We start from the raw sequence: 140,343 nt of genomic DNA on the forward strand, positions 1-140,343 counted from the left end.
GTCCCAGCTACTTGGGAGGCTGAGGTGGGAGGATCTCTTGAGTCTGGGAGTCAAAATCTGCAGTGAGCTGAGACGGTCTCACTGTATTCCACCCTGGGCAACAGAGTGAGACTGTCTCAAAAAAAGAAAAGTGTATCTTCCTTTACAGCAGCAATTATAATAGTTGCTTTAAAATCCTTGTTTGCTAATTCATCAATCTGGGTCCTATCAGGGGTCAATTTCCAGTAGGATGGAGAATGTATAACAATTTTTTTCTTTGTATATTCAGTAATTTTGAATTTTATCCTGAACATCGTGACAGTTTGGAGTAGAGCACTGATATGTGTGTGTGTGTGTGTGTGTGTGTGTGTGTGTGTGTGTATGCGTGTGGTGTGGTAGCAGACAATTGACTTGATGGAACTGAGACTGCAAACCCAGTCCCTTGGACAGTGGCTCAAATTTCATTTCTGTTGTTTTATTCTAGGTCGAGCTGCTTGGAGTCTGTCCCATACATGTGGTTCAGTGCTCAACTAGAGATTTAGACAAAGAGTATCAACAGCATTTGGATCTGCAGCTCTCTCCTTTCTGGGATGCTCCCATACTTTCAAGAGGTTGTGGTTAGTTCAACTAGCAAAAAGTTTGCTAGTGGGTCACTAGGGGTGATGGTGAGTGGTGCCACTTCCGTTTCTACCCCTTGATTTCTGGTCCTGTGAATCCTGGCTATGGGAGAAACAGTACCATATGTTGGATGCTGATTCAGAGCATACACGGCCTTCTGGAGAACTCTGCCCCAGTCTTGCAAAGTATTCTCACCTAGTTGCCATTGTGACTGTGACTTCCAAAGGCCATTCCACCATTCAATCAATCCAGCTGCTTTGGGATGGTGGGGACTATGGTACAACCAGTGAATTCCATGAGGCTGAGTCCACTGCTGCCCTTCTTTAGCTGTAAAGTGAGTACCCTGGTAAGAGGCAATGCTGTATGGAATACCATGATGGTGGATAAGGCATTCTGTGAGTCCACGGATGGTAGTCTTGGTAGAAGCATTGAATGCAGGATAGGCAAACCCATATCCAGAGTAAGTGTCTATACCGGTGAGGACAAACCACAGCCCTTTCCATGGTGGAAGAGTTCCAATATAATCAACCTGCCACCAAGTAGCTGGCTGATCACCCCACTTCTGGTACCAATTTACTGTATGATCAGGGTTCTCTAGAGGGACAGAATAGAATAGATGTATATAGGAAGGGGAGTTTATTAAGGAGAACTGACTCACATCATCACAAGGTAAAGTTCCATGATATGCTGTCTGCAAGTTGAGGAGCAAGGAAGTCAGTAGTGGATCAGTCTGAGTCCCAAAACCTCAAAAGTAAGGAAGCCAGCAGTGCAGGCTTCAGTCTGTGGGTGAAGGCTTGAGAGCCCCTGGCAAATCACAAAGGCCAAGAGTCCAAAAGCCAAAGAACTTGGAGTCTGATGTTTGAGGGCAGGAAGCATCCAGCACAGGAGAAAAATGGAGGCCAGAAGACTCAGCAAGTCTGCTCATTCTTCCTTCTTCTGCCTGCTTTATTCCAGCCACGCTGGCAGCTGATTAGATGGTGCTCACTCACATTGAGGGTGGGTCTGCCTCTCCCAGTCCACTGACTCAAATGTTAATCTCCTTTGGAAACATCCTTACAGACACACCCAGGAACAATATTTTCCATCCTTCAATCCAATCAAGTTGACACTCAATATTAACCATCACACTTGTCTTCTACCTTTTCTAGCCAGAAAACCATATGGCTTTTTATTGGAGTTTTATTTGCCCTGCATGGTATGGCCTGTTACCTGACTTTAGTCTAGGAGCTGTGAAAACCCGGTACCGTTTTCCTCTTCAGAATGTGCCTGCTGTGTTCACGCTCTGGTGACTTCAGGTAAGTGTTGTTTCCTGTTTTGCCCAGAGTTCATAGCGCTGCCTTTGGAAGGGTTAGTTCAATAGGCATTTACTCCACCATACCGGAAACAGAAGCCCAGCTTGTCCATTTCTGTAAAGAAAAAAAAAAAAAAAGCTGGGATTTAAATATTCATTTTGTGTAGAATCTGTAGATCATTTTGGGAGAAATGACATTTTTACAATATTGAGCCTCTGACTCTTTTTTAAAATATTTTTTATTATACTTTAAGTTCTAGGGTACATGTGCACAACGTGTAGGTTTGCTACATATGTATACATGTGCCATGATGGTGTGCTGCACCCATTAACTCATCATTTACATTATGTATATCTCCTAATTCTATCCCTTCCCGCTCCCCCCACCCCACAACAGGCCCCAGTGTGTGATGTTCCCCTTCCTGTGTCCATGTGTTCTCATTGTTCAATTCCCACCTATGAGTGAGAACATGCGGTGTTTGGTTTTTTGTCCTTGCTATAGTTTGCTGAGAATGATGGTTTCCAGCTTCATCCATGTCTCTACAAAGGACATGAACTCATCATTTTTTATGGCTGCATAGTATTCCATGGTGTATATGAGCCACATTTTCTTAATCCAGTTTATCATTGACGGACATTTGGGTTGGTTCCGAGTTATTGTGAATAGTGCCGCAATAAACATAAGTGTGCATGTGTCTTTATAGTAGCATGATTTATAATCCTTTGGGTATATACCCAGTAATGGGATGGCTGGGTCAAATGGTATTTCTAGTTCTAGGTCCCTGAGGAATCGCCACACTATCTTCCACAATGGTTGAACTAGTTTACAGTCCAACCAACGTGTAAAAGTGTTCCTATTTCTCCACATCCTCTCCAGCACCTGTTGTTTCCTGACTTTTTAATGATCGCCATTCTAACTGGTGTGAGATGGTATCTCATTGTGGTTTTGATTTGCATTTCTCTGATGGCCAGTGATGATGAGCATTTTTTCATGTGTCTGTTGGCTGCATAGATGTCTTCTTTTGAGAAGTGTCTGTTCATATCCTTCGCCCACTTGTTGATGGGGTTGTTTTTTTCTTATAAATTTGTTTGAGTTCTTTGTAGAGTCTAGATATTAACCCTTTGTCAGATGAGTAGATTGCAAAAATTTTCTCCCATTCCGTAGGTTGCCTGTTCACTCTGATGGTAGTTTCTTTTGCTGTGCAGAAGCTCTTTAGTTTAATTAGATCCCATTTGCCAATTTTGGCTTTTGTTGCCATTGCTTTTGGTGTTTTAGACATGAAGTCCTTGCCCATGCCTATGTCCTGAATGGTATTGCCTAGGTTTTCTTCTAGGGTTTTTATGGTTTTAGGTCTAACATTTAAGTCTTTAATCCATCTTGAATTAGTTTTTGTACAAGGTGTAAGGAAGGGATCCAGTTTCAGCTTTCTACATATGGCTAGCCAGTTTTCCCAGCACCATTTGTTAAATAGGGAATCCTTTCCCCATTTCTTTTGTCAGGTTTGTCAAAGATCAGATCGGTGTAGATGTGTGGTATTATTTCTGAGGGCTCTGTTGTGTTCCATTGGTCTGTATTTCTGTTTTGGTACCAGTACCATGCTGTTTTGGTTACTGTAGCCTTGTAGTACAGTTTGAAATCAGGTAGTGTGATGACTCCAGCTTTGTTCTTTTGGCTTAGGATTGACTTGGCAATGTGGTATTGAGCCTCTGACTCTTGAACCCAGTGTATCCCTCTGCGTATTTTTTTCCCCTAATTTCTCTCAATCATGGTTTACAATCTTCTGACTATAGGTCTTACATTTCTTTTTGTTAGTTTGATATTGAGGTATTTGGTTTTTGATGCTCTTGTAAAGGGTCTTACTTTAAAAGTTTCATTTTTTACACTCAAATTGACACTTGATGGTCAGCATCTATTATCTTAGCTTTATATGTCCCATCCTAACTATGCTTACTGAGCAAACTTTACCAATGACAAACCTGTGGTTTGTTAAATCTTCCAAAGCACCTGCAATGGAACTAAAGATTTTCAGGAAGGTGGGGTTTTTTTGTTTTTGTTTTTGGCAGGGGGGTATTGTCTTCCTCTATCACCCAGGCTGGATTGCAATGGCACGTTCTCAGCTCACTGCAACCTCCACCTCCTGGGCTCAGTAGCTGGAACTATAGGCACTTGCCATCATGCCCGGCTACAGTTTGTATTTTTGTAGAGACAGGCTTTTGCCGCGTTGGCCAGGCTGGTCTTAAACCTCAGATGATCTGGCCACCTTGGCCTCCCAAAGTGCTGGGATTACAGGTGTGAGCCACCACGCCCAGCCAGGAGGTGCTTGGGTTTTATAAACTGAGTATGTGAACAGCATATGGGGAAAGTTATTTTAGGAAGTAACCAAAGCAGCAACAGCACTCCTAAGAAACTCCTGGGTGGACCTCGTGCTTAGAAAGTGGAGCCCAGTAGCGTTGCACCTTTCCAGGTTAGGGAGGAGTCTAGAGGTCACAGGCTTCTCTCACTGGAAAGGTCATTTCTTGCTTGCACCTTGGGAAGGAGGAAGCGTCCCAGGAAGGCTGACTTGTTGGAGTGCTGTCAGGACAAAGCCGTTCACTCCTGAGCTTTGAAATGCGCTGCTGTCTGAGTTAAGCTAGTAAAATCCATCCGCGATGGCTATGGTTAGCCATTTGTGGGAGTCAGCCAAGAGGCTGTTGTAAATGAGTCACTCAAGAGTTTGCAGACAGCCCCACTTGGGAGATCTGGGTCAATTTCAGGGAGGAAGCAGGCCTGACTCTTGACTATAATTTAGTGAGCAGGCATCTAATCCGTGGCGCCTGGTGTGTGGATGCATGGGCTGGTCAGCTGGGCAGTGCCAGCTCTGCCAGCTTTGGGGTCCGAGTCCAAGGTTTCTGCCCCTTCCAAGAAAGAAACCTGGGCTGCTGACTTAACCTCAAGCTCCAGTCCCTCCTCATCTGTACAACAGGCTCTGCCTGGCCCTTGATCACGTGTCAGGCCTGATTAATGTTGGTGCCTGGCCGAGCCCTGACCCTGGTGAGAGAGTCCTGGCCGAGCAGATCTGAGCATCCTCATTTTCTTGGGAAAGCAAGGCAGGGGTTGGAGGGGGTCTTGGCCAGTGGACTTCTCTACTCCAGAACTCTCAAGTCGCAGGCTACTGTCTCAGACTCCAGCCTCCCCAGGCTTGTGTCCCAGGGTCAAGGGGCCAGGCTAAGTGCCTCTGAATTTATCAAAGGTCTCCCCATAAGTGAACAGTAAGTAGCCATCCCGTATACTAACTTGAATAGTGTCCCCTCAAACCATATCCACTAGAACATGAGGATGTGACCTTATTTGGAAGCAAGGGCTTTGCAGACATAATTGGTAAAGGATTTCATGATGAAATCGTTTTGGATTTAGGGAGGTCTTGAATCCAACGACTGGTATCCTTGTAAAAGGAGAGGACACAGACACACAGGAAGAAGGTCAGGAGAAGACAGAGACTGGAGTGATGTGGCCACAAGCCTAGGAATGCTTGGAGCCACCAGAAGCTGGAGGAGGCAGGAAGGATCCTCCCCTACAGCATCCGGAGGGAGCTCAGCCCTGCCCACACCCTGCTTCTGGCTTCTAGAGCTGTGAGAATCCACCTGTTGTTGAAGTTGTATACGTTTGTGATCATTTGTTAAGGCAGCCTTGAGAAATGCATCCCTCTGCATTTACAGAGCAATTAGGTGGCCACAAGTTTCTCCCTGGGATGTGGATTCATTTTTGACCACAGATATCACCGAGTCTGCAAGACTGAGGAACGCTGCCAGCGAGGCTGGTGAAGACACCCCAAAACATTCAGCTGCTATCTAGCTGCACGCCTTTTTCTTTGCGGAGTGGGTTGGGGGAAGAGGTCTCATTCTGTCGCCCAGCCTGGAACACAGTGGCACGATCACAGCAGCATGATCACAGCTCACTTGTAGTCTTGAACTCCAGGGCCCAAGTGATCCTTCTGCTCCAATCTCCCAAATAGCTGAGACCATAGGTGCACAACACCATGCTTGGCTAATTTAAAAAACCTGTTTTTAGTAGAGACAGTATCTTGCTTTGTTGCCCAGGCTGGTCTTGAACTCCTGGGCTCAGGCCATCCTCCTGCCTCAGCCTCCTAAAGTGCTGCAATTATAGGTGTGAGCTGGCACTGGCTTTTTTTAAAAAAAATTGTTTTATGATGAGGGCTGTCAGGCAGACAATAAAAGCACAGGTCACATAACAAACACCACAGAACTTTCACACAGCCTGCAGCTTGGAAATTACTGATTCCCTTTATTCTTAGATTTGTTTTATTCTTAATGTGTCTTAAACTTAATTCAAAACTTGTTTTTATTATTTTTTATATTTAAGTGAGCGTGTCTGATGCTCTATTTTATTGAAAAAGACAAGACCCTGCTTGGTAAACTTCGAAGGCCCACTGAGCTGCCAGCCGCCGAGGCCACCTCTTTGCCCACGGCCTGGCAGCAAACATTTTTCCGGGTTTAAACAGTGCTTATGATTGACATTTGTTACAATTCCCCCTTTTCTCTTTTTATGCTGGGTGAGATTTTTCTTTCAAACTACACAAGTCCTAACTGCTTGTGGCAACAACTAAAATCACAGAGATACTAAAATTTGGCTGGAGGTCCCCAGGGTGACTCCCCATCACATGAACATTAGTAGGGGAAGTCACGTGGTGTCCTCACCAGCACCCCCACCCCCCACCCCTCCCCAGGAGGCAGTGCTCCTGCAAACCCCATAGTAGAGCTGCCCGGCTGTCTGTGGCTCCCACCTTCCCCAGGGCCTTCTGGTGCACAACACCCGCCTTGCAAGGGGAGCTGGGATAGGTGGGCACAGATCCTTAACTTCTCGCAGTTCCTGCAGCTGCCACGCTGGACGGTTCCCCAGAAGATCCTGCGAATACGTTGGAATGAAGGACTCCTGGCGGGGCCTTGGAGAAGAGAAGCCACCACTGTGCGTAGATGGCAGGAGACTCATTACAGATCTCAGTGGAGTACCAGCAGACTTGGAGTGCAGGCTTGAGCGTGGGAACCTTCAGTTACCCCAGCCTTTGGGACCCAGGGGCCTTGGAACCTGGTCTGTTTCATGCGAGTCCTGCATTCTGCTTCTGCCCTGATTCCAATCTGAAGGGTCTGAGGGTATGGGCTGTGCTGTGAGCCTGGTGCGCCCCACCTTGCAAGTTGTGCATGGGGCCGGTTAGCCTGCCTGTGGTTTGACCTACTTTAAAAATGTTTTAATTAGTTGTCAACACTCAAAAATTAAAAATCCCGAGATTTAATCATCACTTTATATTTTTGCTCTTTCTGGAAAACTCAGACTGTCCCCCTACTGAGCTCAAGGTGCCCCGTAGGTGTACCCACAGGGGCCCTCCCCGCCCTACTCAGCTTGCTTCATTCATTTCCTTTCCTGCCTTCTGGGAGCCAAAGTTCAGGTACAAAATTCCAGCTGTACGTTTACAGTGATTTTCCCCAAACATTGTTCCCCTATAGGGGAGGCACTTCTCCTAGGCTCCGTCCTCAATGCTCATTGGCTGCTGCTGCTATGGAGAAACGAGCCTGGGGTGAAGTCCCGTATTCCAGTTATCAGTAAATCCATTCCTTTGCAAGGCTGCAATTCGAACAGGCACAAGGGTCCAGTTCGGGTCTGCTTTCGAGACTAGCAGTCTCCTTTGTTAAAACAATTAAAAAAATCATTTTCTATGTCAGCAACGTCATTCATCGTCCCGAGGTCTCTGCTTACTGCAGCGCTGTCTTCAGCTGTGAAGACTGATCCTGTGGCCTCTTGTCCCCAGTGAGGTCCGAGGCAAGGAAGCGTCTCTCTGAAACCTATTCTGGGCTCTTAAGAAGAAATGGGAGAAAGGCAAACCAATAGAAATGTCCAATAACACCATCTTTTGGTTGGAAAATAAAACACGCAGCAAGAGGGGACTGCAACTTTTACTGAAGTATTTCTAGAGAGAAGGTGCTTGGGAACACTTTAGGTAACTTACTCCCCTCCTCCAGCAGAAGGTAAAAAGAAAGGTACTTCCAGACGAGCCGGCTTCAGGCTCGGGAACTTCGTTTGGCGTCTGGCAAGCACCGTGTTCTTACCTACGGCCTTATAAGACACTCCTGTCTCCAAGGCAGCTGGGTGCGGGGACAGTCACCCCAGGGCGGCTTGGTTTATTGATTAAAAATGGAGGGAAGGGCCAGGGGTGGTCACGATTGGAGGGCGAGAAGAGCCGTGCGCGCAGGACCCCTCCCCACCGCCCGGGACCGGCTGAGCCAGGGGCGGACCCAGCTTCCCCGCCGCGGCTTGGAGGGGCAGGGCGCCGGTCCCCGTCCTCAGGGCGCGCTGCGAGAGCCCTATCCCCGTTCCCGCCCGCCTCCCAGGCCCATCCACTCCGGGGTCTGCGCGCTGCCCGGCCGGCGCCCCGGCATCCCCGCGCGCTGCTCCCCGGGCCTCGGACGGGCCCTGCGCCGCCGCTGCCACCGCGCACGGCGGCCCGCCCGGCGCTCCCGTCAGCGCCGCCGCAGCCATTTTGGAGCGAGCGGAGACAAAGAGCGAGGCCCCGTCGCCGCCCCGCGCCCGCCTCGGCCCGGCCCGCGCACCGTCCCCGCATCCCGCGCCCCACCTGGCGGCCCCCGCCCTGTCCGCCACTGCCCCAGCGCCAGCGTCCCTGAGCTCCAACCCCCGCGCTTCCCGCCGCTGCTGCCGCGCCCCGGCCGACCGCCCGCGCCCCGGCCTCTAGAGCTCGCAGCCATTGGCCGCGCCTTTTAAGCGCGCGCCGCAGCCAATCGCCGGGCGCCCGCGGTCTCCGCGCCTGCGCAGGGCCGCCACCCCCGCTCTCCCGCCCCCCGGCCGCGCGCCCCCGCCCCCCGCCGGCCGCGCGCCGCCCCCCGCCCGCCCAGCGCCCGCCCCACTCGGAACCTCCTCCTCGCCCAGGCGCGCTCGGCCCGAGCGGCGGCGGCGGCGGCGGCCGAGGAAAAAAGATGGCGGCGGGCTCGGATCTGCTGGACGAGGTCTTCTTCAACAGCGAGGTGGACGAGAAAGTGGTGAGCGACCTGGTGGGCTCGCTCGAGTCGCAGCTGGCGGCCAGCGCGGCCCACCACCACCACCTCGCGCCGCGCACGCCCGAGGTGCGGGCCGCGGCCGCCGGCGCGCTCGGGAACCATGTTGTGAGCGGCAGCCCGGCCGGAGCCGCGGGCGCAGGGCCGGCCGCCCCCGCCGAGGGCGCGCCCGGAGCGGCGCCGGAGCCGCCCCCCGCAGGTAGAGCGCGGCCGGGGGGCGGGGGGCCGCGGCGCCCGGGCCCCCCCTCACCGCGCCGCCCCCTTGTCCCCGCAGGGCCCGCGCCGCCCGCCGCGAAGCTGAGGCCGCCGCCCGAGGGCAGCGCGGGGGCCTGCGCCCCGGTGCCCGCCGCCGCCGCCGCCGTCGCCGCGGGGCCCGAGCCCGCCCCCGCCGGCCCCGCCAAGCCCGCCGGCCCCGCCGCGCTGGCCGCCCGCGCCGGCCCCGGCCCCGGGCCCGGCCCCGGCCCCGGCCCCGGCCCTGGCAAGCCCGCCGGCCCCGGCGCCGCGCAAACTTTGAATGGGAGCGCCGCGCTGCTGAACTCGCACCACGCCGCCGCACCTGCTGTCAGCCTGGTCAACAACGGGCCCGCCGCGCTGCTGCCGCTGCCCAAGCCCGCCGCCCCCGGCACTGTCATCCAGACGCCCGCCTTCGTGGGCGCCGCCGCGCCCCCCGCGCCCGCCGCGCCCTCGCCCCCCGCCGCCCCCGCGCCCGCCGCCCCCGCCGCCGCCCCGCCCCCGCCACCCCCCGCGCCCGCCACCCTGGCCCGGCCGCCCGGCCACCCCGCCGGACCCCCGACCGCCGCACCCGCCGCGCCGCCCCCCGCCGCCGCCCAGAACGGGGGCAGCGCCGGGGCAGCCCCCGCCCCCGCCCCGGCCGCCGGGGGCCCCGCGGGGGTCAGCGGCCAGCCCGGGCCCGGCGCGGCGGCTGCGGCGCCAGCGCCGGGGGTCAAGGCCGAGTCGCCCAAGACGGTGGTGCAGGCGGCGCCCCCGGCGGCGCAGACCCTGGCGGCCAGCGGCCCGGCCAGCACGGCGGCCAGCATGGTCATCGGGCCAACTATGCAAGGGGCGCTGCCCAGCCCGGCTGCCGTCCCGCCGCCCGCCCCCGGGACCCCCACCGGGCTGCCCAAAGGCGCGGCCGGCGCAGTGACCCAGAGCCTGCCCCGGACGCCCACGGCCACCACCAGCGGGATCCGGGCCACCCTGACGCCCACCGTGCTGGCCCCCCGCTTGCCGCAGCCGCCTCAGAACCCGACCAACATCCAGAACTTCCAGCTGCCCCCAGGTGAGTGGCCGCACGGGGCGGGAGGGAAGGGCGGGTCCCAGCAGCGCCAGCTGCCAGTTCCAGGAAGTTCTTCGCTGGTGGAATGCTAAGGTCATCTGTCCCGTAGGCCTGTGGCTGGAGCAGGCCGAGGGGCAGCCTCTACCCAGGTGCGGGGACAGCCCGGGTAGCTGGCTGCGAGTGAACCAGAGGGGGTCGGCATAGCCTGCGTCCCTGTCGCTGTCCCTGACGTCCGCGGTGGCTGCCTGTGCCTGGGGCTGGTCTGTTTCGGAGTGTCTCAGCCAGGACTCCTAGTGGAGCGGTCCTTACCTGCTCCCGTCCTGTGTGTCCCTGCCCGGGTTGGAAGGCTGAGCGCAGGGGCTCCCTGGGCCAGGCGATGGGGTCTGCAGAGCTGAGGGCAGTACCTGGGGCTGTGAGTGGCAGCAGCTGTCCCCTGCTCAGTTCTGCAGTTAGGCGTGTGGCCTGTGTCCCCACTTAGCCTTTCTGCTCCTTGGCGACCCTGGGCTTGAGCCTCCTCAGTGTCCAGGCGAGGACGGGGGCGCGAGGCCCCTTCCTCGAGGCTCGGGAAGTCTGGATGGAAGGCTTGGGTTTCCCTGCTGCCACCAGGCAGGCAGAGATGTCAGGCGCACCCTGCGGGAGTCCTCCGGCGCGCAGCCTTGCTGAGAGCCACGCTCTGGAGTAGGGTTTCAGCACCGTGTGTGTCACTGTCTCTTCCAGAGCTGCGTTGGTGCCTAAAGGAAGGAGCGCCCAGCTACTCTGGTTGCTGCCTCCTCGGGAGGGCAGTGGGAGGGCAGTGGCAGCAGATGCTCTCGCTCCGTGCAGGGGTCTCGGGGTGATACTGGCTATGCTGCGGATGCCTGGGGCTCAGACGCTCCTTCCGCCTGGCAGTTCTCACGCTCCTGTCTAGTCTGCTGTCTCTGCGACTCCTCAGGGCCCCTCAAGTTTGACGGGAAAGATTGCCTGGCCAGCATTGCTGCTTTTGTCTGGGGTTCCCCGTCCCTCCCCAGCCGCCGTGGTGGGTGCTGGGCAGGGGAGCTCCTCCCCGGCCTGTGGTGACGCGTGCCGTGCAGTTGTAGCAGCGCGGTGGCAGCAGTAGTAGGAACTGCAAGGAGAGCGTGGGTCTCTCCTGCGTCCCCTCTCTGAAGGGAGCTATTGGTCACTTTGACAGGGTTGCAGCATCTTCAGAAGTGAAAGGTTTTCTTGTCCAAGTATGTGAGGTTCAGGGCTGGTGGTCAGACTCTGCACAGGGCAGGGGTAGGGAAAGCCTGTCTGGGCGGCTGCTAGGCTGCAGTGCTCCAGGGAGGAAGAGGGCTGTGAAGCCACTTTCCCGGGGTTGCTGAGACGCCCTTTACGACAAGCTTTTGGGGTACTGAAGCGTTTGTAGGGGTGTTTTGCCAAAGGCTTGGTTTTGCTGTTATATGTATGTTGACCTTTTAGTAGGAAATGTGGCTGATCTTTAGTAACGTTGTAAAAAGGTGTTTGATGGCTATGATCTATTATGTAAACTATCACAATGCTTTATTTGTAAAGATGTTTTTCCAGCGGTCCCACGTGTCTCAGCGCAGGCCAGGTGCCTGTTGCACCCCTTTGGGTAGGTATCCGACTCTGTCTTGTGGGGCTGGCCAGGTCCTCTTGCTCTGAGCCTCTGCAGAGGTAAAGTCTCATCTCTCTCTTCTGGGAGGAGGTGGAGGAATCGTGGTTGGAAGAGGGCATCTCTGCCGTATTTATCATGAGTGATCCTGGGACTCACTTCCATCTTCTGTTTTAAGGTCAGTTTTAGGGTCGGGTGTGTTTGATGAAGAGACAACTTGAAAAACAACTGTAGGAGTGTTGACTGTGCGTGATTCCTGTGTGTGAGGACAGAGGAACAGCTCACACAGACGTTTGGGTGGCAGTGCTGAGAGCGGTGCTTTCAAGGAGCCGAATGCTACTGTCTAAAAAAAATGAAAGATTTACCCCATCTCTTCATGCCCCCCTGCAGTTGATCTACTGATGAGGAATTTTGATTAATTATGTTATTTATTTCAATAACAGCCAAAGCAAAAAAAAAAAAGTGTCAATAAAACTACCAGTGCCCCAAATCAGAGTACCTTCTTTTAAACAGTGCAACTTAATTTTTTAAATCAAAATGGCAAATTGCAAATACTCTTGGTTACTTCCTGTAATTGATTGATCAGCGAATATTAAATTATTCTAGTTGGCTCCCTTTTCATTGAAATATTTCATAATAAAAATGTTTAGAACAAAGATGGAAGTAACTTATAAAAATAACTCTTGCTTGGCTAATAACTCATTCTCGTTACAACTCAGTCTTGCAAACCGAGGAGGAGCCGGCAGTATTAGGGGTGGGCAGGGTTCTCAAAGCTGCATGTGGGTGTCAAGTGGAGTAGCAGACGGGTGGCAATTGGATGGGGTGTGAAAGGGCCTGCCCTTCCCAGGCCTTCCCTCCGTGGAGGTCTTGGGTGGGAGAAGGGAGGGGACAGAGGTTTCACCCTGAAGTCTTTAAGGCTAAGCCTTAGGCCTGAGTGTTTCAGCCCCACAGTGCACCGGGTATGTTGAATTTGGCTTTAGCTAGCTGTCTTGATATTCTTTGTCAGGACAGTGTTGTAAAGACAGTTATGTTAATGTAATTGTAATTTGCTGGTTTGAGGTGCCAGAGTTTAAATTTTATTCACAGAGGAAAAATGAGAAAACTCAGTCTTTAGTGAGGTTGTTGCAGATGACACACTTGTCCCAAGATCACGGAAAAGCACTAGTTGTGTACAGCTTAGGATAGTCATAACGCCATAGTCAGGTTGTGATTACAGCTGAAAGAAGAAAAAAGTGATCTGACACCCACATTAGCATGCTGGTAAATTGTTGAGAGATCTTTTCAAATCGGTGTAAGGTAAAGAAGCTCATTTCTGAAGGTTATCTTTTGGCCTGGCAAATTCGCATTTTCTTCAGTGTATCTTGGTCTATTGTGCTTTCATGCAGAATTTACTCTCCTGTTACTCTGAGATTTGGCCCAAGTGTAGATTCCCATTCCAGGACAGAAAAGCACTTTCTCACCATGGGCCTCGATCCCTTGGCCTAGGGAGCGTGCGCTTGCTGCGTGTTTTAGGATGAGTACTCCCAGGTGAATGTGTGTCTGCGAGTGCTGTCTGGAGCATTGGTTCCCATCTGTGGGGAAAGGGGGAAAAGGTCCACTAGCCCTTAATCGCGCTGTTGGGACAGGGGTTGGGTTTGGCGAGTCCAGGCCCATGCTGGGTGGCGGCATGCAGAGGGCCACCCCTGAGGTTGCAGGAACTATGAGTTCTGGTGGCAGCCAGTGCTCTGGCACAAGGGACATTCCTAGAAGTTTAGATTTTGTGACTTGAGGGCCCTGTTGCCGTTTGACCTGGGAGGAATGTGTTGTTCCTCAGAGTCTCGGCTTACCCAGCTGTAAAGGGGGGTTACCCGTTTGGTGAAGAATGTGAATTCTGTCAGGTTGGGCCAGCTAACACAGCTGTCAGGTGGCACTCACTATTCCGGACTCTCCCAGTTCCCCTCATTTTTCACTGATTTTCACACATTAATCCAGACTGGATGTTTTCTCAGTGACCGAGGTGTTTGGTGTGGCAGCTGACTGGTTCTGTCAATGGGGAAGTTACTGAGGTCTCAGGTGGGTCACCCTGGGGCAGCGGTTGCCAACATAGGGGAGGGTTGCAGTGGCCTTTGGAAGCCTGGACCTGGGTGGAGGGCTCACTTTAGGCTAGCGGCCTCAATCAGGTGTTTCTTTTGACATACTCAGGTAGGACTGACATTTGAAAAGAACAAAGAAAAAGAACTTTTGGGGAGCTGTGTAAAGACAGCCCTGGACAGCTCTGCCTAGCATAGGGCAGGGGCCCCGCTCTGGGCCTTCCCTTCCTCCCTGCTCCCTGCCCCGTGGCTGGGGTCGTCACCGTCGCCTTCGGGATGAACAGAGTCATCTTGGTGACAGGTTGGGATGGACCTCACCTGCCTTTGGTTTCTCAGAGCTGGTGACCCTCATGGGTTAGTGGCAGCCAGGACTCGGGGTCCTGTCACAGTCTTAGGAGCCTCTCTCCTCACTGCTTACTGTGCCCGAGCACTGCATTCACAGCAGAGGTCTATGAGTTTGAACAGAGGATGACGTTTGAAGTTCGTTACAGTTGCCCTGTTTCTTAGGGCCTGCGAGCTTTGTAGGAGAGGGTGTCCCGCTTGCTTCTGTGGCAAATGGACCTGAGGCAGGCCCCGAGCGCTTGGGAAGTTGGCCTTCTCCCACGGCAGAGAGCAGAGCCACCCTGGCTCCCAGGACTGCCCCCGGGCTCCCCGGTGTGCTGTGGAAGTTGCCCCTTCGACACGGGCACAGGGTGGCCGGGAGGCGGCGTCTGGTCAGAGTAGCACAGACCCGGCTCAGCAGGACAGAGTGGTGGGCGTGTCTGCATCCTGAAATCAGAGTGGAATCGAGGTAGTTCCTGTTCTGCCCCCAAAGCCTTTTCTACCATATAATGTGAGTTTTCTTCCACTTAAGTGATAAATTTGAAGAAAGCTTTTATAAATTGTTGGTTATATGTGAGTTGATCAAAGCATAATTAGCAGCTGTGTTTGAGGATCTTGAAGCAGAGGTGTAACAGGGCTCTGGAGAAGCTTGCCTGAGATTTGGGGTAATTTGCAGGGTTCCCGAAGTGCTTTGCTTTGCTTCTTCGTGGTGCTCAGTAGGAACCCCCAAGCCCTCCATCATCCAGGAAACAGTTGCTGTTTAGGGTGTTCACCTGTGGTGCCCGGCTCAGGCAGCGTGATGGTGGCCTTTACTTAATCAGGCCTTTGATAGCAATAAAGCAGTTAAATAAAGGGGGCTTTTTGCTGCAGGCCCTTCTGTGCCGAGTGCTGTGCACCTGGGCTTCCTGGACGCTTCTGCTTCCAGGTGGGCCTGCGGTTGCTATAGCATTGTGGTGTCAGCTGCAAACATGTACACAGCTGTTCTTTCCAGTTCTTGCTTGGAATAGTGAAGTAGAGTAAGTGCTGTCAAGTTATGTTTGAAAATGGGGTACTTAATTTTTCCGTGGTTGGACCATGAAAGTTTTGAGTGAAAACTTTTGATTTTTACATATCTCAGATGAACGTTTGCACCAAAGATGTACAGCTTTCAAAAAACAAGGAGATACATGTTGTCCACCATGAGGCCCCTCTCCCATTTGAGAAAGTACCTGGTGTCCCCTGTTGGTCAGTCCGCGGTGGTCCCAGGCTCTTCTCCAGGCCTGCCTTCTGCCTGGAGCAGGCCATGCTGCTGTGTGCAGGGTGAGGTAGTGAAGTGCCCCCAGCTTCTCCCGCCATGGGTGTCATGTTGTGGAGCAGAAGTTGTGGTTGGGAACCGCGTGTGAGGACAGGAGAAATTGTTTGTTGGGAGCCACATGCGAGGACAGGAGAAGCTGTCTGTTGGGGACTGCGTTTGGGGACTGGAGAAGTTGGCCCCCCGAGCCCCATTGTACGTGGCCTTGTGTGTAGACCTGTGTCCGTCCTTCCTGAGGTCTCGATGGGCCCTTTCTGTCCCTCACTGGGCATCACTGGAAAGCGCCAATGTGAGGAAGGCACACGTGGCATCTTGATCTCAAAGTTGTGAGAGGAGCGTGGCCAGGTAGGGTGGTGTTGGGGCACATGGATCTTGGAGGGACCATTTCCGAATAGTTAGGAAACCCCAGAAACAGTTTTTTATGTCTATCAAATTTGACGTTAGGTTTTACAATGAGGGCCCTGCAGTAAGAAGGTCTGTGGCTGCCAAGGGAATTGTTTCGGGGTTGGGGTCAGAGGTCTGAGTGGACAGTGCGTGGACAAGGCAGGACACTAGGAGCCAGGGAGCTGAGCCCTTTTCCGGGTGCTGGGTGTGGCCAGAGCACACCCGGGGCAGAGGCTTTGTGGGTCAGCTGGTCCACTGTGGGCTGCAGACACCGTGGGTGGAGGTGCTACAGGTGGCAAGGCGGGCACCTTGTTCCACAGGGTTGGGGGACACAGCCTTTCATTTTCTGACTGCACTAAAGTGTGTGGGACAACGACCTGTGAAGGTTTTTTAAAGGAAGTTCTGTGTCTTTTGCGGAGGAGCGTCGTCTCCGTGGTGTTCACATGAGCCACGCACGGTGCTCAGAGCATGGCCAGAACGCACAGGCCTGCCTTGCTTTGGAGCTTTGCAGAAGGTTACGAATGTCAGTGTCAGAAGCATCATGACAGGAACGAGGGGTGACACGGGAGGCAGGCTCGATTGGCTTTTTTATGTAAGTGTAAAAAAATTATTAGTTACTTCAACATGATTTTTCTGATTATAAAATTAGTTTTTATTCATTATAGGAAGTTTGGGAAGTAAACTGTGAAGAAGAAAATAACGGTCACTTGTAACGTCACCTAGCCCAGACTGCTAAAATTATGGGGTGTCTCACTTCAGCCTGTGTCCGGTGCAGATCTGTTTCTGTGTTTTTCTGTAATCACAGACCTGTGACCCAAGTCTGTGCTTTGCCTTGTCCTGTGTCTGGTGCACTTTCCCTTGGCCCTCGGTGGTCTCAGGCTCCGGCATTTGGTAACAGGCCCCTGTGCCAGGGTGCTGTGCTGATGGTGACAAGTGGCCCCCGTAGGCGAATGCCTTTATGTCTAACTGTGTGTGTGTGTGTGTGTGTGTGTCTGGTGGGTTGAGCATTTTCAAGGCTTTGATACATATCACCTTCCACCAGATTACACTTTTAAAACCATTGCCAGAATACGACTTTTGGAAATGGATACCATTCTAAAGGAAGAAAATCGTGTCCAGTTTTAAGTTGCATTTCTTTGAGTGAAATTAGACCTTGTTCATGTGGATGTTGGCTATTTATTCTCGCCAACTGTGCCTATTTGTATAAGTGCGTTTTTGTTTTTTGTTTTTTTGAGACACGGTCTCACTCCATCATGCAGGCTGGAGTGCAGTGGCGCAATCTCAGCTCACTGCAACCTCTGCCTCCCGGGATCAAGTGATTCTCATGCCTCAGCCTCCCAAGTAGCTGGCAGTACAGGCGTGTACCACCACACCCAGCTAATTGTTGTATTTTCAGTAGAGACGGGGTTTCACCATGTTGGCCAGGTTGGTCTTGAACTCCTGACCTCAAGTGCTCCACCTGCCTCGGCCTCGCAAAGTGCTGGGATTACAGGTGTGAGCCACTGTGCCTGGCCTGCATGAGCGTGTTCCGAGGATGTGTACTGGGCCCCGGGGAAGGCTGATGAGGGTACCAGGGTTCAGCTGTGGGGGATCCCAGGCTGACAGCCCTTGCTTTCATGGTGTGTCCATTGTGGGGGCCAGGCAGTTAACAGGCAAACAGATCAGCAGGTATGTCTGATTGTGATTAGCACCCTTGGGTGAGAGGGGACTGCTGGGCAGGGTAGTCAGGGAAGGCTTTCCCAGGAGGCTGAGAGATGAAAAAGGGGTCAGCCACATGCTACTGGGACTTGTATCCAGGCCGAGGAAAGAGCAGAAGGGGTCCCCCGTGCAGATTGTAGGGCTGCCCTCTGATAGTGTGAATTGATATTGTGGGGCTGCCTGTACACGGTGTGAATTGATTGTGTCACAGGGCTGCCCCCAGGTAGTGTGAATTGGTTATATTGCAGGGCTGCCTCTAGGCAGTGTGAATTGATTGTTTTGCAGGGCTGCCCCCAGGCAGTGTGAATTGATTGTCTTGCAGGACTGCCCACAGGCAGTGTGAATTGATTGTATCACAGGGCTGCACACAGCATGAATTGAGTGTATTGCAGGGCTGCCCCCAGGCAGTGTGAATTGATTGTATTGCAGGACTGCCCACAGGCAGTGTGAATTGATTGTATCACAGGGCTGCACACAGCATGAATTGAGTGTATTGCAGGGCTGCCCCCAGGCAGTGTGAATTGAGTGTATTGCAGGGCTGCCCCCAGGCAGTGTGAATTGATTCCAAGTGCCTCAGTGGCTGGAAGCCATTGAGGGTTTGAAGCTGGATAGGGCATAATTTGAAGTTGTATGTTGAGGTCACTTTTGCGTCTGAGCTGTGGAACGTGGGGGTGGTTGTGGCAGGGGCCCAGGGCAGATGGTGGGGCTTAGGGAGGTGTGGATGGGCTGGAGGGAGGGAGGAGGACAAAGGCTCTTGTGGAATGAGATTGAGATGGGCAGGTGGGGTGAGAGGGAACGTCAGTGGTGGTTAGTGGGAGGCAGGAGCTCAGGGGAGCAGCTGGCACAAGGCCAGGGTCTGGGAGTCATGGTGTTGCTGGCTCTGACGGCCATGACAGTGTTATGAGCCTGTAGAGTAGACTAGAAGAGCCGTAGAAGGCTGCCCTGCAGGTGCCGGCACCTCCAAGGCTGGGCCAGCTTGAGAGCCAGGGAGCAGGGCTGGGAGAGGCGGGCGTTCATAGGGCGCATCTGGCCAGCAGTGCTGGGAGTGGGATACCCGGTGAGGGTGGACACCTGGGTGTAGGAGCCTGGTGGAGGAGGTTGCAGGAGAGGTGGCCCAGAGCAAAGAGCTGTCAGCTCTTGGGGCGGAAGGACATGGCGCGGCCGTTGCTGAGAGCCTTGTGTGGTGGAGTAGCGTTTGTTGCAAGGTTGGTGTTTCTCCTGGCCTCCAGTGCAGCGATGGCGGAGGTAGCGTGGTTGTGATGGAGGCCGCTTTGCTCTTGCGCGTTCAGTCCTCGCCTTCCTGCCGCGTGTTGGCATCCACAGATTCACAGATATGTAGATCTCTAGAGCCAGAAAGTCCTGGAAGAGAGTCCCCCTCCACAAAGATGCTGAGGCTCACAGAGGTGACCGGCTTCTCCAAAACCCCGTGGCCACTTAACGGAGGCCGCATGCCACAGGGCACCTGTTACTCCTTCAGGCCTCCTCCTTCATGCTTGTGCTGCTGAGAGAGACTGGAAATGGTTCAGCTTGGAGCAAACTTATGGACTTAAAACCCCTAAAGCACAGGGGCTTTCAAAGAGAAAATCCACAGAATGGAATATCCTGAGTGCATGGTGAGGGGCTGTTGCACTGGGGTGGGTCTGTGTGGCGCGTGGCCTCACCTGATGATCCTACTGTGTCCTGTGGGCCCTCCAGTGCTTGGGCTCCCCCCAGCTGGTGGCTGTCTGCTAGGTCTGGGCCACCTCATCTGCCTGGGGAGGCCCATGTCTGTCAGTCCCTGCAGTCCTGCGGCTGCAAGGGCGTCAAGTGGCCAGGAGGCACTCCTGGTCTTAAGGCCGTTGCGCAGAAGTGACGCAGGCCTCTCCCTAGTTCCAGCCGAGAAGACTTGGTCATTGGCCGTGTCCGTCTGCACAGGGTGCTGGGTGGTTCGGCTTGTGCCTGGGGGCAGGGTGGGATATGGGTGGACAGCCAGCAGGCCTCAGACCGTGCATGGCCTTGGTGGGCCAGGGGGATGAGTTTGGTTGGTTGGTCAACAAACACTGCTGAGTTCACTCGGCAGTGAGCTCAGGTGAGACCTTGTGGATCTGGCAGCTTGCTGACGGAGTTGCTTGGGGAGTGCTGCAGGTCGGCATGGACGAGCGGAGGCAAGGTGCATGGATGCAGCTTCTCAGCATAAACGTCGCTCGCCGGCTCCCTTCTCCAGAGTACCTTCTCAAGGTGGGCATCTTCTCTGTTCAGATGTGGGTGCCCCAGCGTTTCCCTGCTGCTCCTGCCTGACCCGGCACTTAATGGAGCCACTTAGTGATGGATCCAGAGCAGCAGAGAGCTGGGCCAGGAGCTTGTCACAGGGCAGTGCAAGGGCGGTCCTGGTCCACCGGCTCGGCGGCCTCATGGGCTCCTGGCTTCAGGATGGTGCTTGTACTCAGGGCCACCGTGGCTCTCCCTTCACCCCACCATCGATTAGACACAGAGCTCTGAGAGTTTGGAAAGCACGGACTGGGTGTCTTGGAGGCTGTGATTCTGGACGGGTGACGGGGCCTCCCTCTTCCACTTTTGGGTGCTCTGTGGGCCAGACGCAGCTCTGCCTGGGCGTGAAGGCTGGGCTTGGGGATGGCATCACCTCAGTGCCTTGGAGGTTGTGGGTGTGCCACCAGAGTTCCTGTGTGGGAAGGGCTGCCACCTGCCTTGGGCCACACGGTTCCAGCCCTGGAGACCTGGTGTTGTGGGGGGTGGCGGAAGGGACCTGATGTCATGGGGTGTGGTGTGAAGGAATTGGTGTTTTGTGGGGTGATGTGAGGGACCTGATGGTACGAGTGGCGGCGTGAGGGACCTGGGGTGTGGGGGATGGCTCGAGGGACCTGGTGGTGTGGGGAGTGGTGTGAGGGACCTGGGGTGTGGGGGATGGCTCGAGGGACCTGGTGGTGTGGGGAGTGGTGTGAGGGACCTGGGATGCGGGGGATGGCGCGAGGGACCTGGGATGTGGGGAATGGCCAGAGGGATCTGGGGTGTGGGGGATGGCCTGAGGGACCTGGTGGTGTGGGGGTGGGGTGGTGTGAGGGACCTGGTGTTGTGGGGGTGGCTTGAGGGGCCTGGGGTGTGGGGTGTGAGGGGCGGTGTGAGGGACCTGGTGGTGTGAGGGGCGGCGCGAGGCACCTGGGGTGTGGGGGGTGGCGCGAGGCACCTAGAGCGTGAGCCTGCAGTTCACAGAGGGGGGCAGTGTGGGGACGGTGGTGGTCAAGCCATGGGACACTTGCCCATCTGTTGTGGGGGAGGTGACAAGATACCAGCCCAGACACCTGGGCAGGGACATTCTAGTGGTGCAGGGGAGGCAGTGACGCACAGGGCACACACGGGCTGGGGCTGGGGCTGGGGTGTAGAGCGGGTGTGGGGCAGGGCACCCTGGGGTTTGTCGATCTCAGCCGACTGGAGGCGGCTGGTCCCAGATGGCAGTGCTGGGAGTCAGGTTCAGGAGGAGATGGAGAAGTAGGTCACTGACTGTGGTGAGGGGGTCAAAGGACAGTTTCTTTGTTTTTTCCTGTTTGTTTTTTAAGGAGAGATCTTGGAGCCACGCTCAATAGCGGAAATAAAGTGCGCCCCATTTGGATTCGTGCTTCGGGCTGGTGCGAGTTAGGCTGGATGAGGATGGGTGGGGCGGGAGGGGGAGGTTGAGCCTTTGATGTGCTTTATGTCAGCCACTTCATCCAGGCCACTGTCATTTAGCCTGCACCCCGCTGCTGCACCCCACTTGGAGCCGGTTGGCCCGGGCACGTCTGCGGTGCTTAGTGGCCATGCTGTGCTGCAGGGATGCAGGGAGTCCACGGTGCAGGATGCAGAAGGGGAAGGTGGCCTTCCTGTCATCTCTCTTCCTTGTGGTTGTGGAGGTGACGTGGCCCAGCAGGGGGTTGGTTGTGTCGCTGCAGGCCCTAGAGCCTGGTGGGAGGCGGCAACCTTGGTTTGTCCAGGAAGGGGTGGCAGATGTCCAGAATGGAGCATGTCCTGTGGGTGCAGGTTACTCACGGGTGGATCTGTCTCATCACTGCATCCTTGCTGCCCGGGACGCCCCTGAGGTACTGATGGCCTGGCCAGTGACGGCTGCAGGAGGCTTGGCAGGGGCAGCATTGAGGGCCACAGGCCACCTGCCCTGAGGTTCTGAAGTGGTGCCATGGCAGGGGCCAGGCCCCTCAGAGGAGGGACTGTGGGGACTGAGAGACTGTCCTGATGGCTGTGGGGGTCACTGAGCGGATGGGGAGGGAGGGTGGCCTCTGTGAATCAGGGCTCTGGTGGTGGGAAAACAGGTCTGGGACAGGCCCAGCCCTGTGTCCTATGGCAGTGAGAGGGGTGGGAGTGAGCGGCGGATGGGACTCATGCTGCAGGGCCGAGATGACGAAGTTCCATCTGCCCGTGCAGCCTGGGGAGGGCAGTCCCAGGGCCCTGTGGGGAGGGAGCATTGCTGAGTGGCTCCCTGCCTGACAGGAGTATCCTGTGAGAGGAGGCCTGAGAGTAGCCAGGCCGGGTGGTGATGCCCTGTGACTGCTTCGGGCACAGTGGGCCCAGAACCCCCGGTGTCCCACGTCAAGAGCTGAGCACCCTGGGTGTCTGGCCAGTGGGCAGGAAGGGGCCTCTGTGACTGGCTGGGGCGCAGGCCTGGGCCTCGCTGGAACCCTCGCTGCTGGTCCCACAGGGGACTTGGTCCCTTCTTGCTGCTCAGCCCCAGCCCCCACGGGGCGGCCCTGCCCCCTGCCTTCCACTTGACCCTGGAGGCCATGGGCTGAGGTTCATTTTGGACGTGATTTCCTCCCTTTCTGAACCTCCTTGTAACTTTTCGAGAGTGTGCTGTTGACTTCAGATGCTTCCCCTGTGAGGGGTGAAAATGTTTTCTTCCCAGCTCTGAGCTGCTCTGTGGGAGGGGCCCTGCCTGGGGTCTCCACTGATTCCCCAGTGCCCAGAGCGGTGTGGGTAGCGGCAGAAGGGGGCCTTGCTGGGTGGGTGCAGGAGGAAGCAGCGCTGGGCATGCCTTGTTCTGGGGGGGTCAGGTGTGGGGGTTCTGATCTCTTGGGGCCAACGTGTGCAGGGACGAGGACACTGAGGCTGGTATTTCTATGAACTTCTCAAGGCCATGTGGCTGGTGGGGCCTAGGGCTAGAGACCCGGGCTCTGGAACCTCTGCCCTGGCCCTGCCTCCCTCTGGAGTGACCCTGGTGGCAGCTTTGGATTGCTGGGGAGTTGGGAGTTGGTCTGGGGTGCATGGTGGACGAGGGGCAGGGTGCGGGGCTGAGGCAGGTGGGGATCTGGGCCATGGTGGTTCTCTGCAGGTGTGAGTATGGGTGTGACTCAGGCAGACGAGACCCAGGACGATGCGGAGAGCAGGGCCTTCCTCTGCAGGCACTGGGGACCCCTGAAGGCTGTGGAGTGGAAGAGCCAGAAGGTCTGGCCTGGGTTCTAGATGTTGGTCCTGATGACACACTGGAGACAGAATCAGAAACGGCGGTGGTCACTGAGCAGGGGATGCAGAAGTGGGCCTGTGTGTTGTGGCTGCTGGGTGCTGGCTGGTGCCAGGCACTGTGTGCGCCTCCCATGCTCACCACTGCCCTACAGGGCAGATGTTTGGGGTCCGTGTCCTGGACAGGTCACAGACACTTGCACAGAAGCTCAGCCCAGGAACCCCGCTTGCAGGGTCTCGGCATGTCCTGATGGTGGGGATAGTGGGGCAGATGTGGAAGGCGGGGGTGGGCGCTGCTGCACCTGGAGAACCAGCAGCCAGGATGGGGCTGGTGGGTGGTGCCAGTGGAGGCACAGTACAGATGCTGCAGCTTGGAGTTGGGGGATGGAGCCCGGTGACTGAGGTGGGCATGCGGGGAGAGGACTGGGGGGAATGGAGCCCGGTGACCGAGGTGGGCATGCAGGGAGAGGGCCGGGGGGCACGGTGCCCAGTGATCAAGGTGGGCATGTGGGGAGAGGGCCCGGAGGGGGGACGGTGCCCAGTGATCAAGGTGGGCATGTGGGGAGAGGGCCTGGGGGGCATGGAGCCCAGGGACCGAGGTGGGCATGCCAGGAGAGGGCCCTGGGGGGATGGTGCCTGGTCACAAGGTGGGCATACAGGGAGAGGGCCTGTGGGGACGGAACCTGGTGACGGAGGTGGGCACGTGGGGAGATGATCCTGCTTAACGGTGGTGTGGCCCCACACGAGGACCCTGGAAGTGCAGTGGGTTTGTGTTGCATGAGAGTAGGGGCACCTCTGTTAGGGGAAGAGCAGGGCCCACCCCGGGGACAGGAGGGAGGGGCTAGCTAGGACCTGCTGGCCAGCTGGAGTCAGGGAGATTCCAGCCAGGCCCTGCAGGTGGCCCTGTCTGTGGTTGTCCTCACTGCTCTGTACTCGGGATGCCCAGCTGAGCAAATCACTTGACACCTCCCATCTTTTCCTAGGTGTGTCCAGGAGGAGCTAGTACAGGGCTGGGCTGCCTCTTGGCTTTTAGAAAAGCATTTGTGGTACAACAGAACCCCCAGAGGCAGCCCCTGTCTCATCTGGGACTTGGGCAGGCACGCGCCAGCCTGCCCTGTGTGGGAGGGTGCTAGGTATGTCGCAGCCACAGGGAATTGAATCGGCACTGAGCCCCAGGGCTTCAGGGGATTTTCAGAGGTGACTTTGAGACTTGATTTCTTCCACACACACCCCTCCCCGTATTGTGGCTCTGGGTGGGGGACCAGGCATCTTGATGAGGGGGTGGTCCAGTGAGGGTGTGGGTGCTGGGGAGCTAGGTCTGGGATGACCCTGATGTGGGGCGGTCCTGGGGCGGGGTCGCCGGTGTCAGGCAGCGCCCGTGTTTGAACATCTCGGCAAGGAATCCCGGGTGCTGGTGTTTATAAAAATAGACCTGCGCCTTCCGTGGCTGTGTCCTTTTTGGTATGATTGACATTTGATAGCGTGCGTTTGTATTCTGTCGTGTTCCTGTGGTGGGAGCCGGGGGCGACTCTTCTCATGGCGAAGCCTGGTTGGTGCTGAAGCGCGTTGCATCACCTGGGCTTGATGGTGCGCTTTGCGCTCATGGCAGAGGCGGAGGCTGCAGCATCTTCCGCCACCGTTTCCATCTCTTTTTATGCCAGCTATTTCCAGTGCGATGGTGCCTCTAGTGCTGTCCTGAGTGTGGCCTGTTGTGCATGTGATGGGGTCTTCACTTGCCTGTGGACTTACTCTTCTCAGTGCCCCTTTCCTGTGTGGGGGTGGGGAGGGTCTCGCTGTAGAAGGAAGAGGGTAGAGCAGGTGCCCTGAGACTGTGTGATTTCTTCCTTCTAAACGAGCTCTCGAATATTCATCAGCTTTAAGAGAAGTCCATGCTCTGAGTGCCTCCTTAACCAGACCTTGGTGTGACTCTCTCAGAAAAAAAAGTGTTTCTAGAAGGTCAGTGTTTCAGGGGTGTCAGTGCAGGCTGGTGGTGTGGTCTCTCGGGGTAAGCAGGGAGCCTGGTCAGCTTTGGGATTGCAGTGGTGGCTGCCATAGCCCCATGCTAGTAAGAGTGTGTCCCGCTCATAGTGACACTGAAGTTGTCCTTCTGAAAAGAGAGTAATTGTCGAAGAATAGATGAGTAAGACACAGTGATGGTCTTTATGACTGTGGCTGGAGAAAGATTTCCTAGGATACAAATAGCATGAACTAATAGGGCAGAAAGTCGATACACAGGATTTCAAAATTAAAGGAAAACTAGCGCTAGTTGACAGATGTTGTTAAGACAATGAAAAGGCAAGCCGTAGACTGGGAGAAAATATTTATATCTAACAAAGAACTCGTATCCAGAATACGTAAAGAACTCTCACGACTAAATAACAAGACGACAAACAACGGTTAAAAATGGGCAGAGGGTTTGAATAGACCCAAAAGAAGGTACACAAATGGCTTGCAGGTGTATGAAAAGGTGCTCACATAGTTAGACTCCAGGACATAAAACCCCAGTAGGATGCTGCAGCTGGTAACACACCCACCTAAAAACAGCCGGAGTTAAACTGACAGCCATCCCGTGTGTCGGTGGGTGTGGAGGTCCTGGGACCCTCAACGCTGACAGTTAGGAGAAGTGTAAAAAGTTAAGTACTGATTGACCGTGTGCGGCAGCCCCACCCAGGATATTTGGAAAGAACCGAAGTGTCCGTCCTGCCATGAGTGGTGACAGGTGATGTGATAGATCTGTATGGTGAGATGCTGCTCAGCTCCACGCAGGAGCGGATCACAACACATGCAGCAATACAGTGAATCTACAAAATTCCCCACCAGGTGCAAGAAGCCGGGAGGGAAAGACCGCCTATCGAACAATTTCATTTGTATGAAATTCTAGAAAAAGCTAAGCCGGGACAGTCGTGGTTGCCTGGACTGAGGGTGATGTAGTGTGGCATTAGGGCATGTTTTAAGCGAATAGAAACGTTTTAAATCTTGATTGTGGTAGTGGTTACACAACTGTATACATTTGCCCAAACTTTTCAAATTGCACACTTAAAATAGGTGAATTTTGTTTTATGTAAACTGTATTTCAGTAAAGCTGTACCAAGTCCCTGGGGCCATGTTCCTTCCTGTTGCCTGTAGCATGGTGTTTCGGGGAAGGAAAGGCAGTTGTGGCTGTGGTTGTCATTTGTGTCTCATTTGTTGGTACAGAATCCCAATGTCTGCCGTCTGCTGCACCGGGGCGCCGCAGAGCGAGGGCTTTCAGCAGCCTGGCGAGAAACAGCCTTGTTAACTGCCTCTTAAATCTGATGCTGGCTGTGGAACTTTGCATTTCTTTAGGAGAGAATCAGTATTTGGAAGTGTTTGCGTGAGAGAAGGAAAATTTGTTAGTTATAGTTGTGAAAAAGAGGTTACTGCTATTCCTGCAGAGGACACAGATGAGGAGCTGTGTGTTTGGGACCTGTTTGTACCCCGGGCATCAGTTCTGTTTTCCCTTTGTCCAAGCAGGAGCGTCTGCTCTGTATTAGATGAGAAAGTGTTTTCACGTCCGTCGACTCTTTCGCCACAGATCTGTTGCATTCTCCTCAGCATTCACCCTTTCCAGGAGCAGGTGTGTGGCAATAGCTTATGTAGCCTTATACTCACAAACAAGGCAGTTTTCTGGCTTTTAAATAGTTATTTTCTTTCTGAGTAGTATGTGCTCATTCTAGAAAATTTGAGAAATGCAAAAAAATATGGAAAAGAAACGCATGCTAATCTGTATTCCTGTCACCAAGGGAGAACTGTAGAACCGAGACCACGGGTGTGTGGCTCAGGCGGCGTCGCTGGTTCATCCCACAACGGAGTGCTCGCACGTGCAGGGATTCTGCGCCTGTTCTCTGAAGCTGAAACCCAAACAGGCGCGCTGTTGAAAGTTTAACTGCCATCAGCTCCACCAAGCACCTGAAGCGAGTCAAGGGTAGAGAGGAGCGAGGCAGGCACGGCAGGCAGGGCTTTCCCAGGAAGGGCAGGGAAGAACATTCCAGACCTTGTGTGGCCGGTGGGGAGGGTGCATGGGCCAGGAGGTGCGGGGACGGTTGTCCCCGTGACAGTCCTGAGCGGGGAGTGTCCCGATGGGATTCCGTTTGAGCGGCATGGCTTTGCGAGTTTTCTTCCTGCGGTGTGGCTAGACTGTCTCTCCCTACCTGAGGTTATTTACCTACTCACCTGTGTTTTCACGTCGGCGTTGTGAGTTTTCTTTTCCTTGTAGTCACTAATCTGTCTAGGATTAATTTTCATGTGTCACTCAAGGTGGCCTCTTTTCTCGCCCTGGGCTGAGTTGCTTGTCCTTTCCCATGTGGGACTGCTCCCTGTGCCCATGGGTCTCCTGGCCTCCTGGCCTTCGCTCCATCCTGTTTGGTGCATCTGGTGCAAGACATCAGCCTCATCCTATATTTCCTGTCCCAGGCCTGTCTCTTCCCCAAGGTGCCTTGGAATGGCATTTAGAGGAAAATGACTCTTGAGCAGTTTCGGCAGTCATGCTGGGGGTGCTGGTCACGCTGGTCACATTTTTAACACAGCACATTCTCCCCCTCCCGTAAATTCTGTGAGATTGTATTTTTATCTCTTCTCTTGCACAGAAAAGCTTAGATCCTAGTAACATAAACATATTTTCTTACTCGGCTTCTCCTACCCTCTACTTAAACAGAATTACAACAATAACATGAGAGTAAAGTTTAAGGTTTCTTCGCATTCTTTGTCTTTAGAATTTATTCTTTAAGGGTGTTAGATCAGTACTGTGTTCAAAACTCCACTGAAATGATTCTTTTTTGTGTTGGTTATGTCACCAATTTGATACACAATTTAGTTATGTTTTGGTTTGTTTTCAATTTTAATTTTTTTGTTTCATGTTGTATTTTTAGGGTATAAAACGTGGTTCAAAATACACATACTCACATGCATACACACATATATTCTTTTTCTCCTATTATAACTAATGTAGCATATACACTGATTTTTACCTTGATATTTTTTCTTAATATAATCTGGAGATCATCGCTGGTAGCATTTTATTTTAATTGAAAAACTTGAAGCTTTATATGTAGTACACTCAGGAAATTACTTTGAATAGTGACGCTTTTCTGCATAATTCAAGCACTAAAACTTAAAAAATATAATTTTGGAAGGAAATAGTTTAAAAAATACATTATATTTTTCTCTGCCAAGGCAAAAAGCATATAATAAGCACAAGTTAGCTATGCCTGGGAATATTGGGCTGGAGATAGGGGAGGCTTAGTCTTAAGGGAAGGCTAGGCAGAGTGGTCTTTGCATTGGTGGGAGGCTGAAGCCTGGGGTAGCTAACTGGCCCTGCCTCTGTGTCTTCCTGTCCAGCCTGCAGTGGGCTTGGAAATACTTCCTGGAATTATGTGTAAACCAGATACAGTCGTGCGCCACTTAGTGATGGGGATACATTCTAGAAACGCATTGTTAGGCAATGTCATCGTTGTGCGAGCATCGTGGAATATACTAACACGAACCTGGATGGCACAGCCTGCTACACTCTTAGGCTGTGTGGTGTGGCCCCTGGCTCCTGGGCTGTAAACCTGCATGGCATGTGAGGTGTACAGTTGTAACACAATAGTGAGTTTGTGTATCTAAACATGGAAAAGGTACAGTAAAAATAGGGGATAAAAATGAAAAATGGTGCACCTGTGTAGGGCACTCACCGTGAATGGAGCTTGCAGGACTGGGTGTTGCTCTGCGGGAGTCTGTGAGAGGCCTGGGACATGACTGCACTGCTGTAGGCTCTGGAGCATTCTATGCTTGGGGTATGTTTAGGGACTATGGAATTTATAAAAACACAGTTTTCTTTCTTCAATAATAACCTTAACTTACTATAACTTCATAAACTTTTTAACTTTTTAAAACTTTTTGACTCTTTTGTAGTAACACTTAGCTTAAAACACAAACACATTATACAGCTGTGCAAAAAAATACTTTCTTTGTATCCTTATTCTGTAAGCTCTGTCACCCAGGCTGGAGTGCAGTGACGCAATCATGGCTTACTGCAGCCTTGACCTCCTGGGCTCAGGAGATCCTCCCACCTCAGGCTCCCGGATAGCTGGAACTACAGGCAGGCGTGGCCACCATGCCGGGCTAATTTTTGTAGGTTTCACCATGTTGCCCAGGCTGGTCTTGGACTCCTGGGCTCAAGCGATCTGCCTGCCTTAGCCTCCAAAAATGCAGGGTTTACAGATGTGTGCCACCACACCCAGCCAGCTTTTTTCCATTTTTAAAATTATTTATTACTTTTTAAACTTACTTGTTAGAAACAAGACACAAGCACACACGTTAGCCTAGGCCTGCAGAGTCAGGATCATCCATATCACTGTCCTCCACCTCCAAGTCCCGTCTCCCTGAAAAGTCTTCAGGGGCAGTGACACACATGGAGCTGTCATCCCTATGGTAACAGTGCCTTCTTCTGGATTCTTCCTGAAGGACCTGCCTGAGGCCGCTTTACAGTTAACTGTAAGTTTTAATAAGTAGATGCAGTATATTCTGAAACAGTGATGGGAAGTAGAATATAGTAAATACGTAAACCAGTAACATAGTTGCTAATTATCATTGAAACAGGAGAGTTCACTGACCCCCTCTGGGGACTTGCAACAGGGGGTGTGGCTCATTTGCTGGAGGGGGGGCGTGCAGACGGGCAGGTGCAGGAGCCCGGGCGAGCCCTTTTGGGCTCCGGCCCCACAGTAGTATCTAGGGGTAGGTTACAATGAATGCTCTTTCAGCAATTGCCATTCTCAGATGGCTAAATGTTAACCAGCTCAGCAGAGAGTCAGGCGACAGCCTTTTACCCCCTGCCCTCTCGGTACTGGAGTCCTTGTGTGATGTCCAGGAAGAATCAGGTCACACGGTCTTGAAGGATGGCATTTGTGGGGATTTTATTGAGTGATGGGGGTGGCCTTCAGTGAGATGGATGAGCCGGCAAGGGGATGGAGTGAGAAGATGATCTTCCTCTAGAGTTCAGCCGTCCCACAGCCGATCTCCTTTTGGACGGTGCCCAGCCGAACCCCTCTCGACGTTCAGATGCTCCTTCTCTTTTCTCCTTCTCTGCTGTGCCACTTTGCTCTCGTCAGTGGAGCTTGGGGTTTATATGGGCACAAGATAGGGGTGTGGCAGGCCAGAGTAGTCTTGGAAAAGGCAACATTTGGGCGCGCAAACAGGAATGCTTGTTCCCATTTAGGGTCGCAGGTGTCCAGGCTTGAGGATGGGGCCTTTGCTGGGGAATTGCCCTCTTCTACCCAGTATTTCCTTGCCTCCTGTCCGTATCATTAGCCAGTATTCTGTATGCTACAGAATTGTATGTGGGAGGGTTTTTTTTTTTTTAGGAGATAGGGCCTCACTCTGTCACTCACGCTGGAGTGCAGTGGTGCCTTGAACTCCTGGGCTCACGTGATCCTCCTGCCTTGGCCTCCCCTAAGTAGCTGGAACTACAGCCACTGTGCCTGGCTGATGTTTCAGTTTTTTGTAGAGAGAGGGGCTCTTGCTTTGTTGCCCAGGCTGGTCTTGAACTTCTGGCCTTAGGCAGTCTTCCCACCTCACCCTCTCAAAGTGGTGAGCTACTGCACCTGGTCAGTGTGCCATACATTTCTTTTTTCCTTTTCTTCTTCTTTTTTTTTTTTTTTGAGATGGATTCTCGCTCTGTTGCCCAGGCTGGAGTGCAGTGGCGCGATTTCGGCTCACTGCAACCTCTGCCTCCTGGGTTCAAGCAATTCTCCTGCCTCAGCCTCCCAAGTAGCTGGGACTGCAGGCGTATGCTACCACGCCTGGCTGATTTTTTGTATTTTTAGTAGAGATGGGGTTTCACCCTGTTAGCCAGGATGGTCTTGATGGGACCAGTGTCATGTGTGCCGTCCGTTATTGCCAGTAGCATCATTATGTGAGGCGTGGCTGTACATGGAGGCTGACAGTTTGGGGGTGGGGGCTCTCCTTTAAATAGAGGTTAACATGCATAAAAATTCTTGGAGGGGACATAATTTATATACAATAAAATGTCCCCGTTGTAAGTGCACAGATTGAGGATGTCTACCCCCCTTTTGTTCAGCCCCCCAGAGGGTCTGCTCGTACCCTCTGCTGTTGGCCCACAGCCCCGGACGGGAAGGCGTTCTCTGGGCCACCTCTCGCCGTCGGTGTGGATCTGTCCGTCGGAGAGCTCACGTCGCTGAAACCCCAGTTGTGTGCTCCTTGGTGTCCGGCTTCCTACTCTGAGTACTTGGAGGGTCATCGTGTGCTACACGTGTCCACAGTTTGTCATTTTTATGTGGAATGGTTCTGTTTGGATGTACCTTTGCCAGCTGAGGAGATCTGGCATGTTTGCAGTTTTTGGCTGTTATGAATAAAGCTTCTTTTTGAACATTTGTGTTCAAGTCTTTGTGTGAACATACATGTAGACGTCCTTTTCTTTTGGGTAAATGTCAGGAGTGGAATCGCTGAGTCGTACGGAAGGTGTGAGTTTGGTCTCGTCCGAAACTGCCAGGCCGTGTTCCTGGGCGGCTCTGCGAATTTAGTTTCATCCGCAGGCCCAGTGCTGCTGCCATGAGATCCTGCTGGCGCTTGGCGTGGCCAGGCTTCTCTGTTTTGCCTTGGCGTGGCCAGGCTTCTCTAGTGGGCATGCAGTGGTAGCACATACTACTTTTTGAATCTCCGTTTATGGAGGCATAGTTGGCACATGGCAGAGTGCACCTTTCTCAGCGTGTAGGTCTATGAGTTTTAATGATAGTCGCGTCACCACCACCGTCGAGTACAGAATCGGAATCATTCTGTAGCCTCGTGCCCCTGGGAGTGAGCCTCTGCTCCAGCTTCCTCCGCAGCAGCCACTGAGCTGCTTCTGTCACTGTGATTTTGCCTCTTCTAGAATTTTGTATAAACGAGATTATGTAGTGGGAGCCTCACATCTGGCCCTTTCCCTTGGCGGGATACGTCTGCGTGGTGCCCAGGTGGTGTGTTGTGTGCGTGCCAGTAGCTGGTTCCTTTGCATTGCTGAGCAGCATTCTGGTGTGCGACTGGACCGCAGTTGATCTGGTTACCAGTTGATGGGTATTTGGGTTGTTTCTAGCTTTTGATTATTATGAGCAATGCTTCTATGAATGTTTCCTATAAATCTTTATATGAACATAAGTTTTTCTTTGTCTTGGGTAGATAACTACTGGTGGGATTGCTGAATATGGCAAATGAATATTAATTTCTGAAGGAACTCCAAAGTGGCTGTCCTATTTTGCATTGCGTCTCACCAGCAGCGCATAATGGTTGACATCCTTGCGGAAAGCTGGTATAGTCAGTCTTGAATTTTAGCCTTTTTGATGGGTGCCGTGCCTTTATATTGTGGCTTTGTTTGCATTTGCCTAGTGACTAATAATGCCGAGCGTCTTTCCACCAGCTTATTTGCTCATTTGCCTATCTTCTTTTGGGAGGTGTCTTTTCAAATCTTTTGTCTGTGTGTTTTAAATTGGGTTGTTAGTTTTGTCATTATTGATTTAGTAAGAGTTTAAAATGTATTTTCCAGATGTAAGTAATTTATCAGATAGAATTGTTCTGTAACTATTTTCTTGGTCTGTGTTTGGCTTTTCTTTTACCTGCATGCATTTTAAAGTGCAAGTTTTCAATTTTAAGGAAGCCCAATGTATCATTTTAAGAATTCATCTTGTGCCTTAAATAAATCCAGTATATCATTTTAAGAATTCATCTTGTGCCTTCTTAAATAAATTTTTGCCTAACCCAAGGCACAGGAGTTTTCTAGAATGCTTATGGCTTTAGCTCTTACTCAACCCAATTCAAGTTAATTTTGGGAGAGTTGTAAGGTAGGGGGTTGAGACTCGTTTTTTCTGTGGGTACCGATCATGCCAGCCTTGTGTGTTGAGGAGACCTTCTTTTCTCTGTTGAACGATGCTGCTGCCTTTATTGAAACTCAGTCGGCCACGTGTGAGGACGTCACTTCTGGGATGTGTCCTGTCCACTCATGTCCTTATCTTCCCTTGTGCAGCTCAGCACTTTCCAGCCCATTTAGAGGGAGTGTTGATGGGTGGCAGGAGTCCTCCAGTGCTGCTTTTTCAAAAACGCTGAGGGCTGTTCTGGTCGTTTGCGTTCATGTGTTTCAGAATCAGTTCATCAATTTCTACAAAAAAAGTCTCTTGATACCTTGATATCTTTTTGTTTGTTTGTTTTGAGATGGAATTTTTCACTCTTTCACATCTTTTCCTGGAGTGCAGTGGTGCAATCTTGGCTCATTGCAAGCTCCAGCTCCCAGGTTCAAGTGAGTCTCCTGCCTCAGCCTCACGAGTAGCTGGGATTACAGGCACGTGCCACCACACCTGGCTAATTTTTGTATTTTTAGTAGAGACGGGGTTTCGCCGTGTTGGCCAGGCTGGTCTCGAATTCCTGACCTCAGGTGATCCGCCTGCCTCAGCCTCTCAAAGTGCTGAGATTACAGGTGTGAGCCACTGGGCCTGGCCAATACCTTGATATCTGGCTTGGGATTGTGTTGAGTCTATAGATCGGTTTTATGATCATTGGTATCTTAGCAATATTGAGTGCTCTGATTCACGAACGTGGTGTACCTCTTCATTGATTTAGGCCTTTCAGGATTTTTCTCAGGGTTGTTTCATAGTTCTCAGCGTTTGTGTCCTGAACATATTTTGTTAAATTTATTCTTAAGTATTCGTATTTTATGCCATGTATGTGGTCCTTTAAAAAATTTTGTTTCCAATTGTTGCCAGTATTTAGAAAAACAATTGCTTTTGGCCGGGCGCAGTGGCTCGGTGGCTCACGCCTGTAATCCCAGCACTTTTGGAGGCCGAGGCGGGCGGATCACGAGGTCAGGAGATCAAGACCTCTACTAAAAATACAAAAAATTAGCCGGGCATGGTGGTACACGCCTGTAGTCCCAGCACTTTGGGAGGCCAAAGTGGGTGGATCACAAAGTCAGGAGATCGAGACCATCCTGGCTTAACGCTGTGAAACCCTGTCTCCAGTAAAAATACAAAAAATTAGCCGGGCATGGTGGTACACGCCTGTAGTCCCAGCACTTTGGGAGGCCAAAGCGGGTGGATCACAAAGTCAGGAGATCGAGACCATCCTGGCTTAATGCTGTGAAACCCTGTCTCCAGTAAAAATACAAAAAATTAGCCGGGTGTAGTGGCGGGCTCCTGTAGTTCCGGCTACCTGGAGGCTGAGGCAGGAGAATGGCATGAACCTGAGAGGCGGAGCTTGCAGTGAGCCGAGATCATGCCACTGCACTCCAGCCTGGGTGACAGAGCGAGACTCCATCTCAAAAAAAACAAAAAACAAACAAAACAAATTGCTTTTAAAAATACTGACTTTATAGCTCTTCCCCAAGCGGCCTGAGATGATCTGTGAAAATGGTTCATTAGTCACTTGACCCAGAAATCCCCACAAAATCGTGCAAATCAAGAGGTTCAGGTCTTCCTGATCACTTTAAGAATGCTCATGAAACTGCCCAGGCCATCAAGGGTATGCATACATGAGAAGTCACCAAGAGTCTGAAAGATGTCCCTTTATAGAAACAGTGTATGCCATTTCGACATTGCAGGGGTGGAGTTGGCAGGTGTACCTAGGCCAAACAGTGGGGCTGGACACAGGGTTGGTGGCCCAAAAACAGCGCTGAATTTTTGCTGCACACGCTTAAAAATGTGGAGAGTCACACTGAACCTGAGGGTGTAGATGTAGGCTCTCTGGTGTTTGAGCACCCAGGATGCGCTGTGGGACTTCAGGGCTGGTTGTCAGGTTCATCCATATAGGGCGCCCCGTCACGTTGAGATGATCCTCACGGTAAAGAAACTTGTTCCCAAGCCAGGTGAGGAAGTGGCACAGAAGAAAACTGTACCAGAAGAAACTGAAGAAACAAAAACTTACGGCATGGGAATAAACTCAGCATAAAATAAATGCAATTAAAATAAAAAAATTGACTTTATATCTTGTGGCTGTGCTTAATTCATATATTAGTTTTTATAGCTTTCTTCTGTAGATTTCTTAGGATTTTCTTCAAAGATCACGCCTGTGATCTGCTGTAAAGAGTGGTTCATATCTTTTTTTCTGGTCTGTGCACCTTTTATTTCTTGTTCTTGTCTCATTGCAGTGGCCACAACCTCCAGTGTAATATATTACAAACAGAAGTGTTGAGAAGGGTTCTGATCTTGGGGGAGGCATTCCGTCTTCTCTCATGACGCGCATGATGTCAGCTGCAGGTTTTTCCTAGAGGCCCTGTATTAGGTTGAGGAATCCCCTTCTGTCGTAGGCCGTTCTGGCTGCTGTAACAAAATACCATAGACTGGGAGGCTTCTAGACACCGGAAATTCATTGCTCACAGTCCTGGGAGTGCAGGATTGCCATGCTGGTGAGGGCCTGCTGCCTGCTCCCATGCAGCGTCTTGTGTATCCCCAGAGTGTGGAAGGAAGGGGCAGGGCAGCTGTGGGACAGGCTCTTTCATAAGGGCGCTAATCTGGTTAATGAGGGCTGGGCCCCCAAAGGCCCCTCCCTTCTGCCACCATCACCTTGGGGATTGGGTTTCAGCATATGAATTGTGATGGCATTCAGTCTATGCACCTTCTTTTCCTAGTTTGGTGAGAATTTGTCGTGAGTGGATGTTTATTTTTGTTAAAATGCTTTTCCTCCTGTGTTGGGATGCTTGTATGGTTTTTCTTTTTTAGTCTGTTGACATGGTGAATTACATTGATTTGATTTTGAGTGTTAAACCCTGGTGAGTTCCTAGCATAATGCCTGTTGGTCACATGTATTATCCTTTTTATATACAGTTGCATGCAGTTTGCTGCAGTTTGCTGTGTAGGTTCAGGAGGGATACTGGCCTGTCATTTCCTTGCAGTTTGTCTTGCAGTACTGCATAAGTAATGTTAGTTGCCACAGTTCACTTGCCTCCCAGCAGTTTCTGTTATTTTATATCCTTGATAGCACTGGGTGTTGTCAGACTTTTCAATTCCTCAAATCTGGGGGTGTAAAATGCTATCATAGTGTTGTCTTAATTTTCATTTAAAAATTAATTAATGAGCCAGGCGCAGTGGCTCATGCCTGTGTAATCCCAGCACTTTGGGAGGCCAAGGCGGGTGGGTCACCTGAGATCAGGAGTTCCAGACCAGCCTGGCCAGCATGGTGAAACTCCATCTCTACTAAAAATACAAAAAATTAGCTGGTCGTGGTGGTGGATACCTGTAATCTCAGCTACTCAGGAGGCTGAGGCAGGAGAATCGCTTGAACCTGTGAGGGGGAGGTTGCAGTGAGCTGAGATCGCACCACTGCACTCCAGCCAGGGCAACAAGAGCAAAACTATTTAAAAAAGTAATAATAATGAAATTTAATTAATTTCATTTAATTCATTAATGAAAATTAATTTCATTTAACTTCTTTTCCTTTAATATGGAGGAAATTAATTTTCTATGTTTATTGTTTGTGGGTAACCTTCTGTGAAATGTCTGTATCTTTTTGCCCAGTTTTCTTTAAATTATTTCTTATTATAGGAGTTCTGTGCATATTCTGGTTACTGTTCCTTTATAGGTCATATATATGGCCAGTATCTTCTTCCAGTTTATATTTGATCTTTTCACTTTCTTTTTTTTTTTGAGACGGAGTCTCGCTGTGTCGCCCAGACTGGAGTGCAGTGGCGCAATCTCGGCTCACTGCAAGCTCCGCCTCCCGGGTTCACGCCATTCTCCTGCCTCAGCCTCTCCGAGTAGCTGGGACTACAGGCGCCCGCCACCACGCCTGGCTAATTTTTTTTTTTTTGTATTTTTAGTAGAGACGGGGTTTCACCGTGGTCTCGATCTCCTGACCTCGTGATCTGCCTGCCTCGGCCTCCCAAAGTGCTGGGATTACAAGCGTGAGCCACCGCGCCTGGCCATCTTCTGACGAATAGGACTCCTTGATTTTAATGTAGTTGAATTTATCTATTGTTTCCTTTTTGGTAAGCCATTTCAAGTCATCTTTAAGAAGTCCTTTCTAACCCGAAGGTCATGGGAATATTCTTCTGTATTTTCTTCTAAAATGATAGCTTTTGCTTCTGCTTTTAAGTATGTAATCCTCCTGGCATGGGGTTCATGTATGGTGTGAGTTAGAGCTCCATTTTTATTTTCCTCCTATTTGGATGAACAGTTGTCCTGGTGTTACTTATTCAAATGGTCCTTCCTCACCTCTGTGGTCTCCATGGCCCGTCTGTAACATTTCAGGTTTTATATTATGTGGGATCCGTTTTTAGCCTGTCAGTTGTTTTCTCTTGGTTTGTCTGTCCTTTCATCAGTAGCATCCTGTCCTTAAATAACTTAGCTCCATACTAACTCTTGATATCTACTAGAGGTAATACTCCATTCTGTTGCTGTTGAGAATTGTCTGTGCAACTCTTGGCACTTTCATCTTCCTTATAAATTTTAGAATCAACTTTTCGGGGCCCATAAAAGTCCTTGTAGGTTATTTTAATTGAAGTTGTATCGATCTGTGGGTCAATTTTGGGAGAATTGAAATCTATGGATCGGGCACAGTGGCTCACTCCTGTAATCCCAGCACTTTAGGAGGCCGAGGCGGGTGGATCACGAGGTCAGGAGATCAAGACCATCCTGGCTAATGTGGTGAAACTCCATCTCTACTAAAAATACAAAAAATTAGTGGGGCATGGTGGAGGGCGCCTGTAGTCCTAGCTACTTGGGAGGCTGAGGCAGGAGAATGGCATGAACCTGGGAGGTGGAGCTTGCAGTGAGCCAAGATTGTGCCACTGCACTCCAGTCTGGGCGTCCGAGCAAGACTGTGTCTCAAAAAAAAAAAAAAAAAAAAATCTATGATATAGTGATTATATCCATGAATATGGTATATTACTCTATTTACATATTTTGTAATATCTTTCAATCAAGTTTCATGTGTCTTTTTCATATAGGTCTTACACATATTTTGTTAGATATGTGTAGGACATTCCAGGACATTCTGAGTTCATTGCTGCTATTTTAAGTATTTTGTTTTTTAAAACACATTTTCTGGCTGGGAATGATGGCTCATGCCTGTCATCTCAGCACTTTGGGAAGCTGAGGTGGGAGGATTGCTCGAGGTCAGGAGCTTGAGACCAGCCTGAGCAACACAGTGAGACCCCTGTCTCTACAAAAAATAAAAAAAAAAAAAATTAGCCAGGCGTGGTGGTGCATGCCTGTAGTCCCAGCTACTCAGGAGGTTGGGGTGGGAGGATCGCTTGTGCCCAGAAGTTTGAGGCTACAGTGAGCTATGATTGTGCCACTGCACACTAGCCTAGGTGACAGAATGAGACCCTTCTCTAAAATTAAATAAAAAATTGTGTTTTCTAATTCTTTGTTGATAGTGTGTTGAGTTGCAGTTGAATTTTGGATATTGATCTTAGTCTGGCACTCTTAAACTCTTCCATTAAAAATTTGCAATTTTTTGAGTGTCATACCTAGAGAATTTATTATATGCAATTAATGACAATTTTACTTCACTGACATCCTGTGCTTCACTCCCTTGTTGTCTTCTGGTATTGGGCTTGTTGGGGTTTCAGGTGGTGCAGTGTTGAGGGGAAGTGGTGATGACCGGCAGCCTTGAATTGTTTCTGATTATAAAGAAAATGCTTCTAGTGATTTACCATTGAAGATGATAGTTGCCACAGATGTTTTTCATAGATTTCCTTCATGAAGTTAAGGAGGTTCTTTCCCACTCATTTTCTTTTTCTTTTTTTTTTTGGAGACAGAGTCTCGCTCTGTCGCCCAGGCTGGAGTGCCGTGGCGTGATCTCGGCTCACTGCAAGCTCCTCTTCCCGGGTTCATGCCATTCTCCTGCCTCAGCCTCCCAAATAGCTGGGACTACAGGCGCCTGCTACCATGCCCAGCTAATTTTTTGTATTTTTAGTAGTGACAAGGTTTTACCGTGTTAGCCAGGATGGTCTTGATTTCCTGACCTAGTGATCCACCCGCCTCAGCCTTCCAAAGTGCTGGGATTACAGGCATGAGCCACCGCGCCTGGCCCTTTTTCTTTCTTTCTTTTTTTTTTTTTTTTTGAGATGGAGTCTCACTCTTGTTGCCCAGGCTGGAGTGCAGTGGCACGATCTCAGCTCACTGCAACCTCTGCCTCCCGGGTTCAAGCAATTCTTGTGCTTCAGCCTCCCGAGTAGCTGGGGTTATAGGCATGCGCCACTATGCCTGGCTAATTTTTGTATTTTTAGTAGAGACGGGGTTTTGCCATGTTAGCCAGGCTGATCTCAAACCCCTTACCTCAAGTGACCTGCCTGACTTGGCCTCCCAAAGTGCTGGGATTACTGGCGTGAACCACCCCGCCCAGTTCCCACTTCTTATTTTCTAAAGTTGCTTTCTGTTTGCTTTTCTTGGGGCAGGGGATATTTGTTTATTTGTCTCAATGGATGTGGGATTGTATCAAATGCCTTCCTATTATTTAAAACCCACCAGGGCCCTTGTTAGCTTGTTTGTCCTGTCACCTCCCTCTTCTGCCGTGATCTCTGATTCCTGCCACACACCCATCTTGGCAGGTGGCTCCCCTTGTTGCTTCATGGAGAGCACCAGAGCCATCCCCTGGGGGCTGAGGCCACCCTGCCTGACCCCCCCACTGAGGGCTGAGGGATCTCATCTGTGGCCTCACTCTTCTCCTGTGGGTGGCCCTCTGCCCTGCTCTTCCTAGGTCACTCCCTCACCGTGTCCTTGCTGCTTCCTTTGCCCTCCTGCCACTCACCACGTCCAGACAGCTGCCTCCCCTCTTCTTCCCCCCCCCCCACCCCCCACCGCATCCATCATTTCCCAGCTGCTTGCTTCGAGAAGCCAGTCTCGGTGCTCAGATGAGGCCAGAAAGATCTGCTGGTGGCAAGTTCTTAGAGAGCTGGGCAGCTCTCCTTCCTAGCATAGACGGATGAATCGCATTGATCGGAAGCTCTAGGAGGATGCGCAGCATCCACATGTGTTTCTGATTTGGGGCCGGTGCCCAGTGTGTGCTGGTCGGCTGCCGGCTGCTCGGAGCCCCCGCTTTGCTGTCTCCCTGCTAGTGTGTTCTGGTAAGTGAGGTTGTCTGAAAGCTGGGTTCTGGAGAACTGACGTTTTGCTGTAAGTCATTTAAGGTCCATGTCATCTGCCAGCTGACCTCAGTTTTCTTGAAATTGTGCATGGGATTGGCACTGTTTAAAACATTTTGAAAGTAAGCAGAACATGTGGAGTTGAGTGCTGGAGATGTGGTTTCAGGTGCTGAGAGCCGAGGCCCTGGTGGGCCCCCGGGCCTTCTGGAAGCCCATCCTCTGCAGACAGCAGGCGCTGCCTGTGGCCCCGAGCTCGTCTTCCTGCCACTGGCACTCTCAGATTGGTCCCCCTTCCCCAGCCTCTCTGGATAAAGCTGCCTTAAAACACAGTGAACATGTGGAAGAGAAGCGATATTTGTTGCCATCTGGACAAACATGTAGACTTTAGGTTAGAGAAGTCCTGTGTCCTGGCCCATCAGAGGACACAGAAACTGCTGAGATGGTAGCTCAGGGAGCAGCAGTGCGGGGGTGAAGGGAATCTGAGCATGGTCCTTGTCCTCTCAGAAAAGCAGAGCCGACTGCATGCAGAGTTGACTGCCGTCACCACTGGCTTGGAAGCACTATCCAAATGGTGACTTCACTAACTGTTTTTAAGTTAGCAGATCAAATGTATCCAAATATGTGAAGTCTTAACCTGGAGACTCCAGAGGTGCTGAGACACCGCTGGCTTCAGGAAGAGCATGAGGTGGGAGGTGCAGGCTCGCAGGAGGACAGTGCTGCGGGGAAGCTCTGAGGAAAGGAGGGTTGTTTTCTTCTTGCTTGCTGATGGTGAGAAGAATCCGGAACTTTTGTCTGGAAGTGTCCTGTGCGTTCCGTGTCTCAGTGTTGCTGGGCCAGCTGCCCTCTTCCCGGGCTGTTCCACGGGGCCTTCCCTGTGAGCCCCGCCTCCGGGTGCCAGGGGCTGCATGCCCTGCGCTCCAGACTCTCCCTGGGGTTTTGGTGGGAGCCTTTGCTTGTTGATTATTTGTTGACACGTGCTTACTCTAGTAAGAACTTACGGTGACTAAGAAAAACACTCATAACCCAAGAAGATATGGTGAATGAGGAAGTCAGGGGAGAGGGAGAATAGAGTGAAAAACGCCCACCTTGGGCTCTGTTCAGCTGCTAGTGGAGTAGGGTAGGGGGAGGCCGGGAGGTGGGCACAGAGTTGGAACTGAGCTCTCAGTCAAGGCAAAGGGAATGCCCAAAGTGTCATTTGAATGAATTCAGAATCTGCAGATGAAAGAGCACATGTTAAAATTGTGCAGAAGTGAAGGCTCTCTGTTAGTGCAGGATTTTTAGAGTCTTGGGAGTTAAATATGTGCAGATGAATATGCTTTATCCTGAGGTTTAGCACAGTGTCAAGGAGGCACCCTGGGCTCAGCCAGCATGCTCACTGCTGTCGGCGGAAGCGAGCACAGCCCGATTCTGCACATGCTGGGCCTCAAGGTGTGTGGTACCTGGAGGACGAGGGCTTGGATGCCCAGCCTGGAGCAGCCTGGCCACGTTCCGACCTTGGACCCAGGCTCTGTGAAAGAGGGAGTCAGTGAAGTCGCATGAGGCCTGTGGGTTTCAGAGATTTTAGAAACCTGAGAAAATTAGAAACCAGGAATGGATGAGAATATAAGGGAAGGCTTCACGAAGGCAGAAGTGATACCAGGTGCTGGATGTTTTCAACAGAAGCCTTTCACCTAAAGACGTGAAGAAAAACCTGCCCGAGACCAACTGCAAATCATTTCCTGTTTGTTGCATGTTGTGTCTGTCAAATAGACTCGGGCATTTCAGGAAGCTCAGGTGCAGCTGGGCAAGTGAATTGAGTACTGAGAAGAGGCAAAGGAGGCCATCGTATGGTGGAGGTGGTGGGATATGGAGGGCCTCCTGAATCAGGCCCTGCCACGTGTTTACCCACGAGGTTCCACATCTGTGCCGCGTGGCCCTTGGTGTTGCTTTCGTGGCCACCTGATACATTTTGTGGGGCCAGTTTAAAAAGTAGATAAGACAATTCAACATTATTGGCAACTTAGTGAAGTTTTTGGACGAAATTTGTTTTCAAAAAATTATTACTATAAACATGTTAATTGGAAAATTGCAGGCTGTACTGAGGTGTATGGAGTAGGGCAAGCAAGACCCTTCCCAGCACTCTCCAGCCCATCCTGCGAGTGCATGCTCTGGCTTCAGGGCTAATCGAAAATGTGCCTCGAGGCACGACAGGCCACAGTGGGGTGTGGCAGTTAAGAAAAAGCAGAAATGGGCACTGCTGGGCAGGTAAACTTTATTAACTGTTGAATGACTGGAAAATCATTTTAATGTTTCAGAGCTGTTTTAAATTATGTGTCTGTCTACGCATGAAAGCGAATCTAAATTAATATTAGGCTTTGGCATGAAAAGGCGGTGTCTTGACTCTGGGTGGTGACGTCTGTGATGCTTGTGATGCTGCTGTGTCGTCCTATCCAGGACACCAGAAACTCAGATTCGTTGCCTGCACTGACCGGGCACTGTGGAGGTATGGGTGTCCAGTTCCCTGGCGGGCTCGTTGGCATGTCTGCCTGTGACTCTGCTCCTTGGCATGCTGCAGAGGCCTCTGCTGCCTCCTCTCCTTGTGCACGTGGCCGCATACCCATCTCGGGGCTCTGGCCCGCTGCACTGCTCACCTGGCGTCGCAGCGCTGGCATTGTGTGTCTTTCCTCCACCTGGCCAGCTCCTGACACCCACATGGGCAGCTTCACTGTGACCATGCCCCCGCGGCGCACTGTTCTTCCCTCTAGCCTAGCCCTGAGGCTTCCCTGACCACCGTGGGTTACCTGTGCCTGCCATTCTTTTTTTTTTTTTTTTTTTTTTTTGAGACGGAGTCTTGCTGTGTTGCCAGGCTGGAGTACAGTGGCGCGATCTCGGCTCACTGCAAGCTCTGACTCCCGGGTTCAAGCGATTCTCCTGCCTCAGCCTCCCGAGTAGCTGGGATTACAGGCACGTGCCTCCACTCCCAGCTAATTTTTGTATGTTTAGTACAGGCGGGGTTTCACCATGTTGGCCAGGCTGGTCTCGATCTCCTGACCTCGTGATCTGCCCGCCTCGGCCTCCCAGAGTGCTGGGATTACAGGCGTGAGCCACCACGCCCAGCCTGCATTCCCATTCTTTACCAGACTGTCAGCTCCTGGAGGCCAAGAGCCAGGCTTTCCTTACCCACCCCCACCCCCACCACGGCAGCCCCAAGTACAGGGGATTGGATGGAGTGTGCATGTAGGAGTGTGTGTGTGTGTGTGTGTGTGTGTGTGTGTGCGCGCGCGCACGCGGCACTGGGCCCTGGGGCTGCAGAGCTAGCAGGGCTCCCTTTGAAGGGCTTCTGTGTCAGAGTTTTCCAGGAGTCCCACTGTTTACCTTGTTACTCCCCTTGCCCACTACCCCCAAGTGGTGGTTATCACACAGAGTTGCATGTCTAGATAGCAAGGCAGTCCTTGCCTCCAAGTTTTATCTTGCAAAATTTCAAACTTAAAAGAATGAGTACAACAAACACCTGCGTACACCTTCCCTAGATCCATGAATTCCTAAGTTTTTTTTTTTTTTTTGAGACAGAGTCTTGCTCTGTCGCCCAGGCTGGAGTGCAGTGGTGCGATCTTGGCTCACTGCAACCTCCGCCTCCTGGGTTCACACCATTCTCCTGCCTCAGCCTCCTGAGTAGCTGGGACTACAGGCGCCTGCCACCATGCCCGGCTAATTTTTTGTATTTTTAGTGGAGACGGGTTTTCACCGTGTTAGCCAGGATAGTCTTGATCTCCTGACCTCGTGATCCCCCTGCCTCGGCCTCCCAAAGTGCTGGGATTACAGGCGTGAGCCACTGCGCCCGGCCCATGAATTCCTAAGTTTTGAGCAGAGCAGTTTTAACCTGTAGCTGACACAGGGGTTGGTATTTATGGGATGCAAGCCTGTGCCTTTGTTGAGTATCGTTGGAGGCTTAGACAGGTGCTTTATGGCACTCCTGAATGTGAGCTCACTGTCGGGAAGGAGATCTGTGTTGGAGGTCAGGTGGATGCCAGCCTCACTGAAGGCTGCTCACGAGCTTTTCAGAAGCAGCTTTGGGTTGAAGTTTGCAGCAGGGCTCTGCTCCCGGGCTGTGGCTTGACAGACACGCATGTGCACTGTACCTGTTCACGGAGGTGTGTCCATGTGCTAAGAATTTCCTAAAGGGATCGTGCCAGATACAGTCACCCTGCAGTGTTCTCGGGACGGTTCCAGGGCCCCGTACGCACATGCAGGTTCCCTGTGGAACCCAAGCGAGCAAAACATCAGCCCTCTGTATACGTGGGTTTCATATCTGTCAATCTCTATCTTCAGTCCTTGATTGGTTGAAAAAAATCTGCATGTAAGTGGACCCTGGAAGTTCGACCCATGTTTTTCAAAGGTCAGCTGTAATTTCCTGAAGTTTTTTTTTTTTTTTTTTTTTTTTTTTTTGAGGCGGAGTCTCGCTCCGTCCCCCAGGCTGGAGTACAGTGGCGCGACCTCGGCTCACTGCACGCTCCACCTCCCGGGTTCACGCCATTCTCCTGCTTCAGCCTCCTGAGTAGCTGGGACTACAGGTGCCACCGCGCCCGGCTAATTTTTTGTATCTTTAGTAGAGACAGGGTTTCACCGTGTTAGGCAGGATGGTCTCGATCTCCTGACCTTGTGATCCGCCTGTCTCAGCCTCCCAAAGTGCTGGGATTACAGGCGTGAGCCACTGCGCCCGGCCTATTTCCTGAAGTATTCTTACCAAAATATCTCAGCCATTTAAAGTTAACTTAAAGAGAATTCAAGGAGCTAGCATTTTTTGGGGGGTATGTTTGGGTTTGCAGAAGCCCTGGTAGGAAAAAAGGCCAGAACCCCTGTGTGGGGTGGGTCTATCCCTGTTGGTCACTCTGACCGGCCCCCCTTAGCACATCCAGCATCCCAGAGCAGGTGCGGCTCCTGAGTGTCTAGGTTTCTGCTCAGTGCTTTAGGGAGGCTCAGCTGCAGGAGCAGAGCACGTGTGTGACCCTGCACCGTGGAGAGGTGGCTGTGAGCAATCAGAGGGCTTAGAAGCCCACTCGGCTCCTTTTACAACCTGGAAAATGCAATTCAGAATGATACAACTCCTGCCCTGGCTGACTGGTTGCACGACCTGGGCCGCCGAGGTGAGGGGCAAGCAACCCACCTAGCAGGGAACGGAGAGGTGTCAAGGGGCAGGCGGGGGCTGTTTCTCAGTCTCCGTTTCTTTGCCCCATGTGCATAGAGCGATGTGGGCCACGCCTGCTGTGCCCTCCGTTGTGTGTTCAGAGCTTGGTGATAGTCAGTGTTTCATAAACACCTCTTGAATGAATATGTGATTTAGATGTTTGTAAGGTAAAGTTAATGATTTTTTTTTAGGAATCCAGTGCAGAAAATTAATTATTTGCCAAGTTTATTTTATCCTGTTCTGAAAATGGATAAATTTGGCACAGTTCCAGTAGTATGGTTTTGTGGTTGGCAGGAGAAACGGAGACAGGTAAGGAATTAACATATACGGTGGGAGAGGATGGTCCTGGGGTAGGCACAGTACACCTGTGCATTCACTAAACTTTTCTCCAATCTGTTCATTTGTGTGAACTTAGAGATTTAATCACTGAGCCCAGGGAGCTTGCATTGAGAGGGGAGACAGACGTTAGGGAGTGACTAAATGACAAAACAGTCACTGAATTGCAACTGTGATAATGCCAAGGGGGAGGAGGGAGTGTGTAGGCCGATGCTGAAGGCCGGGTGAGGGTTTTCCAGGGGCAAGTCCCATCAGTCACAGCGCCCATTTGGGATTTGCACCTTGCTCTTTTGACGATGCTCCTCGGCTCTCAGGGCTGCAAGGCTGGCTTCTTCCCAAACTTCATTCTGCTCCACGTTTCTGCACTGGACCCTGAGAGCCACATCTGGCCATCAGTACAGATGCACTTTGCAGCGCCTCTGCATTTTGAGGTGAAAGACAGTCTTTAAACTTCAGGGTGAACTTCTGACTCGGAGTTTGGTGTATTGTTGCCATTTCTTTTGTGTTGATTTGCACATAGCTCTTCTGTACACAGGCACCAGGGTAAGCATTCCTGTTGAGTCGCAGAGGAATTAACGAGTGAAACAAATCATGCGTAGAAGTCTTCACAGGTTGGTGTTTTAACTTTGCTCTAAGGTGAGCAACTGTGTATTTGTGAAATTTGGCCAAATGATGGGGGGATGCTGAGTTGGCTGACTGCTGTGCAGACCACCTAAGGAATAAAGATAAATCCTGGAATCAGAGCCCAGGGGAGAGTGTTGGGCCCAGCTCTCCACTCACAGGGCGGCAACAAGCCGTGGGTGGGCTGGTGGAGGCCCCATTCAGGCCCTTCTGCCTGCAGAGCAGAGCTGCTGATCCTTCAGGAGAGGCTGCTCTTTCCTGTGCCGAATGTGGCCTGCTGGGTTCGTGTTTCTGCGGAGCCTGGCTTTCCAGAGGGCGTGGAGGGTGCACGCAGTCTGTCTACCTGCGGCTTTGTGGAGATGGGGGCTGGAGCCAGCTCCCACAGAGCCGGTACTTTGTGGCCTGCTCCTCAGGCCTGACCACAGTTCCTTCTGCATCATTTCGGGGGATCCCTTTTCCATCAGAGGAGCTAGCTTGGTGTTATTTTTTGGAGACTTGAGCACGCACTTTCATTTGGAGGCTGGGAGCTGAGGACCCCTGCAGCTGTTTCATGCTCCGAGCTACTCTGTGAGATACTCTGTTAAAAAGGCAGCGTGGTGGAGGGTGTGATCGCTTGGGGTGCCATCCACAGCACACTCACGTCCCTGTGTTGCTCACGGGGTCAGGTGGAGTAAAACTCATTGAACGTGGCCTGGTTTTTGTGTGTGGTGGTGAACGGAGTTGTTAATACGACTCTCGGGCAGCTCCTAGTGTTCTTAAGAGGCAGGGCTGGTGGGGGAAGGTCGTGTGCTAGCTGTGAACTTGGCAGTTATTTTCACTCGGGAAGGATGGTGGGAAGAAGAGAATTAAAACTATGCTTTTCATTATTTTTTGGGGGGAGGGTTGTACCTTTCTCTTGCTCTCTAAGGGCTATATGCGTGTGTTTTAAGAGCTTTATTGGGGTGTGATCGACAGCAATAAACTGAGCACATTTAAAGTGACTGGTGAGTTTCGACAGACGTGCATGCACGTGGAGCCATCACCCCAGGGTCAGAATGGTGAACCCTACTCCCAGCACGGCCTCTGCCTCTCTCTAGCCCTCCTTCCTGTCCCTCCCACACCCCTTGTCCCATCTGCTTTCTGTCACTGCAGGAGAGTCTGCGTGTTTTAGAATTTTATATAAATGCAGTCAGACAGCGTATTAGTGTGTTCTTACATTGCTATAAAAAAATACCCGAGGCTGGGTAACTTATAAAGGAAAGAGGTTGAATTGACTCACAGTTCCACATGACTGGGGACAATCATGGCAGAAGGCGAAGGGGAAGCAAGTACCTTCTTCACATGGCTGCAGGAGAGACAGGAGGGCAGAGGAAACTGCCATTTATGAAGCCACCGGATGTCGTGAGAACTCACTCGCTATCATGAGAACCGCCTGGGGGAAGCCGTCCCCATGATCCAGTCACTTCCCTCCCTCCACACGTGGGGATTACACTTGGAAATGAGGTTTGGTGGGGACACAGAGCCAAGCCATATCACATGGTGTGTACTCTCGTCTGGCTTCAACTCGGTGTGATTATTCGAGAGTCGTCCGTGTTGTGTGTATCAGTAGTTCATCCCGTTTTATTTGAGTGCTTTTCCATTATAGATACACCAGAAATTGTTTATGCTTTCATCCTTTGGTGTACTTTGGAGTTGCTTCCAATTTATGGCTATCAGAAATAAAACTGCTTGGAATGACGCATGTACAAGCCTTTGTAAGGCCACACACTTGCCTTTCGCTTGCCTTAAACACCTCAGGTGGAACGGCAGGTCCTACATGAGGAGTATGTTTAACTTTCTAAAAAACTGCAGGGCTGTTGTCAGAGAGGCTCCCACCAGCGGTATACAGGAGCTCTGGTTGCTTCACATCCTGGAGAGCACCTCATCTTTTTAGTTTTAGCTATTTTAGTGAGTGTGTAGTGGTGTCGCTTTAAGGATTTGATTTGTGTCTCCCTAATGACTAATGATGTTGGGGCTCTCTCCGTGTGCTCATTTGCATCCGTCTGCCACCTTTGGTGAAGGGTCTATTCAATTGCCCACTTTTTTTTTTCTTTTTCTTGAGACGGAGTCTCTCAGTGTTGCCTGGGCTGGAGTGCAGTGGCGCAATCTCGGCTCACTGTAATTTCTGCCTCCCGGGTTCACGCGATTCTCATGCCTCAGCCTCCCAAGTAGCTAGGACCGCAGGTGCGCACCACCACGCCCTGCTAATTTTTTGTATTTTTAGTAGAGATAGGGTTTCGCCATGTTGGCCAAGCTGGTCTCAAACTCCTGACCTCAAGTGATCTGTCCTCCTCAGCCTCCCAAAGTGCTGGGATTACAGGCGTGAGCCAACACGCCCAGCCTGGGTTATTTTCTTACTGAGTTTTGAGGATTCTGCATGTATTCTGGATCTAAGCCCTTTTATTAGATGGATGCTTTCTAAAGAGTCTGTCCATTCTGTGCCTTTTCTTCTCATTCTCTAGCAGTGTCTGCTGAAAAGCCGAAGTTTAACATTTTGATGAAGTACAGTTTATCCTTTTGTTCTTTTATGCATTGCGTTTCTGATGTTGTTTCTAAAATTTCTTTGCCTAACCCTGGGTCAGAGAAATGTTCTCCTGTTTTCTTCTGGAAGTTTTAGGTTTTACATTTAGGTCTGGATCCATTTTGAGTTGATGTTGGTACACACTATGGGGTGTCGGTCCAGGGGTTTGCCTGTGTCTGTCCAGTTGTTCCAGCATGTGAGAAGCCCGTGCTCACCACTGAATTGCCTTTGTCCATCTGTGTGTGGGCCTGTTTGTGGACTCTGCACGGCTGTGTTGATCTGTTTAGCTTTGCACCAACACTGTGCTGTCCTGGTTACTGGAGCTTTTTTTAGACAGGGATCTCACTGTGTCACCCAGGTTGGAGTGTAGTGGGGGGATCTCGGCTCACTGCAGTCTCTGAGTCCCAGGCTCAAGCAGTCTTCCCACCTTAGTCTCCTGAGTAGCTGGGACCACAGGCGTGCCCACACCGTCTAATTTTTGTATTTTTAGTAGAGATGGGACTTCACCATGTTTCCCAGGCTGGTCTTGAACTCCTGACCTCAGGCGATCCACCTGCCTTGGCCTCCCAGAGTGCTGGGATTACAGGCATGAGCCCGGCCCTGAGATTACTGGAGCTTTTCTTTTCTTTTTTTTTTTTTTTTTTTGAGATGGAGTCTTGCTCTGTTGCCCAGGCTGGAGTGCAGTGGCATGGTCTCGGCTCACTGCAACCTCTGCCTCCCGGCTTCAAGCGATTCTCCTGCCTCAGCCTCGTGAGTAGCTGGGATTACAGGTGTGCACCACCATGCCCAGCCAATTTTTGTATTTTTAGTAGAGACAGGGTTTCACCATGTTGGCCAGGCTGGTCTCGAACTCCTGAGCCCAAGCAGTCTCCCTGCCTCGGCCTTCTGAAGTGCTGAGCTTTCTAATGCATCTTGAGATCAGCTCGTGTCAGCCCTCTGACTTTTTCTGGTTTGGTTTGAGAGGGAGTCTCATTCTGTCACCCAGGCCGGAGTGCAGTGGTGTGCTCTTGGCTCACTGCAACCTTCACCTCTCTGGTTCAAGCGATTCTTGTGCCTCAGCCTCCACTACAGGGGTGCACCACCACGCCCAACTAATTTTTTGTGCTTTTAGTGGAGACAGGGTTTCACCATGTTGGCCTGGCTGGTCTCGAACTCCTGGGCTCTAATGATCTGCCTGCCTTGGCCTCCTAAAGTGCTGGGATGACAGGCGTGAGCCACCGCGGCCAGCCTGACCTTTTTTTACAGTTGTGTTGGTTACTCTAAGACCTTTGCATTTCTGTATGAATTTCAGAATCACCTTGTCAGTTTCTACACAGGAGGCTGCTGGGACTTTGGGATGCATTGCTTCTGCAGATTAGTTTGGGAAGAGTTGACATCTTAACTATCTTGAGTCTCCTGACCCATGAAAACAGTGCACGTTCCTTCACTTGCTCACATTTTTGTTTTAATCAGCATTTTGTAGTTTTAGGGGAGGATGAATCAAAGTTCATGATTTTACAGTAGTATCTGTGATGTGCGTGGGGACTGCAAGTGCTGGACCAGGAGCTGCGTCAGAAGTTTAATCTTTAGCAAAATACTCGGGTTGCGGTGGTGTTAGCGCCTGTGCCGGGCCTTGCTCCGGCCCTTAACGCCTGCCAACCTCCGAGAGGTGGGAGACAACACTTGCTTTAGCCAGAACAGGTTAGAAGGAAGATGCGGCCGTGCATCTGTCACAGCACAGCACCTGCTTAGAGAGAAAGCCAGCCTCTGTAAGGAGTGCACGCTGGATTCTGGAGGGGCCCTTTCCACATCTGGGCTGTCACCACGTGTGTCCTGTCCACCACTGGTCCCAGCTGGCAGCATGGAGAGGGTTCGAATGTCCTAGTTACAGAGGGAAGTGGGGCTGCAAACCCTCAGGCTTCAGACCACCCCTTTCCATTGCAGGGAAACACCACTTTTGCTCATCTCTTTGGCCCTTTTGGTAGCTTATTCCTTGAGGACCATGCTCTTCTCTGCTGGGGACGAGGCTGCCTGCCGGTGGCTCCGTTTGTGTTTTCTGGGCCTTTCAGAGGGGCTGCATTTATTCTGCAGCCAGCCCCGACCCTTCCCACCTCTCCGTGCTTGGCTGAGGAATGAGGGCCAGGGCAGCTGACTGACAGCACAGCTGTCCTCTGCGTATTCCCGGACAGAAACCATCGCAGGCCCACCCACCTCCTGACTGCACAGGTCTCCACGGCGCAGACACTTTCGTGATACCGTTATAAATACAGCTGGGAAGGGGAGGGAGGGATTTTCTTAGATTTGTGTCCCCGGGGGTCCATCCTGGGGTGTTCTTGCCCCTCCAAGACCTTGGTGGGCCTGGAGGGCCCGCTCCGCCTCTGACGCTGTCCGCCGCTGGCCGCTGCGTGCCTGAGTTTCCGAGCGCCCTCCCGGGCTTTGGACCTGCCCTGCTCCCCGAGGATGCACTCACTCACAGAGCGGCCGCTGCATACAGTGCCTCCCCGTCACTGTCTGAGGTGCCGGCTGTCTTTTTTTTTTTTTCTTTTTTTAAATATTTAAAAATGTAAAACTTTAAGCGAGACTCCGTTTCAAAAAAAAGTATAAAACTTTAATCATATGCCTGTTTTGAAGAGCAGAGCTTTCAGTGAGAAACAAACTCTGCTGGCCCACCCACCCCCTTTTAACTGCCTCTCAGAGGGGACCGCTTTGAAAACGTGTATCCACATGGCCCTGCCTGTACAGCCACCTCCTGAGGTTGCTGAGTGAGTGTCAGCTAGCGACCGTCTGGCTGCCCAGCCGCAGTCTGCAGAGCCCCGGCCCAGCCCACGCAGCCTGGCCGACTCCGCGTTCGGCGCTCACGGCCCTTGGCTGTGAACATGCTGTTTGAGTCGAGCCAAGTGCTGTGCTGCTTCTGCTTCCTGTGCAGGCAGCTGTGTCTCAGCAGCTAGAAGTGCTGCGTGTTCCCAGGTGCTTACTGCCCTGCAGCCAGCCCAAGCGCCCTGGCACTCCGGACCCTGTGCCTGGCCATGCCTGTTCCTCCCTTCTGCTTCATCCATGAGAGTCCTCTTGTTTCCTTTGGGTTCAGTCCCACGTTTCCTGGGTCCTGTCTTTTGTTTTCTTCACTTATTCCCTTGTTTAAGTGGCTTCTCCTTTCTTACAGAATATATCTTTTTTTGAGACCTAGTGTGTCTGAAATGCCTTTTTTTGCTTCTGAGCCTTGGTGGGTGGTTTGGCCTGGCGTTGAGTTCCAGGTGGAAGGTAATTTCCCGCGGGGTTTCGAAGGTGCTGGCCATCTCTTCCCGTTTCTGTGGAGCTCTCAGGGCTGCTGAGCTCTCCTTCCCCGTACTGTGGCTGGGATCTGTGTTTTTCCCCTGGAAACACAGGGAAGGTCTTTCCTTTCCAGTGGTCTGGCTTCTGCAGTGAGGCTGGTGTGCGCCTCCTCATGTTCACGCTGGCTCCAGCAACTGCTCTCCTTTCTGTCCTCCTAGAATTTCTGTTGATCACCTGTTGGGTTTTCTGGACTGCTCCTTTACATTTTCTCATCTGTTCTTCCAAGTGTCCACTCTTTTTCTATACCGTATTCAGGGGGAGTGCCTCGGTGCTGTCGTCTGGTAATCCCAGGAATTTTTAATTTGACTGTCGTATTGGATAATCTTTGTGATTTTGAAGAGGATTTCTTGCTTATTTTGATCAGTTCACTGCTTTGGTGTCTGGGTTGATGCTGGGCCTTCCTCAGGTGGCTGGTGGTCCCTGGCTATTTGCCCATCTGGTGGAGGGGCTGGTATTGAGCTGTGACATGACGGTGAGATGGGACAGAAGTCCTAACAAACCTTCCCTTTACCAGACACCCAGAAAGGCTGGGGAAGTTGGATAAGTGTTCTTTTAAATGAAGAGTTTAGCGTTCTAGAAAATAAGGAAAACCAGCAGGGCTCAGATGTGGAGCTGGACAGCAGCTGAGGGTTGGGACCTTGTGTCCCCGTGGGCTGGCAGGGGCGGCTGTTTATGCCTGGCTCCGTGCCCCTGATGCTTGTGCCAGAGAGCCCTGTAGCCTCAGTAGGAGAGGTGGGTCTGAGAGCCCCTCAGGACCAGGAAGAGCCCCCCACCGGCAGAGGGCACAGCGGTCCCTGCAGCCTGTCCTGTGCGTCGGGAGGGAGGAAGTGCCCCTCTCAGAATCCACAGGGGCCTGTCCTCCCGGGTTGGGGTTGGGGCCATGCTCCCGAGTGACTTGCATACCAGGACGGTCACAGCCCTGGGTTTGGCAGAGGTGAACGTGGACCCCTGTGGAGGGATGTGTCCTGACCTGGGCTACACAGGAGAGCCACAGACAGAGCTAAGACAGTGCGGGAGGTGCAGGGCCAAGAGGTAGCCGGGGCTGGGCCTCAGGAGGCCAGGGCGGAGTCCACAGCCCCAGGCCCAGGGCTGGGGTTTGTGCTGAGAGTGCTGGGGCGGCCTGCGGCACCCGGCGAAGGCATTTCCCCCACAGGTGGGGGTTCCCAGGGTGCAGGTGCCTGTGTGGTTGTGGCGCAGCTTCGCGTGCTCTACATTTTGGCTTCAAGTACAGTAAAAGTGTTACCTACGAAAGGAATCAGGAAAACTGTCGTGTGGGGTAAGAACCCTGGTGTTTCTCCTCAGGGAGGGCGGGATTCACTCACACTGTGGGAATTGGTGACGGCTGAGCTGGGGACGTGGGTCGCTGGAAGACTCCGGGGGAGGCACTGGTCACCACTGGCCACTGGCCAGGCTTTGGAGGGGGTGCACGCTGCTCCTTCCCCAGGGAGGCGTCTGGCGGCCGCTGCTGGCTCTGCGTTGCCCGCCTCAAGCAGTGTGGCCTTGAACCGCTGGGAGAGTGGAGAGAGTTTCACACTGTTTCAGTTTCAAAACCTACATTTTCACCATGATGAAAAATAGAAAATAGCTTAAATCTTCACCAAAAGGAAGTTACAAACACATTTTGGATGAAATAGTATGTAGCCACGGACAGTTATGTTTCTGAAGAATGTTTACTGCCGTGGGAAGTGCGCCCGGGGAGCGGGCAGGGAACAGGGGAGCCGGCAGGGAACTCGGGCGGGCGGCCCCTGTGGTCCTTACGGCTTCCAAGTGCACAGTGCACGCTGGGTGGCACCTGAGCTGTGCCAGTCAGGAGAGGGGCTTCAGGAGGTTTCCATTGTTCTTGTACTTCTCTGCACTTCTTAAATTTTCTGTGAAGAACACTTCTTTCTATGGTAAGGAAGACATTAGGACAATTAGAAAAGAAAGCCCCAGTGCGGTTCTGTTAGCTGGGCCCCGACACGTGGTGGTGCTTGTATGTGCACATTGGCTGGTGTGGGTTTTTGGCTGTGCCATGAAGGAGTCTCCAGGAAGGTGGGGTAGGGCAGAGAGAGGGGCTGCGAGCTGGGGAGGTTGCAGGGGAGGCGGCGGTGGCCACGGTGGCCAGGTCAGGAGGCAGGGTCCCAGGCCCCAGCTTCCTGACCTTAACTGTTAATGACCTTCAGGGCTATGCCCCATCCCATCACCACCTGGAATTGCCCATCTTGGTTGGACGAGGATGCTGAGGGTCTTTGGGACGGATGTTGTGTTTCTTGTTGCAGGTTTGACTGCTTCCTCCCTGACTCGAGGGCTGGGTGCGTGGAGCCGGTTGTGCCTCTGTATCCGAGAGCCCTGCTCCCTGTCATCCTTGGCTCCTCTCTGCATTCCTCACAAAGACCTGGGTGGGGACGCGGCCAGTGTCCCACGCGGCTCTCTTCAGGGAGCTCTCAGAACCCTCCGCCCTGGCCTTGGTGTCACATCTGTGGGGCGGGGTGGGGGTCACACCTGCCACGTGTACCCTCCTGCAGGTGCAGAGAGAGGAGTAGAGGCACGAGGGGTGGCTGCCTTTCGTAGGTCAGGTGCCGCCCGTAACCACGGTTGATTACTCTTAAATTAGTTATTTCTTGAGACGGAGTTGCACTTCTTTGCCTTGGCGTGAATAGATGCTGCTGGATTATTTGTCCGTAAACAGAGCTCACAGGACCCAGAACTGTGAGAACATCTCGGAAACACGACGTGGATGCAGCCGTTGGTGTTCTGAGTGTCCTCAGACCATCACACAGTGTCTGACTTTGCTTTTTGGTACAGTCAGGCTGTGATACAATAACCAGGGAGGCGGACAAGAAAGTCCCCAGTGACAGCACTTCCTATGTGCTGTTTGTTGGAAGCAAACTTCAGTTCGACTTAGGAGACGTGGCCACTTGTGCTTGGTTCACAGATATCTTCAGTGCCTCGAGAGGCTACGTTATACCTGCCTGAAGTCACATGGTCACTTCTTGTGGGACGTTTGATTCCTTCTCCAACTTTTTTCCTGACCACAAGGGACACTGGGCCCGACCATAGGGCACATTTCACAGTGACCCATGGCTGTTTCCTTACACTTTTGTGATGTCCAGAATGCCACTTTTATTTTGTTAGAATTTTAACCACATTGCTATTTTGTTAATACTTTTTTTTTTTAAAACGCATTCCTTTGAATATCTCTGGATCCTTTTTTTTTTTTTTTTTTTTTTTGAGGTGGACTCTTGCTCTGTCGCCCAGGCTGGAGTGCAATCTTGGCTCACTGCAACCTCCGCCTCCCAGGTTCAAGCGATTCTGTCTCAGCCTCCCAAGTAGCTGGATTACAGGCATGCGCCACCACACCTGACTAATTTTTGGGATGCAATTTTTTTAAATTATTGTTTTATTTTAATTTTTTGAGACAGAATCTCGCTCTGTCGCCCAGACTGGAGTGCAGTGGCGCGATCTCAGCTCACTGCAGGTTTCGCCTCCTGGGTTCATGCCATTCTCCTGCCTCAGCCTCCCGAGTAGCTGGGACTACAGGGTTCTGCCACCACGCCCGGCTAATTTTTTTTTTTTGTGTGTGTTTTTAGTAGCGATGGGGTTTCACCGTGTTAGCCAGGATGGTCTCTATCTCCTGACCTCGTGATCCACCCGCCTCGGCCTCCCAAAGTGCTGGGATTACAGGCGTGAGCCACCGCGCCCGGCCTTGGATGCAGTTTTTTTTTTTTTTTTTTGAGATGGAGTCTCGCTCTGTCGCCCAGGCTGGAGTGCAGTGGCGCGATCTCGGCTCACTGCAAGCTCCGCCTCCTGGGTTCACGCCATTCTCCTGCCTCAGCCTCTCCGAGTAGCTGGGACTACAGGCACCCGCCACCACGCCCGGCTAATTTTTTTTGTGTTTTTAGTAGAGACGGGGTTTCACCGTGGTCTCGATCTCCTGACCTCGTGATCCGCCTGCCTCGGCCTCCCAAAGTGCTGGGATTACAAGCGTGAGCCACCGCGCCCAGCCATGGATGCAGTTTTTTAAAGCACAAAACTCCTGATAATTAAAGTCTCTTCACTCACTGTGAGATTGTCAGGTTTGACGTTGGGTGTGGAGGCACTGGGACACTGAAGTCTCCTTTGTCCTGTTTCCGTCCCATTCCCACATGTGCACTTAAGTCTGCATCCATTATTGGCTTCTCAGAATTCCTTAAAAACTTTCTTTTTGTTTTTAGGAGATGGGGTCTCACTCTGTGGTCCAGGCTGGAGTGCAATGATGCGATCATAGCCTCCTGCAGCTTCCAACTCCTGGACTCAGATGATCCTCCCACCCTAGCCTCCCAAGTAGCTGGAACTATACAGGTGTGCCACCATGCCTGGCTAATTAAAAAAAATTTTTTTTTTGTAGAGATGGGGTCTCACTATATTGCCCAGTCTGGTCTCGAACTGGCCTCAAGCGATCCCTCCGCCTTGGCCTCCTAAAGTGCTGGATTTCAGGCGTGAGCCACCACACTCACCCTGGCTTCTCAGAATTCTTGAGGGGGAGGATCAGGTGTCTCTGAATGCAGTGAATGAAGTGTTGGGTTTGAGGACATTGTATTAGCGTTCTCTAAAGGGACAGAACTAATAGGAGAGATGAATCTATGAAGGGGAGTTTATTAGGAGAATTGACTCTCAGGATCACAAGGTGAAGTCCCTCAATAGGCCGTGTGCACGCTGAGGAGCCAGGAAGCCAGTCCGAGTCCCCAGATCTCAAAAGTAGGGAAACCGACAGTGCAGCCTTCAGTCTGTGGCCAAAGGCCTAAGAACCCCTGGCAAACCACTGGTGTAAGGCCAAGAGTCTAAAAGCCGAAGAGCTTGGAGTCTGATGTTCCAGGGCAGGAAGCATCCAGCTCTGGACAAAGATGGAGGCCGGAAGACTCAGCCAGTCCAGTCCTTCCACGTTCCTCTGCCTGCTTTATTCTAGTCACACTGGCAGCTGATTAGATGGTGCCCAGCCACATTGACGCTGGGTCTGCCTCTTCCAGTCCGCTGACTCAAATGTTAACCTTCTTTGGCAACACCCTCACACACACACCCAGGAACAATACTTTGCATCCTTCAATCAAGTTGACACTCCATAATAATCATCACATACATGGGGGTATTTACCAGGTGTCTTGTTTTGGGGTCCCCAGGCCCCGCGTGTGCTTGGGTGAGAGTGGAACTCTCCCTCGTGACTCGCAGCAGCTCTGGCGGCCACATGGCTGATGAGTGCCCACCTGGCTTGAAGGCTGTCTTTGGGCACTGTGGGCACAGACTCGTAGATGGAGCCTTGGAGGCCTTTCCTGCTACTTCGTTGCTGAGCTCCAGGCTTGGAGATTCCAGCAGGTTATTCGCTGCAGCTGGGTGTTTGGTTTTTGTTTGATTTCAGCATGGCTTATTTTGAAAGGGTTGTTTTGGGGGGAAGTTTTCTTAATGGGCATAAATGTGGGTTTTTGGATAAGAATTTTAGATGTTAGCCCAGGAGAGGCATCACCATTATTCTTGATACCATGCCGAGTTTCCAAAGAGCTGGAGCCCGACAGCGCTTGAGAGTGCCCCAGCGTCATAGCGCAGGAGGAGGAAGCCCCACGCTCATCTGTCATCATGACCAACAGGAGGTTTTCAGGCCTTACTTCATCTTTTTCGAGGTTATCGTTTTCCATTCTCCATAAGGGGGAGGAAGGAGAGGCTGGGAAACGCAATGGCCGCCCCCTGTGCCCCGTGGCTTGGCCAGTGTGTGATGGGTGGTGGGGACGGCCGGTGGCGGTGCCTCATTGCACGTGTGTTCAGTTTCTCAGCTCTGTGGTGCTGGGCCGTCTGCCGAGGCTTCACTCGGGAAAGAGTGCAGTGTTTATAGCCCGGCTCCCACGGCTGCATCCCCACCTCTGTCATGGGAAGTTAAATTTAAAAGTTGGACAATTGTGTTACTGTTTCTAATGGAATTTATGATATAACTGGTTGCTGTTTTTTGAAGCTAAAATTAATGTCAAACCTAAATGGTAGGATTTGCTTTCCCGTGATTTAGCTCAAGAACCATGAAGGGCAAATGGTTCTCCTGTCCTAAGGGTTGCGTCGCATCTCTGCGCCTGTGTTGTGGTTGTCAGGGCAGCGTGGGGGCAGCACTGCCCCGCCTCCCGAGAGGAGGGTTCTGGTGAGGAGCCTCGTGGCCCACCCTCCCTCTGTTGGGTCTGGGTGTCACAGGACAGCAGGCGGGGAGACCCTGGAGTGTGGGCCGTAGACATAGTTGTGCCCTCTAGGCCCAGCCCAGCCAACGTGGCCCTGGCACAGGCAGGAGGTGGGGGCAAGGAGACTGGCATGTCTGTGGGGTGTGTGGGCCGGTTGGGGGCATGGGGGCACGTGGTGTGGCCGGTGGAAGCCATTGCTACACTGCCTTGCTGTCCGGCTCATTCATAAAAGGAAGGCTCAGGTGCCATTTTTTTTCCATGGCCTTTTAACAACCTTTACAGTTTTTTTGTCTTGTGTACCATCTTGACTCACAAGTGTGTTTCGAGTTTGGGGGATTCGTTACAACCTTTTTTTCCTTCTCACAGCTGTCAGCTTCCCCTGGGTCAGGCCAGGGCCTCCTCATGGCTCTGGGGTGGGTGCATTCCTGACTCCAGGTCTCCTTTGTCTGCAGGAATGGTCCTCGTCCGAAGTGAGAATGGGCAGTTGTTAATGATTCCTCAGCAGGCCTTGGCCCAGATGCAGGCGCAGGCCCATGCCCAGCCTCAGACCACCATGGCGCCTCGCCCTGCCACCCCCACAAGTGCCCCTCCCGTCCAGATCTCCACCGTACAGGTGAGTGCACGTGTGCCCTGGAGTGCGAACCCCTTCCCTGCCCAGCCCTTCTCCCCACGCATGCTGGGGAAGCCTGCAAGGGCCAGGCACAGCCGTGGGAGCGAGGACTGGGAAGTGTGGGCGGCGTCCCGGTCCCATCCAGGTTGGGCCTGGGACGGCGCTGCTCTCCTGTCCTCCTCTCGGTGGCAGGGCCGTGCCCGGCTCAGAGATGCCAGCTCCTGCAGCCCACCGCAGGGCCGGCCGAGTGGGGTCAAAGTGAGCAGTCCAGGGTTGGCCGCCCCGGCCTCTTCCCTTCTCTCCCTGTGGCTTCACCTTCCTGTGCCTGTCCCCTCATCTGCAAAGTAGAGATGGTGCTAGGACCCCACTGGCAGGACCGCCACCAGCGCCGCGTGGAGACTCTTAAGGCACCAAGAGTCCTGGAGCCGCTGTGTGCGAGTGGGGTTGGCTGCTGCTGTTAGGGGGCGCATGAGGGCCGCACACACACACAAAACCGCGTCAGCCTTCAGGGCCGAAGCTCCCGACTCCCGAGCTGTGGTAGGGAGCACGGATTCTGACTTGGAGGGCAGAGTGCCCGGGACTCGCCTCTCCTGGCGTGTGTCTGTGTCTGGCCCCATGACTGTCACCTGCACGTGCCCACACGCTGCGTGTTCCTGCTCCGTCTCCTGCCGTGTTTCCCTGGCACTGTGACCCTGCTGCTCTGAATGACCTGGCAGGTTTGTGAAGACTGGAATGACTTGATCAGCATTCTCCTCCTGCTACGTGACCTGCGTACCCTCTGGAGTTGTGCCTCTGTCCCATAGACAGGGATGTAGACGGATGTGCCGGAGGCTGCCAGAGACCACCCAGATCTGAAGTAGCACAGAACAGTGTCCTCAAGTCCGCAGCATCTGTCTGCTGCGTGGGACACCGTGGAAGACACTCGTGGCTTCACTTGCACTGCGGGCATCCCGTTGCAGCCTGCCATCTGCTCTTTCCATGTCAGTCTCTCTCCAAACTTCATGGGCTCAGGACTTGTGGCGTCCCTCTGTCCTGGGCGGCCACCTTCCTTCCCCTCTCTGGCACTGACTGGCCATCTAGCCTAGGGGCGGCCACCTCCCTACCCCTCTGCAGCACTGACTGGCTGTCTGCCTTTGCACCCTTTTTAGTGATTGTTAATGAGGTCACATGCCAGCAGCACGAGGACTGATTTCTAGATACCTGCGTTCTTCAGAGATGGCCTTTTGTAGACTCTGTTAAGAAGCCTAATGATATGTTTATTGTAGTATAGGAAACTGTTTGTCATACACTTGTTCTTTGGTAAGAAAACTTTAGAATTACAGTGGCTTCATTGCAGATCATGGATAAGCCTGGGACCCACTCGGATATACTAGTTACATATGGAAGGAATAATTTCTGTGTACCTGGGGGTGGGAATTCCTTTTACTTGCGCTCGTTTTAGGTGACTCTGCTTATTTTTCAGGCACCTGGAACACCTATCATTGCACGGCAGGTGACCCCAACTACTATAATTAAGCAAGTGTCTCAGGCCCAGACAACGGTGCAGCCCAGTGCAACCCTGCAGCGCTCGCCCGGCGTCCAGGTGAGAGGGCGGACGGCGGATCTGTTGAGGCTGCAGGGGCCATGAAGTGTGATTTCTTTGATGCAGAGATCAGGCCTTAGGAGTTTTTTTTTTTTTTTTTTTTTTTTTTTTAACTGGATACTACGTCAAATCTGGGGAGGAAGGTTCTCTGTGAAGAAAGTGCTTTTTCTTTGACCACCAACATGGGATGTCAGGATTTCTTTTTTTTTTTTAGTCACACAGAATTTAACACTAGCAGCACTGTTCAAGCTTTCCACCGTGTTGGAAGCATTAAAACTATGTCCTTACTAATACTTGATTGTAAGGCATGTCTGAAGCAGAAGCAGCCTGCGGTGAGGACAGTGTGTGTGTGCACATGTGGCCTTGTGTGTAACTTGAGGACGGCAGCTGTCGCTAAGGTGAATGTGGTCGAGGCGTCGCTCTCACTGTTGCAGGCACATGGACTGTAATTTTCACCGCACCCTGGGAAGCAGATGACATCGCTCCTTTCATCTCGTGGTGCGGCGCTTACGCTGAGGCGAGGGAGGTTCTGGGACTCACTCCCGGCCATGCCACCTGCACGGTGCCTGCCACGCCATGCTGCCACCTGCCGCTCACGTCCCTTGTCTGTAGTGAGAGCATAGTTCTAGAAGGGTTCTGTATCCACCCTGGTGGCCGCTGGTTTCTAGAACAGCGTTTTCATCTGCAGAGAGGAGCGTGTCCCAGAGCAGGTGCTGGCCCCTCTCCTAGTGGTGCTGATGCTCCTGACAGCTCAGCCTTTGGCCTGCAGATCCCAGAAGGGCTTGTGTGCAGACCAGGCTGTTCTGGAGGGGGCGGCGGAGGTGTGTGGAGGGGAAGGGGCTGGCCGGTCAGACGCATCTGGTGAGGGAAGCAGCCTTCTTTGGGCAGTCAGCAGGCAGCAGCTGGGAGAAAAATGGTTCAGGGGTTTTTCTTGGTCGCCTGGTGTCTGTGAGCGTCCGTGGATGCGTAGGTCTCTATGGCGTTCGTCACTGCTGGTGAAGCACCTGCTGTGAGCCAGGCAGTGGGCCTGGACGCGCTTCCGAGAGATCCAGAGTCCGTGCCTCAGTGCCGCAGGCCCTGTTCCTATTGCTTAGTGGTGATAATGGAGGCTGAGCCCCAGGGGGTGTGGACTCCAGGGGCAGCTCCCCCCACAACCCCGGCTCTTCCACCCTCACTGGGTCATGTCCTGGCTGGCTGCGGCTGCAGTGGGTGAAAATGGGTGGAAGGGCGGTTCAGTACCAGGGAGATGTGTGCTGGCCTTTGGTGCAGGCCCCGCCCTTGGTGTTTTCCCTGAAGGAGCTTGCTCAGTCGCGTGCTCTGATTGGTGCATCTGGATTTTTGGTTACAGTGACTTTTCTGAGAAGGTAGTGGAGCTTATGGTTAAGTTTTTGCATTATACTTAGTGGCAAACACAATCTGGATATCATCCAAGTGAAATCTGTGTTCTTAGGAGCGGAAGTAAGTGTGAGGAGTCAGTTCTGATGGGAAAGAAAACTCCCAAAAGATGAGGTGGGTCCTGGGTACTCCAGGGGTCCAGAAGCAGCAGCTTGGTGTGTCCTTTTACGTTTTCTTCACTGGAGGTTTTTATTTGATGTTTTTCCGTTAAAAAAAATCCATGCTTCTTGTTACAAGTGAAACGATACACAGGCTTAGAAACAGTCCCTCCACCCTGCTGCCTCCTCACAGCCCTTCCGCACCCCTCTCAAGCAGGGCTGGTTCAGAGCTGCTTCCCGCGTGCTGGCGGGGCTGCACCCACCGGGAGGGAGCTGCGCTCGCTGCTCTGGAGCCATTCTCAGGCTTACACTGCCCCCTGCTTTCAGAAGTTGCAAAGGAGTGTTTAAAAAATTGGAGAGAGAAGATGTTGACTGCTAGATTTATACATTGGAAAAGTACTAGTTTAAACTATCAGTAAACATTTGCATTCTGATTATTCATGTAGAATGGAAATGTTAGGAATCGAGTACGGGCCACTGAGTTGTCTGAGCTACCTTTTGGCGTCTGGCTGTTCATTTGCTTAGCAAAGCAGCCCCTCCTTTCTGACAGTTTGACACTGATGACCCATCCTCCATTGCTTGAATCTGCTCTGAAAACTCCCCTCTGTGGGAGGCTTCTTGTTGACACTCACTTTTAGGGAGTAAAGAAAGGTAGGTTTGGGTGACTGCAGGGAGCTGGGGACCCTCCCCTGTGGGAGGCTGCGGCTGTGGAGCCCTGACCGCCCTGTAGCCAGCCTCTGCACCTGGGAGGATGGAGCTTTCAGGAGCCTTCTTCTGTTTGTTGTTTTGATTTCTGAGAGATGGGGATCTGGGTTGCCTGTTAGGATTATTTACTCTGGTTGCTATGTGACTTTTTCCATGGACTTCTGAGGACTGGGGTCTCTGCAGTGCCTGGCTTTGTGAATGTCCGTTTTTGATGCAGGTGCAAATCATGCCTTCCTCATGCACTCAGGACTGCTGTCGTCAGGGCACAGGGCAGACGTCCCAGCAGCACTCCCGTGTCCAGCTGGCTGGCAGGTGGCCGGGGTCCTGGGCATCCTGGCCACCGCAGGGAGGCTTGTTTTCTTTTGCTGGGCGTGAGGCTGGTCTCCCCCTCGTCAGCCGGTAGCGTGAGATGCCCTTACCTTGTGTTTTGGATTCTTGTAGCCTCAGCTTGTTCTGGGTGGCGCTGCCCAGACGGCTTCACTTGGGACGGCGACGGCTGTTCAGACGGGGACTCCTCAGCGCACGGTTCCAGGGGCGACCACCACTTCCTCAGCTGCCACGGTAAGAGCCGCTCCTTTCCGTGCCTTCAAAGACGGTCAGGCCCGTGGTGCAGGTCAGAAAATGCAGCCTTGAGACCTCAGGCCGGCTTCTGTCCCAGACCGCTCGCTGCCTGCTTCACGAAGCCGTGAACGGTCTGGGGCCCACGTGAGCGCGTGGGGCTCTGCTGCTGTGCTGCGTGAGGTGGGCCCCGAGGGCCTCAGACCACAGAAGTCTACAAACAGCAGAAGCCCAAACACCTGCCTTTGAAAAAGTCACTGGTGGACTGTCACGTTCAGTGTGTAAAACAGCAGTGCCACCCGTTTGTACATACTCGCAGTGTCGGCCTGTGTCGATAGACATCTTTAAACAGAAAAGTCACTGGTGGACTGTCGTTCAGTCTGTAAAACAGCAGCGCCACCTGTTTGTACACACTCGCAGTGTCGACCTGTATCACTAGACATCTTTAAACAGTGGGCCCCACTTGACGCCTTTTTGGTGTTTCTTTGCTGCGTACTTTTCGTTGCTTTAGTGACCACGTCCTATTTGGTGCCTTCTGTGTCCATTTGGATTGGCATAGGTTGTCCTTATGGTCAGCAACATTGTAGCAGAGTCTCTTTTCACTTTTTTAATTATTTGCATAGCTGCATTCCTAGACGTGGCCTTGCGGGGCTGAGGGAGATGCTGACTTCGGTGGCCATGTGACTGATGTGTCTGGGCTGCCCCTCAGAGCACGGCCCAGGGTTCCACTCCCGTCCACAGGCCAAGAGGTGGTGCGTTTTCTTGAAAGTAGTTTAGAGAAGAAATATATGTATCTTTTGTACATACGCATATTTTAGTAACCAAAGGCTGTGACAAAAATCTGCCTTTTAAGATTTTTCACTTATATCTTTTTACTTTAATCCAGGAAACTATGGAAAACGTAAAGAAATGTAAAAATTTCCTATCTACGTTAATAAAACTGGCTTCATCTGGCAAGCAGTCGACAGAGACAGCAGCTAATGTGAAGGAGCTCGTGCAGAATTTACTGGTGAGAAACCTTGCCTTTACATTCCCTTTCCCGTAAAGCCTGTTGCATAGAACAGACACCTGTTGCCGCTGTGACCTGTGCCCGGGAGGCCTGTGCCAGCAGGGAGAGCTCCTCTGGAACGCTGCAGGCAGAGGGGTGGGGTGCACACCTGTCGGAGGCGTGTGTGGCCTAGCTAAGGAGACTCCTTCCTGGGGCTGGGTGTTCTGGGGCCGGCGCCTGGTGGTCTCCTGGGCTTTGCCATGTTCTGGTGCCTGCGTCCCTTGTCTGTGGCTCTCTTCTCCTCTGGCTGCGCCAACCATGCTGCACTCTGGCCAGGGTCCCCAGCAGCTCCCTTCTGGCCCTCTCCCCACTCCTGTGTGATCTCTTACAAAATTCCCAGGTGTCCGCAGTCCCGGCTGGAACAGGCATTCCGCACCCTGAGCCACCAGAAGCCCCCTCCCCATGGAGCAGACCAGCTGAGGCACATTCGTGCTCCAGTGGCAGAGCCGTCACCACCCCCTGCCCCCACCCCTCCCGAAACCTCTGTCGCAGTGAATAGCACTCTGTCCCCTGGCCAGAAGGTGGGAGGGAGGATTCCTGGCAGCCTCCCCTCTCCTTAACCCACAGTCCCAAGCTCCAGATCTCTACCCATGGCCAAGCTCTTGGCTGCCCACCTTCCTCAGCCCCATGGCTGTCTCATGGCTCAGGGGTATGCTGGCGTCACTGGGATGGCTTGGGGATCTGGAGTGGCTGGTCTTACCGTGCCTTCTCCTTGCCCGCCTGACCGTGTCTTCCGAGTCTCTTAGGGTTCAGTCCAGGCACCGCCTTCCCACCCTTGTCGCCTGTCTTCCCGACCTTTATGCCACGCTGGCCTCTGTTTCAGAAACAGGATCTGGCCCTCTTGCTCTGGGCTCCCTTTTGTCTGACCGTGGACTCTGGGCACCCTGGCCGCTTGCAGGGGTGGGCACAGCTGTCGTCTGCTCCTGAAGGCGCCGATGCCCTGACTGTCTAGATCCTGTCTGTGTGGCCCCTGCACGCTGTGACCTCCTGCAGCACCGCACTTGCAGGGCTGGCTTTGATAGTGGAGTTACTTTTAGGCTGATCTGCCTCCTAGCAAAATGCCTGACACCAAGTAGGTGCCAGGTAAACACTGAGTAAAGACTGGCATTGAGTAGGAGACTTAGAAAAAGACGAGAAGTAGACAGGTGACCCTCCCAGGAGGAGACGTGGTCCGCAGCTGGCTGCACTGCAGTGTCCAGGGTGAGCGCCTGTCACACGTTTACCTGTGGAAGGTGTAGCACGCAGACTTTCCCATCTCGTCTGTCCAGTGAAACTCGGGGCGGAATCAGCCGTAAAATACGAGACCAGAGTGATGCGGGATTCAGAAGTGTGTGTGGAATCTCATTCACCAGAATTTCAACATGGATTTTATTTTTAAGGATGGAAAAATAGAAGCAGAAGATTTCACAAGCAGGTTATACCGAGAACTTAATTCTTCACCTCAACCTTACCTTGTGCCTTTCCTGAAGGTAATTTCAAAGGCCCCGGTGCCTGCGAGCAGTAGGGCCAGGGAGGGGTGGGGCGCAGATGCTCCAAGTGTGCAGGGGTGAGGATGCTCCAGCGTGGAGGGTGCACAGCGCCTGTGCTGCCTGCAGGGGTGGGCCGGGGACTCAGTGCCTGGGGACAGAATGTTAGGTTTTTTTCTGTAAGGCAGGAGCTCCCCTGACACTGTGGCCTTGTGGTTCTGTCGTGCGCAAGGTGGTGAGAAGGGCGTGTGCTTCCTGAAAGTGAGGGGGACGGGGAATGGGGTAGCATTTGCAAAACTGGCTAGGACCAAGGGTTTCAACAGCGTCAGGCTGTCTCTGTTGGGTAATCACTGGTATTAGCACATTTTAAAAATCAATATGTATATTTGTATATATTTATGAGGTGCATGTTATGTTTTGTTTACACTCATAGAATCAGGATATTTGGGATCTGTCACCTTGAGTACTTATTTCCATGTGTTGGGAACATTCAGAATCTTCTCTTCCAGTGATGTTAACATATTTTAAAAAGTGTTTTAAAAATATGTCTCTTTTTGTTTGTTTTCTTAAACACATTTTGGACATTTGCTATCAGGAATAATCCTGCTTAGTGGGAGGGCAGGATGGGGTCCTGGCCCCTGACATCCAGACATGCTGCTGTGAGGGCCAAGATCTGTCTTATTTAGCTCAAAAACTTTCTGTAAAAGTTGATATTTCTGAATTTTTAAGCAAGGAAAACCGACGCATGAGCAGCCGCCTGACCCCTCGTGTCTGTCTTTCCACCCAGAGGAGCTTACCCGCCTTGAGACAGCTGACCCCCGACTCCGCGGCCTTCATCCAGCAGAGCCAGCAGCAGCCGCCACCGCCCGCCTCGCAGGCCACCACTGCGCTCACGGCCGTGGTGCTGAGTAGCTCGGTCCAGCGCACGGCCGGGAAGACGGCGGCCACCGTGACCAGTGCCCTCCAGCCCCCTGTGCTCAGCCTCACGCAGCCCACGCAGGTCGGCGTCGGCAAGCAGGGGCAACCCACACCGCTGGTATGGAAGGGCCGCCTGACTGGTCTGCACAGCCCACCGTGCCTCTGCTCCCGCCAGCTTCTTAGATAAATTGGCCACGGCTCAGAAACCTTTTCCAAGCATGCAGGAAGACTCCTGCTAGAGGAAGCTTGGGTATTACCTTAAATAGTTAAAATAGAAACCAGAGGTTGAGGCCCTGGGATTTTGTATTTTGTCTCAGTAAAATGAAATAGTTCAGTTGGCTTTGAACCACCGGCACATCCCCACCCTGCCTTGTCTAGGGATGTTACTGGTGTAAATGAATGCAGCGTGTTTTTAGAGGATCTTGTAGATAGATGTTCTCTTGGATTAGGAGCAGTGGTCCAAGCATAAGACACGGGCATCCGCGTGGGACAGGTGGGCAGGAGACTGGAGGCAGGGTAGCAGCTCACAGCACAGGGTGGATTTAGGTGAGTCCCGGGAGGCGAAGCTGCGGCTGCTCATAGCGGTTCATTTATGTGCAGTTTGGATCTGGCTTGCTTGGTTTTGTGGTCATGACGTTTGCTCTGCAGCTAGAGAAAGGATGTCTTTGCCAGAAGAGTTACATTTTGAACACATTCCCTTTCATGGGCAGAGGGACCCACCAAACGTAAAAGGGCAGTTTTAAAAAAATGTCAGAGGGGTTTTCTTCCTGTAAAGACAGCTTAACACAGTGGTGCGGGCTCCCTCATCATGAGCTGGTATGTGTTATGATGGTGCACACATCAGAACCAGCTGGGTGAGGAGTATCCATTAGGGGGCTGGCCCTTGTGCTCTGTTCAAGTTGCGTTTGTTTTTGTCTTGATGGTAGCGAGGAGACCAGGGTGAAATGGCATGGAGGGAGGGTGTCCCTTATAAAGGCCAGGGAAGCATGGCCACCGGGAAGGGCTGAGCTCCTGTGTAAAGAGAGGGCTTCCTTGCCTTCCTTTTGACTCCAGAGGGGAAGAGATGTGCCGTGCCTCTTGCTTTAATGTAGTGTAAGGACAGAACTTCCCTATTCACTAGTCAGTGGAGCTAGTTTACCCAAAAGGTGGGTTCTGTTTAAGAGGCACAGCCTGTGGGCAATCATTTTCTTGCCAAGTTTTGACCTCTGGTGCACACACGAGCAGCATGGGTGTTTTTAGGATTAGATGCTGTGTTCGGCAGCAGGATCACCCTCTGCATTCTGCTTCCCTGGGCTTCTGACCACGTGTGGAGTCTGCAGAGTGCAGCCAGTGGGATCCAGGGCATCCAATCCATTGCCTGCACCCTGAAGCCTGTGGAGGCAGAACTCAGGCTTCTCCCTGATTTGATGACAGGCTCCCTGCACCGCAGGGCCTGGCCCAGGCATTTGATGGCAGGTTCCCTGCGCTGCAGGGCCTGGCCTGAGCATTTGATGGCAGGTTCCCTGTGCCGCAGGGCCTGGCCTGAGCATTTGACGGCAGGTGGCCTGAGCTGCCTGAGGCTCTTCCTGTCCTGTGTGGGTGTTCCTGTTTTGTTGAAGACATGTTTGCATTATAGGCCACTTCCCCAGGCTCCCACACATGTTCTGCAGCATAGAGTTTACCTGCCAGGGCACCTTTGCAAAATGGTAGCAACTAAATTCTGAAACACCTGGGCCCAGAGGTTTGGGGCCAGGCCTTATGGACTTGAGCATTGGCTTTTGACAGGGATGCCAGTGTCTCTGGGCCCCAGTGTCCTGGGGACAGGGCCGGAGCACAGGCCATGGTCAGCGCTGTCAGGTTTTGGATCTCTGCCTTGTGCCGGAGGTGAGAGTGAGAGGCAGGATGACAGCAGAGCTGGGCAGACCCTGCCATGAGGGGCCCAGCAGGGGCTGGGCGGACAGAGCTGGCCATGCTGGGGGCAGTGGGTGGGGGCCCTTGAGGGTCAAGTTCAGGCAGGGCTTAGGAACTCTAACCCCACTCCAGTAGAAAAGCCCTCAGCCTTCTTATAGAAAATTCAGAAAGGGAGCTGGGTTTGGTAGCTCATACCTGTAATTCAGCACTTTGGGAGGATCGCTTGAGCCTAGGAGTTCAAGACCAACCTGGCCAACATGGTGAGATCCCATCTCTACAAAAAAAATACAAAAATTAGCCAGACGTGCTGGGCGCCTCTGGTCCCAGCTGCTCAGGAAGCTGAGGTGTAGGATCACTTGAGCTCAGAAGGCGGAGGTTGCAGTGAGCCGAGATCACGCCACTGCTCTCCAGCCTGGGAGACAGAGCAAGACTTGTCTCAAAAAAAAAAAAAAAAAAATTCAGACGAGTTAGAACCACTTGACCTGTAGCCACCAGGCAACAATGTCACCTCTGCTAATGTTTGGGGGGCAGTGGTCTGCCCCATCCTGGGTTGCTAAGGTCAGCAGGCATCACTTTGCCACCCGCCCCCTCCAGGCCCTGACCAGTGCCCAGGGGCAGCTTCCAGGCAGCAGATCTGCTCCCGCTTGCCCCTTCTGTGCCCACATGGGCACCCCTCGCCCACGTCCTACCCTGGTCTGGCTGCGTCCATGCCCAGAGCATGGTCCTGCAGCCTGCTGGGGCTGAGCTGCACACGGGGTCTTCCCAGGGCTTCTTACTGGGGGCGTGGGGTGCAAAGGAAGGGAAGGGGGAACCTCCTGCTAGGGACTGAGTGACCCCCGGCCCTCGGGGAGCATGCTCACCATTCTCTGCTGGCTCTGCCTCAGGTGATCCAGCAGCCTCCGAAGCCAGGAGCCCTGATCCGGCCCCCGCAGGTGACGTTGACGCAGACACCCATGGTCGCCCTGCGGCAGCCTCACAACCGGATCATGCTCACCACGCCTCAGCAGATCCAGCTGAACCCATTGCAGCCAGGTGAGGGCCTCGTGGGCCCCTGGCCGCTCAAGACCAAGGGCTGCTCCCAGAGCCAGCTGCCACTGGGCTTTTATTTAATTGTGGTAAAATGTACATTACATAAAATTGGCCATTTTAAGTATCTAGTTCAGTGGCATTAATTTCATTTACTGTGTTGTGTAACCATCACCGTCAGTATGATTTTAAATGTTATTTACGCATTTACCATGGTTAGCTTCTTTATCTGTAATCATTCCTGCGCTTTAGAAACCTTGATGAAATACAGGAAAATAAATGCTCGAGAGGTACAGCTTAGACTTTGTACTGTAATTTAGAGTTATTAATCTGAAGTTTTTGGAAACTTTCTTGTAGCTAATTAGGAGAGTGGTAGCTGTGCCCTTGAGCCTGTAAAGCACCAAAGCACATAGTTGATCTAATAAAAGCCTTGTGTGGTTTCCACTGTGTGTTTGTTTTGTAGTCCCTGTGGTGAAACCCGCCGTGTTACCTGGAACCAAAGCCCTTTCCGCTGTCTCGGCACAAGCAGCTGCTGCACAGAAAAATAAACTCAAGGAGCCTGGGGGAGGTTCGTTTCGGTAAGGAATGGGCCTGTGTACATTGGAGAAGCGTGGCCAGAGCGGAGAAGAGTCCAGAGTCCGTGCTGTTCCATTCCCACCCATGGGTCTTTCCCACGTGGCCCTGGTGGCCGGGGGCTCCAAGGCTCCTGCTTCACGCTCACTTTGACCTCACGTTCACACAAGTGTGTTTTCCCATACAGTTGGCTTAAAGAGGTTTTGCTTCATACACATAGCCAGAAAGTGAATCAACTGGTTATTTTTATATGAACTAATAGGAAATTCATTTTTTAATATAGTATTTTGAGTTCATTGCATTCATAGTATAGAATGCTTCACTTTCCATGTATTCAACTTCAGAACCCTCAGAAATGCTGTACTGGGCCAGGCGCAGTGGCTCATGCTTATAGTCCCAGCACTACAGGAGGCTGAAGTGGGAGGATCGCTTGAGCCCAGGAGTTTGAGACCAGCCTGCACAACATAGTGAAACCTTATTCAACAAAAACAAAAAAAATTAGCCAGGCTTGGTGGTGTGCGCCTGTGGGCCTAGCTACTTGGGAGGCTGAGGCAGGAAGATCACTTCTGCCCAGGAGTTCAGTGTTACAGTGAGCTATTGTTTTACCACTGTACGCCAGCCTTGGTGACAGAGACAGACCCTGTTTCTAGAAAAAGGAATGCTGTGCTTTGCCTGGGCCTGCTGGAAAGCCGCTGGTCTGAGCATCACCTCAGTCAGGGAGGTGCTTATGGGACTTGACCAGTGGGAGAGGCTTGGAGTGATCTCTGTTGTGATCAAGGGGTGGTGGAGTTGTGTGTATTTCAGGAAGTCTTACTGTGAATTTTCCCTTTCCCAGACACTTCATTCCTAAAGGCATCAGGCAGGGCATAGCAGGCCTGGGGAGTGGCTGTGGCCTGAGCCAGAGTCCCAGCCCAAGCAGGGAGAGGTGGCCAGCATGCCTTGGCCCAGCGTGAGGCTGATACCTCAGTGAGAAGGGAGGGCACTTAGGGACATACACAGGTGAAAGAATTAATCAAGGCTGCGGGAAGCCTTGGTGTTTTGCTGTCAAGGAGTCAGCGGCCTGGCAGAAGGGATAAAGGAGAGTGACCCCTGTGGGCTGGCTCAGGATTGGAATGCTGACGCAAACCCCTGGGTTTCAGCGTGTCGGCAGGCGTGGATAACCATGGGTCTTGCCGTAAGTTTCTAGCTTTGTCCGCCGCAGGGTCCTGGGAACAGTAACGCCCCAGTAACACTGAGCACACCTAGTGTTCAGAGGTCATCTTCTAAAAACCGTTTTCCACTAAAATGACAAGGGCTCCTGAGAGAGAAGGCTGATTGCAGGGCTGGGATAAGGAAATACAAGATGAGCGGAGACCGTCCTGTGTCAGGGAGCAGTGGACATGGGCGTGACGTGGACGTGGATGTCAGCAGAGCGGCCTCCCTCTCACAGCCAGGTCCCTCAGCTGGAGCCCTAAGCTGTGCAGCCCAGTCACAGCCCGTGACCGCCAGGGACGCCAAGCCGTGGCCAGACCCTGAGTGAGCACCTGGAGCCTGTGGAGGACTGGGCATGAGAACTGCTGTAGAGCCCCTCCCCAAGACGCAACGACCCCAGGAGACGCCAGGCAGGCCCCCGGCCTCCCATTCAAAGCCCACTGCTGGAGGCGGCAAGTGGAGGCTGCGTGCGTGTGGAATTCCCGGCAGGACTCTTAGCCCACGTCTCCTCACGAGGGGGCCGAAGTCAGCCTGGAAGAGGACGTCCTGCACACAGCCGGCCTGTGCCTTCCAGGTGTCAGGGGCAGCCCAGGAGTCAGGAGAGGCTGAGGAACCTTCCAGCTCGAGGAGCCGGACAAGACGTGGCAGCTGCAGGCAGCTGGGATTGGGACGCAGACTGTCCTGCAGGGAGAGGCGCTGCTGGGACCGGGGCCCACGGCGGGGGTCTGGGGAGGGGCCGTTCATCATGGCCCGGTCTCAAAGGCATCCTGCTTCTGGAGGGGACGCCCTTGTCTGTAGGAAACACGCGCAGAATGTTCTGGGTGGAGGAAAGTCAGGTTAGCAACTTTCAGGTGATTCAGGAAAAAATTGTGCGTACTCTTCTTCCAACTTTTCTGAGCCTTTAAAAAGAATTTAATGCTGTCTCTGGCTTTGAAAAGCTTTGCATAGATCAGACCCCCACAGGTCTCTGCGCTGCTCCCGGCTTTGCTTTCTCTGGACTTGAGTCCCCTGCGCATCTGTGTGTAGATGTTAACCCGGCGTCAACTCACAGCTCTCCTTCCGCAGAACAATCGAGTTTCCAGGAAAGCAGCGAGGCACCCTCTTTGCTGTGGCAGATGCAGCAGGTGCAGGCGCTGGGAGGACAGAGGCCTGGCCTCCGCACGGCCCTGCCTTCCACGTGGGGTTTCCTGCCCTTACCACCCCAGCCCACCTCCCGATGAATTCCTTGTACAGTTAAAATGATCTTTCCTTCTTTCCTCAAGGGACGATGATGACATTAATGATGTTGCATCGATGGCTGGAGTAAACCTGTCAGAAGAAAGTGCAAGAATATTAGCCACCAACTCTGAATTGGTGGGCACGCTAACGCGGTCCTGTAAAGATGAAACCTTCCTGCTCCAAGCGCCTTTGCAGAGAAGAATATTAGAAATCGGTACGTTGGTGTTTAATAACTGAGTCCTTACTAAACAGCTGCGCTGCTGGGGCCTGGGAGCTTCAGGTGAGCACACCTGATACCTGGTCATGTGTTTTGTCTGAGTTTGTGATTTCCACATGGTTGCTGGTGGTGGTTCTTGGGTAGAATGTAGGTACCGCTGCCTTCCACCCCACCAGCCTTTCTGGGCTCCCCTTGGGTTGTGTAAAAGCAGTAACTGCCGGATCAGAGATTAGCCGTAAAGAAAGAACTGTGTTTAATGATTTTAAAATACTGTTTTTATTGCCCGACCTTTAGGTAAAAAACATGGTATAACGGAATTACATCCAGATGTAGTAAGTTATGTATCACATGCCACGCAACAAAGGCTACAGAATCTTGTAGAGAAAATATCAGAAACGGCTCAGCAGAAGAACTTTTCTTACAAGGTAACAGGCTGTTTGCTGAGGAGAGCATCTTTATGTTGTTGGCCCCCACTGTCTGCTGGCTGGAAGCCTCCTCCCCACACCCAGGCAGAGGGCGGTGGGTCCCAAGTGCCTCCATGTTCCTTTTGAACGTGTTTTGGATTTCTTACAGGACTAGATTTTGGGAAGATTTCTTTTTGAGATAGGATGTCACTCTGTTGCCCAGGCTGGAGTGCAGTGGCACAGTCTTGGCTCACTGCAGCCTCTGCCTCCTGGGTTCAAGCGATTCTTGTGCCTTAGCCTCCCAAGTAGCTGGGATTACAGGTGCACACCACCACGCCCAGCTAATTTTTGTATTTTTAATAAAAGAGACAGGGACTCGCGATGTAGCCCAGGCTGGTCCTAAACTCCTTGCCTCAAGTGATCCTCCTGACTTGGCCTCCTTCAGTGCTGGGATTACAGGCATGAGCCTCTATGCCCGGCGGGTTTTACCTTTTGGAAGGTGATCCTATTCACTTTGTGGCCCCTGCCTCTCTCTCTGGGCCATGGGCTGAACTGGCAGACCCTGAGGTGCCATAGTCCTATTCTCATGAAGCAGCTCTTCCAAGTAAAACGTGCCTTCCTCACCAGCAGTCACATGAACACTCTTCCAAGGGCACACTGGGTGAGGTGGTGCCTGTTCCCACAGCCGGGAGGCAGTGCCTTCAGGGCAGCACTGAAAATAAACACAGCCCTTGCTGTAAAAGTAGTTCTGTGTTGCAGCAAAAAAGGTAAATGTTACTTTAAAAAATCTGACAGTATCAAAGTATATAAAAGGGACACTCTCCCACAAGTGTGCCCCTGAGACAGCCAACACGAGACTTCATTCTGTGGACGTGAGCATTGATAGAGCTCTCGGGCGCAGCATTTGCAAGGTGGGAGGGATCGGGTCCTCACCGCATTCAGACTGGACGGAGGGAGGGCGTTGTGCACGGATGGCCCAGTGGTGCTAGACAACCCCTTTGCTTGCTGGGCTCTCAGATTTATGACAAGCAGTATTTTAACTTTCTTCGTAGGATGATGACAGATACGAGCAGGCGAGTGATGTCCGGGCACAGCTCAAGTTTTTTGAACAGCTCGATCAAATCGAAAAGCAGAGGAAGGATGAGCAGGAGCGGGAGATCCTGATGAGGGCAGCAAAGGCGAGTGCTTGGTGTCTGCTGCTGCCATCTGGGCACCTCCGTCTCGGCCACAACCTGATGAGCTCACTGAGACGCTGGGGTTTTGGGTGGTCAGAGCATGTTTTGGGCTGGCCTTGAAGCAAAGGTGATGGGTGCTGTCAGTAGAGCTGCAAAGAGAAGCCTCATTCATTCGGCACGAGCGTAGATGCTTGAAAAGCGGGGCTTCTTCAGATTCCCAGCACCTCACGCTCCACACAGTCACACCCAGGTGTGAAGCATATGTTCCCAGAGCCCCCTGTGTGCGCTGGACTGGACTTTTCACACTCATGTTGTCCTTGTTCTAGAACATTCACAGCCAGGCGAGGCGCCGCTCATTGATAGAATCAGACAGGAGACCACAGTTCCCCGGGGACGGGGGTGGGTACTGTGGAGTGGGAGGAGCACTTGCTTTGATCACAGCCACAGGCTGTCCCGTCCCTGGTGTGTGGGGCAGGACAGCAAGGAGCCCATGAGGTCCGTTCTGCCCGCCGTCATCTGGTCACATCAGGTCAAGTCAGAGCCTGCGATTGGTAGATGTGTTTCAAAGACTGTATCTTACATCCAGATGTTACTGACTTTTCTCAAGATTACTGGCTTTTTTCATGGTGTGTGATGTAAATTTGCATCTTTGGCTATAAGCATTTCACAAATTTGCTATGCATTCTTTCACATTACCTAGATGTTATTGTATAGTAAATAAGATAACACATTTGTTAAATGATAAACATTTAGTTCATAACTTACTTTTCTTTTCTACCTCGTTCAAAAATAGTCTCGGTCAAGACAAGAAGATCCAGAACAGTTAAGGCTGAAACAGAAGGCAAAGGAGGTGAGCCCTGTTAGTTGTGGGTGCTCTGCTGTGCACTCTAACGCCCCACGGGAGAGGGGCTAAGGAAACCGTGGCACTTCTGTACAATAGGCATTTGTGTGTCTATTTAAAATGTTTGCCAAGTTTAAATAAAGACAACGTCAAAGGTATTTTCCTGTGCAAACAGTTGGTGTCCTACTTTTAAATTCAATGGTGACTTCCCTTTGGGGGGGCATTAGTCTCTGTGCTTTTGATTTGCATATATTTTCTGAGAGTTTTAAGACAAACATCTGTTGCATTAAAAAAATCTTATTTTTTGGATTATAGAATATGCTTACCATTGAGAAAGCCAAAACATTAAAGAAGTTATGATTTAGAAAACTACAGAAAACCCTTTTGTATCTATGTATTACGTTCATAGTAAGTAAAAAACATGCAAGAAATGATGCTCCTTGTTTCCTTTTCAAAATAAAAGATGCAGCAACAGGAACTGGCACAAATGAGACAGCGGGACGCCAACCTCACAGCACTAGCAGCGATCGGGCCCAGGAAAAAGAGGAAAGTGGACTGTCCGGGACCGGGCTCGGGAGCAGAGGTACGGCAGCGTTGTGGGATCGAGGTCCTGGGGCAACCATGGGGAACATCTTAGAGCCACCCTCTTCTAGGGGATGGACACACATGGGGGAATTTGCTTTCTCACCATTTACATGTTGTCTCACCTTTTCTGGAGTATTTGTTTTACATTTGACATTTTAAATCTAAATCAGCTTATTTGTGGATATCACATGAGCTGAAAGTCTTTTTCATGAGGAAGTTTGATTACTGTGATGAGGTTTAGGCTGGATTTGAAAAGGATGTGGGGAAGTTACAACTGTCAGAAGAATGATCTGAATAGGGATCTTGCTGATTGTTCTTCCTGCACAGCGTCTGTGGGGTAAGCCGCTGTGGGAGAATGGACAGTTCGTGGAATGAAGGGGAGGAATTGCCGCCCGCTGCTGTTTGTCCAAGTTCCATTAGTTTCTCGTCTATGTTTGTGGTTGTATCTTTTACTCTAATAATTATAAACCAAGCCTTAACATGTTATTTTTGCTTTCAACTCTCAGTTGTTTTTTTAAGTAAATTACAGGGAGAAAGAAAATAGTCTTTTATGTTTCCCTCCTTATTTGCCATCTCTGGTACTCTTCATTCCTTCCCGTGGGTCCGTTTCTATCTGCCACCATTTCCTTTTGGCTTGAAGGAGAGCTGTTGGGATTTCTTGTGGTGCAGGTCTACTGGTGATGGATTCTCTGGTTTTGTTTACTTGAAAAATTGTATTTCACCCTCATTTTCTCTTTTTTTTTTTTTTTTTTTGAGACAGTCTTGCTCTGTTGCCAGGCGGGAGCACAGTGGCGTGATGTTGGCTAACTGCAACCTCTGCCTTCCAGGTTCAAGCAATTCTCCTGCCTCAGCCTCCCGAGTAGCTGGGACTATAGATGTGCGCCACCACCCCCAGCTAACTTCTGTATTTTTAGTAGAGACGGGGTTTCACCATGTTGGCCAGGGTGGTCTCGATCTCTTGATCTCATGATCCGCCCGCCTCGGCCTCCCAAAGTGCTGGGATTACAGGCATGAACTACCGCGCCTGGCCTTCACCCACATTTTCAGAGGATATTTTACTGGTTACAAAATTCTGGGCTGATTGTTTTTTTTCTTGCAAAACTTTCAAGACCTTGTTCCACTGTCCTCTGACGTCCTGCTGTAATTTTTAATTTTTAATTTTTTTAGATGCAGGGTCTCACTGTGTCACCTAGTCTGGAGTGCAGTGGTATGATCATGGCTCACTGTAGCCTCCACATCCCCGGGCTCAGGTGATCCTCCTGCCTCAGCTTCCCAAGTAGCTGGGACTATAGGTGCATGCCACCATGCCTGGCTAATTTTGTATTTTTTTTTTTTTTTTGTAGAGACAGGGTCTCACCATGTGGCATGGGCTGGTCCTGCTATAATTTTTAAGCTTGTTCCCTGTACGTAGTATGCTTCATGTCTCTGGCGTGACTTTCAATCTTTGTTTTGAGATGTTCTTTATTTTTTAGAGGTTTGCTTGTGTTTTTGCTGTGGTTCTCTGGATATTCAGTTTAGAGGTTTGTCTGTGTTGTGTTTTGTTGTGGTTCTCTGGATATTTAGCCTGTTTCAGGTTCTCTGAGCTTCACAGATCAGTGTCTTTCATCAAATTTGGAACATTTTGGCTAATATTTCTTCAGATTTTTTTTTTTCCATTTGCTGGGGCTCCAGTTACATGTATGTTAGACCTGTTGATGCTGCCCTGCAGGTCTTTGAGCCTGTGTTCCTGGACTTCAGTCTGTCTTCTCTCTGTGTTCCAGACTGGAAGATGTTTACTGATGTGCCCACGAGGTCCTTGGCAGATGGATTTCTGCCGTCTCCAGTTGAAGTTTCCATTTTGTTAATGTATTTTGCAATTCTAAGATTTCCATCGAGTTCTTTTTTACAGTTTATATTTCCCCTAATTCTTTGAGCTTATTATTAAAGCTGTTTTATAAGGTTTTTGTCAAGTTCAACACCTGGGCCATCTCACATTCAGTTTCTCTCGACTGCTGTTTTCCTCGGCCTCGCACGCTTTCTTGTCTCCTTGCATGTCTCATGGTTACCTGCCAAGAGACTGGACTCTGATCTCCCTTGAAGAGTTGATTCTTGCAGGCGGTTGAGTTACTGGCTGACCATCTTGAGTTTGTGTGGTTTTGTTTTTCATTTTGTCAGTAAGAATCTGGGGAAAGCTCAAGTTGTTTCTCAAGCCCCTTTAACTTAGTGGGACTCAAGTTGCAAACTCTGTCTTTCCTGTCTGGGTTTGGTTTTATGCTTTACTAAGCATGCTTTACTAAGGTAGGTCTTACTCTAGGGTCTGATCCTTACGTATAAGGAAAGGTCTTGCTGCTCGGGCAGGCTGGACTCCCATGCTTCTGGACTCCCCTCTACTCTGCCCGACCCCTGGCTTCTCTGTTTCTCTCTCAGCCCCGTGGCAGCTGCTGTCTGATGCACATTGGATGGTCTTGCACTGCTTTTTGGTATGCAGGTGCGCTCTGGGACAGGGTCAGGGTAGTGACCTGATGAGGACAGAGCTCCCTTTCCCCACCAGGGCTGTTGGAAACGTGTGGGTGGGATGTCCCAGACTTCAGTGCTGGGGCTCGCCTGCCCACATGCTAGCAGTGACCTCTGAGAAATGGCTGCCTGATGTGGAGAGGAGGGACTCCAGGTTTAACAGACATGAGAGTTTTGGCAATATGGCATCCCAGAGGTTCAGAGAAATCCCTCCTGGGACAGTACAGGTTAAAATGTCGGGTACAATGTAGGAAGAAAATAAAGATCTTGTCTTTATAAATGCATGCATGAGATATAGATAAAATAGGGAGATTCTTCTCTGGGCCAGAAATAATAAGTAAGTACAGGTTCCCAAGGCTAACACGGGCTCTGGCCACTGTGCGGCTGGGAGTCTTGGCCCGTAACGAGCCCCAGCAGGAACCTGTACTCACCTGGGCCTAGGCCTGAGTGCCCACTGGCTGTGAGGCCCGCAGCCCATGCTGAAAATGTAGTTGTAAACCAAGAAAGAACTGAAATTCTGAACAACAACAACATATATCGAGAAGAGCACTTAGAGTTAAGGACTCATTTTTTTGTGGGGGAGGTGAAAGATATTGATTAGCCTTTTTTTTTTTTTCCTGGATTTCTTTTATGGTTAACTGAATTCTCAAAGGCGTAGATCTTGTAGCCCATCATCAGTTCGAGAACTAGAACGTTGTAATCCCAGCACTTTGGGAGGCCGAGGTGGGTGGATCATGAGGTCAGGAGTTCGAGACCAGCCTGGCCAAGATGGTGAAACCCTGTCTCTTCTAAAAACACAAAATTTAGCTGGGCACAGTGGTAGGTGCCTGTATTTCCAGCTACTCAGGAGGCTGAGGCAGGAGAATCACTTGAACCCGGAGGCGGAGGTTGCAGTGAGCTGAGATTATGCCACTGCACTCTAGCCTGGGTGACAGAACGAGACTCCATCTCAAAAAACAACAACAACAACAACAAAAAAAAAACAAAAAAACAAACTAGAACATGCTGCCAGTCACCTGGGAGATCCCCTACCCTTTTATGTGCCCCACCACATCACAGCTGCTTTTACCTCCCTCCAAAATTAACTGCTGCCCTGACTTTATGGCAAAGCCAGGAAGAAACGCCAGGACATGGCAGTCCCCAGTTGTGCAGCCAAGACACTGGTTAGCCTTGCCGTCCTTTCCCATTAAACTTGACTTAAAAGGAAACCAGAATTTAAAATTTTTAAAAATCTGTAGGTCCCTTCCACCCCTCCATCACTTTCTTTTCCTTACAACTTGTCGGTTGAAGGACCAGGTCATTTGGCCTGGGGTGTGTCCTGCGTCAGGATTGCTGGCGGTGCCCTTGTGGTGCGGTTCTGCCTGTTCCTCCGTCCTCTGAACTTCCTGCGCGTTGGTGGCTGGACCCAAGAGACTCCTCCAACTCTGGCTGCATCCCTGTGGCAGGACCCTGGCTGCTCTTGGGCCCCCTCATCGCGAGGACACAGGTCTGGGCTGTGCGCTCCGGGGATGGTGGCTGGTCATGCTTCATGCCTAGGGCCACTCGTCCCTTGAGGTTGGAGATGGCAGTGCTCTTGTCTGTGAGTTCTTTCTCACTTCCTCGTTGGGATATTCTTTTGGAGACTCTTCCTCCACTACTGTTTGGCCACTCGGTGGGTCCAGCTCATAGAGGAGATGCAGGGTAAATGCTCGCATGTTTTCTTCCATATATCCAGGTGAAGAGAATGAATCAGAGGGTGACCAGTAGTTTTATGTTTTAGTGTGTTGTTTTTGTTTTTTATCGTTGTAATCTCAAGGACTTGCACATAATCCATCTATTACAGTTCTCATTTTGGTTGCAGTTCAGACTGTGCCATCTTTGGCCAGTGGAAGCATCTCCAGGTTGGTTCCTGAGTCATGCTGGGACATGGGACTGATGTCCTTGCCATCTGGACATTAACATGTGTCAGGCTCACTTTACACCTTTCCTGTTTCAGACCGAAAAAGTCATTTCTCCAAGAACTGGTTTCTTCTGTTGGGAAATGGTGTTTGAAGAGCACTCGCTGGGACTAGGGATGTATTGCCACTGGAGTGGGTAGGCCTTTTCAGTGGACAGAGCTAGGAAATGTGTGTAAAAACAGGGTCTCATGGCTTTGTATGGATATTTCTAATTCAGGTAGTTCAAATTCAGAGGTATAGGAGTTACCATGTTCAAAATGACGTCTTTATCTTCTACAGTAAGAATTGTGGCCCTTGGCTGCCCCAAGGGCTTGGGGGCTGGGGAGTTGGAGGGGAGGGCAGGAGAAGGAGAGAGAGAAAAAAAGAATCCCGGTTATCATGGACATAGGAGATAATAGAATTAAAATATCTCCTACCTTTGGATATAGCCTGAGAATAAGAATATGGGCACTCCTGCCGAGGGTGGTGGAAACAGCCGAAAGTTGTTCATGTGCTTTCTCCCTTGGCCCCGTTTTGTATTTTGTGCTGTATTTATGTTGTCAAAACATTTAGCTGTTACACACCGTAAGCTCTCCCTTTTGCCCTCTTTGAGTTTTAGTGCCATAAATAATGACATGTTTAATGCCGTGACTCGTCTCTATGTTGTGTCTCTGTAGTCATTTTGGTTTTTCCAAATCTCATTCTCTGCTAGATTGTTTTGGAACCCTTCATGGGAACAGCCACTCCCAAGTTCCCACCTGCTGATGAGTTTGTGCCCTTTGTACCTGAAGGTCTGTTGTTTGGCTCACGTTGTATTTCCTGAAGTGTCTTAAAGACGTTACTCTGGATTATTTCCTCCCTAAAGTGTTGCTGTCCAAATCTAATGAGAGTCTCATTTTACTGCCTTTGTAGGCCACGTGTTTTTCTTCCCTGGGCGTCCTTTTTCTCGGAACCTGGGTCATCCCACTGGAGTGCGTCCTGGGGTTGATTCTGCTGGGGTGGTGTTCTCAGTACTGGCTGTGTTCTTTCAGTGCGGTCTCAAGTCTCATAGGAACATCTGCAATAGTGATCCTTTGTGTTTGTTCTGTTCTCTTGTTTCTTTCTTCAGAGATTCCCATTTTCCACATGTTGTATCTTCTTTGCCTGCTGGAGCACTTTTTACAGTCTCTTAATTTTTAAAATCTCTCTCTTTTTTTTTTTTTTTTTTTTTTAGAGACAGGGTCTCTTTCACCCATGCTGGAGTGCACTGGTGTGATCACAGCTCACTGCAGCCTCGACCTCCAGGGTTCAAGCAGTCCTCCCACATTGGCCTCCCTAAATGCTGCTGAGCCACTGTGTCCAGCCTAATTTCTCTTTTTTTTTAATTTTTATTTTTTGAGGGAGAGTCTCCCTCTGTAGCCCAGGCTGGAGTGCAGTGGCTCTATCTCAGTGTGATCTCAGCTCACGGCAACCTCTGCCTCCTGGGTTCAAGTGATTCTTCTGCCTCAGCCTCCTGAGTAGCTGGGATTACAGGTGCGCACCACCACACCCAGCTAATTTTTTTGTATTTTTGGTAGAGACAGGGTTTTACCATGTTGGCCAGGCTGGTCTCAAACTCCAGACCTCAAGTGATTTGCCCATCTCAGCCTCCCAAAGTGCTGGGATTACAGGTGTGAGCCACTGTGCCTGGCCTAATTTTTCTCTTTTATAAAAATTATCTTTTTTGTCTTTTTTGGCTTCCATTTCTCTTAAGGCATGATTTGCTGTTTACCTGCTGTTTTGAGTATGTGTTTCTGAGGTCTTCTGTGGTCTGTAGGGATGCTCTTCTACTTTTTATCCTCTTTTTCTCTCATAGTAACCTGCCTGGGATTTGACCTTGATGTTTTTCTGTTGCTAATTTCGACATGAGTTTAGGTTTCTCGAACTTGTAACAGGACACGTGGTTCGCAGCGTTTGCTGACTTTGTGGTGCTCCTCTGCGGTTACTTTCGCATGATGTTAAGAACGGGAGTCCTCAGCTTCTGTGGCTCCAGGGCTCTGTGCGCCTCCCAAGCATCTGGACCTTGCTTTGCCTTCCTTGTCCCTGTCCTGCTCAGTACTGATTCACTCCCAGCAGGTTCTCTCCTGCATGAGGCCCTGTGCTGCAGGAGCCCTGGCAGGTCAGTGTGGGCATTTGCGGTGGCCAGGCTGCCCTCCCTGGTCCTCCCCTGCCCCAGGTTTGACTGCGGCTCTCGGAGGGACCTGCCAGTCTTCCCAGGAAGTCTGCTGGCTCCTGGGTCCAGGCCCGTCGGGGTCCGGTTCTGCAGCGTCCTTCAGGTGATGGCTGCTTGTGGTTCATCTGCATCGGTTTTGTTCTAAAGATTGTCCGCTGGCTTTCGGTTTTGCTGTGTAGTTGCTCTTTTATGTGGAGCTTTGGGAAGATCCAGAAGCTATGCTCCCCCGTCATCGTCTTCCAGAATACATTAACTTTGAAAATGTTATTTTAGTTTGAAGTAGTTTTCAAATCTACAGAAAAGTTGCAAGAACAGAGTAAGGAGCTCCGTGCAGACTCTGGTGTGTGAGCAGCACGCTGTCTGCTTCGTCCCAACTACCCCACATGTGTTTGCGTGCACTCCTGTGTTTTTTCAATATGTACACTTTAATCCTTGTTCTCACACGATACCCAGCACCCTAAGTGCTCGTGTGGCTGATACCTTAGGTGGCTACCAGGTAGCCCTCCTGGTCAGGTGCTTAGCACTGACGCTACCACCCCCAGCATAGCACTTGCTGTGGGCTGTGTTTCTCCACAGCATGCTGGCCGATTCCCATGGCTGTGTTAGCATTTCACATGTTCCCACCTCACACAGATGCCCCACCCTTATCGCACCTCCACCCACAGCCTCAATGTCATTAACCGCCTGCCTGTGTCGCCACCCTGGGGCTGCCCAGTTGTGGGGATGCTTCAGGCACCCCTTCTGTTACCTGCTGGTTGCCCTCTGCTGGGAAGCAGAGCTTCACCCCTCCTCGTTGGTTTATTCGTTCGCTCATGTATTCATTCACTCACTGAGTGCTGTGGATGCCAGGATCCCTCATTCACTCACTCGCTGAGTGCTGTGGATGCCAGGATCCCTCATTCATTCACTCACTGCAGTGCTGTGGGTGCCAGGACCCCTCATTCATTCACTTACTGAGTGCTATGGATGCCAGGATCCCTCATTCACTCACTCACTGCAGTGCTATGGGTGCCAGGACCCATCATTCATTCACTCACTGCAGTGCTGTGGATGCCAGGACCCCTCATTCACTCACTCACTGCAGTGCTGTGGATGCCAGGACCCCTCATTCATTCACTCACTGCAGTGCTGTGGGTGCCAGGACCCGTCATTCATTCACTCACTGCAGTGCTGTGGATGCCAGGACCCCTCATTCACTCACTCACTGCAGTGCTGTGGATGCCAGGACCCCTCATTCATTCACTCACTGCAGTGCTGTGGGTGCCAGGACCCCTGTTGTGTTTGGTGGGCTCTGATCAGCACTCTCATTATTTCTAGGCTTGCTTGGTGGGAGCTTCTTGTGGCTGGAGTCTGTATCCTTTGACGCGTCCCTTGTCTGTGGCATTCCTTATTGCCACGTGCACTTTCCCTGCCCACTTTGCAGCTCCCCTGGAGCTCTGGTTCCTCTAGTGGAGTGTGGTGTTGAGTGGCCAGGATCTGGGCACTTGGTGTGCTGATTGCTGGGGCCCCTGCTTCCAGGCCGTGCCAGCAGCCAGAGCTCAGGACCCAAATGCATGTAGGGGAGTGTGTGGCGTGTGCCGTTCCATGTCGAAGGGGTCCTGTGTGTTCGTGTTGAGACTACGGTCCTTTCCTATCACGCCAGGGCTTCTGTTTAGCCGTCCCCCATCCTTGTCTATTAGTCCTTTCTCAGACAGTGAAGGACCTGGTTCCCATCATTCAGTGTGTGTGTGTTTTTCTTCAGTGTAACCAGCTTCCCAACCATTTTATCTGCTGGGGTCCCTGCGCCAGGAGGGAGGATTGGATGTGAGTGTTAACATGTGCGGAGTAGCCTCTGAGGAAGAGTAAGGGAGCTCGTATGTCCTCACTCACGAGAAGGGCCAGGGTGTGGGGCTGGGAGGTACGTGGAGTATCGAGAAAGCCGGACCTGGAGGACCCAGGTGAGGCGCTGCCGAGTGGGTGAAGATTGGCGTCGGCGTCTGTTTGGGGAAGGACCCAGGTGAGGCGCTGCCGAGTGGGTGAAGATTGGCGCTGGCGTCTGTTTGGGGAAGGACCCAGGTGAGGCGCTGCTGAGTGGGTGAAGATTGGCGCCGGCGTCTGTTTGGGGAGCAGTTGTTTCGCAGTTGTTCCGCTTGCCTTTTGTGAACTTTGGGGATCTTTGTGTGTTATCTGTGTAACAATTAACACAAAACCCAGAAAGTAAAAGTCCTTCAGACACATTTCCTCATCAAAGATGATGCTCAATTGTTCTTTTCTTTTTCCTTTAGCATATCTCTTAAGGGTAAGTCTTCTTTTTTTAACTTTTAATTTTGAATTCTACACTTACAGGAAAGTTACAGAAACAGTACAGAGAGTTTCCATCTACCCCTCACCTAGTTTCGCCTCATGTTAAACGTGGATATGATACTGTTCACTGAAGACCTTATTTGATTTTTCCCTTAATTTAACTTTAAATAAATTAATAAACTATTTTTTAGAGCAGCTTTAGGTTCACAGAAAAAGGAGGGGAAAAAAGTACAGAGACTTCCCATACACTCCTCCCTGCAGGTGCGCAGCCTCCCCCGCTGGCTGGGTGGTGCGTTTGTTAGAATCCACGAACCCATGTCAACACGTCTTTCTCACCCCGCTTCCATAGTTCCCATCAGGGTGCACTCTTGGTGTGTACATTCTGTGGGTTTCGACAACTGTAGAATGATGTGTTCCCACCATGTGTACCATATCATGTGGAGTTGTTCCGCAGCCCTGAATTCGTCTGTGCTCTGCCCGTTCATCCCTCCCCTCCTCTCAGTCCCTGGTGCACTGATCTTACTGTCTCCATAGTTTCGCCTTTTCCAGAATATCATGTGGTTGAAATTATGCAGCCTTCTCAAACTGGCTTCTCTCATTCAGGAATATCCACCTGAGGCTCCTCCATGTTTCTTCATGGCTTGATGGCTCATTTCTTTTCAGCGCTGAGCACTATTCCAGTGTGTGGATGTGCCACGGTTTATTTTATCCACTCACCTACTGAAGCACATTGTGGCTGCTTCCAAGTTTTGGCAATTATGAAGAAAGCTGGTATAAACATCTGTGCGCAGGATTTCATGTGGACATAAATTGTCAGCCCCTTTGGGTAAATGCCAAGGAGCACGATTGCTGGATCGTGTGGTAAGAGCACGTTTAGTTTTGTAAGAAACCGCCAGATTGCCTTCCAGCGGCTGCGCCATGTTGCATTCCCTGCAGCTGCGGCTGAGGGTCCTGTTTCTCCACATCCTCACCAGTGTTCAGTGCTGTCCGTGTTCAGGGTTTTGGCTGTTCTAGTAGTTGTGTGCATCTTGTTTTAATTTGCATTTCCCTGGTGACGGAGGATGTGGAGTATCTTATTGTGGATATTGTTGAGTTTCAAGAGTCCTTGGTATATTTTGGATAATAGTCCATTATCAGATGTGTCTTTTGCAAATATTTTCTCCTGATTTGATTTTTACCAGTGTCCCCGATGTCCTTTCCTGCCCCGGGACCCTTGCGGCTCCTCGGCTCCTGTGCTTGGTGGTAGCTGCTCAGTCTTTCCTGGTCTTTGATGGCCTTGACGTGCTGGAGAGCGCTGGTCCTTGTCTGGTGGATGTTCCCTTAGTTTGCGTTTGTCTGGCGTCTCCTTGTGATGACGTCCAGGCTGTAGAATCTCAGCTAGAATGCCACGGGCGGGCTGGCGTGTTCTCAGAGCACTGTATTGGGAGGCAGCTGGTGTCGCCTGGCTGCTGCTGCTGCTGACTTTGGAGCTTGGTTAAGGTGGGGTTGGCTGGTTTCTCCACTGTCAGAGTTACTCTTTTTCTCTTTGTAATTAGTAGGTATCTCAAGGAGACACTTGGAGGCTGCTGATACCATTTCCTATCAGGCCTTCGGCCCCCGCACGGGTATTCGCAAGGACGCTGCCAGTGGAGGCTGCTGTGGCATCTGATTCTGACTTTCTATTTCTTTCTGTTTACATTTATTAATTGGAATTCTGTAAAGAGAGCTGCCCCTTCTCCCTTATTTCTCCCACTTGTTAATTCATTCAGTTACTTACTTATATTAGCATAGATGTTTATTTTCTTCTGTAGGTAACAAGCCGCTGCTACAGTTTATTTATTTTGTTGCTTGAGCAGCCCGGCTCTGGTCATCATGAGCTCCTTCAGGTTGGTTCCATGTCCTTGTGACATGACAAGAGGATTTGGTGACTTTATGATACCACAGAATGTTCCAGCACATCTTCTGTTTTCCATGATTTCTTGGAGGGGCATTGCTTCCTTTGATTGGGGACGGTGCTTCCTTTGATTGGGGACGGTGCTTCCTTTGATTGGGGACGGTGCTTCCTTTGATTGGGGACGGTGCTTCCTTTGGTTGGGGATGGTGCTTCCTTTGATTGGGGACGGTGCTTCCTTTGGTTGGGGACGGTGCTTCCTTTGGTTGGGGACGGTGCTTCCTTTGATTGGGGACGGTGCTTCCTTTGATTGGGGACGGTGCTTCCTTTGGTCGGGGACGGTGCTTCCTTTGATTGGGGATGGTGCTTCCTTTGGTCGGGGACGGTGCTTCCTTTGGTTGGGGATGGTGTTTAGAACCATACTCTGGGTGGCAGGTGTGCTCATTGCTCCTGGGGTGTCCCTGCATCCAGGCCTTCCGGGTGGACCGGGGCATGTGCACGCACACAAACACTCGTCTGCACCTGCACCTGTGCTGAACACAGTGGCCTTCTCACTTCTCCTCAGGCCTCAGGATCTAGTCTGACGTCACAGGCTCATTCTAGCTTCCCTCATGCCTTACATGGGAACCTGGTTCTCATCCCCCACAGTAGATGTACTTCTGTGTTCAGTTCCAACGTACAGATAAAGGACCTTTGGGATTGCCAAGCCGTGTGAGAAACAAATGTGCTAACTACCTAGAGTGTAGCATTTCTGTGCGGCCCTTTTATTTAACCTCATAGGTCAAAATAGTACATTTCAAAGTTACATAGACGAGTATTGTTCTTGCTCATCCTTTCATTTTTACCTTTTATGTTTAAATTTTAATTATTTGTTTTTAGAGATGGAGGCTTGCTCTGTGTCCTGGGTTGGCCTGAGGCTCCTAGACTCAAGCAATCTTCCTGCCTCAGCCCCACCAGGAGTTGAGACTGCCGGCACACACAACTAGGCCTGGCTTCCTGCCCACCCTTCAGTGTGGCCATCACTCACCTGCAGCACAGCTCGGGTTTAGTGGTCACTGTTTGTGTTCCTGTTGGTTTCCTCCAAATCTTGGTTGATTTTTTGTTTGTGAGGGGTGGAGCATTGCCATGGTCCCGAGAGTCAGAACTATACAAAAAAGTATAGAAAGCAGTGCCCCTTGTAGTGGTGTCCTGCCATGCCCTCCGTCCCTCACCACACCCTCCCTCCCCTGCCACCCCTCCGTCCCCCCACCACGCCCTCCCTCCCCCACCACCCCCTCCCTTCCCTACCACACCCTCCCTCCCCCCACCACTCCCTCCTTCTCCCACCACACTCTCCCTCCCTCTGCCCACCCTCCCCCACCACCCCTTCCCTCCCCCTACCACACCCATCCTCCCACCCCCCCGACCCCTTCTCCTGCTGCCCCCTCCCTTCCCCCACCACATCTGTCCTCCCCATTCCACCCCCTCCCTCCCCTGCCGCCCCTGCCCTCCTCCCACCTTGCTCGCCCTCCTCCTCCTGCACCCTCCCTCGTCCTGCTGCACCCTCCCTCCTCCTGCTCTGCTCCCGTCCCTCCATTTTTGCACCCCGTTTCCACTCACCATGCAAACAGATGAGCTCCTGCATCTTTTTCCTTCCCTGGCAGTGTAGCACAGGTCAGTGACAGTCTCTCGCTCTCTGCAGCTGACAGAGTTCCCGGGCACTGCCCTCGTGTCACTGCATCAAGAGCTTCCTCTTTCCCAGCTGGGTGGCACTTCATCGTGCTGATGTCCCGTAGCTTTTCACCCTCTCTCGTGTGAGCATCTAGGCTGTTGACACAGTGACAGGTGATGCCATCAGGAGTAACCTTGTACGTGTGTCTTCGTACTGTTGGAGGCCTGCTGTTGGGGCTGAGTTCTGAGAGATGGGATTGCTGAATTGAGGGGTTGGTGTGTGTGCACTTTTGTTAGGTTTTGCCAAGTCCCCCCGTTGCGTGTGAGAGAGGCAGCTCTTTCCCCAGCCTCACACGTGGGACACGTGTGTTGTCATAGTTCTTGTGTTTGCTGGTCTGGGTGGTACTATCAGCGTCTGTGGATGTGCTGTGGGTGCGTAGGGCTGAGGCACACGAAGAGCGGGTGGGCATCCCCAAGCTGCCCCTCAGTGATGAGGTCACTCAGTCTCCTGGCTGCTGGCTTAGTTTTGTCCACTTGACCTGTTCTGCAGCGGGCATGCTGTGCCATGACTGCCGCTAGCATGTTTCTGTCTCCTTCCTGTTCTGCAGCGGGCATGCTGTGCCATGACTGCATGTTTCTGTCTCCTTGCGTCTCCTGCGTTTTTACTGTTAGGGGCTGCTGTGTTGTTTGGTGCATAAATATCCATGTGTCATATCTTCGTTGGCAGCTGTGACTTTTTGCATTAGAAAGTATCTGTCTTTGTCACATGTCAGACCGTCACCCTGGGTGTCTTTCTTGTCCCCCAGCCTACAATCCCTGAGATCCTTACTTTTCACCTTCTGAATCACTTTGTTTTCTGTGTCTGTCTGTAGCATATGGTTTGGTCTCAGTTTATGAGCCGAATTGAAAAATCTTTTTCTTTTAATAGGTGAGTTAAGCCCATTTACCTTTATTGATAGGACTGACATGTTTTGTCTTGACTCTATCATAATATTTTATAATTATGTAAATTTTTATTTATCTTTTGAGACGTGGTTTCACTGTCACCCAGGCTGGAGTGTGGTGGTGTGATCATAGCTCACTGCAACTTTGACTTCCTGGGCTTAAGAAGGATCCTCCTGCCTCAGCCGCCCCAGTAGCCTGGGACTACAGGTACACAGCACCGCACCTGACCAATTTTTAAAATATTTTGTAGGAATGGGGTCTCGTTATGTTGCCCAGGCTGGTCTTAAACTCCCAGCCTCAGGGAATCCTCCTGCCTCGGCCTCCCTTTTCAAAGCGTTGAGATGACAGGTGTGAGTCGCTGTACCTGGCCTGAATTTTAAATATTTGCTGTGTTTCTTTTTCTGTGAGATGTTTATTCTTTGCTCTTTTAATTGATTTTTTTTTTTTTAATTTAGGAAGGTTCGTATCTGTGTCTTCCTGGTTACTTTTGTACTTAAACTAGTGACAGCGCCCTGGTCTCCTGTCTCAAAGGACTGTCACGCTGCAGTCGTGCAGTTTGAACGGGCCCGGCAGCTCCACTGCTGGCCGTCGGCGTCTGTGAGCCCTCGTGGCTTCCTCCACTGCCTTTTGGTGACAGGACCTCCACAGGGGAGGCACACTCTGGTTCTCAGCCTCCCTCTCCCGCCTCCGCCTCACTCAGAGCCTGAGTGTCTCTTCCCTGCAGTTTCCCGCCCAACAGAGGAGGCTCTTCCTCCCATTCCTGAGGCTGTTTCTGGGCCCTGACCGGAGGCGGCTTGGCTGGCTCAGAAGTCTTTTCTGTTCTTGCTTTGTGGGGGACAGGCGGGGACGGGGGTGCAGGCTGGGAGGAGCCGTGGAGGCTGATTCCTTCTGCTTCATGGGTTCTCTTCTCTTCCTCCCCGGCAGCCCTGCCTTCGGCTCTGAGAGCCCATAGTGTATGAGGTTGCATCTCAGAGTCCCGCCACCCACTGAGCCCTCTCAGTGCATTGGTTTTGGTGTCTCCTCTCGGGTGGGTGTGGGTTTGGTGTCTCCTCTCGGGTGGGGTGTGGGTTTGATGTCTCCTTTCGGGTGGGGTGTGGGTTTGGTGTCTCCTCTCGGGTGGGGTGTGGGTTTTGGTGTCTCCTCTCGGGTGGGTGTGGGTTTGGTGTCTCCTCTCAGGTGGGGTGTGGGTTTGGTGTCTTCTCTTGGGTGGGTGTGGGTTTGGTGTCTCCTCTCGGGTGGGGTGTGGTTTGTCTCCTCTCAGGTGGGTGTGGGTTTGTCTCCTCTCGGGTGGGTGTGGGTTTGTCTCCTCTTGGGTGGGTGTGGGTTTTGGTGTCTCCTCTCAGGTGGGTGTGGATTTGGTGTCTCCTCTCGGGTGGGTGTGGGTTTGGTGTCTCCTCTCGGGTGGGGTGTGGTTTGTCTCCTCTCAGGTGGGTGTGGGTTTGTCTCCTCTCGGGTGGGTGTGGGTTTGGTGTCTCCTCTCGGGTGGGTGTGGGTTTTGGTGTCTCCTCTCGGGTGGGTGTGGGTTTGGTGTCTCCTCTCGGGTGGGTGTGGGTTTGATGTCTCCTCTCTGGTGGGTGTGGGTTTTGGTGTCTCCTCTCAGGTGGGTGTGGGTTTTGGTGTCTCCTCTCAGGTGGGTGTGGATTTGGTGTCTCCTCTCGGGTGGGTGTGGGTTTGGTGTCTCCTCTCGGGTGGGTGTGGGTTTTGGTGTCTCCTCTCAGGTGGGTGTGGATTTGGTGTCTCCTCTCGGGTGGGTATGGATTTGGTGTCTCCTCTCGGGTGGGTGTGGGTTTTGGTGTCTCCTCTCGGGTGGGTGTGGGTTTGTCTCCTCTCGGGTGGGTGCGGGTTTGGTGTCTCCTCTCGGGTGGGTATGGGTTTTGGTGTCTCCTCTCGGGTGGGTGTGGGTTTGATGTCTCCTCTCGGGTGGGTGTGGGTTTGATGTCTCCTCTCGGGTGGGTGTGGGTTTGGTGTCTCCTCTCGGGTGGGTATGGGTTTTGGTGTCTCCTCTCGGGTGGGTGTGGGTTTGTCTCCTCTCGGGTGGGTGCGGGTTTGGTGTCTCCTCTCGGGTGGGTGTGGGTTTTGGTGTCTCCTCTCGGGTGGGTGTGGGTTTGATGTCTCCTCTCGGGTGGGTGTGGGTTTTGGTGTCTCCTCTCGGGTGGGTGTGGGTTTTGGTGTCTCCTCTCGGGTGGGGTGTGGGTTTGCTGTCTTTTGGGAACGTCTCCTGGGTCACGGTGTGAATGTCCCACTCTGCCTGAGGGGGAGATTCGCCCAGCTCTCATTTGCCCTGTTTTCTCCTGACCCTTTTCCTCCTTTCTGTGTCTCGGTTCTGTCCTCTTGGCTGACTGCCTTTCGTGGGTTCCTTACTGCGTTTTCACCGCCTCCCCTCCCTCAGACTGTTTGCAGTTTATTCATTTCTGAGATAATTTTGTCTCTTCCTTCCATTACTTTCTTAAGTCCAGTTAACTCTTATTTCCTTTTGGTGTTGCATTTGTAATTTTATTGTTTTTATAAAAATTTGTCTCCTAGTTTTTGAGGTTCTGATTTGAGGTGATTTTCATATCCTATTAAGTGCACACTTAAGCAGATTTTCCTGTATTGAGAGTGTTGTTAATTTTCTTGTTGTTCCAGGATGGGTTTTTCTCTGATGTGTGTGGAGTCCCCATTTTCTGGCTCTTCTCTGACTTTCCCGTGGCTCTGGGTGGCTTTACCGCCTCTGTCCCTTCGCCCTGGTGGCCTTGGGGTGTTTGCCAGATCTGTGGGTTCCTGGCGCCCTCTGCTGTCTGCATGGGGAAGTCCAGGTCTTGAGCAGGTCCTTGCTGGTGTGCGGGACGGAAATTGTCCTCCGGTTCTCCAGGTCCTTTCCTGCAGGACCCAGAATTTCCCCCTTTCCTTCTTTTCTGCCTCACCACCCAGTGGCCAAAGGGCTCCTCTGGGGACACGCCATGTTGCCTTGACAAACCCTTCCTGTCTTGCACTCGGTGGTCCCTGCCCTGTGGTCCGTACTGACCTTCCTGGACACCTCTCAGGCCCTGGGACGTGGGGTGGCTTAGTCTTTCAGCAGTGGCTTCCCACGTACCCCTGTCCCACCCTGCCCCACTGCAGCCTTGCAGGGGAGAGACGAGGGGGATCAGGCTCAGGCTGTGTTGACTCTGCGCCGACTTGCGGTGATTTTGAAGTCTAGGCGCCCTCGTCCTGTGCAGACGGTGATGCTGGTGTAAACCTGTGTGCCTTGCTTGTGCTGAACTGTGTTTGGAAGAGAGGCTGGGAGACATCAGCTCGGCAGCCAGGTTGTCTTCGGCCTCCCGGAAGTGATGCTAACTTTCTAAGCTGTGTGTCTGAGTGTTTTTCGCTACTACTGCTGTTCTTCAAAACGTGCTGCCAGTGACCTGGGCTCGTGTGTGTGACACCCCATAAATGGTTAGGCATGGAGAGGGCACGCACGCGTTCGGGGCAGAGCTGGCTGGAGTGCGTGCGGTATGGGCTATTGTTACCTGCTGCCTGGGGCGGCTGTGGGCACAGCATTCTCCACCCATTGCTCGGCTGGGGCTCCGTGGCGGAGTAAAGGACGGACCAAGGGGCTCCCACCCCAGGAGCAGACGCGCTCCTCCCGGACAGCCCCCAGGTGCTGACCGTGCGGGGCCTGACTTTCGGGTGGCACAGACCCTGCACCAGGCGGTTCCGCGGACAGCGACTCTGCATTTGGCTTCGACATTGAGTGCCTATGGTGCATGTGCAGTGGAGAGATTGCCTACTTTCATTTGATCCTTTTAAGAGCCCTGTGATGGGGCGAGGGGTGTCTGTTTCAGAGGCGGGGACCTGCAAAGGGAGGGTTCATGTGGTATGTCCAAGGTCATGGGGATTTTGGTTTGCTTTGCTTGTTTTCTAATCCCAGTACCTGCACCTAAAACACCCCAGGGCCCTGTGTTTGGAGTTGTTTAGGCTGAGGCCTCCAGGGCTCCATGTTGGTGCCGGCCCTTGTGGAGCTGTCTGTCGTCCCAGGCTCTGCTTTGCGCCATCATGTGTGCACGGGCCACAGTCCCTCTAGAGTGGCCATGGGTGCCTTGGCCCTGGTCCCCGCAGGCACTTCTTTCTCAGGAGTCCCATGGGAGCTGGAAGCCCCCACTAGGCACTCTCCTCCCAGCAGGCTCCATGACCAGTCCCTGCCTGCGCCCCCCCGGGCTGCTGCGCCCACCACGGGCACAGCCCATGAGGGGTTTGGATGAATCTAGGGAGGAAAGCCACTGCCACTGCCGTGTGGGTTGGACACAGAAGGCCTTGGTCCGCCAGCAGCCCCAGTCCTGAGAAGAGAGGGGGAGGTTCCCGCGAGATCTCCACTCCATCTTCAGAGCCATTTAGCAGCAGACCCTCAGCGGTAGCCAAAATCCACATAGAATTCTGCAAGCAAAGACCCTATGGGAAAGACAGGGAGTGTGGACCCCTCCTGCCCGGGGCGAGGTGGGCTGGGGAGAAGCGGGAGTGTGCCGTGTAGAGAGAGGCAACTGGAGTATCGGTAGGTTAGATTTGCGTTTTTCTTTTCTTTTCTTTTACTTTCTTTTTCTTTTTCTTTTAAGATTTAAGAAAATTTTGAAGAAAAATTTGTATTTATAGAACTCACAGAATCTGGAGAAGTTATGTTGTTCATTCATAGTGCACCTTCAGAGCTTGGCACAGAAGCAGGGCCTGGCATCAGTTTCTCAGTGTGCTGGGCCCTGGGGGTGGCCTCAGCCCCAAGGAGGCACCGTCTGGCCTTAGTTGTTCTCGCCCCCTCCCTTGGTTGTTCTCGCCCCCTCCCTTGGTTGTTCTCGCCCCTCCCTTGGTTGGTCTCACGCCCCCTCCCTTGGTTGTTCTCGCCCCCTCCCTTGGTTGGTCTCGCCCCCTCCCTTGGTTGATCTCGCCCCCTCCCTTGGTTGGTCTTGTGCCCTTCCTTGGTTGGTCTCACGCCCCCTCCCTTGGTTGGTCTCGCCCCCTCCCTTGGTTGATCTCGCCCCCTCCCTTGGTTGATCTCGCCCCCTCCCTTGTTTGGTCTCACGCCCCCTCCCTTGGTTGATCTCACCCCCTCCCTTGGTTGATCTCGCCCCCTCCCTTGGTTGGTCCCACGCCCCCTCCCTTGGTTGGTCTCACCCCCTGGACTTGGTTGGTCTCACCCCTTCCTTTGGTTGGTCTTGCGCCCTCCCTTGGTTGTTCTCGCCCCCTCCCTTGGTTGGCCTCGCCCCCTCCCTTGGTTGTTCTCGCCCCCTCCCTTGGTTGTTCTCGCCCCCTCCCTTGGTTGTTCTCGCCCCCTCCCTTGGTTGGTCTCGCCCCCTCCCTTGTTTGTTCTCGCGCCCTCCCTTGGTTGGTCTCGCGCCCTCCCTTGGTTGGTCTCGCGCCCTCCCTTGGTTGGTCACGCGCCCTCCCTTGGTTGGTCACGCGCCCTCCCTTGGTTGGTCACGCGCCCTCCCTTGGTTGGTACTGACACTTGCATTAGAATATCTTGATTTCTGACCCTCAGCAGCCCTTAAATTGCGCACCTGAGATGAGCGTCTGTCCTTCACCCCGGTCCTCTTTTTTGGCTGCTGAACTATTTTGAAGATAGAAACATCAAACACAGTCCAGAATTTATAGCAGGTGTCACTGGGTCTTACAGCCTGTTTGGGTGGTGCCTGTGAGAGCCCCGCCCTTACCCTGCATACTGTCATTCGTCCCGCCTGAGTTCTCTTTTGGGAGGCCTGGCCTCAGGTGCGGATCACTTTGTAATGAGCTAGTGTGGAGCGCGGTGGCTTCAGTAGCAAAGGGACCCGGGGCAGGTCTGAAGAAGAGCCCTCACAGCGCAGGGCGTCTGAACGGAGACGGGTGCCCTCATCTGTTTGAATCTCACAGGAATAAAGAAAATGCAGTGGGTCAGAGACACACTTGCATGCCATCACACAAGGCAGCCATGCTCCCAGCCTGAACTGAAAGTGGCAGAGTGGGGATGGGACGAAGGACGGGATGAGGGGTGGCGCCATGTTGGGGCAGCCTGGGAGTCGCCTGCGGCTGTTCACAGCAAGGCTCCCACTGGCACACAGAGCAGAATCCGCTCCTTCCAGCGTCTTAACTTCGGTTGAGAATGTGCTGTAAAGATGCCATCGTAATCTTTGTACTTAAATATACGTAAGCAGCTTTCACCATCGGAGCAGACCTTAGTTTTCGTGCCAAATGGGGAAACAACAGCCATTGGGAGTTGTGTGGCGCGTGTCCCTCTGGGCGGTGTCGTGTGTGTGTGGCGCGTGTCCCTCTGGTCGGCGTCGTGTGTGTGGCGCGTGTCCCGCTGGGCGGTGTCGTTTGTGTGTGGCGCGTGCCCCACTGGGCGGTGTCGTGTGTGTGGCGGGTGCCCCTCTGGGCGGTGTCGTGTGTGTGGCGCATGCCCCTCTGGGCGGTGTCGTGTGTGTGGCGCGTGCCCCGCTGGGTGGTGTCATGCAGGTGTCATCAGCTGAAACCACCGGAGCTCTCCACAAGAGCTGGCACCCAGCATCTATGCTTCTCCAAGCAGGAACACATCTGAGGCAGCTCGGGAGACAGCTGGTTATCTGTAGGGGCTGACGGAGGCAGGATCTGTGCAGCCAGGGCCCAGCCAGAGGCTCAGGGATCACTGTGGGAGCCACTGAGCAACCCAGCCTTCCCAGCTGACCCAGCATGCCCAGTCCCAGCCAACCCCAGGCCTCCCAGTGCAGGAATTCAGCAGCCAAGCAGGGATGACACACACAGACCCAGTGTGGCTTTTGTGCCCCAGCTGAGTCCACAGGCAGTCCAGCTGTGGTCACATGAAGGGTGGCCCTGGGGCCGCCCAGCCATTTGCCTTGGGTGGGTGCCACCCCCTGGTCCATCCTCAGCCTCAGGACCAGGTCTGAGCACTGTGGGGCATTGGGCAGCGTCTGAGTGTGCCCTGTCCTGAAGGCTCAGCATGGGGCCTCCTGCCCCTGCCCTGGCAGGGCCCTGGACAGCACCCCAGCTCCAGCTGTGGGCCTACCGGAAGGAGCCCATGCCAGGCCTGGCCTCCTCTGGAATCAGGGTACTTGGCTCAGATACACAGGCCCATTGCAAGCCCCACTCTGAGCCCCACTAACACACTGTCTTCTCCTTTTTCATCACCAGGGGTCGGGCCCCGGCTCAGTGGTCCCAGGCAGCTCGGGTGTCGGAACCCCCAGACAGTTCACGCGACAAAGAATCACGCGGGTCAACCTCAGGGACCTCATATTTTGTTTAGAAAATGAACGTGAGACAAGCCATTCACTGCTGCTCTACAAAGCATTCCTTAAGTGACACAGGAGGACGCCTGGGGACTTTTTATATATTTGCAGATTACGCCTTTTTGTAACAAGCAAATGGGATATTGTTTAAAAAACAGCCACCTCTTTACAATGGAACAGTTTTATATTCCTGTTTCTAAATCAACTCTTCAGTGTGAAAGAAAATACGTTTCTGTAACAGAGAGAACACAAAGGCCTGTGGATACTCTTAAAGGACAGTTAAATCTTAACTCATCTTGATTGAGTGGCCTTCTTGCCAAACAAGCCATATATAAAGACTGATGGAATCGTTAGCAAATAATTAGCTGCCCTCTGTCAACTCATAGCAGTTTCTGCATTATTTGTGCATTTTGGTTTAGTTCTACCTAACTTACTATGTAGGTGTATGTCTACAGCCGATGACCTCATTTCATTTATTTTATTTGTGTAATAGTCAGTTGGCAAAGCAAACTGATATTTTAGACTATTTATCTTCCTTTCCCTCCCCTCCCTCCGGCTCTCCTCTCTGCCCCCCTCCCCTCCCTTGCCCTCCCCTCCCCCACCCTCCCCTCCCCTGCCCTCCCCTCCACTCCGCTGAGAATCCTGGAGGAATACACAATTCATCGTAGCATCCCCGCCTCAGAGTGTAATCGCATTTCTGCTTGGTAGAGGCCGAGCCCAGCAAAGGTGGCTCCTTCTGAATGTGTGGTCAGCATCTGTACAAATGCATTTTATTTGCTATAGTTTGTAAAGCTGTAAAGTTAAAAGAGATGAAAACCTTTTCAGCATAAATATATTTTACTTGCACTGTGTTTTTTAGCTAAAAGTGAAAACCTAGATTAAATAAAATCAAAGTTGAGAAGAATCATCAAAAGACTGTTTCTCGGTGTGAATCAAGTGTTGAAAAATGGTTGGTGTATTTTGTCAGTAATTGTACATAACTTTTGGCACATGACATAGAAATGGCTATGTAAACTATAATTATTTTGCTAAGAGACTGTATGCAAGCCTTGGGCCGACTTTACAGACGTCCAGAGCAAAGCCCCTTCTTTGTACCTATTTTTTTATTACAAATATACTAATTGGTTCTTTCTATTTTCAGAGGTTATTGTATGAAATTGTCTATTGATAGTACTTTTATGACTGTAAATACTCCGGCTTTCTCCGTGTGAATTCTCACATTAGACTTTTAATTCGAGCGCGTGTGAACTGAACGCTGATCAGTATTTTTTATCAATACCTGAGAACTGTTACACCTTTTATTTTGTCTTTTAGGAAATCCCTTTCTTTCCATTTTTTCATGTAAATTTTGCACAGTTACTTGTTCATATGTAAATATTTTACTTTCAAAAATGAAGTTTTTAATTGCTATTGTTTTATATAGGATTGAAAGAAAATTAACTCCTTTATTAAAAACAAATTTATCTGTATTTGTTTTGCCTATTTTTCCCCCGTTTTCCAGTTTTAGATTCTGCTGCCAGATTGCACTCCAGCTCTGCTGAGGTGCTGGTTTCTGAGCCACCTGTTGGAATCTGTAGCTGAGCCCCAGCAGAGCCGGGAGAAAGAACTTTCTCTGTGAGGACAGGGGCCGAGCCACTCTGTGTGTGGAGTCTGGGGGCTGGCGGCTGCGCTTAACACCTTCTGCTCTCACAGGTGGAGATGAGCTGGGCAAAGCTAGGGGGGTCGGGGGAGGCCCAGCCCAGGGGGAGATGTACACAGAAACGCACCTGGTTAGCCCGGCTGAGGTGCCCAGAGGGCGCCAGCCCTGATGCAGACCTCCTGTGGCGAGAGAAGGCGTCTCCAGGGCAGTTTGTGGTATAGGTTGGTCCTGACAGGTCACAGCTCCTGCAGGGCTCTCAGAGGCTCAGCGCCAATGTGTACTGCTCCCTGCCTTCGAGCACCTTGGGGAGCCTTTGGGAACGGTCTCTGATGCGATTGGAGTCGGTATCCCATCGTGACGTTCACTCCACCTACTGTGATGGACCCACAGCGATATGCAGGTTTACTTACAAGTTCCGCTGGAGACACTGCCCGTGTTCCCACACCTGTTGCACTGCCCTACTGGGGCTGCTGTCACAAAGGACCACAGATCATCCCACAGCTCTGGGGGCCACGGCTGGAGATCAAGGTGCCAGCAGGGTGGGTTTCTTCCCAGGCTCTGGGGAAGGGTTGGCTCTCCCAGCTTCTGGCAGCTCCTGGCACCTTTGGGTTTCTTGGCTTAGACACAGCGCCCGATCTCTGCCTCTGCTTTTCCATAGCTTCTCCCTTGTGTATGTCGGTCTCTGGGTCCAGCTTCCCCTCTCTGTAAGGACCCCCAGCCCGGTTGGATCAGGTCCCGCCCAAACGACCTCATTCTGACTGGATTATCTCTGTAAAGACCCTAACTCCCGATAGAGTCACATTCTGAGGACCGGGGGTAAAGAGTCCTCCGTATCTTTTTTAAGGAGGAAACAATTCACCCTGGACACCTGTGACCACACCGAGAGTCTCGGCAGGAAGCACTCGTGGGCGCCCTCTCCAGCTTCCCGCTGCAGGCTGTGCCAGGGTTGTTCACTGATGGGGTCACACCTGTGCTTTCCATCCATGACCCATACCTGCCTTTCACAAAGTTCTTGGCCTGAAATAAATTAGTTTAATCAGGTACAAAGGGCAGTTGCACTTGAATTTCTGCAAGTATGATTGATTTCATTCCAGCCCCTCTGCTCTTCCTGTTGGGTCCAGTCAGTCTGCGTGGGATGGTCATGTTGACTTGAGGCTTAGGCCAACATAAGAGAGATTACCCTCAGCCGTGCACTGCCAGAAGACCAGGTCCACAGGCATGTTTGCTGTACTGTGTTCTTGAGACCCGTAGCTGCTGTTTCGCATCTCATCACAGACTTGCTGGCTGCCCTCAGTCTGATCTGGGTGTTTGCACAAGCCTGGGGCACGAGCAGCCTCGTGAACATGACCAGGACGGCCGCTCTTGCTGCCTCTGCTCCCCACATACAGGCAGCTCCAGTTGGGCAAAAAGGCAAGAAAAAGAGGCATCAAGTGTGGAGAGGAAGAAGGTGAACAAAGGATTCAGAGGTGACATGACTGTGCCTTGGAAGTCCAGACGAACCTACAAACACAACACTGAGCACGGCGCGTGAACTCCCAAAGACGGCCGGTAGCTGGAGGCGTCTGTGGTTCCGTGAACTTGCAACCAACAACCAGCAGGTTAAAAACATGCTGTCAACAATAGCACGGAGAACACACGCCTAAGAATACACCGAACGAAAGATGTATGAGATCCTTACACTGGAACTGAAGAAATCGAAGCCCTCAGCGGAGGCCGACACCACAGTGCTAGTAGGGAGGACTCACTGTTGCTGAAGACAGCAAGTCTGTCGGAACTGAGAAACAGATGCAATGCCAGCTCAACCAAATCCCAGCAGGATTTTCCTAGAAACTGACAATCTGATTCCACAAATGTATATAGAAAATGCAGAGAGGACTTAAATAGCCAAGACAGCCTAGAACAGAATGGAGCACTTGACCCTCCCACATTTCAAGACTTCCCGTGAAGTGACAGCAATCAGGATGTCGTGGCGTGGGAGCAAAGACAGGCGTGGCCAAAGGCCCTGGTGCAGTTCTGTGCCCTGTGAGGGAGACGTGAGCCTGGAGTCCATCTTCACCCTGTACGTAACCATGAACTTGAGGTGGATCAGAGACCTGGAAAGCATCAGAGGTCTTCATGACTGGGAGTGGGCAAGGATTTCTAAGCACATAGAAGGCACACATCCTGAAGAAGAATGGATAAATTGGGCCTCAAAGCTATAGCCTTTTGCTCATCAAGATGCCCTTGGAGGTTGGTCAGCATTTAGTTCAAGGTCAGAGTGGAACCTTTGCTTTTTGGTAGTCGCATGTTGTGGTCTGTGGTACAGGAGGCACAGGAGATTTTCTTTAGACTGGCTTATTCACCACACTTATGAATTCCACAATCTATCATTTAGATTTCATGAACACAGTGAGAAAAAAGTGTCTATTCAATTTTTATGAAATACATTGTTTCTGAAAAAGTTTAGATACGAATCCGTATTTTTTTCTTTATTGTTTTGCTATGTTACTGAGAAAAAATAAAATGGAATGTAAATTTCTCTTTAGAATGTTAAAAAAAGGTATATAAAGTAAAAAGGCAAGCCCCAGACTTGCGGAAATATTTGCAATATTTATACATGACACAGGAATAAAGAATTCCACGACTCAGTAATAAAAAGACAATAACAAATGTGCAAGACACTTGAACAGGTGCTTCAGAAAAGATACGCAAGTGGCGGATAAGCAACTGAAAAGGTGCCCACCATTACTGGTCATTAGAGAAATGCAAATAGACACCACAGCGAGACTCCACTGTGTGCCCCCCCTCAGGGCTTGAATCTGAAAGACTCTCATCCAGTGGTGGCGTGCTGTGTGACACAGGAAGCCGAATGCATGTGTATCCAGTGTGTGACACAGGAAGCTGAATGCATGTCTTCCCGGTGTGTGACGCAGTGATGAAGCTGAATGCTTATCTACCCAGTGTTGAATGCACATCTCCCTGGTGTGTGACACAGTGACAAAGCTGAATGTGCATCTATTTGGTGTGTGACACAGTGATAAAGCAAAATGCACATCTATCCTGTGACTAGCAGTTCCAGTCCTAAGCATCTACTTGAGAATGAGTTCCTTTGTCCGCCAAAAAGTCATACAAGAATGTTCACAGTGGCTGTGTTCATTGATGCTCAAGATGGAAGCAGCCCATATGCCCATCGGCAGGTGAATGGAGAGTCAAACGGAGGTGTATCTAGTCAGTGAAACGTCCCCCAGGAATAAAAAGGAATGAACTGCTGATATGCTCAACGACATAGCTGAATCTCAGAAGAGCTATGCTGACTGGAAGAGGCCAGACACAGAAGCCTATGCATTCTGATTCCACCTGATGGAAGTTCATGAGTGGGTAGAAGCAGGGCGTGGGGCTCTGGTGAGGAGACTGTCGGGAAGGGGCGCCAGGCCCCTCTGGGGTGATGAAAGTGTTCTGTTTTGATCATCGTGGGGGTCACACAGGCGCGTGCCAGTGTGAAACGCTAAGCCGACAGGTAAGATCTGTGCATTTGAGCCAGTGTAAGGGCACCTCAGTTAAGCACCCGGGAAAGGCTTGGGCCCCACCCAGGTGGGTGACGTGGCCCCGCACTAGGGATCTGGCACCAAAGGACTCGCGGCATATAATGGCCCCGATGGTGGGCCGAGTGCCCCAATGGTGGGCCCAGTGCCCCGATGTTGGGCCGAGTGCTCCGATGGTGGGCCGAGTGTCCTGATGAGTGGCCGAGTGCCCCGATGGGGGGCCGAGTGTCCCGATGGGGGGCCGAGTGTCCCGATGGGTGGCTGAGTGCCCCGATGGTGGGCCGAGTGCCCCGATGGTGGGCCGAGTGTCCCGATGGGTGGCCGAGTGCCCCGATGGTGGGCCGAGTGTCCCGATGGGTGGCCGAGTGCCCCGATGGTGGGCCGAGTGTCCCGATGGGGGGCCGAGTGCCCCGATGGGGGGCCGAGTGCCCCGATGGGGGGCCGAGTGTCCCGATGGGGGGCCGAGTGCCCCGATGGGGGGCCGAGTGTCCTGATGGTGGGGCGAGTGCCCGAGAAGTTGTCATCGTTTTTCCAGTGCTGCTCTGACTACAAATCTGGTGGTTCTCCACAGTCAGTTGCTGGCGTTTTCCCTTCTATCAGACGGTAGCCTTCAAATGTAATTAAAAAAAATCTTTTTAATATTAGGTCTACAAATGAATTCAAGTGTAATTTTATCTAAAAAAGAAAAAGTCTGGGCGGATGTGGTGGCTCACGAGGCCTGTAATCCCAGCACTTTGGGAGGCCGAGGCGGGCGGATCACCTGAGGTCAGGAGATCGAGACCATCCTGGCCAACATGGTGAAACCCCGTGTCTGCAAAAATATAAAGAATTAGCCGAGCGTGGTGGTGCGCTTCTGTAGTCCCAGCTACGCGGGAGGCTGAGGCAGGAGAGTCGCTTGAACCCAAGAGGCAGAGGTTGCAGTGAGCCAATGTCATGCCACTGCACTCCAGCCTGAGGACAGAGCAAGACTGTCTCAAAAAAAAAAAAGAAACGGTCCCCTGAGCCTTCACCTGGCCCTGCCCTCAGGGCACTGCCCACCCAGGGCCACCGCCGAGGCAGTGGCATCTGTGCTGCTCTAGGCTTTCATTGGTCTGAGCAGCTTCGGGTACCCATCGGGGCTTCCTGTGTCCTCAGTGCCATGCATACAGCAAGTGCTCAACCAGTGCCTGATCTCACGATGATGGTTATGCGATTTGAAAGACCCTAGTCCCTATGCAGCCTTCCGAAGCCCCCTGCCTGGTGGGGCTGGCTACGCGCAGCAGAGCGTTGACACAAAGCTGGGCTGGGCAGAGTCCCTGTGACGCTGAGCTCACCAGGAAGGTCGAACGGGAGCTTCCCAGGGCACCTTCAAGACTTGCTTAGAAGACAGATCACACTGCTTGTTAGAAACGCAGCTAGCTGCTTGTCAGGCTGTTAAGTCCTAACTGCTAGAATTTCTGTTTGAGAAGGATGGGCATGCGTCTATCTGCTGGAATTTCTGTTTGAGAAGGATGGGTATGTGTCTATCTGTCTGCTGGAATTTCTGTTAGAGGATGAGCATGCGTCTATCTGTCTGCTGGAATTTCTGTTTGAGAAGGATGGGTATGTGTACAGCTGTCTTTTCTCAATGTTCTTAGCAAGTGCTGTGAGCGCCTCTCAGGCACGGGAGCCCTTCCAGGGGCTGCAGGAGCTGGACCCTGGGGAGCCTCCTGGCTGGCGAAGGGGCTGGGTAGAGGCTTGAGGTGGAAAAGGCTGGGGCTGGGGAAGGGCCCGTGTCGACAGGAGAGCTCTCAGGTGTGAGCAGAAGAGAAGCGGCTTCTCTCTGGGTGCGTCTGAGGAGGATGTTGAGAATCATGTTTCCTGAGCTTATTTAGAAATTAAAAACACAACAAAATACCAGGAACACACTTGTGAGGATGGGACCAGGACGAGTGTCGGGAGGGCACGGAGCTCTTGGAGGTGCTGGGGTGTGGACGGTGGTTCACACCCTTCTGGCAGTTTCTTAAGGGGTTAAACATGGCGTCTCTCACCGCTGCTTCTGGAGAAATGAACGCAGGTGTCCAGCAAAGCCTTGTACAAGATTCACAGTAGCTTTATTTTACCCCACAGCAGAACGCTCCGCGACAACAGGAGCCAGCTGCTTCCACTTGTGGGAGATGCTGGGCAGCGCAGTGATGGGAGTGAGGAAAGGCCCTGGGATGCCTTCGCGGATGGGATGGGAGAGGCCGGCCAAGGGCGTGAGGAAACTTGGGTGATGGAGAGTTATCTTGACTGTGATGTTTTCACAGGTGTGTAAAGTGTCGGAACTTTCCACATTGCACACGATAAATATATGCAGGTTACCATACATCAATCAACTCTATCTCAATAACGCTGCAAAAATAAATGAGTGAAAAATAAAAAAGCTGCGTTCCTGTGTGGAGACAGGAACATGGAAGGCGCCAAATGGAAGAAGCAGAGGTTCGGGTGGGGAAGAGGGGAGGGTGGGGCAGTGGGGAGGGGGAAGGAAGGTGCAGGGAAGGGGAAGGAGGGTTCAAGGAGCAGGGAGGGGCTTACAGGGAGGAGGGATGGGTGAAAAGGAGGGAGGGGAGCGGGGGTGCGGGAAGAAGGTGCAGGGAGGAGGGGAAAAGGCATAGCAAGGGGAGGGGGGAAGGGAGGGGGGGGCAAGGGGGGTGCAGGGAGGTGGCAGGTTTGATGGTGCCGGGGGCTGGGGGTGGGGGGCACTGCTTCTGACCCCGGTCCAGGTCCAGCACTGTCTGCTGATGCTGGAAGTAAGGTGGGAGGTCCGAGGTGGGAGGAGGGAGGAGGTCTGGTCCTGGTGGAGGGACCTTTCCATCTCTAGGCTGCAGGGGCGGTGGGGAAGGATGGGGGGGACGTACAATATTGTTTCCCCAACAAGCATCCTAGGAGCTGGAGCTTGCTGGGCTGCCAGACTCCCCCGAATGTGGCCCAGTTCTCCTGCAAGGCCTTCCACTCTGTGCTGCTCTTCCCCTGTGTCCTCTGAAATGCCACCAGCTCCAGGAAGCCCTCCCCCTCCGTCCTGAGCACTCATCCCCTCACCAGCAGCCCTCTGGGTCACTTCAGACTTCACTTCTTGGCCACACTGGAGCCCTGGTGGTCCCTGGGCCGCCTCAGAAGCTTATGAGAAACGCCATGTGATGACTGAGGGGTCCCGTGTCTCCCCGCACAGCGCCTTGCACGGGCACATGGGGCCAGCAGGCCCCACCCATCCTACCCGCTCCCTGTTCCTCCAGGAAGAGTCCGGCGCAGGCCCTCCTCCGGACGCAGATGGCCCTTTCCCTTGTGAGCCTCAGTTTTCTCATCTCTGAAATGAGGACAGTGGCAGCACCACTCAGCGCGCGGGTGGCCCAGGGTTGACCTCAGAGCACTCGCCCCCACCTGGCCGCAGAGACGGGAACACAGAACACGCGGCCGCCCTGCGGGGTGGGGGACACGTGGCGGGCCAGGGGAGGGGTGGGGCCAGGGAGGGGTGGGGCCAGGGGAGGGGTGGGGCCAGGGGAGGGGTGGGGCCAGAGGGCTGGGGGCAGGGCTGAGGCAGCAGGTGGCAGCGCGAGTTCACCGAGTTTGCCACTGTGCCTCCTGGGAGCCGAGGAGGAGCCAGGGGCGGGGGGCCCGGGGAGGAGAGCAGGCTCAAGCCCGTGGGTAAGACCCGGGGTGGGGCTCCTGGGCCTGGGATGCTGGGTGCACGGTGCGGAGCAGGTGGAGAGGAACGGGACGTGAGCGGGGGCGGCCGGGGGGCCGGGGAGGCTGGGGAGGCAGGATGCGGGCGCCGGGTGGAGGGTGCCGGGGACTGGAGGCCCCGCGCGCCCCGCGTCCTTCGTGGAGGACACCTCTGCCTCCTCCCACGCTGCCTGTGTCCGTCCACACCTCCCCAAGCAGACGCCTGGCCCGTACCCCGGGGTTTAGAGCCCAGGGCAGTTGCAGTCACCTGAGCTGACTCACGGGAAGGCTGCCGATGTGCCAGGCTCTGCGGGGAGGGGTCACAAACCTGCCACAGTCCCTGCACGTCGGGTCGCTGCCAGCGGAACTCCTGAGAGGGCACCAGACGTTGGAACCCAAGAGGCATTCGGCACCACAACCCCCAGGTAGAAGGAAAAAGGGGCCCAGGAGGACGCAGGCCTGAGAACCCCGTGAAGGCTCATCTCCAGGGAGTAAAAGACTTGGGGACCTCCCGCCTTCCCGGACCTCAGGGCGTCCAGGGTCCTGCAGTCGCCTGGGGTGGTGACACCGGGAACGGTGTGCAGGCAGGGCAGGGCAGGCGGAGCCAGCACCGACCGCATCTCCAGGGGGTCTTGCTTCTCAGAGAGGAGACTTCCCAGAAAGCAAAACAGGCGGGGACACCCTAGAATCAGCAGCAGCTCCCAGGAGGAGGGACTGCAGGGACAGACTCGGGGATTCCTGGTAGCCAGGTGGGCGGGAAACTGGCTCAGCCTCCACCACAGCAGGTTAAAGCACAGCCACCAGTGCCTGAGAAGGACCTCTGCTCTTCCTAAAGCCAAGGAGGCTCCCTGGGGGTGAGGCGGGGCCGGACCCCACCCCAGCCACACAGGGCTTTGGCTTGCCATCTTGACTCTTCCAGCAATGACTTGAAGTTTCTCAGCTCAGTTTAAAAAAACAAAACAAAACAAAAAACAAAAAAACTTGGCCTATTGTGGTGGCTCACACCTGTAATCCCAGCACTTTGGGAGGCTGAGGCGGGAGGATTGCTTGAGTCTGGCAGTTTGAGACCAGTCTGGGCAACAAGGCAAGATCCTGTCTATATAAAAAATACAGAAGTTTTCCTGCATGCCGGTAGTCCCAGCTACTCGGGAGGCTGAGGTGAGAGGATCACCTGAGCCCAGGAGTTCAAGGTTGCAGTGAGCTGTGATCATGCCTCTGTACTCCAGCCTAGGGGTGGACCCTGTCCAGGACCTAGGGTCTTGAGAGCAAGACCCTGTCTCCAAACAAACAAACAAACACCACCCCAAACAAACTCAACTAGGAATTTTACTGGGATTGCATTGAATCTACAAATTGATATGGGGAGAGCTGACATTTTACGTTATTGAATTTTCTAATCCAGGAATATGGCATAGCCATTTATGTGTTTAATTTCACTGTGTAGTTTGCAGGTGGAGGTCTTTCATGTCTCCAACTGGATTTATTCCTAAATATTTGGATGCTGATATGGTCTGGCTGTGTCCCCACCCAAATCTCATCTTGAATTGTAGCTCCCAAAATCAGCACGTCAACGTTGTGAGAGGGACCTGGTGTGGGAGGTACCTGAGTCATGGGGGTGGGTTTTTCCCGTGCTGTTCTCGTGATAGTGAATAAGTCTCATGAGATCTGATGGTTTTATAAAGGGCAGTCTCCCTGCACACGCTCTCTTGCCTGCCGCCATGTAAGACGTGACTTTGCTTCTCCTCCACCTTCCGCCATGATTGTGAGGCCTCTTCAGCCACGTGGAACTGTGAGTCCATTAAACCTCTTTTTCTTCATAAATTACCCATCTTGGCTATTTCTTCACAGCAGTATGAAAATGGACTAATACAGATACTGTTGTAAATGGTATAATTTTAAAGTTTGTGTTCTGTTTGTGCTAGTCTACAAACACTTGATGGATTTTTTTTGGGGTATGTTGACCTTGTCCCCAGTGACCTTGTAACTCCACTGATTAATTCTAACAGATTGTTTGTCTATTCTTGAGGCGTTCCTCTGTATGCAGCTGTGTCATCCATGAACAACCACGTTTTATTTTTTCCCCTTCCACCCCTTACATCTTTTATTTCTTCTTGCTTTCTGCACAGGCTGAGGCTTCCAGGCCAACGCTGAGAAGAGTGTGGTCCGGGGCCCTTGTCTCCTTTCCGTCTCCAGAGGAAGTCTTCCCGTGCCTCAGTAAACTTTCTGATCTTCATGCAAGTCCTGTGCCTGGCTGGGTGGGCTTTCCTAAGGCAAGTCCCTGTGTACTGTCCTGACATTTGTTGTACTCTGGGCATGGAGGGGCTCAGCCAAAGCCTCCTTTAGCCCAGCCCCCAGTTGCTCCCCTCCCTTTGGGATTGAGAGAGGGAAGCAGGCCCCGGCGGTGGGTGTGGTTTGGTGGGGACCCCCTGTCTCCTGTGCCTCCTGGGGTCTCTGTGTGTTTTGTCAGCAGTCTTTCCTCCTAGATGTGCTCACGTGGTCAAGGCGGGCTCCTGGTTTTTTTGTTTGTTTGTTTGTTTCTGAGACGGAGTCTTGCTCCGTCGCCCAGGCTGGACTGCAGTGGTGCTATCTCAGCTCACTGCAAGCTCCGCCTCCCAGTTTCACGCCATTCTCCTGCCTCAGCCTCCCGAGTAGCTGGGACTACAGGTGCCTGCCACCGTGCCCGGCTAATTTTTTGTATTTTTAGTAGAGACGGGGTTTCACCGTGTTAGCCAGGATGGTCTTGATCTCCTGACCTCGTGATCTGCCTGCCTCGGCCTCCCAAAATGCTGGGATTACAGGCGTGAGCCACCGCGCCCAGCCGTTTTTTGTTTTTGAAACAGGATCTCACTCTGTTGTCCAGGCTGGAGTGCAGTGGTGCAATCATAGCTCACTGCAGCCTCGAACTCCTGGGCTCAAGCAATCCTTTGGCCCAGCCTGTAGCTGGGACTCCAGGCATGCACCACCACACGTGGCTTGTTTTTAAAATTATTTTGTAGAGATGGAGTTTCCCTATGTTGCTAGTGTTGGTGTTGAACTCCTGGGCTCAGGAGATCCTCTTGCCTTGGTCTCCCAAAGCGCTGGGATTACCGGCGTGAGCCACCATGCCTGGCCTAGGCGGGCTCGTTTTCACTGGGAGTGTCTGCTTTCTGGTCATTATCGGTGCCTGCTGTTCCTGAATCACTGCTGCCTGGAGACATCTTCCTGTTCTATCTGGAAAACTTCCTGGTCCTACAGCCTGTGAATGGCTGATCAGGGCTCATGAGCCAAGTGGGACTCTGGAACCCAATCCAATTAAACAGTGGTGGAGTTCACTGTGCACAGCGTGTCCCACAAACTCTGTGGCAGCCTCTCCTCTGGCCTCAGCCCACCCTGCACCACACTCCCCAGGCCCATCCGCCTTCCCCTTACTGGGGAAGCATGACCGTGATTTTGGGCTTCTTGCCTCCAGAACTGAGGGAATACACTTCTGTTATTTTATACCACCTCGTTCATGTCCTGTGTCAGTGCAGCCCCGGAACATGAGCCCAGCTGCAGAAAGGGCCACTCGCTAGGGTTAGAGGGAACAATCCCCAGAGCTCACACAAGGCCGGGAATAGGGCCTCTTCCCATCAGTCAGAGGTAAACACCTCCTCATTCGTGGGGCGTTGCATAGAGCACCCAGAAGGACTTTTTGTCACCACCGAGGAATGTGCTGCTTTCCTACCTAACAAAGCAAGGTCCCCAAGGATGAAACTGTTAAGTGACGTGATAACGTCCCACAGCAAAGCTCAAGAATGTTTGGAATACAGAAACATCTAGCACCCAGAAAGGTAACAGTCACAATGTATGGCATTCAATTAAAAAAAAAAAATTACCAGGCCAGCAAAGAAGCAGGAAGATACAACTCATAATGAGCAGAAAATCCAGCCCATTAAGATTGACCTAGAAATGTGATAGGTGGGAGATTTGCTATGCAAAGAAATTCACACAGTCACTATAACTATATTGCGTGCTCAGGAAGCCAGCTGAAAGCCCAAGCAGAGACAAAGAACATAGAAAAAGGCTCTGACAAGGCTGGGTGTGGAGGCTCATACCTGTGATCCCACCACTTAGGAGGCCAAGGCGGGAGGATCGCCTGAGTCCAGGAGTTCAAGACCAGCCTGGGCAACACAGCAAGACCCTGTTAAAAAAAAAAAAAAAAGTCTCCGGCGAAACTGCTGGAGGTAAAAACCACAATGTCTGATGTGAAAATCACAGTGGATGAGGTACGAGATGAACGGTAGAGTGGACGTGGCGGAGGAAAAGAGCAGAGGACCTGAAGACGTAGCAGTAGAAATCATATAAAATATTACACACGGGGGTAAGGGAGGGAAAAAGACTCCAGAGCATCAGTGGGCTGTATGAGGACGATGCCAAACGGGTTAGTATGTCTGTAAGGGAAGCTTCCCAAAGAGGAGAAGCAAAAAAACATTTGAAGAAATAGTGATTAAAGTTTTTCTGAATTTGGTGAAATCTAAGAAGCTCATACATAAGAAACACACAAAACAAAAGAAACATAAGAAACATACAAAAAAACCCGACATCAGCCAGGTGCGGTGGCTCATGCCTGTAATCCCAGCACTTTGGGAGGCCGAGGCAGGAGGATTGTTTGAGCCTGGGTGGCGGAGTGAGACCCTGTTTAAAAAACAAAACAAAAACTCACAGCAAGGCATGTAAAAAATCAAATGGCCTTAAAAAGAAAATCTTTAAGGAACAAAAGGATGACAGAATATTTTTGTCAGAATATTTGCATCGTTGGAAACAACACAGGCTGGAAATGGTGGAACGGCATCCTGAAAGCACTGAAAGAAAACAACAGTCGATGTAAAATTCTTTTTTTCTTTTTTTTTTTTTTAGTGAAGTCTTGCTCTGTTGCCCGGGCTGGAGTGCAATGGTGCGATCTCGGCTCACTGCAACCTCTACTTTCCGGGTTCAAACGATTCTCGTGCCTTGGCCTCCTGAGTAGCTGGGATTACAGGCACATGCCACCACGCTCAGTTAATTTTTGTATTTTTAGTTAAGACAGGGTTTCACCATGTTGGCCAGGCTGATCTTGAACTCCTGACCTCAGGTGATCCACCTGCCTTGGCTTCCCAAAGTGCTGGGATTATAGGCGAGAGCCACCGCGCCCAGTCAATTTAAAATTCTTTACCCAATGAAAACATTTTTTTCTTTAGAAAAGGTGAAATTAGTTTTTCAGAAACACAAAAATTGAGAGTTCATCGCCATCAGACCTGTCCCCGGGAAATGTTAAAGTGATGTCCCGTTGTTACCGGGTGGAATGTCTTGACTGTGGGTTGTCCAGGTTCTTGGTGTGTTGAACAAAGAATTGAACAAAATGCACAAACAAAGCAACAAAAGAACGAAGCAACGAAAGACAAGCAATGAAAGAACGGAGTAGCGAAAGCACAGATTTTTATTTATTTATTTTTAAAATGTTTACTGGAACGCCGTGCATTGCCTTCATTTATTGTATTTCAAATCACTGTACATTTACTTTTGTGAAAACACTGCCTACATTTTCTACTACAAAAAAAAAAAAAACCTAAAAATTGTTTCAGGAACATGGAGAACTAGCCGACTGAAATATTACTGCTGCACTGCAGCCATTTCTGCAATTCCCATTTCTTAAATAACTATCTTGTCTGAAAACACACAATATATGGAGCAATTGTGAAAAACAGACATTTACATAATACTTCTAAAGTCTTACTGAGAATGTCTTTTTGGCCCCGGATAACCAATCATAGGTGCGGCTGCAGTAGCAGGATGTGCGCGTTCCTGTTGGTTCTTACCATTGTGCATATTTGGAACGTTGTTTCGGTTTTGCTGAGTCGAAGGCACATTCCGCAGAGTGGGAGCGGACTCGAGCAAGTGGCTCAAGACACCACCCCCCCCATTGCAATGCTCCCCAGGTTTTTATAAAGCTAAAAGATTTGGTAAAACCCCAGGTGCCCTTTAGAGGCCTCCCATTGGTTACACCCTATGAAGGATTGATCTGTGGCCAATCAGAGTCTGATGTGGAGGCTTCTGTCTTGTCATCACAGGGGTGGGGATGCAGCCTTGTGCTGCCGAGTCTTGCCTGGAGCTGGCGGAGCCTGCTGCTCTTTTGCTTCTGCCTTAACCCTTGGTTACCCCAATTCCCTATTCTCCTGCCTTGACGTCCTCAACACGTTAGGTAAGGTTAAATAAGCTCTGTAAGCAGAAGGAAAGTTGTATGAAACGGACACAACAGTAAAGAAATAGCACCAGAAATGGCAACTATGTAGCCAAATATAGAGATGAACATTCCTGTGAGACAAGGGATTGGAACAGACTTCCCCAAAGAAGAAGTACAGATGGCAAATGAGCACACACAAAGATGCTCAGCGTCATTCGTCATCAAGGAAACACAAATTGGAACCACAGTGGGACACTGCTGTGCACCTCCTGGAAAGGCTGGCACGTACAGGACGGACCATGCCAGTGCAGGGAAGGGTGTGGATTCGCCGGAACCCCCACACCCTGCATGGGGGAATGTAACATGCTACAGACATTTTGGAAATCAGCCTGGCAGTTTCTTGAAAAGTTACACCTCAGTCACCACGTGATCCAGCAGTTCCACCCCAGGTGGCCGTCCATGAGAAGGCCTCTGTCCATGCAAAGAACTTGACGTCAACATTCAGAGCGGCTTTATTCATAATAGCCGTGAATGGGGAGACAAGCCAGATACCCTTCAACAGGTGAATGGATAAAATAAATTGTAATACACCCACATAAGGAAGGTTTTTCAGCCAGAAAAACAGAATGAGCTACCCCAGGGTGCAGCAACGATAACTCTCAAAAGCATTCTGTTTGGTGATAGAGGCCAGACTCAAAATGCTGCACCCTGGGTGGTTTCATTTATATGAAAGTCAAAACTACAGGAATAGCAAATAGAATACAGGAGCCCAGGGCGAGGGTGGAAGAGGGGATTGACTGTAAAGAGGTCCAGGAAGGGAAAGTTTTGGTGTGATGGGATGTTTCACGTAATCATCGTGCTGATGGTTACACAACTGTATACATTTGTCAGAACTCATCAAATTATATTTAAAATTGGTGAATTTTGTTGTATGTAAATTATACCTCGAAGAGTTTTGTCGTCGTCGTCGTTTTCTGAGACGGGGTCTTGCTCTGTCACCCAGGCTGGAGCGCAGATGTGTGATCTCAGCTCACGGCAGCCTCGGCCTCCTGGGCTCAAGTGATCTATCTGCATGCCTCAACCTCCCAAGTAGCTGGGACCACAGACACACGTCACTACACTAGGATATTTTAAACATTTTTTTTTTTTTTTAGTAGAGATGGGGTCTTGCTATGTTTGCCAGGCTGGTCTTGAACTCCTAGGCTCAAGCGATCCCCCTGCCTTGGCCTCCCAAAGTGCTGAGGTTGCAGGTGTGAGCCGCTGTGCCCAGCTCTAGTTTTTATTTCAATAGCTTTGCACAGGTGGTTTTTGGTTCCATGGATGAATTGTGTCGTGGTTGAAGTCTGAGATTTTAGTGCACCCATCACCTGAGTAGTGTATATTGTACCCAATAGGTAGTTTTTTTTTTTTTTTTTTTGAGACAGAGTTTTGCTTTTGTTGCCCAGGCTAGAGTGCAGTGGCACGATCTTGGCTCACCGCAACCTCTGCCTCCCAGGTTCAAGCGATTCTCCCGCCTCAGCCTACTGAGCAGCTGGGATTACAGGCATGGGCCACTATGCCCGGCTAATTTTGTATTTTTAGTAGAGATGGGTTTCTCCATGTTGGTCAGGCTGGTCTTGAACTCCCAACCTCAGGTGATCTGTCTGCCTCGGCCTCCCGAAGTGCTGGGATTACAGGGGTGTGCCACCACACCTGGCCTCCCAATAGGTAGTTTTTTGTCCCTCATCCCCCTCCCTCCCTCCTCCTCTTTGATTCTCCAGTGTTCATTATACCACTCTGTATGCCTTTGTGTACCCACAGCTTAGCTCCCGCTTATAAGTGAGAACATACAGTATTTGGTTTTCTATTCCTGAGTTACATCACTTAGAATAATGGTCTACAGTTCCATTCAAGTTGCTACAAAAGGCATTATTTTATTCTTTTTTATGACTGAGTTGTATTTCATGACATATATATGTATTTCATTGTCTGTCTGTCTATCTCTAAATCTATCTATCTATCTATCTATCTATCTATCTATCTATCTATCTATCTAAATCTATCTCACACTTTCTTTATCTGCTCATCAGCTGATGGGCACTTAGGTTGGTTCCATGTCTTTGCAATTGTGAATTGTGCTGTGATAAACACACATGTGCAGGTGTCTTTTTGATGTAATGACTTCCTTTCCTTTGGGTGGATGCCCAGTAGAGGGATTGCTGGGTCGAATGGCAAATCTACTTTTAGTTCTTTGAGAAATCTCCATACTGTTTTCTATAGAGGTTGTATTAGTTTATATTCCTGCCAGCAGTGTGTAAGCATTCCCTTTCACCACATCCACACCAACATCTATTGTTTTTTGACTTTTTAATGAGGCAGAAATTTAAAAATGAATATGCATTCATTCACTCTAAGAAAAGTCACAGGCAAGACAAGGGTTAAAAAGAAAAGAACAAGTTTTCCTCTGCCTAGCAGGGGAAAGTGCAGCAAAGCTCACTTCAAGGACAGTTATAAGATAACACTGTTTGAGTAGCCAAGGCCAAAGGAATGGGCTCCAGACACCCCCACTCCAGAGCAAGGTTGAGGAATAAAAGAGAGAAAGACAAATTCTTTTACTGTTACTCCTTTCCCAGGCTTCTTCAGCACGATTATGTTTTACAGATGTCTGTATTTAGCCAGTCCTTGTTTTTCTTTTGACACAGCTATGAGGTCACTAGCTATGCAAGGCCACAAGTTATGCTAAGTCAACAGTTACACTATAGATTACGTGACCTGTCACTGTACGATTAACTGCTTTGTTTTACTCTTGCAAGTCTGCTTATAAAAACCCTGCTCAGTCTTTGTTCAATGCTCAGCTTTTCGGATGTGAGTCCACTGAGCCGGTGCGTACCTCAAATAAACAACAATCGTCCTGTACTCCACAGTGGTCTCTGTTCCTCAGTTTACCGCAGCGTTAATAATGGCCATTCTGGCTGGGATAAGGTGGTATCTCATTGTGGTTTTAATTTGCATTTCCCTAATGATCAGTGATGTCAAGCATTTCTCGTATGTTTCTTGGCCATTTGTTTATCTTCTTTTGAGAAATGTCTATTCATGTCATTTGCCCACTTTTTAATGAGATTGTTTTTTTTTCTTGCTGATTTGAGTTCCTCGCAGATTCTGATGATTAGTTCTTTATCAAATGCATAGTTTGCAAACATTTTCTCCCATTCTGTGGGTTGTCTGTTTAATGATTCGTTCTTTTGCTGTGCAGAAGGTTTTTAGTTTAATTAGGTCCCACTTATTTCTATTTGGTTTTGTTGCATTTGCTTTTGGGGTCTTGGTCATAAATTCTTTGCCAAGGCTGATGTCCAGAAGAGTTTTGCCTAGGTTTTCTTCTAGAATTTTTATGGTTTCAGATCTTAGATTGAAGTCTTTAATTCACTTGAGTTGATTTTTGTATATGCTGAAAGATAGGTATCCAGTTTCATTCTTCTACATGTGGCTCACCAGTTTTTCCCAGCACCTATTGAATACGGTTTTGTTTGCTTTATCAAAGATCGGTTGGTTGTAAGTATTTGGCTTTATTTCTTGGTTCTCTATTCTGTTCTATTGGTCTGTTATCTACTTTTGTACCAGTACCGTGCTGTTTGGTAACTATAGCCCTGTAGTATAGTTGGAAGTCAGGTAATGTGATGCCTCCAGATTTGTTCTTTTTGCTTAAGATTGCTTTGCCTATTGAGGCTCTTTTCTGGTTCCAAATGAATTTTAGCATTGTTTTTCTAATTCTATGAGAAAGGAATGTTGGTATTTTGATAGGAATTGCACTGAATCTGTAGATTGCTTTGGGCAGTTTGGTCATTTTGACAATATTGATTCTTCCAATACGTGAGCATGGGATATATTTCCATTTGTGTCATCTGTGATTTCTTTCAGCAGTGTTTGTAGTTCTCCTTGTAGAGATCTTTCACCCCCTTGGGTACATATATTCCTAGGTATTTTATTTTTTTGCAGCTATTGTAAAAGGGATTGAGTTCTTGATTTGATTCTCAGCTTGGTCATTGTTGGTGTATAGCAGTGCTACATTGATTTTGTGACCTGAGGCTTTACTGAATTCGTTTATCAAATCTAGGAGTCTTTTGGGGGAGTCTTTAGGGCTTTCTAGGTATAAGGTCATAGCATTGGCAAACAGATAGTTTGAATTCCTCTTTTCCAATTTGAATGTCCTTTATTTCTTTCTCTTGCCTGATGGCTCTGGCTAAGAAATTCAGCCAGTTTGCAAAAGCAAAGAAAAGAGGGTATCAGCCTGGGAAAAGGCATACAGGAAGATAGGTCCAAGTGAGCACATCAGATTCAGGGTGAACAGGTGTGTGTGGAGTAGGGTTTGAGGGCTACTGAGTGGAACTCTCAGATCACAGAGGGAGGACCCGTTCTCCCCCACCATCAGGGTGGCTGGGCTGGTCATTGTGGGGAGCTGGCTTGTGGTCCGCGTGGGTGCCCTCCCCTCTGTGAGTTGGCTCTCTGCCCCGCGCCACCAGAAGTGCGTCCTTTGTTATTTCACACTCAGCCTGCACGTGGGCAGTAGATGCAGGAGACAAGGAGACACGGGACACCTGGGAGTATGTTCGGGATGGGCAGGTGGAGAATCCATCTTAGTTGGTGGTAATGGAATGATTTTAGTGGGTGGAAGTTACAAAGAAGCTTGTTTTGGCTTACCATGGAGTACAAGGGTACCATGGGGGAACCGAGCTGTCCAAATGCAGAACTGGCTCTCTTTGCAGGCTGTCTGGGTGAGTGTGTGTTGGGGACGTTGCTGAGAGGATCTCGTCCTGCTGAGGGCTAGATAGGGCTCTTGAATGGCCCAAGTCAGGCTTCCCATGAGGGTCCCAGGGCCCCACAGCACCCGAGACTGAACCTGACAGGCCCACAGAAGGGCTGGTAGCTAACGGTCAGCACCCCAGCTGCAGTGGGACCCCTTGGCCTCCCTGGGCTCCAGCTCCAGGCCTGGAAGGGCTGAACAGGCGGACACAGTCACAGCTGACAGGAAGTCTGAGGAGCAGCTTGTAACGAGCTTCGTTGGCTGACAGTTTTTTTTTTTTTTTATTAAAAAAAAATTTTTTTTGAGACAGAGTCTCGCTCTGTCACCAGGCTGGAGTTCTGTGGCATGATCTTGACTCGCTGCAAACTCTGCCTCCTGGGTTCAAGCAATTCTCCTGCCTCAGCCTCCTGAGTACCTGGGATTACAGGCGCGCACCACCACCTGGCTGATTTTTGTATTTTTAGTAGAGACCGGGTTTCGCCACGATGTCCAGGCCGGTCTCAAACTCCTGACCTCGGGTGATCCTCCCGCCTCGGGCTCCCAAAGTACTGGGATTACAGGTGTCATCCACCGCACCCAGCTGGCTGACAGTTTTATGTTACCACTAGCGCAGCTGCTTGTCGGGGCAGGTCTGTGGTTGTGCTACGGCTCATTAACGAGATTGCAAATCATGTATCTCTCCTGCGTGTGCCCACTCCCCCTGCAGGCCTGTGTGGCACTCCATAAGCAGCTGGCTCAGGGAGAGCATCCTGGATGGTCACCATGCAGGTAAGACGAGGAGGACACTTGGAACCAGGCATTGGATGCGAGCCCCGCCCCATGGGAGGGGGACAGGTGGGACACTGGGCACCTGGGGGACCTGTAAGCCAGCTGGCCCTGGGCTTGTGCTCGGGGAGTGAATGATGGGTTCTGACCCCCATGCACCCCTGCGGGCCCCTGGCATCACTGGCCCCATCCTTCACCCCTGCCAACCACACTTGCCCTGTGCCTCTGAAGCTCCCCCACTAAGCGGGTGGAGTCTAATTCCCCGCCCCTTGACTGCGGGTTCAGCCATGTGACTTGCTTTGACTGAGGGGATGTTCACGGGGCATGTGGTGCCCTGAACTGAGAGCTGCAGTGACCAGGCTGCTGTCCTGTGTTGCTGCCATCAGTGAGGGTGGCTAGCCTGCTGGTCAGGAGGAGGACGAGGGAGTTGGGGGCAGAGCTCAGCTGCCCCCGCAGCCTGGCTTGGACCAGCCAACCAAATGCTGACTCTGTGCTGCTGAGATCGTGTTTGTGTTTGTTAGTGAGCAGTAACCAGCTGATACATGGTCCCAGCAACAGACAAGGAAGCCCAGAGGTAGCTAAATGACACTTCCAAGGCTACACAGCCTCTCCTACTGGGAGCTGTGTAAGAAATGACCCCCCCAAACCCTCCATCCTGGCAGCTGAGGGAGGAAGGAGAGACCCAGTCCTCCTGTTGTCCACTTCCTCAATATCTGGGTGGGACCCCTACAATATCTTGATTTTTTAATGTTGACAATTGTGGTCAGCTGAAAAATCCCCCCACCCACCCCCACCACCCCAAAAGGAAAAGAACCCGTGAAGGTGACCTTATTTGGAAATAGAGTCTCTGCAGATGTGATCAAGTTAAAGGTCTCAGGATGAGATTTTTCAGGACTAGTCGTAGGCCCGAAATCCAGTGGGAAGTGTCCATATATAAGAGGGAGACGGAGGGAGTTTACACTAAGATGAAGTGAAGATGGAGGTGGAGATGGGAGTGATGTGGCCATGAGCCAAGGAACTGGAGGCTGGAAGAGGCAGTGAGGGCTTGTCCCCTAGGTTCCCTGGAGGCAGCTCATCCCTGCTGACCCCTTGATTTTGGCCCAGGGATACTGATCTCAGACTTTCGGCCTCCAGGACTGGGAGATCATACGTGTCTTTGTTTTAAGCCACCCAGTTTATGGGACTTTGTTACCCCAGGAAACAAATACAACAGTATATTCAACACCGTAAAGTGTGCTGTGCCAGGCAGACCGTGCCTGAGGCTGGGCTGGCCTGTGGTCTGCAGCGTTGACCCCTTCTGAGTCCCCTGAGGGAGCCCCTGCCTGCCCCAGGCCAGGGTCTCAGTGCATCCGGCTCAGTTTCTGCTGGGGCCACAGACCCTCCCTCTTGCACCTCCGTGTGCTTGAGATGAAGAGCCGGTGCTGTGTCCTCAGGCCGCTGAGGGGTAGCCCTTGGGTGGCTGGCTGCAGTCTCAGGGGCAGGAACGGCACAGGGGGCTGAGCAGGGATTTCAGGTGCTGTCCCTGCCCGATCCTCCTAGTTGGCCCAGCTGACTTCTGCCCGGCTCAGCAGCCAGGGGCCCAGCAGCAGGGAGGTCAGTACCTTGGACAGCGTCCTGCAGCCCGCTGTGGGATGAGAAGGGCTGTGTGTGTGTGCATGTGCGTGCGTGTGCACATGTGTGAGTGAGTAGGGGGTACAGGGTCACGCAGCTGGCTGGGCCATGCCTCTTTCGTCTGCCCTGCGGATGGGTCTGTCAATACCTGGCTGAGTGGCCAGTGCCATGGATGAGTGGCTCTGCCCAGATAGGCCTGTGAACTGACACCTCTGAATCCTCCTGGGACAGAAGAGTGACAGTGACCCCCATCCTGGGAAATGACCCAAGAGAAGGCCCCTGGGGCTCCCTGGAAAGGGCCCCAAGCTGGAATTTTCAGGTCGTTTGCCAGGCCCTGGCCTCTAGGCCTGTAAGCACCCCCTTGAAGCTGGGAGGGGGGTGCTTTGTAGATCACCTGACCCCCACCACAGGGCCTCACCCTTCGAGTCTGATTACAAGGAGTGTCCCCCCACCGGGACTCCTGTCCCAGGCCTACAGCAGTTGCCTAATTGTGAATGTAATTAACTGCTGGCACCCTCAAAATTAGCAAGTGGCTAATTGTGCCTGTAATTATCAACTGCACCCGTAATTAACCGTGTGAGTGGTTTTTTGTTATGCAAGTCATTGTACATGTGAATTGTGCCCCAGGAAAAGGAAGGTGGGGGGCCCAGGGCTGGGGGAGGGGAGAGGGTGGGAGGGGGCCCAGGGCTAAGGGAGGTGAGAGAATGGGACGGAGGGGCCAGGGCTGTGGAAGGGGAGAGTGTGGGAGGGAGGGCCCAGGGCTGGGGGAGGGAAGGGGTCACCACTGGGCCCAGACCTGTGGCCTGCCCTGCGGGGAGCTGGGACTGACCGGCTCCTGAGGCGGAGGTGGAGGCTGCTGGGTCGGGCACCAGCGTGGGGCTCAGGTCAGACTGCTGCTGCCCAGCAGGGGCCGGGGGGCTGCCTGCTTCTTGGAGCTCAGTTTCCTCAGCCTTTGAGCTCAGCCTCCACAGGTCCAGGGTGGCTGGCACTGACACTGTGCAGGGCTCCACTCTTGGGCCACTGCCAGTGTGGACTCAGGCTCTCAGGGCAGGTGGGGTCAGGGGACTGGGCAGGTTGTAGAGCTTTGAGGACCCAAAGTCTGGTGTGGGAGAACCTGTTTGTGCCGGGACTCATGGCCTGGGGGGCTGGGATTCTATAGTGGGGAGGCGAGGCCAGGGCGTCTGGGGTATTGGGGCAGCCTGGGGGGTCCTGGATAGTTGTCTGCAGTGATGGGCAGTGAGTGGCCTGGCCCAGCCACCCACGGGCAGTCTCTCAATGCACAGACACTGCTGCACTGACCCTACATGGGGCCTGGCTGGTTTGGGATGGAGGCTGTCCCGGCTGGGTGCCCTTTGTCATAGCCAGGCAGGCACTGGGAGCCGATGCTTGTGCCCTCCAGAGGCCCACGGGGAAGGCGGGTCCTGACCACTGAGGGCCTCCAAGGTCAGGCCCAGGACTGTGGACTTTGTCTCAGGTGTGTTGGGAGACTCAGCGTTCCCCTCGAGTTGGGAATGCAGCTCAAGTTCATGTCCAAACCCAATATGCTCTGGAGGGACCCTTCCCCCACCCAGTACCACAGCCTCCTGATACAGTGCTCTCTGTGTCCTGGAGGTGTCCTGTTGCTGTGTCCTCCCATGGACAAGAGCAGAAGGCGAAGGGGGAGGCTTTTTTATCAGAGCACCAATGTCATGCATGCGGCGGGAGCCCCTGGGACCGGGATGGCATCTTATCAAAGGGCAGGGGGTGGAGAGCTGGGCCTTTCTGCCCCTCACCTTCCGCCATGTGAGGACGCCTGGATGGCACCATCTGTGTGGGGCAGGTCCTCACCCAGCACCAACCCTGTGGTGCCTGGATCCCAGACTCCCGGCCACCAGACCTGACCCATGTTCCCGTCCATTGTGATCAAGTACCCAGTCCCGGCAATAGGTGGTTACAGCACCCCACATGGGACAGCTGGTTATCGGACATAGTGAGTTGGCCTCCTGGGCTGGTTAGTAAGGATAATAGGCCGGCTTCCTGGGCTGGTTAGTGTAGTTAATGGACTAGTTCCCACCCGGTTAGTGTAGTTAATGGCTTGCTTTTCTGGGCTGGTTAGTGTAGTTAATAGACTAGCTTCTCACATGGTTAGTGTTGATAATGGGCTGGTTGATAATGGGCTGATTAGTGTACTTAATGGGTTGTTTTCCTGGGCTGGTTAGTATAGTTAATGGACTAGTTTCCCACCGGGTTAGTGTTGATTAGGGCTGGTTTCCTGGGTAGTTAGTATAGTTAATAGGTTGCTTTTCTGGGCAGGTTAGTGTAGTTAGCGGACTGCCTTCCCACCTGGTTAGTGTAGTTAATGGGTAGTTAATGCCCCAGAGCTGCTGGAGGCTGGGTAGGTGTTGTCTTTCATCAGGTGGTCATCAGGGCCCTGGACAGCCACTGAACAGGTGTCCCCCGTGCTTCTCAGTCCTGGCACCCAAACGCCCAGCTCCCACGGTGCAGACAGTCACACTGCTCCTCATCATCAGTGAGACGGAGTAGCCACGGTGCAGAGAGTCGCAATGCTCCTCATCATCAGTGAGACGGAGTGGCCACGGTGCAGAGAGTCGCAATGCTCCTCATCATCAGTGGGACAGAGTGGCCACGGTGCAGACAGTCGCAATGCTCCTCAATGTCTGTGAGAAGGGGCTCCCACGGTGCAGACAGTCACAATGCTCCTCATCGTTGGTGAGAAAGGGCTCCCACGGTGCAGACAGTCGCAGTGCTCCTCATCGTCGGTGAGAAGGGGCTCCCACGGTGCAGAGAGTCGCAATGCTCCTCATCGTTGGTGAGAAGGGGCGGCCACGGTGCAGACAGTCGCAATGCTCCTCATTGTTGGTGAGAAGGGGCTCCCACGGTGCAGACAGTCGCAATGCTCATCGTCGGTGAGAAGGGGCGGCCATGGTGCAGACAGTCGCAGTGCTCCTCATTGTTGGTGAGAAGGGGCGGGGCTGCTCCCCTGACCTTGGATGCTCCTGAGCTGGGCTGCCCAGAGGGAGGTGCCTGAGGTCCCCTCTCCCCCAGGAGAGGGGACTCATGGTGGCTGCCCGCCAAGGACCAGAAGCCTGTCCGGTATCTGGGTCTGTTCCCCCAGATCTCAGCCCTTGCTCCTCCAGCCCCCTGTCTCCATCGCTCCTCCCAGGCCGTCCCTACCAGCAGCTTTGGTCACCCTGCCTGGCCCCCCTGCCACGTGTTGACCTGTCTGGAGCCCCTCCCCCCACCAGATGGAAGCAGAACTAAGGGAGGGGACATGTTTGTTGCAGGGTCCCGTCCCTGGTACAGGGTTATGCTGAGTGTCACCCCCAACCCCCAGCACCACCCTTGTTTTTACAGGGGAGGCAGTGGAGGGCCTCGGAGAGCGTCTCCCCTGCTGAGGAGGGTGGGCTGGGCTGGGCCTGGCTTCAGGCGTCCCAGAGCTGGGGCAGCCGAGGCTATGTCTCTAAGGAGCCCCCCAGTGACTTTGAGGCCAGAGCTCCGTGGGGCGCGGGAGATGCCTGGGCTGTTGTGCTGGTTCTGTGTCCTGGGAGGCCCCCAGGGACACAGGGAGGCCTGAGTTCAAACACCACTTGCAGTGGGCGACTACCCCTCTCTGAGCCTCAGTTTCCTTATCTGTAAAGTGGGGGTGACCATAGCCCTTCCATGGCCGGTTCTGTGGGACCCAGAGTAAGGCCTTGGGACAGGTGGCATTGTCTGTGCCTGTCCTCTCCATCCGAGGGCACTCCCGGGGCTCCCTGGGGACCGTGGATAGGCATGGAGTGCCCGTGAGCCTCTGTGTAGGAGCCTGGTCCACAGGGCATTGTGCTGGGGAAGCCTCCGGAGCTCACGTCCCCTCCTCTAGAGAGGACTAGGCCTGAACATGGCCCCCAGAGCTGCCCTCTGGGGACCAGCGGTGATGGCCTCAGCTGGAAGGGCCTGGGGAATGCTGGACTGCATGCCTGCAGAAGGCCCAGCTCACTGCCAAGGTGAGCCCCACTGAGGGGTACAGCACTGCTGCATGGCCTGTGCCGACTCTGAGGGGCCACTGAGATGGTGTGCTACTGTCCCCTGGCACCCAGGCCTCCAGCAGGGCGCCTCCAGCTGCAGTGGTGACCAGCCTCCTGCCTGGCCATCCCAGGAGGCCTGGCCCAGGGACTTGAGCCTCCTCATGCCCCCCGCCTGGGATAAGGCAGTGACAGGAAAGAGGGAAGCAGGAAGCGTGGAGAGGACAGGAGGCATGGAGGGCAGAGGGCGGGAGAGGCACCTTCAGAGGCCCAGCTGGTGTCACCACTGCAGGAGAGCCTCCACCTGAGGCTGGGGAAACGAGGTGGGGAGGGAGTGATGCACGCGGCACCCGGCATCCGTGAATGGGGCTCTGGGACTTGGTGATTTTATCTGCTGATGTCGGCTGTGGCTGCGGAGGGTTTGCATCCAAACATGTCAGTGGCCAGAGGCCTGTCTCAGTGCATGTGCTGCCTGTGTTTGTAAGTATGCGAACGAACGTGTGTGTGCACACGTGCATTGCATGCATGTGCATATACACGCGGGTGTGCATGTGTGCTCATGTGTATGCAAGCATATACATGTGTGCACATGTGTGTCCACGTGCTGGCACTTCAGCCCATTTGACTGTGCCCCCACCACAGGGGGAGGAGTCTACAGGGCTGGGGGCCATGCGCTCGCCCCTCCAGACACCTCTGGGCACCAGGACCCTGAAACTCCTCACAAAGTGCCTTGAGCCCCCTCTCTGGTCTGCTCAGGCCTCTCCTGCAGGAGCATTTTCACCAGGTGGACCGATCGCGAGGCCCAAGGGATACTGAAGCCAGGATGCACTGGCGGGGGCATCCACATGCCTACGCGCAGGCCCCCTGGGGCACTGGGCAAAGCTGGAGGTGGGAAGAGAGGGAGGTGGGAACAGAGAGGGAGGTGGGAAGAGCCACAGGCCCAGGCCAGCTCCTTCTTTGCTGCCACTTATGGCACCAAACTCCAAGGAGTCTGAGAATTCCAAATTGGCCCAGGCATTCCATGGAGTCTGGGAGGTGTATATGCCAAGGTAGGAGGGGAATGTGATTTTGCTTGTTAGCTTCATGGATACCTTCTAAACCCTTTAAAACATTGAGACAGATGGCATGTGGGCCCACAGGTGTGAGGAGCGGGCCTGACTTTGTTCTTTCTGTTTTCCCGCAGCCTAGGACAGCGCCTTGAGCTGCACAGGTGCTCAAGGAGGGTGTTCGGCATGGATGGAGCTCATGGTGGCCGCCACCTCCCCCGTGTGCACCCACCTGCCGTCCCGGAGCACCATCTGTTTCTCCAATGCTTGGAAGAAAATCAAGCCAGGACGAGGCCGACTGCGAAAAAGGGGGACTTTATTCAGTCTCTGGAGCAGCGTGCCCCGCCTGCCCGCGCACAACCGCTCCGCAAGGGTCTACTCAGTTCGGGACCAAGACTGTCTGGCACTAGAAACACACTGAAAACATCAACTCTCTTCCCTTTTTTTTTCCTTTTTTTTTTTTTTTTTTGGTACAAAATGATACAAACAACAATACAAAATAGTTGTGCTGTTGACGATTACAAAAAAAGGTGGAACGTTTAACCTCGCGATGCTCAGATTTGCAGGTGTGAGTACATCATACTCCAGTATCTTTCCCCAAAACAACTGTGCTCATGCAGGCTGCTACACATTTTGTCCATTTCAAAAAGAAACATGCAAAAAAAAAATCGGAATGAAAAAAGGAGAGAAAAGAAAAGTAAAACGCGTTCCAATTTTACAGAGAGGTGGTCCCCGGCTGGGCCTGTTGCGAGGTGCTATCCCTCCTACGGACCCACGGCGCCGCGAGCTGGGTCACGTGTGTCTGGGAGATTTTGTGTTGATTCTTTTGGTGTTATTCCTTTGAGCACTGACAGAAATTGAGACTGCCCCTCGCCCAGCTTTTTGCTTTGGAGAGAACAGAACTATCATCTCAGTGGACTGTGTGTGTCGGCTGGTGCTCATGCTAGGGAAACTGACGCATCTCTGAGAGCCTGACAGTTGGACATTGCTCTGACACATTGGTGGCAGGAGGCCTAGCATTTTGGATGTGCTGAAAGACACTACAAAGAGAAACCTGCTGGGCCAGAAATTGGGGCTGCCCAGGCCCTGAAGAGCACTGTGGCCCTGGGCTGGGGGCTGCCTGCTGACCAAGGCCAGTCGTTCCTGCCACTCCAACCTGCAGCACAGGTTTCTCCTGTTTGCAAAACAAAAATTTCCTAAAGGAACCAAACCATGCCGTCGCACCTGGCCAGCATTGGCCTCCCGGCCTCCAGCGGGGGTCCCCTGATTACAGGCAGTCGTATCTACAAGCTAAGGAAGAGAGACGTTCGACACTGATTGTATGCTTAGCTAACGCTAACTCAAGTTCGGAGGTGGAGCTGGGAAGGTGCGGGAACCCCATCTTTCTCTGGCCCCCAGGGGCTCACCGTTGTGGGGGTAAAGAGGAAGCTGCCCAGCTGTTTGGAGCAGGGATGGGCACGGGAAGCCCTACGAACGTCCCTCCACCTGGTACTGCAGCTTCCGCCTGTGTGATTCGGGCAAAAGGAACAGGGGCTTGGCAGTGACAAGAGGCTGTGGGCGAGGAGGGGAGCTGGTGGGAGGCGGCACCAACGTCGCCCAGGCCTCCTGGGTAGCGGCGGCTGCTGGTGGGACTGGGGTCTCCTGGTGCTGGGTCCTGGGAACGCCAGCCCAGGGTTCAGGGAAGCCAAGGAGGCCTCAAAATTTCAGAGAAAGGAGTTCATGCTGCCCTGGCTCCCCGGCCGTGGTCACACTTAGAACAATCCACGCACACTCCTCAGGACTGGAGCATGGACTTCCCCAAACAGCAACAGAGATTTCCAGTCCTTCCACTAGCCACCCAGCCGTCCCTCCAGCAGCCATGCCCCACACACTCACGAGCATTCTTGTTTGCATAGCACAGCTCAGAACTGGGGGACCCCGGTGCGGCCCGGCCGGCTGCCCCTTGACCTCTGTTGGTCCATCATCTCCTGGACTAGCTGTCTGCAGATGGGGGCACCCAGCACATGGCACAGTGAACCCCGCCCTCCCTGGGCAGCCATGGGAGGGTCGGAATGGACAGGGCTGGAGACTGGGACCCCAGCTCAACTCCGAAGGCTGCACAGGGGCGGCTGTGAGTTTGGTTTGGACAAGGACCCTGACGTCCAACGGGAATATGCCGTGAGCCTGGCACAGATGTGTGCACTCAAGGCCAAAGCTTTTCAGAAAAGGCGTGACCTTAGCCATGGGGAAGGGCCATGGGCTGAGGGGGGCCGGGGCTCCTGGTGGAGCTCTTTTGCCCCCCACAGGCACCCCGAGACACTCCCTGACCCCAGCGGCAGGTGCAGGGCAGGGCTCTGGGAGGGCTCACTGTCCTTCCCCAGTGCTGGCACTGCCCTGCCCAACACCAGGTCCTACCCAGGGTCCCTGGTACCTCACCTCCTTCCTCGGGAAGCGAGTTGTCACTGGCCTGGGAGAGACAGAAAGCTGACCAAGCACGAGGCGTCCCCACGTGGGGCCTGCCCCCTGCTGCAGCCCAAGGCGCCCAGACACAGCCATGCCAGGGGGAGAATGCACCCTCCGAGTTTTCTCATGCAGTGAACACAGGCAGCCGAGCGCTGTGCCGGAGGTGCCGGGACACAGCCCCTCTCACTGTCCTGCAGAACCGATTCCTTCCCCGTCTGGCTTGAGTCAACCCAGCCCTGGAGATATAGCAGTGCCAGCCTCAAGGACAGCAGCAAGTCTGGACCTGGCCGCAGCCTGCCCCCGACGCGGGTCCATAGGAGAGGAGAGGCACCGTCTGCAGCGTGCAGAGGCATCTGTGCGACAGGTAGGCACAGCAAGACGGGGCCTCCCGTCACCCACACAGGCTCACAAGCGTCTGGCGGGAATCAAGAGCACAGGCTGGGGATGGGGAGGCTGCACAGGCTGCTGGGTGTGTTCTGGTCACCACGCCCACCCGTAACTGCCCTCTCTAGCCGCCAGGGAGGGTCCTTTGTTCCTGCCATCTGCACAGCCCCCGGATGGTTGGAGCTGTCGAGAGTGTCCTGGGGTTTGAATTGATGCCTGTCGCGGGGCCCTTGATGGCACCCCATGTGGTCTGGTCACCAGGGTCGGAGGGCTGGAGCCAGGATGCTGGCTGGTTTGGACAACTCTTCTGGACCAAAGGCAGAGGGGACCTGGTGGCACTCGGGGTGACAGGTGGCCCTGAGGGAGGCCTGGGTTGACTGGGGGTGGAGCCCCTTCAGGATGACCCCTGTTCCCCTCCAGCCCCCCGCCTGAGCTCCTCACGGCATCTGGGAGGGGGTGGGGAGCAGCCACAAGGCGGGGGTAGTCCGAGCCACACCTGCCCCAGGGCTTTCTGCTGCTGGGGCTGAAGGGCTAAGCCTCCCGGCTGGCCTTGACTCCCAAGAGGCTCAAGAGACCCCCCAAATGTACAGCAAAGGCTGCTGGGATTTGAACCCCACTCTGTTTTCAAACAAGTCACCCACTTTTTCTTAATACAAGACCAAAATAAGAAAGACACAGTCTCCCCCATTTCTGAATGATGCCTTCAGAGCTGGGACTAGCTGGGGCCGGAGGCCGCTTGGGATGGGAAGGTGGGGACGGTCTGTCAGCTTTAGTCACTCCTGAGTTTGAGGGAATCTGATACATGTACCAAAAGGCACTTTGTTTTTTTTTTTCTTTTCTTTTTTTTTTTTTTTTTAAAAACAGCGCTTCTGTTCTAGGAAATTCAAGTGAAGACAGAGTGCCTCTTGCTGTCCTTCAGTGCCAGCCAGTGCGGTGCTGGGCAGCGGCCGCGTGCAGGGCGCTGTGGGGGTGGGTGCTCATGCTAGACAGCTCAACGTGGGGGTTGGGGGGCCTCCTAACAGCACTAAGGACACGGCCGCAGGGAGTCGGGAAGACCGGCCGCCTCTGCTCAGTCCTGCTCCTCCGGCGTCCGAGCACAGCTCTCACTTCAGTCCGAAGACGCGAGGTCAGTCAGTCCTCTTCACTGCCTCCGTACATGTCTGCCAGCTTCTTGAATCTGGGCCCCCAGTCATTGAGGTAATCGTAGTCTTGGTCCCCGGAACTGGATGAGTTCAGGGAGCTGACGGAGCCTGCGGTGGAGCCGTTCCCCTCGTAGTCGAAGACCAGCAGGGAGTCATAGGGGGGTGCCGTGGGGTCATTGTCGGCAGCGCGGAGTCCCTGGGGGGTCACAGACACAGAGTTAGTTAGGGTGCAGGGCGCGCTGTCTTAGCCCCAGGATCTGACGGAACGGAAAACGAGGCCCAGAAGAAGAGGTAGGGAGGTAGGACGTTGCATAAAGCAGGTGTCCAATAAGTGCTCTCTGCATTTAACTGAAGGGCATTTCTGAGTAGAAAAGGGCATTTGTGAAGATGGAGTGTGGGAGTGTTGAAGGGGCAAACTCAATTCCAGCAGCGGCCTGTGGGCGGGGGAGGCGGAGGGTTGGGTAGGGCCGTGGCTGGAGTTCAGCTCCTCCCAACCCAAGGGCAGATGAGGGGGTGTGGGGGAAGGTGGAGGTGTGGGAGAGGGTGGGGGGGGTGTGAGGGTTTATAGGGGAAGGGCAGGGGGGTGTGGGGAAAGGCAAGGGGGGTGTGGGAGAGGGCAAGGGGTGGTCTGGGGGAGGTGAGGGCTGGGCCCTGTAGCTGAAGCTCAGCTCCTCCTAAGGGGGCAGGCAGATGGTTCTGCAGTCCAGCTGACCATTGTCTGGAGGGAAAGTGGACCTAGGGTGGACAGAAGTCAGAACCTGGCAGTTATGAGTATGGCACTCCCACGGACAAGCTTTGGCAGTGCCGTGGGTGTTGCTGGAGCCCCGTCCTCTCCTCAGTGCCCACAGGTTCCACCTCCATGCCAGCACCTGCTCCTCCTGTGGCCCTGGGAGAGGGTACTCAGTGTCATTCAGTACGGACTGGTTTGTCGTGTTCATTTTTAATTTCTCCTAAGAGCTATCTAACAGTGGGCTTTATGTACTTATTTTTAAATTTTTCTGAAATGGAGTTTCACTCTGTCTCGCAGGCTGGAGTGCAGTGGTGCAACCTCGGCTCACTGCAACCTCTGCCTCCCATGTTCATGCGATTCTCCTGTCTCAGCCTCCCAAGTAGCTGGGATTACAGGCGCCCGCCACGATGCCCAGCTAATTTTTGTATTTTTAGTAGAGACGGGGGTCTCACCATGTTGGCCAGGCTGGTCTTGAACTCCTGACCTTGGGTGATCCACCTGCCTTGGCCTCCCAAAGTGTTGGGATGACAGATGTGAGCCACTGTGCCCGGCTAACAGTGGGCTTTAAATTATAGACTGGGCAGGGCATACGTTTGGGGATCTTTACGTTTTTATGATGTCGTAGACGGTAAGCGTTGCATTGTCAGAGCAGCTTCTGCGTGTGCAGTTGTAGGAATTTCATTTGTGGCCTGGAACACCATCTGCTTTGGGGAAACCTTTCTGTGTTTCTGCTGAATCACTGCCTGGGTTATCTTCTGTTTAAATCAAGTCCTTTAAAGTGAGATTCTGACCTAGGCTGAGATCTAAGTGTTGCTAAACCTTTAAAATGCAGTGGGCATTGGAGCACAGGTGATGAAACCACAGGGGCTCACGCCGGCTAGAACTGGGATGGAGGACACCGTGATCCCTGCAGAGCCACAGGCGAGGCCAGCCTGGAGCCTCAGAGTCACTGCCCGGAGGACGCGCCCTGGGAGGAGTCTGCCCTGTTCGACTTGCTCCTCTGTTCGCTTCACCACAAAGGAAGATGGGAGCGAAGACAGGGAGCTGCGCATTTTAAGTGGAAACTGAGTGTTTCCCAGGCGACATCGTAAGAGATGTTTCACATGTTTCTTGCAAAGGGGAAGATCGAAGGCTGGGGTGTGCTGTTCGTTGGACAAGTCCCCTCCAACCCTCAAGTGTCAGGTTGGGCACATGGTCAGGCAGGTGGTCAGGCGGCAGCCCTGGAAGGCGGCCACCTCTGTGTGACTCCCACCTGCTGTGTCCTGATGCTTGGGGTTGTGGGGGCTGAGGGGAGGGTTGTGGGGGAAGAGTGGGGAGGGAGGGCAAGTTGGCCTGGACCCTGAGACCAGGCTTGGGCCTCTGCCTCTCTGAGCATCTGGGTAGGCCGAGCCCGGGAAGGCCATTCCCAGCTGCCGTGGGCTCTGTGTAAGGTTAATACTTGGGGGGCTCATTGTACCAAGTGCGGCTTCGCCACCGTCGCCCCACTGATTCTCCTCCTGAGGCCTGTCCTTGCTGCTGGCGCCTCTGCTGCAAACCCGAATTCTTATGAAGCCCCTGCCGTGCACCCAGCCCTGCGTGTTGATCCTTCGCCTAGCCCACAGGTAGGAATCCTCGTCCTTGGAAAGAGGGCCTGCTGAGGGAGGTGATTTGCTCAGGCCACCCAGCTGGAGGGGCAGAGCAGGGCCTGGAACCCAGGTCTGAGCTGCCTCCTCCCCACGGCGGCCGCCGGCACTGTGGAGCTGGCTTCTGTGTGTTACTAGAATTTAATTTTTAGAGGAGACACCTTGCCGGGACCCCCCACTGCCGAGAGGCACACACCTCGTTGATGAAGTCACCGATGTCGCCTGGGTGCGGCACCATAGGCCTGATCGGGTACTGGGGCTCGGCGCCCACCGGCCGCTCATCCACGCGACGCACGCCAGGGGCTTTGCTTGGCACGTGCCCCATGGCTTCCGGCTGCTGCAGCTGGCTGAGGTCGTAGTCCTGGGGGAGGGAGCCGGGAGGAGTCAGGGGCATCAGAAGAATCCACCAAGCCCCGCTTCCGCCGTGCATCCTTTTCTGTCACCTGGGCCACAGATGCGCCTGCTGCCCTGTGGCCTGGTCTCCGAGCATCCCACAGAACCATGCTGTCGCCTGCTGTGCCCGTCCACAATGCCCCACCTCCTCGCCCTTTACCCCAATCCCTCGGGCAGGGATGGGGGCTGTGCCTGGCTGTGTTCCATGGCCTGGGGCTTTCCCCGAGTGACCCCACCACCACGCTGCTCACCAGCCATGTGCCCCAAGTGCTCAGGGGGCCAGGAGCTGGGCCTCTGCAAGGCACATTCCTCACATTCGTTATGGTCGTGTTGCGGGAGGGGCGGGGAGGGGTCTGAACTTTAGATGGGTTTAAGGACTTGCCCCGATTCCCTGAAAGGCCAAGGGCAGACCCAGATTCCAACCAGCAGCTCTCGCAGTCTACCCTCCCGGGCGCCTGATGCACTGCCCCTGGTCACTCGACAGCCCTCTGCACACATCAGCATCTGCGAGTGGGCATCGGTGTCCTTGGCCAACCCGGAGTCCCCTCCCCTCCAGGGCACAGGGCAGCACTGGGCTGGGGCTGGCGGTGGGAGGGAGAAAGGCGAGGATGGGAGGGGTCCCAGGATCCCCCATGGGGGATGCAGGTGCAGTGTGCACAGCTCAGCCCAGGCTAGATACGCAAACGTGGGCAGGGTGGCCAGGCTAAGAAACTGTGCTCCCCTGCCTGACACCTTCACTGGTGAAAAGGTTGAAATGTCTTACTGTTAAACCCCAGGGCAAGCCCTGCTGAGACACTAGTACACGTGAGAGCCAGCCTCGCGTGGGGAGGCGGGGGCGGGCTGTGGTCTCACCTGGTCCTCCTCGCCGCCGCCTTCCTCGTCATACTTGAGGATGTTGTCACGGACGTCGTCCTCGGGGTCAATAAGCAGCTGCTTCGTGTGGCGCTCCTTCTCCCGCCGCTTCATCCACACGACAAACAGCAGGACCATGGCTGCAGGGGAGGGCCACCCGTGAGCAGGGTGTGTGGGTGTGCCGCGGGTGTGCACACGCATGCCTCTGTTTGCCATGTGTCTATGTGGGTGTGTACATGCAGGTGGCACACAAGCATGACTCTGTGCCCATGTGTGCATGCACACCTGTACCACACACGCGCATCTCTGCACATGCAGGCCTGGATGTGCAAGGACACATGTGTGCCCATGTGCGGCCCATGTGCGTGTGCATTCGTGGATGTAGATGCTTCATGTGTCTGTGTAAGCGTGCATACGTGTATCCACAGGAGGATGTGTGTATGAAGGCTTGCACGTGTGTGCCTGTGTGTGAGCGTGTAGATCTGCGTATGTGTGTGCTTGTGTGTTCACGTGTGTAGATGCACACAGAAGTCCGCACAGGTCTGTGTGTGCATATCTATGCATGTGTCTTCATGTGTACCTCGTGCGCCTGTGTATGCTCATGGGGCGAGTGCATGCATGTGTTCATGTGTCTGTGTGTGTGTGTGTGCACGAGTTTCCAAGGCACAGCCGCACTGGCTCAGGCCGTCTCCCCAGCTCACTGCCTGGGCACTGGGCTACATTTTGAGACATCATTGATTGATTTACAAGCTCGCCCTGCTCTTGCGCTCCCCTTTTGAGGAGGCAGCCAGCTCAGGGTGCCCCTCGCTGCCTGGGGGCGGGAGGACATGGGGGGCTAGGGGCCCACCCGCAAGTCTTTCTGAGTGCCTCTTCTGAGCAGCAGGAGGGAGATGGCTTTGGCAGAGGAGGTGGAAGTGAGCTTTTAGGCACACAGTGTCTTGGTAGGAATCACTGAGAGAGGGGGATGGACTCCCCCATATTGAAAGCGGCTCTGCCCTGGGAGGAGAGGGGCCCAGAGAGGGGATCCTGCTTCCTGCCGGCCCTTGGGGCGGGGTCGGTCCAGGGCTTCGCTGGACAGAAGGGCAGCCCCACCCAGTACTGAAGGGGTCACTCCGAGGGGCTCTTTCCACCACTCAAAGGAATTGGGGTACAGGCTCAGAAGTTCAGGTGCATGTGGAAATTGAAGAGAGGTAAAGCCCCTTGTGGGGTGGATGGAGGGGGCCCTCTCCCCCAAGCTGAACTGGACTCTCCCTGCCTTCCGAGGTCCGTGTCCAGGCCTGGCTCCCCTAAACAGCCTTGCTCACTCTGGACCCCTGCCTGCCTCTGCTGCAGGAAAAGCCTGGTGCACCCATCTGCAAGGCTCCGGGAGCAGGTAATGCGGCCCACGTCCCCAGCAAATGCCTGCACAGACCACTCCACTGCATCCTCCTGAAGCCTCCCGTCACCGCCCATGTCACAGATGTAACGACTGAGGCCCAGAATCACAGGTGTGCTCTTATGTACCGCAGAGGGTGAGCCCGGAGGCGAGAGGGGCAGTAACCCCCCAGTCAGGAGGGCTGTTTTTTGGCAACCCGATTAATCGGCTGTGGCTGCCTGAGTGCCGTGAGGAGGATTCCGAAGCTGAGTGGAGGCTTGGGAGGAGCTCTGTGGGTACTGGAGGCATCCCCGCTGCCTGCAGAGGGTGAGGTGCCAGCCGGGGAAGCTTCCTGACCTGGCCCAGATCGTGGAGAGGGAAGTGCAGGCTGAGGGAGGAGCCACCCGCTGCAGGTGCAGCTCAGTGAGAACCTGGAGCCTGGGCCTAGTCTTGGCTCGACGGAAGCCACAAGGCCAAGAGCCTTTGAAGGGGTCAGCTCCACTGTCACAGCTGGCATCCCAGGCTCATCCAGGCAGACAAGATGAGCGACGGTTGACAGGAGGAGTGTGGAGGAGGGGAGGCCACTCCGGGTGCCCCCCATGCACCCCACCAGGGCTGAGGTGCCCATGACTGGGCAGAAGCCAGGCAGCAGGTGGATCTGCTGTTGACCCTGGCCCTGGCCCCACTGCGGCTGCCCTCCACTGTGGCTGCCCTCGAGAGTGGCCCAGGTCTCCTGCACCGGCCAGGCACTCAGCTGAATTGGGTCTCACAGCCCTGCCCACAGAGGGTGCTCTGGCTGGGGCCTGGCCCCAGTGTCTTCAGAGCAGGGGACATCGGTGAGAATGTCCCCACCTTTGCTACAGAGACACCTCCCAACCTCTGTGGGGCTCTTTCCACTCCCGATCATACAAAGAAGCCCATGACATTGAATGGCTTTCAACACAAGCCTCACAAATGAAAACCGGCTTTTCAAGGGGTGATAGGTCTGGAAATGGGGAAAAAAGCAGAGTCCTCCTAATTCAGACATCCTTTGGACAGGGCTCAGGTTGGTCCCTGGGGTCTTATGTCAGCCACAGGCCAGGTCTGCAGGAGGGGCCTGCTGCCTGCTCTGGCCTGTTCTGGATGTGGTGGGGGACCCTCTGGTTTGGGTTTGAACTGGGGAGGTGGTGGCCCAACCCTTCCCCGCCCTGCCACCCACTGGGATCCCTGGGGTATCACAGACCACGGCGACTGTCCGTGAGGGATGATGGGAAGAGGGACCTCTGGGGTCATTTTCAAGTACCTCCCCTGGCACCGCCCCCCTCCCCCCAGCCCTCAGGCCTGTTGGGAACCCACAGTGGTTGTGGGAAACTCAAGAAACTACTAGAGCATGTGATCTGGGCAGAGCCAATGAGAACACTCCATTGCTTGGCTGGTGATTGGCTCCAAGGTGTGCATGTGACTCAAGCCAGTCCAATCAGAGAGTGTCCTGGGACTTTGGATGGGGATGCTAACAGGCAGGGCTGACCTTCCCTCTGCTAAGTCCACCTGGAAGCTGCCCACAGGCGTCACAGGTCCTGGAGGGCAACAGCTTCAGGACGCAGGGGCTCTGGGAGGCAGAGTGGAGCCATGGAAAGGGGCCAGGCCATGGGAGACACCTGGGCCAGCCTGCACCTCCAGACTTGAGAGTAATAGGAGGCTCCAATTTCCCATTGTCATATGGACCAGTTCAGCTGCATTTCTGAAAGGCTCCTGACAGATGAGGCTGAGAGATGAGGGGCAAACCCAGGCCCCCCTCTGCCTACCATCCCTGGGACGGGGCACTCATACCCGCAATGCCCCTACCTGCCCTGGTGCTCAGCCATACTCACTCAGCAGGATGAGGATGCAGATGAGGATGGCCACGATGGCACCGGTGCCCAGACCAGCCGCTGCCACCGCGCCAATGGTGGTGCAGTCCCCGTTGTCATCACATGGGCACACCTTGACTTTGATGATGGATGTGTTGGACAGGGGAGGGTTTCCAGAGTCTGTGACGATGATGGGGACGTCATACATCCCAGCCTCCAGGTACAGGATGCGCAAGCTGAGTTGGGCATAGTCACCTGGTGCAAAGCAACAGTAAACATTGAGCCAGAGCCCGGCCCTCCCTTCCAAGCAAGACGTCCAAAGGAAAAGACAAAGTCCGATGGCATGGAAATCTGAAATGTCTGCCTGGTTACCACACATACATACACCTGTGCTACATCATTAAGTTAAAAGACATTGGAGATTGGGTGTGGTGGTTCATGCTTGTAATCCCAGCCCTTTGAGAGGCTGAGGTGGGCAGATCACTTGAGGTCAGGAGTTCATGACCAGCCTGGCCAACATGGCAAAACCCTGTCTCTAGTAAAAAATACAAAAATTAGCCAGGCGTGTGGTGCAAGCCTGTGATCTCAGCTACTTGGGAGCCTGAGGTGGGAGAATTGCTTGAACCTGGGAGGTGGAGGTTGCAGAGCTGAGATGGTGCCACTGCACTCCTGCCTGGGCAACAGTCTCAAAAAAAAAAAAAAAAAAAAGACATTGGAGACAACCAAAAAGCAATTGCAACATGTAGGATGAAAAAATAATATCCTGAATATATAAAGAGTTTTACCAAATCAATAAAAAGAAACTCCCCAAAGAAAACATAGGCAAAGTCATTGAACAGACAATTCACAGAAGAAACAAAAATGGCCAATAAATATATATAAAGAATTTCCACTGGTAATGGGGATATACAAATGGAAATAATGACTTTGGCCTAAAGGTGGCAGAATAAAATATTATTTTAAAACAATAATGTTCAGTGTTGGTGGGGTTTGAGGAAACAGGCACTCTCCTGATGGAAGTAGACATGTCTAGAGCACATTTTCACAGTACTGCCAAAACTTGAGAATTTTGATATCCTTTTATACCAAAAATCCATATCCAAGGAAGTATTCTAAGGAAACATGTCAGTCAGGGTCCAGTCAACTGATAACCGGCACAGGAAGTTATGGATATACATGGGCAGAGCTACAAGGATGTTCACGGCTGGGCTCATTAAAGGAGCAGGAAACTGGGAATGACTTGGTGGCCTCCTCAGGGCCAGGAGAAGAAGGCTGAGCAGCTGAAGCGTGGCCAGTGTCCCCAGCCTTGGCGGGACAGTCCTGTTGGAGGGCTGTCGCCCACCTCTGTGCTCAGTCTTCCAAGGCCAGCTGGGTCTCCCAGGGGCTAGTCTGACCCTCCCCGTGGCCTAAGGCGGGCTCACCGTTTAGGCGGGTGATGGTCCAGTTCTTCCGCACGGCCGCCGGGACAAAGGGCAGCTCGAAGACGTAGGGGCCGATGTTGGGGTCGATGTCAGCGTCAGCCGCTGTGATGTTGATGGCGTTCAGGTTGGGCTTCTCGCAGATCTGCGCCTCCTTGGGCAGCAGCTCAGGGGCATTGTCGTTGATGTCAATGAGATAGATCTGGAGGGTCCCGGTGCCGCTGGCCGGGGGTATCCCTGCGGAACAGACACAGGTCACCGCACGGGCCGCTCCTGGTACTCCACGACCAACCCACAGCTCCACACAGGACACGCACACAAACAACCACATGCAACATACACAGGGACACATCTGCAGCCCCCCAGCCGGACACGGCCGGCCACCCCCCAACACAGCTGCACAGGGACTGACTCAGCCCAGCCATGGCTCCTGACCGACACCCTGCCACACGCCATGGGCAGCCACACCACTGTGTACGGCACCTCAACAGGCACGGGAGAGCACACGGCCACACCCACACCCGCGGCTACACACACGCACACAGCCACTGTGTACGGCACCTCAACAGACACGGCAGAGCACACGGCCACACCCACACCCGCGGCTGCACACATGCAGACAGCGGGGTGCAGCATTCATGTGGAACCCTCGCCACATGCCCTCCACCAATGCATGGCTAAACTCAGAGCCACGGAGGTCACAGCCACGCACTGGGGACTCACTCCCACTGGGGAGCCAGGGAGGGGTTCTGAGGGTGCTGGGCTCTGCACTGGCCCCTGAGGGTTAGGATCCGCCCACCACATCTTGCCCCCATCTGGGACTTCTTAGGGCAAAACCTTTCCTTGCCTCCCTGAGTTTTGCCGGCCCCACCCAGCAGAGCCCCAGGGTGCTGGAAGCCCTGAGCCCAGACGCATGATTGTGTGGAAGAGCTGCTGCTTTTGGAAGTGTCCGTGAGAAAGGCAGGGGCGGCTGCTCCAGATGAGCTTTGATGGAAGCTCCCTCCTGGCCCGGCAGGAGGTCTCCTTGGAGGACCTGATGACCTCTGGCTTCAGCGTGGAGGGAGGTGCTCTGCTGAGCCCCCAGAGCTCCTCAGGGGCCATCCCTGTCCCTGGGGCCTTCACATGCTCAGCCCCTGCCTCAGCCCAGGCCAGCAGTGCTGGTGGATGCAGGCCAGGCTGCTGGAATCTGGGGACAGAGAGATGCCCTGTCTGCTCTCCAGGTTTGGAGGCGGCGGCGGCGGCGGCATGTTCTGACTGTGGCTTTGCCCCTGATGGCAGCTCCTGACCTGACATTAACAACCACGTTTTGACTGAGGCAGGCGAAGCATGTAAAAATATATCCCACAGGATGGCTCTTTAATCTTCTGGAAGCTGCATCAAAACACATTTAAGGTGACGAAGCGCGGTGCTACCTTTGAAAACTGCTTTGAGATGTAGCTGATGGCACGGCACGTGATCGGAGAAGCACAGACAGGTTCTGTTAACCAGAGGGCTCCTGCTCCGGCCTGCACACCCAGGCTCACTCACATGGCGTCTGCCAAGTGCGATGGATGCTCCGATGTTCCAGCTACAGCCTCACAATCTCTTTCTTTTCTCCTTCCCTTCCCTTCTTCCTTCCTTCCTTCTCTTTTTTTTGAGATGGAGTCTCACTCTATTGCCCAGGCTGGAGTTCAATGGTGCAATCTTGGCTCACTGCAACCTCCACCTCCTAGGTTCAAGTGATTCTCCTGCCTCAGCCTCCCAAATAGCTAGGATTACAGGTGTGCACCACCATGCCTGGCTAATTTTTGTATTTTTTTTAGTAAAGACGGGGCTTCACCATGTTGGCCAGGCTGGTCTTGAACTCCTGACCTCATGATCCACCTGCCTCGGCCTCTCAAAGTGCTGGGATTACAGGTGTGAGCCACTGGGCCCAGCACGGGCTCACTATCACTTTGTAATTTAACCTCAGGGCTTGAGCTGCGGCGGAGGGCCGTCAAGGGGAGACACTTCCCCTGACCAGGGCCCTGGGCTCACAGGCAGCTGCACAGCTACACGGCCCAGGCTCTGTGGACCCTGGCAGGGGAGGCAGCGATGGCTGGGGGAGGCTGGCAGGGAGGGGTCCACGTCCTATCTTCACCTGCTATGGGACGAGCATTTGCGCAATGGCTACCCTTGTTCACGAGGCTTCGTGCACAGCCATTCCAAGAACCGACCAGGCACGGCCCCACCTCGGGGCCTTTGCGCACACCGTTTCCTAACTCTATGACCCTCCTCTGCCACCCCACCTTCCCCTGCTTGCTCCTCTGGTTCCACAGCTCTTGGTCCCAAGGTCATCTCCTCAGAGCGGAGCCCCTGGTCACTGCCTCCCAGCCGCCTGTTCTGTTTTCTTCCAGCTCTTCTTGCTGCCTGAATCATCTGCGTGGCTGGTTTCTGTCTGGTCTCCCTGGAGCAGACACTGCTGAATCATCCCCAATATCCATTTTCTGCTTCCTTTTAATAAAATAATCGGAGTCCTACATTTTGTCTGAGATCATCACTGTCCACCTAGAAGCCCCCATTTCCCAGCACCCCTTGCAGCTGGGGGTGGCTGCGTCAGTAAGTTCTGGGCTTTGTGAGCTGTGGGTGGAGGACTTTCGTGGGGCTTTCTGAAAGTCCTTAGTAGCAGGCGTGTGCCCATGCCCTCCGTGCAAGGCCTTCTGTTTGCCAGAATGTGGCTGTGATGGCTGGAGCTCCAGCAGCCATTCTGGGCCATGCCGTGGCACAGTCAGGGTGCCCCAGGTCTCGGATCTCCCCCTGGGCTGCCTGCCTCTAGCCTTCTTTGATGTGAGAGAAAAAAAGCCTCAATCGTGCTGCAGTTTCCTCCATCGGTACTCACTGACCCGGGTTCCAGCCGACACACTCGGGCTGTCAGCCACGCCAGGGCAGGGCGTCGCTGTGTTCTGTCCACTGATGAGCAGCTGCAGGCACTCGGCCGGTACTCAGCAAACAGCAGGCTGGGCAGTCATCACGGCCGCAGCAAACAGGAGTCCATGCTGCCCTGAGCCAGGCCCTTCTTCAGGGCTCCGGTGACTCGGACTCGTTTGATTCTCAGGGGTACTAAGACTCCCCCGACTTGGCAGAGGAGGAAACTGAGGCACAGAGAGGTCACATCTTTTCCCACTGGTAAGCGGTGGCACTGGACTGATCTTCGGTTCCAGAATCCCTGCTCCCACCCTGCCCTGCCTCCATGCCTCTGAGAGTGTGCGACCCGTGGGGGGCTCGGCCAGCTCGCGGGGTTGCTGCAGGTCCAGGAAGGGGTTGCTGCAGGTCCAGGAACGGGTGGCTGCTTCTTGAGCTGCTGGCCCACGTCCCTCAGAAAGCCCCAAGTGCTCTCAAACCTCCTTCCTGCCGCCTCTGCCCAGCGCATCCTCGCCTTCCCATCCAGGCTCCCGAGGTTGTCTGCTGTGCGCCTGCCCCGGGACCTTGCTGTTGCCCTCTGCACTCCCAGGGCCCTGGAGGGTCTCATGCCTCCTGTTGTGACTGAGGGCCACAGGGGTCTGTGCTGTGGGTGGTCAGAGACATGAGGGCGGCACCCCAGGGGCTGCTGACCGGTGGGGCTGGGCCTTCCCTGCAGGATGGGGTCTGTGGGAAGGGCTGCCGGCTAGAAGCATTTGAAAACTGTGGACCTGGTTCCAGTGCCTTAGTTTACAGGCAGCAAAACTGAGATGCAGTTCAGGTTGCAGAGTGCAGCAAAGACAAGCCTGGGAAGACCAGTGCCCTGACACCCCTGGAGCCCGTGGGTGAGTGACGTTGGGGGGATGGACCAGGCACACCTGTGAGCAAGCAAGTGAATGCTGGGGAGGGGGCAGAATGACTGACTGACATGGGAGTGGGTGGAGGGGGAGCATGGCCCGGGGGCCCTGAGATGACGCAGCCCTGATCACCGCTGTCTGCGCAGATGCCCCCTCAGCCCCTCTGGGTGACCCTCTGGATGCCTGCTGGCCTCTCGGCGTCTCCCTGGCCAGCACCCTCCCCCCACAGAACCCAGGACACGGGAAGGCCACTGAGACGGCTGCCTCCCTGGGGCGGGCCGCACCATTGTCAGCTGCCAGGAAGGTGGCCTCGTAGACGTTGTTTTTGGTGTAGAGGGACTCACGGTCCAGCACTGCCGCCGTGGTGATCTGGCCGTTGGTGGTGTTGATGTGCAGCCAGTTCGCTGGGTCTGACAGCTTTGAGTATCTGTGGAGACCACAAGTGCGGGAGGAGGTAAGGCTGGGGGTGGGCAGGGCTGCCCTGGATCCCAGGCCTCCTGGGCCCGGGTCGGGCAGCTGCACTGGCCACACCTCCAGGGCCAGGACCTGGGCCAGTGTCTCTGTCTCTTTGGAGCCCCCCAGACCTTGTCCTCCTCTAGGGCTTCCCCTCCACGTTGGACTGGCGCCCCCCGCCCCACAACGGGACAGGCCACGCAGCGGCTACGGGCACTGAGCTCATCCAGTAGTGGGTGGTCTCAACTCACAAGGACCCTGTGGGCAGACGCCCTCTTTGTCCCCATCGAACGGACAAGGACGCTGAGGAACAGAGAGGGCGGGAGGTTGCTGAGTCTCACGGCTATGAGAGTGCGGCCAGGATCGGGCCGGCCTGTGTCTAGACAGTGCTGAATGTGTAAGCACCGGTCACAACACTCACGATTGATCAGGGGCTGCATCTGGCTATCTGGGACTAAGGGGCTGCTGCTCCCTCCTGGAAGGACGCCTCAG

The 140,343-nt window shown here is 52.9% G+C and overlaps 2 protein-coding genes and 1 pseudogene across 3 annotated transcripts in view; 1 reads left to right on the forward strand and 2 right to left on the reverse strand.

Moving 5' to 3' along the window:
• Positions 1–8,869: 8,869 nt before the first annotated feature.
• On the forward strand, positions 8,870–97,730 carry TAF4 (TATA-box binding protein associated factor 4). The gene is made up of 15 exons (XM_030826256.1): positions 8,870–10,226; positions 58,664–58,824; positions 60,284–60,403; positions 63,043–63,162; positions 64,046–64,168; positions 65,587–65,676; positions 66,461–66,709; positions 69,366–69,513; positions 69,971–70,085; positions 72,534–72,703; positions 73,001–73,131; positions 74,163–74,288; positions 75,079–75,135; positions 75,590–75,709; positions 96,167–97,730. Exons 1-15 carry the CDS (start codon positions 8,870–8,872, stop codon positions 96,332–96,334), a joined length of 3,255 nt encoding a protein of 1,084 aa, XP_030682116.1. The 3' UTR covers positions 96,335–97,730.
• Positions 97,731–123,760: 26,030 nt separating this feature from the next.
• Positions 123,761–125,701, reverse strand: LOC105740674 (annotated as a pseudogene). Its single transcript, XR_001116736.2, has one exon. The product of XR_001116736.2 is annotated as an uncharacterized LOC105740674 (transcript).
• CDH4 (cadherin 4) overlaps positions 123,761–140,343 on the reverse strand; it is a 676,470-nt gene continuing 659,887 nt past the window's right edge. The window contains exons 11-16 of the mRNA XM_030825780.1: positions 139,683–139,825; positions 135,629–135,862; positions 134,229–134,462; positions 131,025–131,164; positions 129,976–130,140; positions 123,761–127,623 (exon numbers count right to left, since the gene is read on the reverse strand). Coding sequence (XP_030681640.1) covers positions 127,417–127,623; positions 129,976–130,140; positions 131,025–131,164; positions 134,229–134,462; positions 135,629–135,862; positions 139,683–139,825 — 1,123 coding nt within the window. The 3' untranslated portion in view covers positions 123,761–127,416. The remainder of the gene's footprint in view (positions 127,624–129,975; positions 130,141–131,024; positions 131,165–134,228; positions 134,463–135,628; positions 135,863–139,682; positions 139,826–140,343) is intronic.

Source organism: Nomascus leucogenys, chromosome 13 (genome assembly GCF_006542625.1).
Source record: "Nomascus leucogenys isolate Asia chromosome 13, Asia_NLE_v1, whole genome shotgun sequence".
Lineage (NCBI taxonomy): Eukaryota > Metazoa > Chordata > Mammalia > Primates > Hylobatidae > Nomascus > Nomascus leucogenys.

Excerpts from the sequence above, each read along its gene's own strand:
- TAF4 (XM_030826256.1), top strand. The coding sequence starts at position 8,870 with ATGGCGGCGGGCTCGGATCTGCTGGACGAGGTCTTCTTCAACAGCGAG. Across the intron at positions 73,132-74,162 it reads AGAAGAACTTTTCTTACAAG|GATGATGACAGATACGAGCA; the intron begins GTAACAGGCTGT and ends CTTTCTTCGTAG. Across the intron at positions 74,289-75,078 it reads TCCTGATGAGGGCAGCAAAG|TCTCGGTCAAGACAAGAAGA; the intron begins GCGAGTGCTTGG and ends GTTCAAAAATAG.